The sequence below is a fragment of the Carettochelys insculpta genome, chromosome 1, assembly GCF_033958435.1.
Source record: "Carettochelys insculpta isolate YL-2023 chromosome 1, ASM3395843v1, whole genome shotgun sequence".
Classification (NCBI taxonomy): domain Eukaryota; kingdom Metazoa; phylum Chordata; order Testudines; family Carettochelyidae; genus Carettochelys; species Carettochelys insculpta.
Window position 1 is genome coordinate 217,582,679 of NC_134137.1, and position 112,320 is coordinate 217,694,998.

General features: G+C 45.5%; 1 protein-coding gene across 3 annotated transcripts; it reads right to left on the bottom strand.

Moving 5' to 3' along the window:
- Positions 1–32,588: 32,588 nt before the first annotated feature.
- On the bottom strand, positions 32,589–104,369 carry NXPE3 (neurexophilin and PC-esterase domain family member 3). 3 transcript variants are annotated; one of them, XM_074999057.1, is made up of 16 exons: positions 104,306–104,369; positions 100,346–100,567; positions 90,401–91,161; positions 89,201–89,274; positions 83,137–83,343; positions 40,155–40,294; positions 39,126–39,162; positions 38,918–39,021; positions 38,060–38,823; positions 37,607–37,712; positions 37,168–37,314; positions 36,735–36,798; positions 35,958–36,127; positions 35,239–35,349; positions 34,947–35,114; positions 32,589–33,975 (listed from the first exon to the last, which is right to left on the bottom strand). In XM_074999057.1, the coding sequence occupies exons 2-16, from the start codon at positions 100,436–100,438 to the stop codon at positions 33,922–33,924; spliced, it is 3,000 nt and encodes a 999-aa protein (XP_074855158.1). In that variant the 5' UTR covers positions 100,439–100,567; positions 104,306–104,369; the 3' UTR covers positions 32,589–33,921. The 3 variants fall into 3 exon arrangements, with proteins under 3 accessions (XP_074855158.1, XP_074855156.1, XP_074855157.1); XM_074999055.1 differs by lacking the exons at positions 83,137–83,343; positions 89,201–89,274; positions 90,401–91,161; positions 100,346–100,567; positions 104,306–104,369 and adding an exon at positions 42,557–42,979; XM_074999056.1 differs by lacking the exons at positions 32,589–33,975; positions 34,947–35,114; positions 35,239–35,349; ... (6 more) ...; positions 39,126–39,162; positions 40,155–40,294 and adding an exon at positions 79,725–82,150.
- Positions 104,370–112,320: the final 7,951 nt, after the last annotated feature.

Genomic DNA, 112,320 nt, shown 5'->3' on the forward strand with positions numbered 1-112,320 from the left:
GGCAGTGCTGGGGAGGAGCCGGTGGTCGTGGTACATGTTGGTACCAATGACATAGGGAAGGGTAGAAGAGATGTTCTGGAGGCCAAATTTAGGTTATTAGGAAAGAGACTGAAATCCAGAACATCTATGGTGGCATTCTCTGAAATGCTTCCAGTTCCACGCGCAGGGCCAGATAGACAGGCAGAACTTCAGAGTCTCAATGCGTGGATGAGACGATGGTGTAGGGAAGAGGGGTTTAGATTTATTAGGAACTGGGGACACTTTTGGGGTAGGGGGAGCCTATACAGGAATGATGGGCTCCACCTAAATCAAGGTGGATCCAGACTGCTGGCATTAAACATTAAAAAGGTCATAGAGCAGTTTTTAAACTAAGAGGTGGGGGAAAGTCGATTGGTGCGGGGGAGCACCTGGATCGGACGGAGACTTCTCTTACATGAGGCTCCATAGATAGGGATTCCCTAGAAGTTAGTCAGATAGGGAACGTGGGAAATAATATATGGGCAAGATCAGATGTGAAACAATCTCATATAAAAAAATCCAACACGTCTGTGAAAGGCAGACATATAAATAGTGGTAGTTTTTTAACGTGCTTTTACACAAATGCTAGGAGTCTGTCTAATAAGATGGGTGAACTGGAGTACCTCATATCAAAAGGAGGAAGTTGACATAATAGGCATCTCAGAAACATGGTGGAATGAGGACAATCAGTGGGACACTATCATACCGGGATGTAAATTATATCGGAAAGACAGAACAGGTCGTGCGGGTGACGGAATGGTACTATATGTGAAGGATAATATAGAATCAAATGAAGCAAAAATCCTAAAGGAATCAAAATGTTCCATAGAATCATTATGGATAACAATTCATTCCTCTAATATGAATATGGCATTAGGAATATATTACCGACCACCTAACCAGGACAGTGATAGTGATGCTGAAATGTTAAGGGAGATTAGAGAGGCTACCAAAATAAAAAACACAGTAATAATAGGAGATTTCAATTATCCCCATATTGACTGGGTGCATGTCACCTCAGGACGGGAGTCAGAGATTAAATTTCTTGATGCCTTAAATGAGTGCTTCTTGGAGCAGCTAGTACAGGAACCCACAAGGGGAGAGTCAATTCTCGATCTAGTCTTGACTGGAACGCAGGATCTGGTCCAAGAGGTAACTGTTACTGGACCGCTTGGAAATAGTGACCACAATATAATAACTTTTAATATTCCTGTGTTGGGAAGAACACCGCAGCGGTCAAACACTCTGGCATTTAATTTCAAAAAGGGGAATTACACTAAAATGAGGAAGCTAGTTAAACAGAAACTAAAAGGTAGAGTAATTAAACTAAAATCCCTGGAAGCTGCATGGAAACTGTTTAAAGACACCATACTAGAGGCCCAACTTAAATGTATACCCCAAATAAAAAAACACAGTAAGAGACCTAACAAAGAACCACCATGGCTAAACAGCCATGTTAAAAAGGCAGTGAGAGAGAAAAGGGCAGCTTTTAAAAAGTGGAAGTCAAATCCTAGTGAGGAAAATAGGAAGGAACATAAACACTCCCAAATTAAGTGTCATAATGTAATAAGAAAAGCCAAGAAAGATTTTGAGGAACAGCTAGCCAAAAATTCAAAAAACGATAGTAAAATGTTTTTTAAATACATTAGAAGCAGGAAGCCTGCTAAAAAAGCAGTGGGGCCCTTGGACGATAAAGATATAAAAGGAGCGATCAAGGAAGACAGTGCCATTGCGGAGCGATTAAATGATTTCTTTGCTTCAGTCTTCACGGCTGAGGATGTTACAGAGGTTCCTAAATCTGAGCCAGCCTTTTTAGGTGACAAATCTGAGGGACTCACTCAGATTGAAGTGACATTAGAGGAGGTTTTGGAGTTAATTGATAAGCTGAATAGTAACAAGTCTCCAGGACCAGACGGTATTCACCCAAGGGTTCTGAAAGAACTCAAATGTGAAATTGCAGAGTTATTAACAGTGGTTTGTAACCTACCCTTTAAATCCACTTTGGTACCAAATGACTGGAAGACGGCCAATATAACGCCAATATTTAAAAAAGGCTCTAGAGGAGACCCTGGCAATTATAGACCGATAAGTTTAACATCAGTACCAGGCAAATTAGTAGAAACACTAGTAAAGAATAAAATTGCAAGGCACGTAGAAGAGCACGAATTGTTGAGCAAAAGTCAGCATGGTTTCTGCAGAGGGAAGTCGTGTCTAACTAATCCATTAGAATTCTTTGAAGGGGTTAATAAACATGCGGACAAGGGGCACCCAGTGGACATAATATACCTAGATTTCCAGAAAGCCTTTGACACGGTCCCACACCAAAGGCTTTTATGTAAATTAGGTGGTCATGGGATAGGAGGAAAGATCCTTTCATGGATCGGGAATTGGTTAAAAGACAGAAAACAAAGGGTGGGAATAAATGGTAAATTTTCACAATGGAGGAGGGTAACTAGTGGTGTTCCCCAGGGGTCAATCCTGGGACCGATCCTGTTCAACTTGTTCATCAATGATCTAGAAAATGAGGTAAGCAGTGAGGTGGCCAAGTTTGCAGATGACACCAAGTTGTTCAGGACAGTCAAAACCAAAAAACAGATTGTGAAGAACTACAAAAAGATCTCAGCAAACTGAGTGATTGGGCAGCAAAATGGCAAATGAAATTTAATGTGGGTAAGTGTAAGGTAATGCATGTTGGAAAAAATAACCCAAATTACACATACTACATGATGGGGTCAAATTTAGCTACGACAAATCAGGAAAGGGATCTTGGAGTTATAGTGGATAGTTCTCTGAAGACATCCACGCAGTGTGCAGCGGCAGTTAGTAAGGCAAATAGGATGTTAGGAATTATTAAAAAAGGGATCGATAATAAGACAAAAGATATCATACTTCCCCTATATAAAACTATGGTACGCCCACATCTTGAGTACTGCGTGCAGATGTGGTCTCCTCACCTCAAAAAAGATATATTGGCATTAGAAAAGGTTCAGAAAAGTGCGACTAAGATGATTAGGGGCTTGGAACGGGTCCCATATGGGGAGAGGCTAGAGAGACTGGGACTTTTCAGTTTGGAAAAGAGGCGATTGAGGGGTGATATGATAGAGGTATATAAAATCATGAATGGTGTGGAGAAAGTGAATATAGAAAAATTATTTACCTTTTCCCATAATACAAGAACTAGGGGACACCAAATGAAATTGATGGGTAGTAGGTTCAAAACTAATAAAAGGAAATTTTTCTTCACACAGCGCACAGTCAACCTGTGGAACTCCTTGCCTGAGGAGGCTGTGAAGGCCAGGACTCTATTAGGGTTTAAAAAAGAGCTTGATAAATTTCTGCAGGTTAGGTCCATAAATGGCTATTAGCCAGGGATAAAGTATGGTGCCCTAGCCTTCAGAACAAGGGCAGGAGATGGATGGCAGGAGATAAATCACTTGATCATTGTCTTCTGTTCTCCTTCTCTGGGGCACCTGGCATTGGCCACCGTCGGCAGATGGGATGCTGGGCTGGATGGACCTTTGGTCTGACCCAGTATGGCCATTCTTATGTTCTTATGTACAGTGTGTCCTTACTTGCTAGGCCGAGGACAGCCATCAGTGTCAAAAAGCACAACTGCAACACCCTCAAAATGCTTCCAATCTCTCCCAACTAGGGAACTGGATTTAAGGAAAAGCACCCATGCTGTTACGAAAAGAAAAAAGAAAAGGAAAAAGGAAAGGTAAATCTCTCGTACCTTCAAACATTATGGTTTCATGAAAGTCAACATTATCTCATGAAAAATGCTTATTTAAACGTTTTTTAAAAAATTGCCCATTGAAAAATCTGAAGACAGTGTGAAATTAAATGAAAGTTTTTGTATCAGCTTAATACAGTGATGGGTAACTGAGGCTAGCAAGATCTCAGTTGGCTGCAAAATTGCTGTCACCAAGACAGTCTCCAGAGACAGTGCTGGTAGCTATATTTGATGCCTTTTTTGAGGTAATATCACACACACACACACACACACACACACACACACACTATATGCTTGGCCATTGGCCTCTCTTACATGAGAAATAAGTTAAAATGTGCAGTGTCGCTGCTCACAGTTAGCAGAACTTGTATACAACTTCTAGTTTGGCATTACCCATTACAGCTTCTGGAAGATCATAGTTTGACTACTCTTCAGGCTAATAATTAATCCAAGTTTGTCGCAAACAAACAAAAAGTGAGTAGTTCCTCTCCGTTATAATTGCAAAGTTCTCATATCAGTAAGTGTGCAACTTTGCTCTTAGAAAAGGGATGTTGAATGTTCCATCTGATTCATGGTGCTAGATGAGAAAGCATAACAAAACATTGAGTAGACCATATTAAAAAAAAAGTGCTGATGCCAAAACACAACCCTGTTGTATGCGACAGCACATTTCAAAGGTCTCAAACTGATCACCAATGGACTGCAGCTTTTATGCCCCCATGAAAGGGTTGAATCAGACTAGGGGACAATCAATTCTCAAATCATATCAAGAGGTTTCCCTTCTTGACACTTTTCTTGCAACACCCTTAATGTGAAGACCATGTCAATAATTGATCCACCATCATGGAAGTTGTACTGACCAGCTGCATATGCATGTTCAACAAGACCAGGAAGTCTTAAGAACAATTGTATAAAAGCTTAAGGAGAGAGATTCCTGTGCAGTTGAAGTCATTCCAATATCCTTTGTCTTTACACACAGTGTTGTGAGGTCAGCATCCTTCATGTCTTGTAGTATCCCCTCCTTTTCTCCAGCAGGCACTGGGCAGATGTTTTTGCACAAGCTGGCCTCCTTTGTTCAGTACGTTAGCTAGACTGTCTTTTCCTATACCACTTCCGGGTACTAGGGAGGTGGTTGTCTTCTAAAGCTCATTTAGAAAGTTTCTTATACCAAGCTCTTTGATTGTCTAGAGCATGGGTATCACATTAAGCACTGCTTCAGAAACAAGGATTTCACATGGAAGAAATTTGTAATGCGTTCCACCCACCATGGCATCTCTTTGGTTCAGTCAGTGAAGATGACTCCAGTAAGAGGTTTAGGCAGGGCAATCTTCACAATAGAAGGACTTATTTCTTTCTCAGTCCATCACACAGGCTTCTTAGATCTCCGTTCTTAAGCGTAGCAGCATTTAAGTGGAAAGTGAGCTTTGGGGCAATGCTAACAGGGCTGCAGGGGCTCCCTGCACAGCCAAGGGCCTCAAGACACCCAGGCACCAGTACAGAGGAAGGCTACAGCCCTGACCCAGTAGAAAAGAGACTACCCCACTCAGAGGAGGATGAGCTCCAGTCCTGCAGGGCAAGCCATCCATAGCTTAACAGCTCCTGCCTCAGGATGGGCCTTACTCTCCCGGCCATGAAAGCGTGATGCCAGGTGAGCAAGGCTGCAGAGGACTTCCTACAGGGCCACAAGGCCAGCGAGCATGGTTTGTTGCATGCAGTAGGTACAGGAGAAAACGTACTTGCCTACAGTAATCACAAGACCTTCCAATGACCATCCTGGAAGTAAGTGTTGGTAATACCTAATACTTTTTGGGTGCACACAAGCCCAGACTAATTGGGGAGGATCAAAGAGGGCAGTTCACTGGGGCCTGGGGCTCCTAACTGCTGCCGCCACTACTGCAGCAGCAGCGGCAGGATCCCTGGGCCACTTAAATTGCTCCCAGCATGTTATGCAGTTAGCTCCAGGTGGCACCGAGGGCTCCTGGAGGGAGGGGCAATGGCACCTTCTGGGCAGTGCTGAAGGCTGGCTGCCCCAGCCCTGCCCCTTCTGTCCAAGGCCCCATCCCTTCTGGGAGCACACAGAGAGGACCCGCTCCCATCATGCCCCGGGGCCCAGCAAGTGCATCAGCCCCCCTGGATGCTGAGCAACAGTAGCCTTTGCCCACTGTCTTTCCCTTGACGTGACCTGTCCACAGTGCCCACCTACCTGAGCCAAAGCTAGCACAGGAAAATTAAAGCAGAAAGAGTCACTCGCCTGACGTTAGTTTACTGGCTATGCTGTCAAACTGCTGATGGAACAAGCCCTTCTTCTTTCAAAGATGAAAGCAGAGAAAAAAAAAAAAAAAAGCATCAAGACATATTACACTGATGATGTGGGTGACACCAGCTGCCACAGACGCTCTTAGTGATGTACAGCTGGATGTTGTGACAGCAGTGGGCACAACTGCAAATCAGCCATTACTTCTCATCCTAACATGTTCTAGCACAGAACGTGAACGATAAAAGATGAAAGACAATACTGCCAGTTATATTTAATATCAGTAATAGCCTATCTGAACAGCTGGGAGACAAACATTCGGTTATTAAAAGTGATAGAACAGAATTGCCTAAGTAAACACAACAGCTTATTATGTATACGTGGGCTAGAGCCAGCAATGAGATGGCTGTTATTGCCCCATGCATAGGCACCTGGGGAAATTAGTTTTCAGATAACTTACTAGAAATGATTAACACAAAAATTTAAAGCACTTGAAATCAGGATATCATTTGGGTGTTTGTGAAGATGAAGTCATGTGTCTAGTGCTTGTCCATGGTGAAGGGCAAGTCACTCTCCTTGCTAAAAAGCTTAACATCAAGGCCAGACTGTCAATGGCAGCATCCATTTGTCTAGATGCAATTTTGTGTTCACAAACACTGCAGCTCACCATGAATTCCAGATGCAAGTAACATTTAAACATGTCACTGGTAAGTGTAACATACCTACATAAAGGTGGACCCCCCCCCAAAAAAAGAAATGGACTGTTACAGGATGGGCTGGAAGCCTGGTTCCCTGTTGCCCGAGTGCCAGAAAAAGCTCTACAACAAATACTTCCTTGAACAATGAAATACTACAGTGGGCTCTTCATCACAAATGTGAAAAGTGTGTGGTCTTGTATGGAAGCGAGACCCGGTATACTAAAAAGTCTTCAAATCACAAGCTACAGACATTCATAAACAGGTGCCAGAGGTACATCCTTCACATCAAATGGCAAGACTATGTCACAAATGAGGAGCTTTAGAACAGAGCAGGACAAGAACCACTTGATGTTCAAATCAAGAGAAGAAAGTTGGGAAGTCTGGGACACACTCACAGAAAGCCATCGTCCAGCATAGTCCGTCAAACTCTCATCACATGGAGCCCTCAAGGAACATGCAAAAGAGGAAGACCTCGGACAATGTGAAGAAGGCCTACTGAGACTGAAGGACAACAACTGGGGTATGCCTGCAGCCAGCTAGAAGTTTTGTCTCGAGACAGAGTGAACTGGAGGAGACTTGTAGATGACCTATGCGCCATGCAGAGTACAAGGTTTTAAGTCCTTAAGTCAGGGTAGTGGTGTAAGGTACTACCTCATAGAATAGGTTTGTTCTTCAGGTTTGAAGGCATGTGGCAAAAATAATTTCGGAAGCGTAGCACACAAGATAGAGAAAAGATAAAATTAAGAATGAGTGAAGAGAAAAGTTTAGGTAGAGCAGAGAAAATATGGAGAGAGAAGAAGGTTCTACCATTCACTGGTAACAAGCACAACAGTTAAGGTTTGATTACAGCTTGTGTTCCCTCCATGAAGAAAATATTATTCCATCATTTTAGGAAGCCAGTTTTTTCCCTACGTAACATCCTGGGAAACATGAGACCTGGCTGCTCTCCCAGCTCAGTCACTGACTCATAGGGAGCCCTTGTCCAAATCATTTAACTGTTCTGTGAGTCCTTTACCTGCCTCAAAACTGTGCTGTATGGCTCCCTAACACCATTAACGATGAGTGCAGTATAATCGTTGATAAAGCACAGCACTTTAATAGCTCTTAGAAATAGTGCGGAAATTAAAAGATGCTATAGCAATGCAGAACTCTCTCATACACATGCCCATTCCAGGTAATGAAGAGTCTTTTGAAAAATAGAATTGTTTCCCAACTCCCCACAAAGAGCGTAATCCAAAGTCCAACTGTTGATATTTTATTACTTGTTTAACAGTATTGGAACAACAGCAACAAGTTACTGGAACGATTACTTTGTAAGAGTAATAAAATCTTAAGCCAAGTGACCTTTGGATTCTATGCTCTGCCGCGTTACTGAACTTGACCCTTTTGTTTCTTCATTTATTTGCCCTGGCTTCCATACCATTTTTGTATGTGTACTCGTACAACTATAGATGTTATTAATGCTCCTAGAGGTGTCTAATCCTGCTATTCAAATTGGCCAGGTCTGCAGAGGAAGCTGTCACCTAGGTTCCCATGGCAAGCAATCACAGAAAAAAAAAATCAGAACTCATAGGCAGCCTTACAGCTTATTGATGGGTAAAATATTATGTTGTGGTTGTACCTGAATTCTACACCACGGTTGGGCCTCGCTGTCCTAGATGTTCTACAAATATGAGCGACAGCACTTTGGGGCAGGCACTGGTTCTGGTTTCCCCTGAAAAGGAACTTGGGTGCTTATGGCTACTTGGGTTTATGTTTCACTTTTTCAGAAGAAAGAAAAAAGAGACTGGGGACAAGAATGAGGAACATGTATGTCTTGTGTAGGCAGACTAAGAATTGCTCTTGGAAAAAGAACCTGAGCAAGCATCCCAAAGACAATATAAGACCATTCTATGGAACATTACTAGAAGGGAGTTAAGTGGGTGGAGAATGCCCCACCTCTGTGTTGTGCTTTTAAAAATCTTCCACTGTTTTTGAGGGGAGGTTTGTTTGCAGAAAAGTTCATAGACACTCACGTACTTTGGGCACCAAAGCACGAGGAAAAGCCCCTTTTGCTGGATAATTCAGACTTGGCTAGAGTCAAGGAAGTTGACAGCAATGCAGGGTGAGCAGATAGCAAGTGTAAAAAATCAGGACGGAGGTTGTGGGATGGTAGGGCCCTCTGTAAGATGATGCCCCAAATACTGGGACTACCCCTAAAAAAAAAAAAAAAAATTAGGATCTCATTGTCACCAAATTGGAAACATTGCCTTAGGGTGACCAGATGCTCTGCCCCCGCTCGGATACTATTTTACACCCATCCATCCTTTAGTGTGAGTGGGAGAAAAGTTGGGTCTTGTATAGGTTTGCAGAAGTTAGCCTTGCGAACACATTGCTCCAACAGACTGGCTTCATTAACTCTGAATTTATGCAGCACTTGACAAATACTAGACAGGACCTCCCCTCTCCTTCCTCCCTCTGAAGCAGGTAAATAGTCTAATCCCCATCTATACTCAGGGGATACATGACTTGTCCCAGGTCAGTATCAAAACTGAGACTGCCTAAATAAACTACCTACATAATAATCCAATAGGCTGTACATGTCACTTAGTGGACAAAGTCATCCTGGCAGTGACTTCAGTGGAATTCTCATGGAGGACTTTAACCCACCCTCTCAGATTTCATCACCTCGAAAATGCAGGTGCTGATGTCAGGAGCCCATAGTGTATCTGTGCCTACGCTGGCTTTCTTTAACGCATTAAATGTAAGCAGGAGGGCTGAAAATTTACCGCAATGCTTTCCCATTCCCGACCTCTGAAGGGGGAAAAAAAATATTTGCTTAGTTACAGTCACCAGACAGGCATTTGAAGCCTGGAAAGTCCATGGGCACAAGGCCGCCTGGAGTAATGCCAACAGCAGTAGCTCAGCTAAAAGGTATGGCTGGTGCATAGCAGACTGCTCTCCAGGAGCTATTCTCTTAGCAACACCTCTGTCACAATAAGAGTTGGGTCATGGTACCACCAGCCTCTGATCCTATCTGTGGTAGTGCAACAAGCTGCCCGGGGATGCCAAGCCAGGCCTAATGATGCCTGACTCTGAAATGAAAGATTATGCTCAATACTATTCTCCCTTTAAAGCGAACTTCCTACGTTCTATTCAGCAGCCTTCACATCCTCTCCTGCCCTGCCCTGCCCTGGGATAGAAAGATTTCTGGTTCCTTCCAGCACAGCGAGCAAATGAGCATGTTTGGCATTGCCAAAAGGTTTCTTCACCACTTTCCCCAGTGAATTAACTCTCGTCTGATTGTTGTCAGTATGGTTTTTTGGGATGTTTGCTAGGTCTCAGGCCCAGACACTTCACCGACCCACCTAATCCTACCTTCAGGGAACACTTGTTCTATACATCTGTCTGAGCTGGCTCGGCATGCCTTTGCGTGTCTCGTTATTGTAATTGTAGGGATTCAAGTTCCTAGACATTTGCAGAGAAGATGCACTCAGGGCCCAATCCTTCATCAGTGTGGTTAATGGCAGAACTCAAGGACAAATCAGGCATGCAGGATTGGGCCCAGAGAGTGTGTTCCCTCCACACTAGTAACCCATGTGTTTCCAGTTTGGTCTGTCTGGTTGCCCATTACTTTCATCTGTTACACTACCAGCGCAAGAGGAACACCAAAAAGGTATTAGATCTTCCCCCATCCAGACATAAAAGGGTTTCCCCAAAGGGCAACGAGCTGGCAGAATGCTGTCCCTGAGCCTGATCCATCTTGCTTTCTGGCACAGAAGGCGTTCCAGAAAGAAGGCCAGGCTGCTGCTGCTGCTGCTGCTGCTGCTGCTGCAGCATTCTAATTATTCTCAGTTTCCCCTGTGGCTCCACAGGGAGGCCAGGGCATCGTGTGCATGAGTTAGAACATCCTCACACCTAACATGCATTGGCAAGTCTCTGTAAAGCCCGGAACACAGGTGGCAGAAAGCTCCCTTATGCGCCTCCATCTCCACATGCATAAGCATAGAATAATTGAGGCTAGTGCTTTTCGGACAATTCCCCACCCTCACCCCGCATCCTGCCCCGTTCTTCCCACTTGGGCCAATGTTTCGATCTCAGCTGTGCACCATTTTGCTTCCCAAAACACTGAATGTTGCGTAGGGAGCCAGTCACTGGAGGACCAAGGGAGGAAGGGAATGGAGACGCGCAATGCAAAAACCAGGGACCTGGTTAAAAACCAAAACACTTGACACGATAGAGAACTGTGGGGAAATTCGATAGCCAGTCACATGACTGCTGACATGGCATAGCCACAGGGTTCTGTATGGAAGCAGAACCTTGTGGGCAGCAGGGCCAACAGCCACCACAGGCCTGGGAGCAAGGCAGGAGGGGGCCTGGCTCTGTGCCCCACAAGAGGCAGGGCCAAGGGTGGAAGTGAGGGGCTAAGGCAGTCAGCCCTGAGCACCACCCAGACTGAGGCACTGCCCCCCACCTTCCCGCGCAGCTGCACGGAGCAGCACTGCCACAGAGATGAGGTGCTGAGAGGACTGAGGTGCTGCGTTCCCCTCCTCTCCCAGCTGCACAGAGTGGCAGAGCAGACCGCCAGAGTACTTCAAAGGGGCATGGACCTCCGACTGCCACCACTGCCAAAGCAGTGGCAGAGGTGGCCAGAACTCCCGCGGAGAAAGATTCCCTCAGCTCCTCTCACATTTGGCCCACCTGAGCTCAGAGCATGCCAAGGCAAACAGGCACTGGGCTCAAGACTTCCTACCTGGCTCTGCTAGCTCTTGACATGCCGCCAGCACTCCGCCTCAATGATTAATGCGGCTGGGTCTCTGAATCACGCCACGTCTTCGCTCATTCACCTCTGCTTGCCACAAAAGGGAGTAACGCAATTCTCAAGCCCCCTGGCTGCCAGGCTTTTAAATCAAATGGCGTGCCCTCCGTCAGGGCGTGACCGGATGTCCCCTCAAATGCTTCAGAGCCCTCAAGGTTCTGACCAGTGCGTAGAGGCACAAAAAGGGGTTAACGGGAATTGAATGGAGGATCCATTAAGTCTTCCATTCAAGAGGACTGAATTTAAGAAATCTCCATGACAGCCACCAACCGTGTTGTTAACACATTACTAGCAAGCAATCAGTGACCAGAGCCCATTGTTGGTGACAGGAACTAATTGTATGGATTGTAGTGACAAAAGGGCTTTAGGCTCCTAACTCTCATTGATTTCGTTGGGAGTGAGGCACCTGAGGGCCTCTGACCCACATTGTATTCTCTTTTCTGGGGTGAAAGGGCCAGAAAAAGGAATATCCTGACTGGATAGAATATCAGTCTCCAGGACTATTTATCAAGAGAAGACATTCAGCGCTGATTCCCCACAAGCAGGCCTGCTGACAGGTGCAGGATTGAGGGGGGTTGTCCTGGGAACTAGCATTTCAAAAGGGATCTGGAACTCAGGACACCGCTGCTGCTACTTTGGCAGCGGTGGTGGCTGGAGCCCGAGGCCCTTCTGAAGCACCGTGGCAGTGCTGCTCTGCACAGCTTTGGGTGAAGGGGAGGGCAGCACCTCAGTCTGCATGGTGCTAAGGCTGACTGCCCTAACTCCTCCCCCTTCCACCCTTGGCCCTACCCCTTGTAGGGCGCAGAGCTGGGCCCCCTCCCACCTTGCCCACAGGCCTATGGTGGCTGTTGGGCCTGCTGCCCACAAGATTCAGATAAAGGGCTGATCTTGAAGAAAAAACACACCCAGAAGAGAGTCTGAAGACTGAGCAAGCATAAAAACCTCCAAATGAGACTGCCCAAGAGAGTTCCAATTGCACTCGAGTCATCCATACTAGGAACTGAGGCAGGACCGCTAGTCATTTCAGAGTAAACCCTCTGATGTCTCTTTCAGCCTGGACAGAAGGATGCCCATTTACCAATGGAGAAACCTCTAATCAGTCCTGTGAGAGTGTCCCATCTATCTCCTACTGCCTTCATTTTCAGTTGCACTGCTTACAGAGGCAGCCACTTCCACACCAGTTCATTTAACACTCTCTAGGCACGAGCCATCTGAAAAGTGAAGACAACGTGCCATGCAAGAGATGTTGTGATGTGTCACAAGAGAAACAAGTTTTACAGCAGGTAGGCCCTGTAAAGGATCAGGAAGACTTGTTGTAGAGCACTCAAAAGGTATCACAGTCTCTATTTTTATTGTTCATGAAGTGCTATTAGCAGGTTTACAAGCAAATAAGGACGGGGGGGGGGGGGGGGGGGGAGAGATAATCATCTAAAGAGACAGATGGCTGTGCCTATATGGTGAGTTTTTTGAAACAGTTTATGCAAATTTGCACTGCACAAATTGCAGTAATTTCAAAAATTCCTTCGTCCAAACTTGATGCCATCCACACAGCACTGGAGTTTGGAATAAGCAGCTATTCCAAAAGCTCCATTAGACCTCATCTGATGAGGAATATTAGAACACTGCGCTCAAAATGGCAGCACTATTTTGAGTGTGAGGAAAAGGCATGGTGTTACTATTTTGGGGTCGCCATGTAGACATAGACAGAGAATGACAGGGTAGGGGGTAAACTCAGTACTTTCCCCAGGGATAGAATTTCCCCACTATTAACAGTACAGATTTATTGCAAGTGGCTGTGCTGTTTAAGTATTTTGTTATAAACCACTGAAGCATGTTTCAGCTGTGGAAACAGAGCTTATTGGATATCCCTTCTCTAACTCATGATGGCTACGTCTACACGTGCACCCAACTTCGAAATAGCTTATTTCGATGTTGCGACATCGAAATAGGCTATTTCGATGAATAACGTCTACACGTCCTCCAGGGCCGGCAACGTCGATGTTCAACTTCGACGTTGCTCAGCCCAACATCGAAATAGGCACAGCGAGGGAACGTCTACACGGCAAAGTAGCACACATCGAAATAAGGGAGCCAGGCACAGCTGCAGACAGGGTCACGGGGCGGACTCAACAGCAAGTTGCTCCCTTAAAGGGCCCCTCCCAGACACACTTTCATTAAACAGTGCAAGATACACAGAGCCAACAACTAGTTGCAGACCCTGTATATGCAGCACGGACCCCCAGCTGCAGCAGCAGCAGCCAGAAGCCCTGGGCTAAGGGCTGCTGCCCACGGTGACCACAGAGCCCCGCAAGGGCTGGAGAGAGAGTATCTCTCAACCCCCCAGCTGATGGCCGCCATGGAGGACCCCGCTATTTCGATGTTGCGGGACGCGGATCGTCTACACGTCCCTACTTCGATGTTGAACGTCGAAGTAGGGCGCTATTCCCATCCCCTCATGGGGTTAGCGACTTCGACGTCTCGCCGCCTAACGTCGATTTCAACTTCGAAATAGCGCCCAACACGTGTAGACGTGACGGGCGCTATTTCGAAGTTACTGCCGCTACTTCGAAGTAGCGTGCACGTGTAGACGCAGCCGATGGTTCACAAATTCAGCCTCAAGGCACATTTTCAAAAGGTAATGAAATGAGGGACTCTGTCAGCTAACCCAATGATAACTAATACAAACAGAAACTGCCTCAGCCCCTTTTTAAAAGGGTTGGGTAAACAGATAGGTGCCTACAAGTTCTCTTGAAGGACAACAGAACAATACTCTAGTTTGAACAAGAGGGAAAAGCAGATTCTAGAGGAACTTCCCTCCTCCCACCCCTCAGAATGTACCAATTTGTCCCAGAAGTACAAATTTAGGTGTTATCAAGTGAAGTGCCCCCACAAGTGTCCCTCAAGGGCTGACTGAAAACATTAAGTGGAGAAGTGACCTCTAATAATGGAGGAGCAAAACAACGAAGGTTTTTATAGCTCAAAGAGAGCATCCCTATTGGTATGTAGAAGGCAGCAAGGCCAGGTGATGACAGACCGCATGAAGAGTTTTTGAGCTGTAGATGAATAGGCACATGCCCCAGCTCAGAGAGGCGATACTAGACATAGAGACCAGCATGGAAGAGGGGGTGAAGGGAAGAGTGGGCAAGGCTGAAAATGAGCTAGACTTTGACAAACATTTTGGCAGCAGAGATAGCGAGGAAAGGGAACCTCTGAGAGAGGCTAAAAAAGGAAAACTATGTTAGTGTCGGGACTTGGACATAGCAGGGAGAAGTGGGGACTGAGTGAGGATGCTGCCAAAGTGGCAACACCACATGGGAGGGAAAGATTGAAAACTGCATGCTGCACTAGTGCATGACGCTGTAACTGGTTGTGAAGTACTCGAGGCAAAAATGCATAAATAGGAAGAAGACGTATGTTAGAGAGAGAGATATTTGCTCAGCACTGAGGTAGAAACTGGAAGCCATGTCAGTAAGGGAGTTACTCTAGTATCGGAGTACAGTTAGACCAGGAAATGGAGGACACATCCCTGAGGGATGCCAACAGACATTGGGAGGGAGTTGGTACTATCAACAGAAACACTGATGGAACAGCTGGAGATGGAAGAGTAGACTCGTGAGAGCATGGAGTCCTGGAAGTGCAGATGGAGACCAAAGTTTGAGAAGCAAAGAATTAGAGTCAAAGGCAGTACATTGATTACAACAGAGAAGAGGCTCTGGGATTTACCGGGAGCGACTCGTGACAGATGACCTTTAATAAAGAGCAACAAGCAGTTCTGTGGAGCCATAGAGACTAACAAATACATTAAGTCATAAGCTTACATGGGTAAACCCAACTTCCTCAGATGGGTTGGAGTGGGAAAGCAGTCACCCTTGAATGGAAGACTGGTCAGAAACCTAAACCTTGAGAACAGGCTGGAAAATTTTCCACACAGTTCTAACAGAAATCCTCATAAAAAGAGTGCAGGAGGGGACTGAAAAAGACAAGGAAACTGGTTAAGCAAGCAGAAAATACCACAACATGCATTAAAGGAGGACGACATGGACCAGAGGAGAAGAATTACATCCTCTTCCTGCCCCTCCCAATAAAAAGAGAGTCGTGGAGGCGTCCAATGTTCATAGGTTGGAAGCTGCCGTAAGACCAGATAAGGCAATTGCGGGGGGGCGGGGAAGATGAGCAGAAAGAAAGTAAGTTTAAAAAAAAAAAAGTTACTGACAGAGGATGTAGAAGGAGAGAAATCAAGAAATAGGAAGGGCAATCTAAACTGTCCATAAGCTGAAGTCATCCTGGACAGAGTTTGTGCCCATGAAGGAGAGGAAAAGCCCAAATTCAAAGTTACTTAGGATGAGGGGAAGTAATAAGCAATTAAAGCAAGAGGGGAAAGAAGCAACAGATGAAGTGGGAAAAAAAAGTAATGTAGCAACAGAAGGAAAATTAGGCTGAACTAGAATGGGCAGGAGGAGAGATGGAAAAGGACTAAGGCTGGCCTTCAGGGTTAGGAGTGTGAGAAAAGGAGAAGCAGTTCAGTATGGGAGAGGACAGAAAGAGAGAAGGAAAAAAGTCTCCATCAGAGGGGAGAGTAGAAGGTGAGTTTCTGGATGCCTGGACACTCAGTACAGAAGCAAGAGGGCATGGAAGAATGGCTCCGCTTTGGGCAACCTAATAGGAAAAATGTCAGGGTGAGGGGCAGGAGTGGGAAGCCAGACCTGGGAAAGGAGGAGTTACCACCAGTGGAACTAAAATGAAGGTGGCCTCAGAATAGACTAGTCAAAGAACCACTGGGGCCTGGAGATGGAGAAACAAGAGTGGAAACAGCCAAGAAGCAGCATCATTGTGAGAACATGTTTACAAGAGGGGAAGTGCTGGGGACAGGGCAGAGACAGAGAGAGCGGTCACACTGAATGACAAAGTGAGGTAAGCACCTTAGCACGTGAATTTTAAAAAGCCAGGAGGAGGCCACAGCACTGTGGGAGCTGCTAATTACAGGAGATGGTACTGAATGGCAGAAAGGAATTAAAAGGTTTATAAGAGGCTAATCAGGAGCTACAAAAGTGAAGGTGGCGTAAACATTATTAGAGGCAGATAGCAACCAGGCAAGAGCCCAGGAGCAATAAATGAAATCATACGACATCAATAAACACAGCAGGAGCCAGACCCATTGGGGTGATAAAAGGGAGAACAATGATGCAGTGTGCAAGGCTAACTGATAGCCTGTCAGCCAGGCCTCTTCCCGACGCCTTTAAGCCAAGTCCTTCCTAAAAGTTCTTCTCTCTCAAGGCCTTGGTGTGCAATAAACAAAACATTACCAGATGGAACAGGCAATTCAGCAGCAAGGGGGAGAGTTGGAACACTTTTAAACTGGCTCCTGGTTTGTCCCAATTTCCCCGTGCGTCCGTGATTCAAACTAAGATCTTCAGGGCAGGGACCATCTGGGCACATATCCTATGAAGTCCTGAGTGCACATTGCCAGTTGACAACTGCAGGCGACACCAGGAGGTGTAAGAGACATAGGGGTGGGACCCTGGGCAAAGAGCCAAAGCAGCTGGCAGCTTCCTGAAGAGCCAGGGACTTTTACAGCTCACCTCTGGAAACCATTGCCCCAGAAGGAGGTGCGCCTGTTGGGAGCAAGAGGAGGGCACGGCAGGCCCAGATGTACTCCCTCAGAACCATTGCTATCGTAGAGCACTGGAAGCGGAGGGGATCTCGAGAGGTCATCCACCCGAGTACCCTGCCCTCTCAGCAGCACCAAGCACCATCTAGACTCTAGACCATCCCTGACAGCCTTCACTCCTATTATGGAAGGTAGGAGTGAAAGCTAGCAGCTTTCTGAAGAGCTGGGGTACCAGTAAGCCTGCACAGGGCTGGAGAAATGAGAGGCAACAGGGGCAGACCCTCTTCCCCAAAGCTCTTACTAGCAAGGAGCTGGGGCTTTCCAGAGAGCTAGGGTTTTTTACATCGTCTCCTCGAGCAGCTGAGGCTCTGCTGGTTGGCCCAGTAACTTGTGTGATGCACTGGAAATGTTGAAGTTTCAAGCTGTCACTTCACACCGGTCCTGCTGGCAGGCAAGGGAGCTCAGAGGGAACAGTCTGATCTGTGTCCTCAGCAGGCTGTTTACCAAGAGCCAGCCTAGCTGAGTTGTACGTCTCTGCCATAGGGATCACCCTGCTTTGTTGGTCTCCACTTTTGGTTTTGGTAAGTTCAGGTTCTGGACTCTCAAAGAAAATAGCACGGCCTTGCACTCTTCCAGAAAATAACTTAACTAACTTCTGAGACATGCCATGAACGGAATAGCAGCACAGCCAAAAGGTGGTGGGTGTGGGGGCAAGGAGTTAACCTGGAGCCCAGGCGCAGAGCAGCAGATCTGCTGTTTGGAGTTAGTGAAAAGTTCACGTAGAAGTAGAAAGGAAACATTGGGCTTTTTGGTGGCTCAGGAGTTATCCAGGTTCAGGCTGGAGCCTGGTTGTGCAACCTTGCCCTGCTCACAGGGCCTCAGAAGCCAGGATCCAAACTGGGCCCAAATGTTTACACCACCATTTTATTTTACCACCCACTGCCCAAGCCCTTCCCTCCCCTGAGTCTAAGTCAACTGACATAAGCAAGCTGGGGTGGGCGAGGGGGTAGGATTACAGCACAGACCTACCCTTAGAAATGCTGCCCTTATAGGACTTCCCAAGACTGATTAGACAAGCAGAATGCTTCCACCCTGAAAAACAATGCTGTAAAATTGCATGACGGGTTTCCATATGGAAAAAGGAGCTCAGTTGAAAACATTGGCCAGGAGGGGAAGGGAGTTTGCCCCGAAATGACCAGCTCTGAAAGTCGTCCCAAGAAGCAAGGAGTCATAGGGAGATCTTATCTTCAATATCCCCATTGCTCACAATAGAGATTCTGCGGCCCAGAGCATGCCTTTTGGGATCTGGGCATCATTCACAGCTTGGAAGTAATGCGGAGATGAGAGGACTCCTTCAGATACCTCCTTTCCCTACATGGGATACTTAATAAAATTCAGATGCTGAATGAGATGCCTGGGCAGTGAAGAGAGGTCAATACTCGCACCCTAATACAGGTGTCAGCAACAAAATAGCAAGAAGAGGATTTTTCCCCCCACCCCTAAATTTGGTAAGAAAAACAATGATTCAACAGCCGCAAACATGTATGTGAATACCAGACAGTTCTTAATAAAATATCAAGCCATACTTTTTGTAACCCCTATTTTAAGAGCAGTATGTGCACAGTGATTTGTACTGTGGTACATGTTTACTCCAGACTTTCACAAACATTTTGCATATTCTATTTCCTCACACTTCACATGTGTTTGTACCACTATTTTAGTGACTTTCATTCCTGAACCTACTTTAAGGATGCCAATTTTATTTCATGTTTCATTTCAGTTTTCTTACTTAAAATGTGTGTTGCCCTTCAGAGCAGGAATACCACAAGCTTCCTTTTCAAAAATCAAGACTTTATTAGCAACATGATCAAAACACAGATAAAGTATCATATCCCACAATACACTGCACATATTAAAAGGGAAGTTATCCAACATTTCAAGATCACATAACATTTGCTATTTAAATGTGAGTTGTTCATTGTTGGGCTTTTAGATGTTCACTAGTTATTAAAAAAAAAAAAAAATCAGGAGTTTTTCGGGGGTCTTTAAACTTTGCAATTTCACCTATCCCTCACTTTATGAGCAAAACTCATTCCATGAAAATCGTAAGGTGAAAATTCATAAATCAAAAATTAAATTCCCATTAATTTCCAATGCAAAAACTTCTGACTGGTTCCCAAAAAAAAAACACCCAATGTTTTCCCCCTACACGTTACAATACTATACAATCAAAAAATAAGAACAGTGCTACTTTATTGCTTTATGACATTTATTATCACTAGTCAGTTCTCAGTGGTGAAGAAGGTGATCTTGACACAAGTTCCGTAGAATCATCTGCATCATCATCGGAAACAGCTCCATAGTGACTTCAACCTCCTTAACTGGGGTTTTTATCTTCAGCTTTTGAGGTTGAGGATTACTTGACAGTGATGAGGGTTTTGGAGGTGGTGATGAGGTTGAAGGTTAAAAAAAAAAAAAAAGTGAGAATTGAAGTTTGCACTGCAGCCCTCATTTTCCTGTCATACGACTCCTGATAGCATGCAAGCGACAAATTTATGAAGTTGTTTGATGCTAACCTCCATTCTAAGTTTGCGTCACCAAGAATTTGTGTATCTGCCTCTAAAGTACTGAAGAATTTTGAGAGCATTTTAGCGTCCAGCATTTTTTTGTAGTTCATCCAGTTCTTCCTCCTCCTTTTCAGCTAACCTTTCTGCATCCAGCTGAATTAATTCTCCACGAGTCAATTCTTCACTGTGTGACAACAGGTCTTGAACATAATCTGTGTCTACCTCATTGAATCCTATCTGAATTGCCAGTTGCAGGATAGAATTTGAATGTCTTTCACTTCACCCTCAAAACCATGGAAATCATGAACATATTTTGGCAATGGCTTTTTCCAAACACCATTCAGGATACTTTGAGTAATTTTATTCCATGCAGTTGTGATATTTTCTATAGTCATCTTGACATTGTAGTTCTTCCACAACTACTTAATTATAGATTTGTCTTCTCTGTCTGATGCAGATAAAAAATACCTCACCCCCACTTGCAGAGAGTAAGCTTTAAATATAGCAATGATACCTGGATCCATTGGCTGAAGGATAGAAATGGTATTTGGGGGCAAAACAAAGCACTTGAATGTTATCATTATTGATAGGGTGACTGGAAGCATTAGCAAGGATCAGCAGACATTTATTATACATATTGTTTTCAGCACAATATTTAGAGATAATGAAGAAAGGTAGCTTGTTATGTAAATCAGCAAAAAACCTGCTTTGTTTACACATGCCTTTCTATTAGAATGCTAGACCACAAGTACTGATGCCTCATTTAAGGCTTTAAGCGCCCAAAGATTTTTCCAAATGGTAAACAAGGAGAGGCTTCAATTGCATGTCTCCTTCCAAATTTCCACCAAGTAGTAATATCAGTCAATCCATCAAGGCCTTGAAACCTGCTGTTTTTGTTTTATCCCTTGAGACAAAGGTTTGAGAAGGCATTCTTTTCCAGAAAAGCCCTACTTCGCCAACATTAAAGATTTGTTTTGGAGAATATCCACCTTTATCAATTATTCATTGCAATGCATCTGGGAAAATGTTAGCTGCCTGAATAGCTGCAAATGCTGCTTCATCTGCAACATGCAGACTATGACAATGCGAATGCACTTTAAAATGCTCAAACCAACCATGACTTGCTTTGGACATTACTTCAGTGGCCACTGCTTGCCTTTTTTCTTTGGCTTTCTCCCTTATGATTACAAAGCTCAAAGGCATGTTGTGTTGATTACACCTGTCGAGCCACTGTATTAAACATCTTCCAAAATGTACCTATTATTGCATTCCTGGACCTTGTTATTCGATGGAAATTTTAGCTCCACCAACATATGTTTCTGCCATTTCTTTTATCTTTTCTTTCGGCACGAAGCTCGTACACTGTGCTGTGAAGTTCATTGCCAAACATATCTCAATTATTTAAAAAAAAAAAAAAAAAAAAAAACTTCAAGTGTGGTAGCCACAGATATTGCTTTCCTTGGTTTCTTGGCCTTAGAGCTCGTAAAGAAACTTTTTCCAGGTCTAGGACCCTTCATAAATCACAAGGAATAAAAGATATATTTGAAGATTAAGAACACTCTCAGTCAAGATGAGACAAACACAACGATGCATGCAGACCAACGGGAAAGAGCTGGGCAGCTGAGGAAAAATGAGTCAGCCTCGCACTATGTTCTGTATTCCTCCATGTTCGTTACCCACGAAGCGGATGCTCAGACAAAGGTTGGTTCATCTTTGTAGCAAAAATATGTTTGTCAATTGCATAGGTATAAATTTACATTGTTGGAGCGAAAATTCATAAATCGAGGGATAAGTGCATAGGGTCAGGAGCCACAAAGCAGTCCTTAAAGAGCCACATGGGGCTCTAGAGTTGCAGGTGGCAGACCCATGCCCTAAAACACATTGGAGGATTTCAGAACAGCACTGGGACGTGCCTTCTGCCCACCACCCAGGCCATTTGAAAATAAAGGGACATTAGGGGAAGCATGACCTGGCCAGAAGCAGCATGGATCCTGATGGCAAGAGGAAGATTCCCAGTAAAGCAGTTTCAGAGAAAAAGGACTTGAGGAGCCAATGACAAACGATAGGGACAGGTTTACAATGGTGCTGGGGGTGGTGGGAGGGGAAACGTATACATTGCTCTTTTCCGGATTCCATTCCAAAGTCCAGGTACAGGTTGCATCTCTCAAATCCAGTACTGTCTCATAAAGCCGACAATGCATGTCCCAAGATGAGACAATCTGGGACTGGGGCCAGGGCAGGAGCCCCTCACCTGCCCTGCAGCAGAGCAGGGCCAAAAGCCAGATACCCAGCCTGCTCCACAGCAGTGCAGGGTGGGAGCTAGACCCCTCTCACCTGCCCCAAAGCAGCTGGGGAGGTGCAGGAGCCCCACACACCCAGGCCTGCCTCACAGGTGCAGGAGACAGAGCCCCCCAGCTGCCCTGCAGCAGCCAGGGGCTGGGCTGGAATCGCAGCAGCCTCGGGAGCAAAAGGCTGTCTGTGGGCAGAAGCCCTGGATCTCCCCTGGTCTGGCAGATTCTTTTGTTCAGGACCAGTCAAGTCTCAGCCATGCCAAGCAGTGCAACCTATACTTGATTTTCATAGCCACACGAGCGGGAGTGTAACTTAGCTATACAATACTCCAAATGATCATTAATACTATACCTCGGGCTACTGAGCCAAGGCAATGGCAGAGAATGAAAAGATTTCAAAACAGCCTGGCAGCGACTAAGAGAAATAATGTACTCCATGGATCACATAGTGGAGGAAGCCTAACGTCCCTCCACTCTTGGATGTAGCCTCGGGCCGGATTTTCAGAACAGCTTAATTAGGCACCTAATTAAGTCAAAAAGAACACAGCAGCTACCCCAGCAGTCCACAGGGCCAGCATTCTCAGCGTCAGCCAATGGGGAATGAGCATTTCTGAAGCTGTCTCAGAGTGACCGGACTGAATTTACAAGCACAGATGGCAGCTGCCAAAAGCACTGGATTGCATAAAGCCAACAGTGGCCTGTGGGTTGTCTTCAGACACTCAAGTCACAGGAAGAATTGAGAAAGAAGAACAGTCTTCCCCTGCTATAAATAGAAAAAAAAAAAACACTTCCGTAATCCAACTTCATTCCGAGGTTTAAAGAAGAACCAAAAAAATTCCATTTCCAATAACGTTTCTATAAAAAGAGCTTTTTCGTACAAAGTGGTCTCTGAATCCTCTGACTTCTTTATGGGCTGCATAAAGCACATGCTTAACCTGAACATGTTGAACCTGGGCATTTACTGAGTTTCTCCCTCTCTTATTCATCCAAAATTCATAAGTTTACACAGTTTACAATAAAATTAATTTAATGGCATTAAAGCAGTCAAAGACGCAGGCAAATGTAGTGTCCCAGGCCACGAACAGGTGATACATTTATTTAAAAAAATAAGATGCTTGCAATAGCCTCACACAATAAATCTCCAAAACTATAGAAAGTCATAACGCTGGTAATGGTCCTCAGTGGCCTATGCTCCAAGTGGTAAGAATGGAACAGGTTTACTACTACATACAATGTTATTTTCTCTGCATCAGAGCCTTGAAAGTGTTTGTTTTTCCTGCTTCAGACCGTTTGCTTACCCCACCCAGCACTCCTCAGAGCTGGAAAGAGTGAATCCAACGGGTGAAATCCTAACTCTGTTGAAGCCCATGGCAAAAAACCCAGCAACTTGAGGGGTGGAGAATGTGAAATTTCACTGAAAGGGGCCCTGTCTGCAGTGGCCAGAACTTTGTGAGGGGAGGACAACAGATTCTCAGCTGCTGCATGTTGCCATCGCTCTGTTGAGGTCAATGGAGCTATGACAACTTACTCTCATGGGCAGATCCTCAACTGGTGCAACACTGGAACCATATTATTTCTGTTGAGGATTCTCTCATATTTCCATCCCAACACTTACAAGTTAGATTTTTTTTCTTTTTTTTTTTAAAAAACAAAACTATTGTTTTCTACTAGTCTCTGAAATACCAGTTTACACCTTTAGTCTATTGCTGAAGATTGGTTTGTGTCCAGGATCATCCCTGTTTTACTTTTAACATGAGAGAACCAAAAATTGTGATGGAATAGAGTGTGCTAGCTGTATTTTCTCCTAAACCATTTGGAAAGTACTGATTTCCTGTACACTATTTCTGTGGAAAAAGGAAAGGGTTGTTACCCCATTTACCCCCCATGTAACACCTTGTAAATATATGCCCAATCTCCCAATTGCAAAAAAGAAAATTAACCTCCATATAAATTTATTAGAGACTTCTATGCTTGTCTATATGGCAGCAAATGAAAGGTACACAGAAAGCCCGAGAAAGAAATGCACTGACTTTTGACTCTGAGAAACTGGAGCACAAAATTAGATCAAAGCTATAGTCCGGACACAGATGCTAACTAATTTCTCTTATCTGCTACCATTTAGAGCAACAATTTTCAAGGAAGGTAACTCAGCTGCATCTTGCTCCCATAGAATCCACTGTGCAGTAGGAATCACTACTCTATTATAATACTGTCATGCTGCTGCTGCTGGGTTAGGATCCTTTAATAGTCCAAGTGGTTCCAACTGATGCTTATTCTGGTTCTTTGATTATAAAATATATTCTTGTATCCGTACCCTTGTCTTGAGAACTCTCTTAGAAATACGGCATTTTATCTCCTGCCCTTTGCAATGTCTCATTCTGTACTTCAACATATCTCCCTCACTGCTTACCGTGACTGGGCTTCTGTTGCCTGCTGTAAGAGTTCATGAAATGCTCCAGTTAGAGATGGGCAAAGCCTCAGAGTCTTCCCATGCAGTAGGCCACCACGTAGGTTACGTTCTTGCGCCAGCTCCCTGCCATTCAGGGTTGTGTTAACCTGAGATACGCACAACTTGAGTGTGCATATCTTGGGGTTCTACTGTAAATAATCACTGGAATAACAGGGTTAACTTTGTATACGTTTAGGTCCATTCTATGTTTGCTTTTCAGCTACGGTAGCAATCCAGCCTCAGAAAAATCTGTCCTGGAAGGTGAGCTCATGTGTGAGTTTTTGCACTACAAACCTGATCTAACCATGAGCCCATCCAGCTATGGGATAGTCAAAACAAACTCTCATCCTGAATATGTAATTTCAAAGACCTCCCCATGGACAATCTAAAGACCAGGAATTGACCACAAATCATTTAAAACAGCTGATAACTGTGAGTCAATTGCAAGGCATTAATACCTTGGTGGACATTGGATCTAGCCCTGGAGGTCTCTTCCCTCAAGTGGCTCTCTGACCAGATGGAGGGGGAAGGCAGTGTAGTCTAGTGGACAGAGCACTGGACTGATGCTTAGCAGCCATAGTGGAGGAGCTGACAACCCAGCCTGACTTACAGGATGATCTTGGGCATACAGTAAACCCTCAATTTAATGGGCTAATGGGGCAGACGGGTATCCGTTAAACTCAGACATCTGTTAAATTGGAGTATTTACCAAGACCCATTCCCATCAGGGTCCCCCAGTCCCAGCCCACCTCCCAAAAAAGAACCACCGATACCACCAGAGCTGCCACACGCTGCTCCTGCCAGGGGTGAGGGAGTGCATGAGCACCATCTGCCCGCGTATGTGCCCCACCCCCGGGGGAAGGAGCCTGTGGCGCCTCTGGTGGTTCCTCCAGATGTGTGTGACGGAGGGCCTAGCAGCTCCAGCAGCTCAGGTAAGTCCCCCCCCTTTTTTGTGGGGGTTGGGGGGGGAAGGATTTGGATTTTACAGGCCCTGAATAAGTAGGTCTTGGGACCAATGGGAGGGCTAGCAGCCATCTGTTGTTCCCCAAGTCTGCTAAATTGGGGTCCATAAAATTGGAGGGTTTAATGTATTAATTCACTTTGCCTCAGCTTCTTCATCTGAAAAATGGAAATAAGGGTACTGACCTCTTTATAAAAAGCTTTGGGAACTACTGAAGAAAAGACAAGGTATTAGAAGGATGCTACCATCAGTACATGGAGTTTCCTCCCTGACCCCATCCATCTTCAAATTCGTGACTTTCAGCCTGTCTGCATTCCAATGACATCCCCCCAGGTCTTCACTTTTGCCATTGTGCCTACATTCAAATCAGTAGAGAGGGATAAAACACAGAAGCAATGACAAGAACGTCTCACCCTCTTTCGCTATTGTAACTTTTGTTCTCCATACACTCTCTCGGACGAATTGGCATCACTTGCCAGGTTGTCTTCAGTTTACATTGGAAACTCTTTGGGGCAAGGAGTTGTACATTTAAAGCATTATATTTCTCTCTCCCTGCGCTTACCATCCTATGCAAGCTGCCACAGCATGCAGCTCGCCATCACTTCTACTGTGCATCTAAGTTCAACTTCACAATGTACCACTAAAAATTTGTTTTCTAAAGTAGGGTGTTTGGTACCTTAGGAAATAGACCAGCAAAGGAGAAACCACCTGAAACATACAAAACACAAGAAGCCCCTTAAAGCGAGGCATGGCACAATGAGGAAATAGCCACATACAATTCCCATCAAAATGTGTTTTCCTGTTATGCTCCTTAAAAGCATCTCACTGCCAAACCCTGGTGAAAGTCCATTTCACACGGATGCTTGAGAAGAGATTAAAATCACTACCAAAGCAAAGCTAGAATATCAACAAGGCAACTTCTTTCAACCACGTAAGTGTTTCAACAGCACCTTCTTATTCATCCTTCCTCAGGCTACACAGTGAGAAGCTGAGAAAACCACCAGAAACTACAAGAGAAGACAACTGTGAAGTATGGAGTAATGCAATACCTACCTTACTGAAAGGCAAACTTCAAGAAGCTGTCATACATAACAGTCATGAGTGTTTACTGGCCCAAACACACACAAAACCAAAGCTATGCTGCTATGTTTTATCAATTCACTAGGGCAAAAAAAAAAAGAATGAGTGACACTTTACTCACCCTGTCCAAAATGACTTTATTTTCCTGTTGTAAGGCTGAGATAAGCAGATGACAAACAGGGGAGCAAACAATACAGAAGCCAGGATCCATGTTTATGAAATAGGACACACAAAAGCAACTCCATGTTCACTCAAGGTGTCTACAGGTCCTCCTATCATAGAACTTTAACTTGATCAGCTTCTCACAGCTGCTACAAAACACAGGTTTAATATTAATAAAAATCCACATCTGTAATATGAAAACCAGAGGTGCTATAAGTTGGCAGCATTTTGGTGGAATCTGTCAGGAAAGGAAGTATTGCAGCCTTCCATCTCTGTAAGAATAAAAAATTCCGCAAACACCAGAGGTAACTCTCAAAAGGATATCCTGCAGAGTATGAAAAAGGGTATGTTACCCTTGAAGTACAGGACCTGACAGGTCTCAAACAAGAGACTTTACTGGATGAGGGGAGGTCCAGGGCTTCTGCGACCACGCAGCTCTGTGCTCCTGAGCTACTCCAGCACCGGCCTCCCTCCCCTCAGGCGGGCCCCAGCCCAGAAGCTGCCACCAGGCTCCAACCAGCCCCCGCCCTGCCATGGGGCAGGCAGGTACTCGGTCTCACAACCCCACTGGGCCTTCTGCACCAGCCATTACTGGGACTCTGGCTCAGCCCAGGAGCTGCCACCAGGCTCCAGCCAGCCCCCACTTCACCTCAGGGCAGGCAGGGACTTTGGCTCGTAGCCCCATTGGGCCTCCTGCACCAGCCACTACTCTTTCCTAGCAACATCTGTGGTCCTGCTGGACCATGGATGCTGCCAGACAAGTGTACCGGATTTTAGAGGTGCAATTAGTGGTGCTAATTCGTCTTGAAGTAACAATACTAGCTGCTCATTTTTTGGAAACCTGAAAAGTGAAACACTGAAAACTACTTTAAAATTAACACACCTTTATCAAATCTCAAGGAAGTTATAACAAAGCAGATTGACCAACATCAAGCAACACAACCCCCTCCAAAACACTAGCTCAACACTATGCACCCGGTGCTTTGTGGGCAAAATGGCCTGAGTAAGTCACTGAATGAATCTCCGAGTTAGTCAGCAAACAATGGCTGCATTCAGCTAGAGAAAAGGGATTACTTCCAGAGAGGAAAACCCTCTAGTGAGACCTGGCAGCAGAACATGGGACAAGAGTCCTAATCTAATTATAAAAAGAGAGACCTCTGATGAGCTGTCAGAGGAGGTGTGTTATTTTGGAAAGTAGCAATGGTTGAGACTAAACTAAATATGCATTACGCTCACCATCTTAAATTGTTCCGAGAAAGGAAATGGGAGCCTGTGCAGAGAGCAGAAACATATTAGAGCTAACACTGCTCAGTAAGTGGACAGTCATCTTTTGAACCAGCCAAAGCTACTGAAAATGACTAACCACATCAAGGTCATGAAAGCCTGGGTAACTCTGAGTAGTAGTACTGGAAGTAGGGGTGCTGCCACACCCCTTGGCTTGACACAATTTCCATTGTACAAGGTTTGGTTCAATAGCTCTCAACACCTGTACTATACAAGTTGTTCCAGCACCCTTATATAATGGTGGTGAATTCTGTGTCTAGGGTGACAAACCATCACCCCTTGATAAAATGCAGATATAAAAATACTGCTTCTAGCCATTTGTACCTCTTGATAATCCAGGATCAAGCAAGATTCACATGATATACCCATTGGTTAACCTCCTGGATCAACTACCCACTCAAAGCTAGCCTCAGATACAGGCCTTTTCGCACTCTCCAAGGAAGAGAAACAGAATACGCCGCAGAGAATCCACCATAAGGATATATTCTTCTGTCAGGTTACTTACCCAGTCATAAAATAAAGATGGGCTTTTGGTGACTTCATGAACAAACTGTCTCCAGTACCCCAGTTTGGCCAACCAAGAAGGGTTTTAATATTACACGAGAGCAAGGTCACCTGAAGTCACTTTGCTAGATATTTAAATTCAGGAGTTGCACCGGGTCAGACAAGTCATCTTAAGAGCTGTTCCATCCATTGTCTACTCTTCCCTTTTCCAGGATGGTATTGGTTACCATAAATACAGGCAACCAGATTAGTATGGCAGTGGCAGAGGAACAAGCCCTCCATTTTGCATTCTATATTCAAGTTACAACTGCTATACAAAGGCAGTATAACCAGTGTATGTGAGGAAATTATTCTCTTTCCTTGCTTAGAAGCACAAGGTTCTTTCTAAACCACTATGTGCAACTAACTTTTCCCATTTGTACTTACCACATAGCCTACAAGTCCAAGTTCACCCCTTTCCTGGGATTTGGCTTCATTAGTCAAGTAAATCAATCACATTGAGGGAAATTTACTCCACTCCACGTTTGCTAACATTCCTTTCTCAAAACTGCTTAAGCCCCATCACAGAGCTTCTCACCTTCATTGTAGCCATGTGAGATAATAAGGCACCTGTGCCAGCGAATCAGATCTACTTCTGCTGGGAAAGGGTTGAATCATCACCTACTAGCGGAGTGCAGGGTTGCAGGCAAATATTGCCCACCTGTTATCCTATTCAATTCCTAAAGTTCCTTTCTTCAATAAAAAGCAGAACCTCTAACATTCACCTATTCCACAGTATGTCAGACACAGTAATCACCTTTTATGCAAGAAAATAACTGTTAGTTCTGTTTGGGCTTTTTGTTCAATTGTACACTAAGTCTTAGAGATAGTGCAATTATTTGGGGATACAACATAGTTATATCACATACTGAACTCTTCCCTGGGGTTTTTGTGGCCAAAACCTTAATTCCAAAAAGTTATCCCTCCAATAAGCATGTCATTGCCTGGGAACCGAACAAGGATTTCAACGGGCCTTCTGTGGCACTGACCATGTACTCCCTATACTTACAATCTATCACCTTCAGAGTGCTAGTAATGGTCTCAGAAAAGGGCCACCAATTCTGATACGCTGTGGTTTAAGATGATGTCTACACTATAAGCATGAAGTTGAATTTAAGGCACTTGGCTTGATATTACAATGCGACTCTCTCCACTGTAAATACCATTTGGTCAAACTTAATGAGTACTGAGGTCAACATGCTTGCTCTGATTATCCAATGCAGTGTAACACTGAGTTCAAACTTAAAAGGTTAGATTAATGCCCATGTTTAATGCCAGTATTAGTGTTGCTTTAAATTGATTTTATTGGCCTCCAGAGGTGTGCCACAGGTATCCCACAATGCTCCACAGATGTACGTTCTGTCCATTTTCACCTCCTCTGCTCTCCAAGTGTGCAGGAAGTCGGAAACAGGAAGCCCACTATTTTAAACTCATTTCTGTATAATCAGCATCATGATTGAATCTAACCACGAAAGACAGCCACAGCACGAGACATCAAGAGAGATAATGTCTCAGTTCACCTGGCAAGCTAGCCCCCACCTCACCACGTGCTGGCTTGGCTGTTGGGACCAGACAGTGGCACATTGGACAGCAGGGTGACATGTCCTGCCCTGCGTGGGATGTAGCAGGAGAGGCAATCTTCTTTTCTGTGCTTCACGTGTGTACTCCCCCACCCCAGCCACCACACAGTCAGGGGGTCTAGTCCCCCACAGGTGCCACACAGCTGGCAGACTAGACTGCACCCCACCACATGACTGCAGCACAGTGCAGACCATGCTTCCAGATGGTAGTATGTCCTGGCCTGTGTGGGTCTGTTGCAGAAGAATGGGTCCTCACACAACAAAGATTTTCAGGGGATAGCTGGCCCCTCTCAGGCAACAAACACCAGGGCAATGGCTCACCTAAGGGGAAATATTTTCAGGGACTGTTGTGAGAGGGGATTGCTCCACCTACAGCACAGATTTTTAGGGGCTGTCTGGGCCCTGTCAGGCAACATGCATGTGGGGGATGGCTCATAAAAAACCACTTGAATGCACAATGTCAACAAGAGCCTCAGCTGGCCACTGAGCTATGTTAAGGGGGTGGCCCCAGCTGCAGCTATTTTCCAGACTGTTTCCCCTGACTAATAAGAAACCAGTTGATACGTGCTGCAGTCAAGAGCCTCAGGTGGCCCTCAAGCTCTATTTGGGGTGGGGTGGGGAAGGAGCAACCCTGGCCACACTTATTTTCTGGGCTGGCCACCTTGCCTAGGCATACAAGTGAAGGAGCAATGTCAACAGGTCTGAGGGGTGGGGAGGAAAATGAGGACAATGTAGTGTGGGTAGTTGACATTGCACACACACAACCACTTGCAGGGATTTTTTTTTTTTTAAATAAAACTTTACTAGCAAAACCAACAGAATGCTACAGCCTGAGAGAACTGAGGGATCAGTTCCCACAATGCCCTGCTGCAAGTCAAATTTTGGTAATTTAGTATGGACACACTAAGTTGACTTTATGGGGGATGCAAACAACTTCAACTTTATAAAGCCCAGTGTCTCAAAGTCCACTTTATTTTGTAGCATAGACACAGGTGTATTTAAATTAATAGACATGGCACTGAAGTGGAAGAGAGTATGAGCAGTATCACCCCTGACAAGAGCCACTTTCTTTTCCAAATCAAGACATCAGCTGAGAAACCTAGACACTCCACTGGCAGAGGGGACTACACCTCATGTCAGTGGGTAAATAGGTCAGAGCCTCTCTGGCCCCATTCTTCCCTTACAAAAACATTTGTGACTAAGACTTTTGGCTAAATGCATCAGCTTATCCATGTGCAACTTCATTGAGTTCAGCAGATTGAGATCCACTTACCCCAGATGTGAAATTTCCATTACCCATTGAAATTTAATTTCCCTTTGCTGATAGCCTCCTCCTACCCTGACCTCCCATAAAGTGAAGCAACATTTTCCTTTCAGGAGTAATCTTTAAGTCGTCACAGTTCCTGAAGGCGGCAAAGCATCTTGCCCCAAACAGCAACCTGACCCACATGGGACAATGTACTAGAACATCTCACTATGGACAGCCCAAGCAAATCACTGTTGATCTAAACCATGGTTTTCCAAACCAGGAGGCATGAAGCAACCCAGCCCCACCATCACTCCCACCCCCCAAGAAACAGCCAGCCTTTGCTTCCAGCTCTCAGCCCCTGCCTTTTCATATGGGTGACCCAGCACAGCCACTATAAAAAACAGGCAGCCAGCAAAGACCCATGTGGGGCTAGCTGCCTTCTGCAAAGGCGAGCGAACATGGGTTGGTGGGAGGCGGAGTAGGAGTAGGATGGGGTTCGATAGGGGGCTGGGTGTGCCTGGATCAGGGGAGGGGGATGGGGTAAGAGTGAGTCTAGTGGTGCCTAGCTTTAGGGGAGGGGAGGGGCTCAGGCAGCTGGCCTCAGCAGCACAAGGCAGGCAGGCAGCTGGCTGGGCCCAGCAGCATGGGGCTCAGGCAGGCAGGCTGGCCCACATGCAGCTGTCCCCAACAGCAGGGGTTTGAGCAGCTGGCCTGCAGCTTACAGGGCTCATTTGGGCAGCTCTGGCAGCACAGGGCTCAGGAGGGTAGGTGACTGGCATGGGGCTCAGGCAGCTAGGGCTGCGCCAGGCCCCCTCAAGGGACAAGAAAAACTAGTTAGTGCTTATTTTTAATTTTAAACAACATTTTTATAGCAAGTTTATTTTAAATTACAACTTATGTTTGTTAAAAGGGGGGTTAAATGATGGTAAAGAAAAGGTAGGGGGCCATGAAGGTTTCTCAAAAAACAAGTCAAAAGAGGGGCATGATGCCAGGAAGTTTGGGAATCATTGATCTAAACTGACTACACAACTCGTAGAGAAGAAAAAGAGGATGGAGCATCAGAAGGAAAGGCCCAGGGGAGGAGACAGGAGATTGGCTAAGGTGCCATAGTTTAAAGGAGCCTAAATTTAGAAGAAAAGGCTACTTGCATGACAGGAAGGACTGGTCATGTGAGTAACAGTTGCAGTAGTGTGTTCATACAACCTGTTAAAACAGTGGCCCTCCCAGGTCCCAGAAGCAACCCTCAAGAGTAACAGAAGTCAAACTATTTCATCAAGACAATGTTATTTGTAACAAATGCAGCACACCCAATATTTTTGAATTAAACAGATTTATTTGACACTGTACATGAGAACTTGGCAGGTAAGCATCAGAGTTACATTTGAGGATACCAGATTTCACCAATTTGTCTACAAGACATGCTTTGTTCCAAATTACAGCACTAAGGAAGGGAATTATGATGCAAGAACCATTACCGAGTATAAGAACAAGATGGATTATTGTACACACTGATCACTTGGAAATGTGGAATTACTCCAACAGAGCATGTCTCTACAGCATCAACTTCTTGCACTAGTAGTCTAATTGTTCTTAAATAAAACATCAAATTCAAATACGTTTATCCACTATGCTTGTAAGTTAACAGGACTAGCTCTTGAAAGTACGAAAAACATGCTTCTTTAGATATAAATACAGTGGGCTTGATTCAGCCAAATACTTACATTAAAATCAATGATATTTAAGTACTATACTGACTAGGAAGAGAGTTAAGGCTAGGCACTTAAGTACTTGGCTGAATCAGAGCCATATTCATGAAACCATGTTGAGGAAATATACATAGCATAGACAGACATTTCTCCCACATAATCCACTGTGAAGATGAAAGCAAGCCCTTGCGCTAGTGCATGCAAACATGGCTGACAGTGCCCCAACTGATTTAATTGGGAGTAGGATCAAGCTTATAAATAATTATAGCATTTCATTTCCTGCCAATAACTGCAATGCATATATACACAAGCAAGCATCAATAACCATTCAGATTCATTGTCTCCATGTTCATACACAATGAAATTCATCCGATTTGTACAAATATTAAAATTATATGTGCAATCCACAATACAAAGTTCAACATCTGAAACATCTCTTTAGTTAACCAAATTACAAAAAGCAACAGAATAGCAGGATAATGCTACTGATTTATATACAGCACTGAATAAGACATGGGGGGAAGCTACTGAGGAATATAAATACTCTTTCTGGCTTCTAAAATTATTAGTTTTAATCCTTACGTTAATTTGTGATTTTTAAAAGAACTTAATATTGCTGCCCTTTATCTTACACATACCTAAATATAAAAAGAAACCTTCAATACAACCACCCTTGTCTACGAACTAGTTAAACTGTTCAAATAAGTCAGCTTACAATAGCTATTAAACTCAGGTATCCAGACACCTGGCATTGAACATTCCCATCTGGTCAGAGGAATTTGAATTGTGTTAACATAACCCACTATATAATAGTGAACTAAATACTTTTGTTTCATAGAAACAACTCACATTTGCCTCTACAGGGCAAATGGTCTATTTACAGATACATTAGGACTGCCTAACTGACAGTGAGTGTACAGAACTCCAAGACACATGGAGTTTAATATGGCGAAGCTCTCTGCTGAACTGCCTTGCCCTTCAGGATACGTCTTATCTGGGGGGTGGAAAAAAAAAGAAAGATTAATATGCATCCTCCCATACTGAATCACTAAGGTCAGATAAAATATCTATCAAACCCAAATCTGTATTGCTTCTCCTTGTTGACAATCTAGAGTCTAGGGCCACTCACCTGAAGTGAATGGACTCAAAGTTAAATGATTTATACCACTTTTAGTGAAGCCAGAATTACTTATTTGCTCAGATTGTGTACTCATTTGTTAGAAGCCCCAATAACGACTAGGACCTGTGTGCTACCACAATACAAAATAAAAATCAAGACAGTCCATATTCACTTAAATGTGTGGGGGGGTGTCAGGCAAAGGTAAATAATATTTCTAAAACAAAAAGCTATTGAGCTAAAATAAATGCTACAAGTAACTTCTACAATTCTGTGCATCTGACATGTTAAAAATTACACATGGGCCTAAACCTGAAACTTTAGAATTTTTCCCCTTAAGTAAATCAGATTGATTCAGTAGGACTAGGATTTGGCCCACTGTCCCATTGTACAACTCCTGCACTCTTAAATGCAAACTGCATATAACAAATTTGCTGTGCTATTCAGAGATGAGCTGACCTGCAAGGCATAAAAAAAATTCAAACTCACCTTTCCGAAAAGTCAACAATTCCTGAAACCAAGCTCAGGTCTTTTACTATCTAGAATACTATCTTTGTGACTCCCTGAATTTAAAGCAATTAAAAGTTATGTTTAAACGCATGGAAATTAGAAGTGTGCTGCAATGAGCTAGGGGAGAGCTATTTGGAACAGCTATTCAGAATGAGAAAGCTATTCTGCTTTGGAAAAGAGACATGGAGCTTTTCATCTGAATGTCACCTCAGAAATGTGCTGATAGCTAGGTTTCCCATCCTAGATCTTTATAGAGTGCAGACATCTAAGGAACAGTCATTGATTTGCATCAGTTGCCACCAACCCCCAGAAAAAGTTTTAAAGACTTTGGAGTTTACCTGTTCTCCTACTGGGCCATCAGGAACCAAGTGAACCGGCTGCTCATTCTCCAAGTTTCTAGCACTTGGATCAGCGCCCTTCCGCATCAGCAGACGAACTGCATCCAGCTGAGTCACCCGATACTGCAAGCTAGCAGCAACATGTAGCGCTGTGTTGCCATTGTAAGCCTACCGAAGACAGAGCACACAGTGTTACTATGAACAGGAAGGAATTATGAATCACAGCGCATACACAATGCCATTACCAGACAACATACGCTCCCTCCCACTGAATTCAGGAAAGATCCCGTACCTTTGCATTAACGAAAGACAGGCAGTTGGGTAGATCCAAAAAGAAACGAATTAACTCCAGATTAGCTTCTTCTGCTGCCAAATGCAGAGCTGACCGACCACTTTTACGATCCTATTCAAAAACAGAAAAACACTTTCAGTATTGCACAAGCATACATGGACACTCACAAAGGGAAATACAACCCTTTCATACCTGTCCCCACCCCACTGACATTGTAAAACCACGAACACAATGAAAATTAATCCCATTTAAAACAGGAGTTAATTATTTTTAAAGTAAATATTCTAATTTCACACACACAAAAGGCATGACTCAACGGGTGTTAACACTACACAGTTCTATCAAATGCAGGATGAGCTATGACAACTTTTCAAGCTGGCTACAGGAATAGCATCTAACTCAAATCCAAACTACCACCTAGTTGTTACAGATCTATCACATTGCTTCTAATGAATTTCCCTTTTCAGGAAAAGTTACCAGCACAGCAAAAATTAACTCTTCTAAAGATTAGGCTACCACTCCCCTGTTCTAACATGTCTCTCTTGCACTGTCTGGCCTGAATACATGTAATATTCCTATTCCAATCACAAACTAGCTCTTACTGTGCTTCAATTCCTTTTGTTTATTACTATTAGCACTAGCTGATGCGTAGTAAGCGATTCTTTTCGCTTAGAGAGTTCTCCCAGCCACCAGTCAGTTCCTACTTAAGGAGTTCTTACTTTTGCTTCAACAGAGGCTCCCATCTGGATCAGTGCCTTGATGGTGTCCATCAGGCTCTTGTTTTTCAACAGAAGCTCCTGGACTTCCGGTGAGTGAGGTGGCTGACTGCTTCGGAGTTCATGCACCACGGCATTATGGGCCAGCACTGCGCAATGCAAAGCTGTCAACCCTGAACATTAAAAAATGAAATGAGGTACAACTGGACCAGCTGCTTATTTACAAAGGGAATCCCTTCCACTTTGATGTTTCCCTGCTGTTCTGAGTTGCCATGTTAGCCCCCAGAAAGGGTTAAACACTAGCCTTGTCTCAGCACATGAGAGTAATGAAGAATCAATATTCAAATGACTAGTCTAAAGGATGTTTTATAACAAAACAAACAGAGCACATTTACATCTACAGAGCTTTCAACTGAGTTCATGGTAATTCCTTTGCTCTCTATTCTTTCCTCAGCACTCAGACACATCAATGATTAAAAGAGAATTAGACAAATTTATAATCTTAAGCATGAACTGATGTCATTAAAGCAGAGTTCATGCTTTTCCTATAAAAGTGTGGAAGTCCTGCATAACCCAAGAAAACAAGTTCTTCATGGAAACCAACTTAGGTTCTACTTGATCAAGGAGAACCCAGCTGATCTGCCAAGAGCAATTACCCTCAGCTGACAAAAAAATTGACATGTCTGGCTCTCTTGCTTTTTTGCCTCATGATGCATTTCTATCCGCTACTACAAACAATCATATGCAGCAATTCTGAATATAAAACTCATAGCTGCTCACCATCATAGTTTGTTGCCTCAAGGTCCACATACTGACTACTTCCAATGGCTCCCTTCTGGATTGCCTGCAAATATGGGGTTGAAGTACTCATTAGCTCCCTCCAAGAGGCATACTGACAACTAAAGCATTTATAAACATATTGCTGTAACAGTGTGTTGGGAATAAAAAGAGTTTTAGATTAAAGGAGAACATACCCCTTATTTTTAAAATTACCAGGATTCTACAATAATGGTCTAATACTGCTGATAATTTTAGAGCAAACTGCTGATTTTATGCAATTAGCGTAAGGGACATATAAGAGTGTATTGATATACTGTGGCAGCATAGTTGAGTATTTTCAGAATCTAGTATGAGCCTTCCCAGAAGAATGTAAAGCCATTAGGAACTGCACAAAAGACAAAGGGAAAAGCTTCACTGCCTTTCTGACCCTTACCTGAAGGACCTGGGAATGCCCCTTCTCAGCACAAACATGCAATGGTGTTCTACCCCAGCAGTCTGTGGTGTTCACTTGGGCCCCCAGATTAACCAGATCCTGGACAATAAGATGCTGATTGGCAGCCACAGCCACCTGAAAAGCACTCTGCAAATTTTGAAAAGCAAAGTTAACAGTCAGCCGTTACCTGCCAGGAAACAGGGGCTAAATAACCCCATTACAAACTATAAACAAACAATGCTTACTGGCATTGGGAAGCTGGGACAAACAATTTGAAGAAAATTACTGCTCAGTTATGCACTGAACTAAAGACAGCCCACCATGGTCTGCAAGCTTAATCTCAAGATTAACATTAACAAGTAGTCCACCTGACTTGGCTCAGGGTTTGGACACACAGCATCTGCATGCATATAAGAGAGGCCGGACTGGAGAAGCTCACCTGGCCATTGTGTTCTTTAATATCTAACATGTGGAGAGCAGCCATTTTTCTGGCAAGAACATAGGAAAGAGCCCGTCGGCCTTGGGCAACAGCAATGTGAAGGATTCTGCATAGAGGGATACAAATACAGGGTGTAAGAATGTAACTGTGCAAATGGGAGACATACTATTAGATAAATACAAATGCAGGATATACATGGTGCAAGCATTCCACATTCAATGACTGCATGCAATTTGTTTTAATTCACAAAAGTGACTATCTACAGCAGTACCATTAAAAAAACCACACTGAGTACTGGGTACCAGCAATATTACTGTATCACTGATATTTGATAGAAACCATCACATTCACAGTATGCACCTACTGCTAACACATGAAAATAATCCGCTCCCAGCCAAACAATCTAGGGTCAGTTAAATATAAACCCCCCACAGATATCAAAACAACACTCACGTATCCCCATCTGAATCTTTTGCAAGTATCTGCTCTTGAGTGATGTTGGCCAATTTGTTTTCTTCTTGTTCCACTTGCCACTGAAAGAATGACTTGCCCAGCTGTGCTGTGTTTCTGACAATACCTTGGTGTTGCAGAGAGACATTTAGAGTAGCCAGAGATGAACTGTTTACTTCAAGTGTACTAGAGCTGTTATTTGGTACTAGGCTGAAGTTCTGAGTGTGGGTGTTGACCTCAGATGGCTGATGGGCAGTAACTAGAGGCTGGAGACAGTTGGATATATTCTCTGAGCCTTCAGAACTGTTCAAGAGCGATGCAAAACTTTGAGTTTGGCAATACTGCAGTTCATGGCTTTCAAAGACATTCTGTTGATAGGTAGGAGACTGGTCATTTCCAGAAAATGGCCTGTATTCCAGTAACGGATCCTGATTACAGTTCTGTGGCAAACCCTGGGTCTGTGAGGGAGAAAATTGGAAATTCTGGGGGGGATCCAACATTTGTTGGGGACTATTGGCTCGGAAGACTTGGTACTTCTCAGGTGGAGAGAAAGCCTGTGACCTCTGGATGTCCTGGTATCGTTCCCCTGGAGAGTTGTGGTTAGGTATGGTGTGCAGCCAGCTGACCTGCACAGTGTTCAGAGAAACTGGATTTGACTCATTCTTAATGTTTATAATGTTTTGAAGCATGTCAGAACAGTTATGTTTTGGTTCATTTTTATTAGCATCCTCCATGCTATCCAGAGAGGTTGGTGTTTGCGGGGGTGTCTAGAGAAAAATTAAAAACAAAAAATTTAGCTGACCATTTTGTGTTACACAAAAAATAGTGGAAAAATATTTTAGATATTATAGTACTATTTACCAAGAAGTGAGAGTGAAAACTAACAGGTCTTTTGTAACTCGGTCCATCAGAAAGAGGTTCATGAGCCCTTCTTTTACCACTTCGACCAAGTATGTTCTTCAACTCTGTTAAATAAAAAATGCATTTACAACCAGCTTTTAAGGTTTCGCTTGAAATGTAGCTGATATTTGTAGACACTTCACAGAAGAATATAAGAAAAAATGGGTACCTGTGAACTGCTCATAGTTCACCGCTCCGACTTGTGCCTATGTAGGGGAAAAAAAACCAAAAAACAAAAAAAAAAAACCACACATTACAAAAGCCAAAACCAAATTTCAAAACAAAGAAAAACAATAAAACAATAAAGCACTACCTAGCTCTCAGATCCTTTACAATAGCCCTAATAGGTGATGTCCGAACCATCTTTTCATTTTCTAATCTCCAACTAAATCTGGTGGAGATGAGAAGAAGGGGAAAAATCCTTTATTTTTAAGGCTACTCTTACGAAAGTTCTACTGAATTTCCAAACCATCTTATGGAAAGCAATAGAAAATTATATCCAGGCTATAGAATCTGATCAAATGGTTCAAAAAACCCTACAGATTCTATTCAATTCAGTAGGTTTCCATGGAATTATCGAGTAACTTACCAGCTTCATCCCTGTTAAATTCTATGGCGGCATTTCCAATCACTCCTCAAGAATCACTTCTTAATGGATGCCACAGCAAACCAAATCAAGACACCCTTCCTAAGATATTTCTCTCTCTGGGATTCCCCACATCTCCCTTCCTCTGTTTCAGTTTGTTAGAAGGCAGGCTCCCCAGGGAGCACATCACCTACCTCAATGAGTCCCATACTGCTCTGAGCAGACTGATAGCCCTTATAAGCAATTAAATAATAGGTCCTTTCTCAGAATGCTACAGTGCCTCAACCCTTTCTGAATTTGATCAGATTGCACAACAGTTCAAATGTGTGTGTATATGCAGGCTCCATTTGGAAAATAAAGTTTAGTAAGCAAATGAGTTGCAAAATGTGTCTCTTAACAAGACACTGAAGTCACCTTCAGGCTCATTCCCAATTCCCTTCCAACCACAATCTCTTCCCTCCCCCAGTTCTGGGAGAGAAACATCTTCAGTTATACGGACATTAACAAGACAACAAATATGATTTTGGTGTTAAAGTACATCTCCTCATTCAAAGCTGAATACAACTACAGCAGAGCTGAATTTCACCCACGCCATCAAAAAAACTGAATTACCGTGAATTCATCAGCAACTTGGCTTGTGGACATCTGTTTGTTGCTTCTAATGTGCAATAGGAGCTCCTTCACTGAATTTTTCACACGAACCCCTTGGAAAGGTCCTCTGTGCTGCTTTCCTCCCCCCATGTGGTGTTCAGCTGTTGAAACACAAAGAGGAAACTAAATTAATCCACCTGCACAATCCAAGCCACAGAGGCAAATGGAAAATAAGGTGAATCTCTTCTTTCAGCCAATAAAGCAGACAGTCTCGTGACATAAAAAATATTGCACAGAACCTTGCCAGCCAGTAAGGTGTTTCAGAAGCACATAACCTGTTTATATTTCATTCTTCTAGAGCCTTCCATACATCCCACTTTTACTGATTAACAATCTGGAAACAAGAGAACATGTCATCATAGCTGCTAGAAGCCCAATTACAGAGCAGGAACCCACTCTTAGGCACTATCCAAACACAGGAACAAAGAAAGACTGTCTCTTGCCCCAGTCGATTACATCTGAAAACAAGTAGATGTCTAAATACTATAAAACTTTTGTTTAACAATTTTCAGAATTACTTGTGTTTGTTATCTCCATAGTGGCTGGAACTAGTGCTTTACAGCAGGGGAAAAATCAAATTTCTTCATTACAAGTACAATACAGCTGTGACACTCCCTGCCAGACCTCTTCTGTCTCATAGCTTTAAAATTAAAATCAGTTTTGAAGCTACAAAAAGAGAAGTGGGAGAGAGAAAACGATGACCTAAGGCATTCAGGCTTGTAAAAGCAAGTTTGTTACCTGATAAGGAAAGTACAAAGTTGACAATGTGCAGACCTACTCCAGGTCCCATGGGTGCGCATGGGGTTTGATACAGCAGGGGGAGTCGGGTGGCCCGGGACCAACCACCCCACCTTTATAGCAGCACTATGTGATTCAGTGTATCTACTTTAAAACCTAGGTTTCCACAGTATTATGAGTACCAGGAACAATAACACTCCAATTGTGAACACCACAATGCCCTGCGGCTGTTCTAAGTCCCAATAATTCTCTATACAGCCCCAGCTAGTGGTATTCACCAATAGTGATTGATTCATTTATTCATAACTACAATTACTTAACACTTGTCATATATTTATTTATTTATTTGGCATAGGCTAAACCCTAGGTTACATACAGCTGTATATAATTACATGCGACTTACCAACAATATCCAATGCTCCCACATTTCACCAATAACTACATTACAACGGCCCTTCAAGTTAGAGATACGGCTGGTTGGGACCTTTCGTGGTGGTGATGTCTGGCTGATCAGGCCGGGGTCTGCTGTCTGGACTGGAAGTTGCTAGCCTCCGCCTCATGTGCAGGAGCCCACACCCTTATTCCTGCTAAACGACCTTTTATACTGTTTCTTACTTGGGGGTTCAATACCTGGCCAATTAAAGCATTTGTTACCTAATTTGGGCCTTCTATCCTCCCGGCCTGTCAGAATATGTTACAAGATTTCCTCTGTCCTTGGTCATTTTCCGAACCTCCCTCCAGGACCCTCTGATGTTGCACAACCAAGACGTTCTCTTTGCGGGGGGGGGGGGGGGGGGGAAGCAGCCATAAATTCCCAGCCCACTTTTCACAGCATCCCTGCAGTAACCAGCTTGCTTTACAGAGCAGTTGGGCCAACAGCCTCCCCTCCTCACTTCCAAAGTATTGGACACAAGGGAAAATGCAACCCTCGCAGAGGGTTGGCCAGCTAAACCCAGTCTTGTGAGTTCAATCCTTGAGGGAACCATTTAGGGATGGGGCAAAACAGATTTAGTTTAAAAAAAAAAAAAAGAGTGGCGCTTGGTCCTCCCAAAAGGGCAGGGGGCTGGACTTGAGGTCCCTGCCAGTTCTGAGAGATGTGTACCTGCACATCTAAGGCCACCCTTGCCACTGGTCGCTCACGGCCTTACGTCCATCACAGCATTGCACAACTCTGAGCTCTAGGAGCTGTAGCACAGTAAGCGACTACAGCCGCAGAACGGGCCTGGGAGCTGGCAGGGCGTTTTACTTTTGAGCAGCTGCCCGTGCGGGCCGCCAGGAGGCGGGGCCGCAGCAAGCTCTGGCTTGACGCGGCCTCTCTTCGCTACAGGATTTAGTTTGGCTCAATGGCGCTCTGCATTCCCCCCGCCCCCACCCCATACAAGCTGTGCCAGCCCCCCGCCGGCTCCCTCTGGAAAGGCCCACAGCCCCCGGGCCACTGCAGCCACCTCTGGGGCGGGGGGCGGCGAGCGCCCAGGCCAGCGCAGCGCCCGGTGCCCGCAGCCGGCGGGGCTCGTCGCGGCCGTACCCGCGCAGTGCCAGGGCGCTGCCTGCCAAGGGCCGGCGCTGGCTACCCAGTGCCTCCCACCCTCCCGCAGCCCAGCGCCCAGGCGGCGGCTCGGGCGTACCTCGCGGGGCTCGGCGCGGGCCGTTCAAGGAGTCCCTCCTGCGGTAGTCGCCGCTGCAGCTGCTGCTGACGGACAGGTCCGAGTCGGAGCCGGGCGAGCCCGGGACGGAGGGGGGCGGCGAGCAGCTGCCGTCGCTGCTGGCGTAGGGGGAGGCGCCATAGAAATAGGCCAGGTCGAGGGGGCTGCCTATGGAGCCGGAGCCGGAGCCGTCCTCGGCCGGCGCCTCCCGCGTGCTGTCCACGATCATGCTGCTGGCAGTAACCGAGCCGGCGGACGGGCAGATGGGTGTATAGGGCGGTAGCGGCCCGGCAGCGGCTCTTATATGCGCTCCGCCCCGGCGGGGTGTGGCCGGCGCCCGCCCATTGGCCCCGGCCGCTGACACCGCCTGTCGGGAGCCGAGGGCGGGCGTGCCGGTAAATGGCCGGGATTGGGCAACAGCCGCTGGCGCCGGGAGCGCGGCAGGCGCTGGTTTCCCAGCTGCGCGCGAATCGTGTCGTGCGCCCCCTTCCGCACCAGGCTGGCCGCGGCCGGGGCTGCTACGGGGCGGCGAGAGGGAGAGGCGCTGGGCTGCTGGGGAGCCCGCCGTGCTCCACCCACCGCCACCCGGCCGTCCCCTGCGTGCCAACGGGCAGGCCAGTTTGGTGCTCTACCCAGAGAGACGTAAACAAGGGGTGAAATCCTGGCCCTGCTGAAGCCCAGGGGAGTTTGGCCAGTGACTTCATTAAGAGGGAAACATCACCCCCCGGGGGCTTACACCCCAAGCAGTTTGCCAAAGGAGCAACAAGCCTCAGGCCTGGTTCTGCACGGGGGATTAGCCTCAATCCCGGATATCCAGTTCTGGCCCCACCCGTGGCATAGCTAGACTCGAAGTATCAGGATCGACTTCCCTGGTGTAGATGAGGGATCATCAGGCTCCTGAGGATATCCCTTACCCCTCCTGTTTGTCACCGGCCGACCCCAGGGACATTGATTTTTGCTGTGTCATCAGACATGCAGCAAAATCAATCCCTGGAAAATCGATTGTGGCGTGCTGACCCCTAGCACCGGAAGTATAGGCGTACCCTAAATCCCATCCTTTTTTCCAGGCACAACAGTGGAGGGAGCACTGAAAAGGATGGAATTTAGGAATGTCGATTCTCTAGCAAGCTGCTTAGGGCAGAACCCTGGGTGAAGAGTGGGCCCCATTTAAGTCAATGGCCAAACTTTCTTGGGCTTCAACAGGATCAGGATTTCACCCTTTGCATATTTCTGTCTGTTGTAGTGCATCAAGCTCATCTGCCTCTTAGCACACAGAGGGCTAATGGGGGGAGTGGGTGGATGGAGCATTCTGATAACCCCAGCTTCCAGCAGCCCGGGGCAATTTGAGATGTACCCTGTCCCATGTCATTCTGTCACACTGTGCACACTGCTCTCCATGAGTGAGAGAACACTAAACCATTCTACCTTTTACTTGGGCCTTGCAAATTGTTAAAGGTCAGCTCCTTTCTTAAGTCACCCCTGATTTAGGCTTTTCTCTGTTAGGCCCTTAGCATGAGGGTGGATCACCACATACATTTTAGTCATCTTTTTCAAGTCATGGGAATGAAACTCTTAACAGAGGCACTTCTGAAAGTTATTTAACATGAGGCAGCTCGGAGTGGTTTTTGTTGCTTATCGAAACTGTCCAGGGAGGATAATCCTCAAACCATCCTTCCCTTTTGTAAAGCTCTTCTTCCCTCCCTGGGCAGTCCCCGCCCACCATCCACCCCTTAAAAACACAAGCTCTGAGAAGACATTTTTTCATCTCAAGAATGTTTTCAGTGTCACTTCTGCTCCATGGATGAGCCTGTTGTAAAATTGTATCCATTACAAATTAATTTAAGCAGGTTGTCTCTGAAGGTGCCAGATCACAAGTGTGAAGATTATGGGTCTTGCTTTATCTCAGCTTGAAAGGTCACTGCCAGTTTACTCAGCTGCTAAATGGGTACTGTACTGCATTAAAGCTGTCGGAGTGTGATGATAGCCACATCCCTCCCTTATGGACATTTGGCATTACCTGCATCAACCCAATGAATCATTAGCTCGGGAGCGTCTGACTTTTGAGTAGAGGAAATGGCATTGGGTACCACATAAATATGCATAAACTGGGGGAGCTGAGGAAATGGGTCTGTCCCACAAAAGCTCATCACCAAAAAAATTATTTTGTTAGTCTTTAAAGTGCTACATGTCTGAAGTTTTGTGTTGTTGGAATACAGACTAACATGGCTACCTCTCTGTTACTATTCAGACTGGGGGAGGAGAGAGTATTAATTTTTATTATGCACATTTTCTTTTTGACAGCAGTTGAAAGAGGGAGGTTGTTTGGAATGAACTATATATATATTAATATGTATATATATATTAATCTATATATTCAAATCTGACCAACTGCAGTGAAATTTGCACTGTAACCTATGACACAAAAAAACAACTACCATACAAACTTTTCATGCCACTATCAGAAACAGCAGTCAAATACATGTTAAACAATCACATACTTCCATGAGCAGTCTTATCACGTGTGAGCATTCTTGCTGTGTGTGATAGGCTTTGCTGTGAGTCAGGATCTGCAGAAATCAGGCCATAAGATTTTATAAATGCAGTAAAATGAAATTCCTTCTTTCCCAGAGCAAATACAGTTTAACAGCACACTCAACAAAATGCTGTCCTTACAGCAAGTAGCTATTGTCACTATTTCTTAGGCCCGGTCTACACTTAAAATAGGTCAGCTTAGCTGTTGTGCTCCCAGGTATGAAAAATTAACACACTTGCTTGCCACAGCTATGTGAACCTAACCCCCGCCCCCAGTGCAAACACAGCTTGTTTCGTAGAAGAATGCTTTGCTTGACCTAGTTTCCATTTCTCAGGGAGGTAGTGTTCCTAGCATAATGGACAAGCCCTCTTTCCACAGGTTGCATCTACATGCTAGGCCAGGTATGACAGCATAGCTACATTACTGCAGGTAGGCCACTGGATCCCCATAGCATAGACATGGCTTTACTACTATCACAGGTGTATGTTGTTCAGATCCTTTTGCCCCAAAACACTCTGCACACTTGATAACCGAGAAACAACTCCCTGAATAAACTTTCTGAAAACTGCTCAGACTCATCAAACTTTATATATCCCCAGCTGCCGTACCACCAACAGTATTGTACTTAATACTGCAGTGTTACTTAGCTCTTCAGTGATGGGTCCTGGCAGTGTGTTTTGTTTTAACTGTTGTTACAAATGTGTTTCCCTTCTCTTAAAGAGAAACTTATTAGTTTGTATCTGAACAGTATCTACTTGAATTTCTGGGTCATGTGACAACTATAAACAAACATTACCATTCAATGTGAGAATTAACTTAAAAAAAAACTTTCAGACAAGTCAATTTGTTATGTAATTTCAATGGTGGTAGCTCCCCATGGTCTCAGTCAAGATCATGACCCCATTTTGCTAAGCACTATAAAAACATATAGGAAGTAAGAAGAGCTGTGCCCTGAACATTACCTCGGAGCAGAGGTTCTCAAACCAGTGCCCTATCAGCAACGAGATGCACACCACATAACATTCTCAAGTACAGGTACAGGTTGTAATGCAGAACTCTCTCATTTGGCAATACCCATAATCCAGCATGATTTTAGCAAGCTGGATGACCACTAACCAAGTGACTAAGTTTCCTGGGGTCCCATAGAGTTTGTTTACAGCCACCAGCCCTGGCTCTAAGTGTTCTGTGCTGTTATTTAGCTGTAATTTGCCCCTAGGTATCGTCTAAGAGCCCAGTAAGCAGTGGAAGTGTTAATAATATGCTAGACAATATTGACCTTCCAGGGTCTGGCAAATTCTCTTGTTTCGCACTGGTCAGGTCCCAAATTAGAGAGGTTCAAACTGTAGTATTTCTGTGGTGTGGGTGCAGTCCACGTACCACATAGAGAGCTGCATATGCAGTCCACAGTAGTGAATAGGTTAAGAACCACTGCTGTGGAGCGATGATCTTTGCGTGAAGCATGAGGTGTATATCTCATGAAGAATGTCGTATAAAATATAGCTTCAATTTCTTTTTTATTTATTTATTTAAATAAGAGGATTTTTTATTTTTCTTTTCTATTTCTAAGTTTTTCTTCTCTTCCCTTAAGGCATTTAAGGTCTAAATCCCAGTTGCAGGCTAGCATTCAAAATCCATTCCAGGTATCCCACCTTTCTTAGTGGCTATATCTAGAGAAACGTCTTATTTATTAGGCCCTCTGATAAAACCTATTCTCGTTAAGATAAACGTCTTTGTAACTCCCCTGAGCTCTATAACTAAAACCCTTTCTACAAGACATACAACCACTTATAGCACAGGATCAGCTGGCTCACACCACAACCTTATACAAGTATAGCCATTTTGCAGTAATGTCTACAAACCAAACGTAAGACGAATGTTACAGTGCTACATTTAGGTATTAAAAACATAAACCTAAGGTCTTGAACATAAGCATTTTGGCCCAAATTCAACCCAGGTGACTACATTGGCAAAGACTCTTACAAATATGTCCCGTATTGGAAAGTGCCCTTGGATGGGAGCCATGAAATTGGCACAAAGAGGCTGGAAAATCCACTCCCTAAGAGACCAACAAAGAGCAAGCACAGCCAAAAAAGAGAGGCACTGGCAGGAGCATGCCAGGGGCATCCAGTAGATGCAATAATTCAGCACATGCCACTGCCAGCCTCCCCTACTGGGGCTCTAACAGCACGTTAATGCAACAATACCCACAGCTCTACAGGCCAGCTATAAATTAGGGTCAGAATATTAGACCCAGCTCACATACAGTTAAATAGACTTGTACCTTCATTTGCTGTTACCATGTGTAACAAACTCTCAGCCAGTGGGTAGCTTCTCATTTTAGAACCTTGCATGGGTTCACCTACTCAACAGCTATAGGCTGTCAATGTGATGTGGTGATCAACACCCTCCATGGTTTCTTTTTCAAACAACGTGAAACCCATCTCTATACACTGACCTAGGACAGCATGAGCCAAAATTGTTTTTCTGAACTGAGTCAAGCAGTTATGCCGTGTACTGTTCATGCCAACTAGTGGCCAAAATTGGAAACATTGTACTGGATACATTTCTTTAATAAACAAAATCACAAGCAAACATCTATACTTACATCTGTATCATCTGGGTCGGCACTCAGCAAAATTAAGAAGTGCATTATTACTCCCTTTAAAATATATAACCTTTCTTGCCTCTCACACTTTTAACTGCTGTCTTATATTGATCAAATATTGGTGACTGAAACTATCAAACTGGATTAGATGTTCCTGATCACTGAAACTATTTAGACATGTAACAACTGACTGGTTAGCTTAATTCATCGTAACATGTCTAAGCACACGCTACACTTTCATGGTGACAAGATGTTCTCAGTTTATGAGATACCATTTTTCCGGGCAACTTTGAACGAGCATTATATTGTTCTTCATAATACAGATTCAAAACATTTTGAAACACAATATGGTAACAGGGTAAAGCCAGAATCTGCACCTACTCCCAGAAAAGGAATGGAAAGAGGCCACAACCACCATTAGCAGAATATCCTCAGCAAGGGGAATGCCATAGCACTGACGTATATGGATCTATGCTTCGGTAAGTTATGGTAAGGGTCATGTTATAGATTTGTGCGGGGGGTGGCTGGATGGCATTTTCTTTGCTTTGGCAAATCTGGAATAAAGAGAAGAACAGAAGTAGCCATGCAAGACTCCAGTAAGTTAGAACAATGTGTGGGGCTGCTCTGTCCCAGGGGTTCTCAGCCAGAGGTTCAAGGCCCCCTGCTGGGGCTGGGAGCAGGTTTCAGGAGGGCCACCAAATAAAGTCACCATTAGATTTGCTGGGCAGAAAGTCAAAGCCCCATCACGTGGAGTTGACACCCAAGGCCACAAACTCTGCCTCCCAGCACTGGAGCTGAAGCCTGAGCAACTTAGCTTCACTGGACCCTCTGTGGCATGGAGCTCTAGGCAACTGCCCTGCTTGCTCCATGCTGACCCTGGCCCCGGCTTTTAGATGCAGAAAAGCAGTTGTTGTGGCACAGGTAGGCTATAGAAATTTTATAGCATCCCTGGGGTAACAGGACTCAAAGAAAGAAAAAGCTTGAGAATCTCTACTCTAACTCACACTGGGAACTGCTCCTGACCCCAGAATTGAAAAGGCACAAAAACAAAATCAAGCAACCTTTTGCCCTGGCCATCGGACTCTGTGCTTTAACTCACAAGACCTGATAAACTTAAGATTCATATACACTAGTAGACACTGACCTATTAGTGATAAGATTCCTTTATCAACATATTTCTGGGATGGAATCACCAGAACATTGCCTAATTTGACTAAAGTGGAAATAAAAATGTTACAAATTTATTCCATTATCTATTCTAAGCAAATATTTGTTTTGCAGTACTAAGGCTCCTGATGTCAATGCTTTTTATACTAGAGTACATATATTGAGCCTGGTGCAGGAAGCTCTTGCGTCAATTAATACAAACACAGCTGCCTCGCCCTTGTATACTGGAAGGATTTCTAAAGAGCACTCCAAAATATGATTAAGCATAACACTTAACTCTTCTCTTTGAAAGAGAATCACAACAGTTGGAGGCTAAATCACAAGGAGTAGTTTCTTTTCAGAGACTACCCAGAAGAAGTAGATAAGCTTGCTTTAAGTTTGAATTAGGATGCGCAACAGCTCTGTGGATAGGAAACAGGGTTTGATACCTTTTGCCTCTAAAATCCAGCATGAGGGGCCTTGTTGCTTCTGACTGCATTATAGTTGTTCTGGCCCGTTTTTGTGGACAGTGGTTTCCAAGGGTATCCACCTAGTGCTACACTGACTTCAAAAGAGAGCATGTGTGTGCACAAGCTCGTACGTGATTCTTCCTCTTAAAAGGAAAGCCAGGAGTGTTCCCACAGAGTAAATTTTGTAGGCCTGCGAGGTACAAAATGCCATAAACTCCCCCGTTCACTTCAACAGGAGTTGAGGATGCTTGGCACCCTGTGGAATCAGACCCCCACCATATCTATGTAAAAATGAAATAAGGTGGGCCTCTCTTTCAGACTGTGGGCAAAAGAGAGCAAAGATCAATAGGGAGAATGAGAATCATCAGGGGCTCCCATGCATTATAAAACTGCCATGTAACCAATCTGAATTATTTAAAAGTAATGTTTTCCAATATGCAATTTCTCTTTACCTCCTATTCACTGTTAGCATGCCTCCTCCACATATACAGTGCTGCATGGGTGCTCATCATTTTTCATTAGATTCCCGCTCTCATTTCTATTGTAAATGCCTCTGGGCAGGGACTGGTCTCCAAAGCATCATGTACAGTAGTCACACCATAATATATAGATAATTAATAAGCATAACGCAGATTTCCCCATGACAAAGAGCACTGTCACATCATCAGTAATGGATATCTTGTTCACAAGTGTGTAATGGAAAAAATGGTATATTAAGGAGACACTATTTCTTCTCTAGGCATGATCCAAAGCTGACTAAATTCAGAGAAGTCCTGAGATTCAGTTGGCTACCATTCATCTATTAGTCAGCATGAAAGTGATCATGAAAAAGCATCTACACCATTCTTCATGAGCAAAGTTCTTCCATAGCAAGGAAAGTGTCAAAGAGCGTGTTTAAGCATTACATAGCACTGATATAATCTGTTGTCTTTGGGACTGGTTTTGCCCTCAACATTTAGTGCAATCCTCATCCACTGGATAGCACCAGTCTACTTGAGGGCACAATTTGACCCACATACACAGTTTGATCGCCAACTTCATAGGTGGGGGGGTGTCTCAAAAAAGACATGAACAATAGCTCTGCCCTCTTCCACTTCTATTGGTTTATGACCGTAAAAGAATGTGGGCTATGTATTTAAAAGGATTCGTGGATACCAACAACAAATTACAGCAACATATCAACCCTCTGTAATTCAACTTACAATTTTAGGACTCAGTGGTTGGTACAACTGAGTACCTGACAAGTAGAAAACATTGTCTATATAGATTTATTTAACCAATTACATAAATAAGCTGCATGACCCAGCAAACAAAATTCTGTTCTCAAATCATTGGTGGGGAGGAGTTTGAGGGGGGAAAAGAGCTTTCAGTTCCAGCATTCTGTTTGTCGTACAAGCAAGAAAATTCAGCTGGGACCACAAAATAACTAATCCAAGTCCATCATGCATATAAGATTGCAGACTTTTGCTTTGCCAGGAGCCCGGTCACTGGCAATGTCAGATGCACATCTGCTCACTAGGTAGACTGCCCTTTTCATTACAGTCCTTCAAAGAAGGCTGAGGACACACACAGTTCTAACCTTCACCACCTACATTTGCTTGCACAGCTGTGATGAGTGGAAGTTAGTCTCAGGAGTTCAGGAAGGCACTGACAGGAACACAGAATCAAGAATAACACACACCTCCTTTTATGCACTTCCTGTAAGACTGAGGCAAAATGCAATGCCTTCTGCAAAGAAAACCGGTAAACCAATAACCAAAACAGGAAAAGGGTGTCTGTCTGGCTCTATGAGTTTCAGTTTGAGCAGAAATATGCCCTAATTCTAAGTGTTCCTATGTGACTTTTGTCCTTTGTTACATTACTTTATGAAATGGTAACCTTGGTTTGCTCCTCCAGGCAACCACAAACAAGGTCTGACACACAGGAAGACTATGCCATCTTTATGCCAATCTCTGAGGTACCCAACCCAAGAACAACAACTCTAGATAACAGAGCTCTGTTCAAAGAGACATCAACGGACTCCGGCATCCAGACCATGTTTTGTCCTTTGCAAGAATCACTTTGCCCCATTTTGTAATACATTCCTCACCTTCTGATAAGAGGCCTGCCTGATTACAGTCGTCCAAAAGATCAGTACCTTCCCATTCATGGTACACATTTACTTCCCTTCTTTACATGTATTTTTTTCTACATTCTGTATTATGATTTGCTGCTCACTTCAGATTACAGCCCTGGGGCTTCTATTCTATCCTCCTGCAGTTCACTGATAAATCACAAATGAAAATAAATTATAGTGCAGCCAAAGTTACTTGAAACACTTGCTGCCTACAGCAAATGCCACATCTAATACCCTAACTCTCTCTGCTTGTCCATCACCCATTTTTACACAAGCCAGGAGAACTACCAAAAGGGATTTCAGGCAAGGTTTTCAAAAGCGCCTGAGTATTTTAGGAACACCAGTCCCAACGAAAAGCCAATTGGATCCGTGCTCCTAAATTATTTAGGTGCTCTTGAAAACCCCACTCTTCATTTATGGTCCTTCACTTCTGAATGTCATCTATTACCATTACTCCCAAATCAAACCTTTTAATGCACCCGGTGGTATTCCACTACACGCACAACTTGGACTTTGATATCACGAGCAATTTCCAAGGCTGTCAAAAGGGAGACAAATACAATTACATGCCTTCTATTGAGATTTTTAAACGATACAAGTAAATAAGAAAAATAATATGGTACCTTCATGGCTGTAGTGCGATTTAGTTATGCTGTATACAAAACTAAGCAACTACTTTGTGCCCCACTGGTAAACGATCCTCAACCAACTACCAAGCCTGTGAGCCAGAAAGAGAGAAAAGGAGAGAGCAGTTTCCTCCGAGATGTAACGATGAGGAACTGAAGAAGCGGCAGAGCAGCAAGGAAACTTCTCTCAGCCCCTATCCCACCCCCAGCCCTACTCACGCTGACTCTGTAGACAAAAAGAGGAGAGACCTGACTCTACTACACTCAGCTCTGGTGTAACCTAGGAGGTTCTTTTTTTGCTGCAGTGATTCAGCACCCCCCGTTATCTTTTTGCAATGCTTGACACGGGGCAGGAGATGGGGGAAGGGTGTGACACGCCAGAGGAAGCTGGGGTGGAGAAGGCCCAGAGTGGCTACTTGGACTTTTTCTGCAGGGTGGAAATTCCCAGGCAGGCTGAGCAGCATCTCAGGGACGTTCCCCTGTCGGCAGCGCATGCTACAAAACCCGGACTGGCACCTCGCTGCTGAAGAGGATCGAGAGCCGCGGCAGCAGGGTCGATAGGGTTATTTATTCTGGCTGCAGATTCAGGTTACACTTCATTGGAAAAGGCTACGAAACAGGTCAGTCCGAAACGTTGTGCCTCAGAGAGCAGGATTTCTTGCCTGGTGCAAATTAAAATAATCTCTGTAGGCCACCTTTATTTTTAACGTTGCTTCTTCAGCACTTAAATTGTTTTGGTTTTCTTTTGTTTTTAAGTACTGGCTGCCATCCCACAAGTAATCAAGAAAGGCTTTAAGGGTTTTTTGTTTTTTTTTCCTTTTCCTACAAGGCACTTTTGTGACAGCATCTGTTTACAGAAATTACTGTTGGAAGAGAGGTTTCAACAAAACTTCTGTGGACAGATCAGGTCTCTACACAAAAGCTGATCCATCTTTTGATCTCCTCTGTCTACAAAAGGAACTCTACCCCCCCTCCAAGTATCTCCATAGCTTTTTTGTCTACAGTTTCTGTTGACAAAATGCAGTTTGTGTGTAGCTGCTCAAGGAGTTTTGTCTGCAAAACTCCCTAATGTAACCGTAGTCTTGCTGTCTCTGTTGCCAGCGTGTTACTGTGGCATAGTTATCTGCCTTTTGGCTAGAATACTACCAAGCTGAGAAGCGCCCATTACATATCACTCTGCAGACATTAACTAAGTAAGCTGTATAGCAGTGAGATGCATAGAGATGAATTTGGCCAGTGGTAGTTCTTTTGACTGCAGAGAGTTGTACCAGGGATGAATCTGACCGAGGGGGTCACAGCCTACGTTCTGTTCTACCTCCCATCTTGCTTGCTTCCGGAGGGTGGTTTGGGTTTAATGGACACTCAGCAAATTAAGGCTTTTGCATAGTGACAATCTAATAAAGGTTCTAGAGAATGAAAAGGTAGGTCCCCTTCATTAACCATAATGATTTTTAATCAAATGTAAAATATCACCCACCAAAACAGATGACCGTGATCTTCAGTACACCGATGATTTCCAGAGTGTCCTAAGAAAAGATTGGCTCAATCTATACAGTCACACAGACATAAGCAGTGACTCTGTTCTTCCACTGGTGGCATATGACAGAACTCCCGACACCTATCAAATACAACAAGAAGGCCAGTGGCCCCTGAATCTTAAACATGGGAATGGTAGTGTCCACTGCCTCACACACCCATAATTAACCCGACCCGAGCATGCTTATGAGGACTATCAATGCTAGTTGCCAGCACCAAAAAGGTAATAAACTGGAAAACCTTTCCTTAGCTCCTCCCTGGGCATTTGGCATCATTGCCTCCGGTTGCACTGGAATGTAAATACGATGAACGTCACAGTTATTTCCACCCCTGCCTGTCTGAACAAGCTGAAAGATGTATGAGATTGCCTTCCCTTCCCAAAGGTGATCATTTTGAAACCTCCTCCCCGCTGCAGCCAGGAAGTGCTGCGTGGGTTCTGCTTTACTTAGAGATAGTCTATCACTGAAAAATGGTCAACAAATAACCTTGATGTATGCAAACATTTTTCGTTGAAACAGGAGAGATTTGTTGGAAGAAGGTTCCAGTATTTTATTATTTATTGGCTGAATGTGAGTGGTATGAGGCTTAGGCGTGAATAGATCACAGAAAAATGCATCCTTGCCCAAACTGTAATCTTTTTCATGCCTACAATACCTTTCAAGTAGGATCTCGAAGCACTGTACACTCACACCAAAATGCAAGTCTACAGAGCCTGCATCCTCAGCACCCTCCTTTATGGCAGCGAGACTTGGACCCTGTATGCCCGCCAGGAAAAGAGGCTGAACGTCTTCCACTTGCGCTGCCTCAGGCGCATCCTTGGAATATCATGGAAGGACAGAGGGACCAACACCGCTGTCCTCGAGCAAGCTGGAATCCCAACCATGCACACCTTCCTCAGGCAGCGTCGACTCCGCTGGCTTGGCCACGTCCACAGGATGAATGATGGAAGGATTCCAAAAGACATCCTGTATGTTGAGCTAGCCTCTGGCAAAAGACCTCCTGGACGCCCCCAGCTGCGCTACAAAGATGTCTGCAAGAGAGACCTCAGAGAGGTAGACATCGAGCTGGACAACTGGGAAGAACTAGCAGACGACCGCAGCAGATGGAGGCAGGGGTTACACAAGGGCCTTCAGAAGGGCGAGATGAGGATCAGACAGCTAGCAGAGGAGAAGCGAGTGCACAGAAAGCACACTAAGGACTTGCCAGACACCCACCACATCTGCAAGAGATGCAGCAAGGACTGTCACTCTCGTGTGGGTCTTCATAGTCACAGTAGATGCTGTAAATGAAGTCCTAAATTGAAACTATAAAGGGCACGATCCATAATCTACGTAGACTGAAGGATGCCTACTACTGTTCCAAACATTAATTGCAATAGGCCTCTCCACACACCTTTGCTGTATCTAAGTTCTCTCATTACAAACAGGAACATTTGCAGCAAAGAGCAGAGCACAGTTGCAGAGGTTCCCAGGTAAGGAGTCTGTAGCAGAAGATGGAACAACACTCACATCTACTGGCCCCCAGACATCTGTTCTTACCAGTGTCCCTGGCTCCTGTCTACATATTTTAGTATCTGTTTTGCACCTTCATGTGAAAGGGCTTGCATGCCTGTGCCTTCTCTGAGCATGCGGCTAGATGCTAGAATGACTACTTACCCTGGTGATGTGTCTGGGTGATGGGGCTCCATTGCACATCATGTTTCCTAGCAGTGCATTGATACCAGAAGCTCTGCCTTGATACTAGAGACAACATATTAGTTGAGACAGCGCAGCCAACAACCACATTCCTGCCTCCAATTTATTGCCAGGTTAGGCAGAGAGGCGAGACCAGGATAAATCTTGATACCACGTGAAGTACTCTTGTAAATATTGTATCAGACAGCCTTATACCTTCCTACACCCGTGAAAACAAGTCATCATAAATCTTACCTCTGCTGTGAAAGGTTTCTAGGAACTGAACAGTAGGAACACTCAAGACACCTAGGGAATTAATGATCATGTGAAACATACAACTGATGTCGTACATCAGCCAGAATAGGGTGCCTAACATGTAGTAAAAGACAGTTTCTTCCCTAAGAGTACACAGTGCAAGCAGGTATGATGGACAAAAGAGTAGGAGGGGAAACACGCATAGAGAAGTGATCTAACTTGATCAAGAACATGTGGTAAACCCTCGATGTAATGGACTAATGGGGGGAAGGGGTGTCCATTAATGCCAAAAGTCCATTATATCTGAGTGGTTATAGTGTATGACCCTCCCAGCCCTCACTCACTCCTGTCCTCTGCCCCTCCCTTGCCTTCCCCCCTCCTGCTCCATTCTTCCCATCACACTTCCCTCTCCCTCTCCCCCTCCCCATTACCAGGAGAGGAGCTGAATGCCAGCCTGGCTCCTCCCACCTCCTGCAGCTCTCAGCGCTGTGGTTCCACCAGCCTCTGGCTCTGAGCCGCCTGCATGAAGGTAAAGCGTGAGCGCCCCCAACCTGCCAGCGGGCAGCAGCCTCCGACACAGCGGGTGCCCACACGCTCCACACACAAAGGGTTGGGGGAGGAGAGCTCCTGTGCCCCGCTGCAGCCCCAACCCCCGACTCCTCTGGCCCTGGTGGCCCCTAATGCTCTGGCAGCTCCTCCAGCAGCTCTGGTGAGTCTCCAGCATTTATTTAAGTGAGGCGGGGGGAGGGAGGCCTGGCAGACATGGTCCATTATTTCCAAAGTCCATGATATCTGGGTCCATTAAACTGAGGGTTTAAAGTACAGTAGGCCAGTGTCAGACCGAGATTAGTAGACCACACTACCTAGCAGTCCAACACAATTAGAGTAACCACAGCTGTCTAGTGGGAATATGGTGGAAACTCAGTAGGATAGGAGGCACATAAACAGAAACATATTACTACATTTCAAATAGAAGTTACAAACTTATGAAGAGCATCAGAGAGGTAGCCATGTTAGTCTGTATCTTTGAGAACAAGATAAAGGGCCTTTTCCAGCCTGACTGAATAGACCTTGTCAGCTCTGTCCCTCCCTTTTACTGGGACCTCACTCTTTAAATACCCTTCTGAAACCACCCCCCCACTCATGCATCTGATGAAGTGGGTCTTTTCCCATGAAAGCTTATGCTCCAAAATATCTGTTAGTCTACAAGGTGCCACAAAACTTATGAAGAGTGAGAGCTTGCATAGTTAATCTCCATGCTTATTTTAAATGCATTTTCCTATGAGAAAGTAACCATGACCTAAAATTTACTTGTTTGTCACTACTGATATTTTAAAAAGACATATCTAGTTTTGAGTAAGTCTCCTCTTTTTGTAAAGTAACTGCCACTTTGTCCAGTTCTTTACTAAGCCAAAGGCAAAATATGAGACATGATGGGAACAGAAGCCAGAGAAAAGCCAAGAAACAAAAAGGAGAAAAGTAAAATCAAACAAAATGGGGAGTGGGGGCATGAGACTGAAATGGAAGAAAAGATGGATGGTCACAGACAGCAAAGACAAAAATGCCTTCTCGCTACTAGCAAGAGACACCTCCCTGGGGAAAACTGACTTGGGGAGACTAATGGGGGTGAGGGGGAACATTGGAGGTTTGACTCATCCAGTTGGAGGCAGGAAAACTGGAAGTGGAGCAGACAGGGGAAAAATAAAGACAGCCGGGCAGGAGGAGAAAGTAGCCGTGAGCTCTTCCTAGTTCTGACACTCCACACTTCCGGGAAACGCAGCTACTTTCCTCCATATCATTGCTTCAGCTCCCCATTAAATTCTGTATCACCGGCTCAGTGTTTGGCCCAATGAGCCACTCCTCAGTTTTCTGCTGTGCTCCCTGATTTGTGGGCTAGTTAACTTGGAGCAGACAATCATATTGTGGTATTGGAACACTGTGCACTTCCTACAGCCAGAGTATGCCACTAATAACAGGCTTGCCCTGGGCTGTAGCAGGTACAGTTGTATAGAAGTGATGGATAGATAAGCTGCCATGTAAATCAAACAAAGCAGAGAAGCATTTCACTGAGCAGATCAGACAGTACTGTGAGCAGACTGATCCACAGACAATCCAGTCATGAGGGTGCTGGATGAACCAGGATTATACATATTTAGGACTGAGGACTTGTCTTCACCATGGGTTGAACTGATGGACAATAATTGATCCAGTGGATGGTCCATTTATCATGTCTAGTATAGACATGATGAATCAACCACTGAGCGCTCTCCCATTGACTCAGGTGCTCCAGCAGATTCAATGGTTGACCATCAGCAGTGAATTTACCACAGTAAGCAGACCTAAGTACCTCAATTTCAGCTACATTATTCACACAGTAGAAATTGTGTAACTTAGGTTGATAGCCTGCAGTAGTGTAGGCAAGGCGTAAGAGAGAGGAAAAAGAACTGAAGGTGGAAAGAAGGGACAAGAAAGAATGCACATAGGGACTATGTCTACACTAGCAAATTCTTTTGAAAGATTTTTCGAAAGGAGGCTCTTTGGAAGGATCCCATGGAGTGTGTACATACAAAAAGTGTTTCTTCAAAAGTAAATCAAAAGAATGTGGTGCTTCTTTCAAAATTGCTCTTACTTTCCTGTTTCAGAAAGAGTGCCCCTTTTTGAAAGCTTGTTTTGAAAGAAAATGTGTGTAGACCCTCTGCAGGCCCTTTTTTGAATGAACAGGCCTCATGAGGACTGATTTTTCAGTCCCTGGCCTGTTCTTTCAAAAGAAAGAGTGAGGGCTGTGTGGATGCACTCTTTCGAAAGATGTTCTTTCAGAAGAGATCTTCTAGAAGTTCTTCTTTCAAAAGATCTCTGTAGTGTAGATGTAGCCAGGGTGTTTGAATCACAGAGCAGTGAGGTGCTAATGAGGGATCTTGTCCTGGACATACCACACTGTTGAGCAGCCTCCAACACCTGTTTTACTGGCATATCCAAAAACTCAATTAGACTGTGGTCTCATTAGTCAGGTTCCACTACATGGCATACAGCAAAGCTCCACTGAGTTGGTAAGATTCAGGCCTAGGGGATGGGTACAGCATATACCATACATGCAAAGTTACACAGATACCCCTGCTTCCTTTACATATGTTTATGTTCACCATACACTGCATCACGTTTCAGGATTGGATTGGTCAATTTGCAGGAACCAGTCCCTGTACCCATCCCCTAGGTGCTATGTTTGACTTTATGCTTTACCTCAGCTTTATGATCCCAACTTCTCTTATGCATGGTTATTTTGTTCAGAGTAAATGGTCCCCTGATCATTCCTTCTTTTATTGCAGTTAGCTTATAAATTCGGTGTGTCTCAGTTTACTGACCTATTTAATTATCTAAGCTCAGACAGTCTGTTTTCGGTCTGCTCATCTAGTTACCTCTCTACTCCTGTCTTCCAAGAAATGAGGCCACCCCCATATTTAATTATTCATGTGAAGTCAGGCCCACACATACCATCTATTAAGCTGCTTTCCCACATGGTGGAGAAATTTTGAGTTGCTTTCTTTGCCCCGGTGAAGTAACCTTCACTCTTACTCACCTCAGACTGTGGTGACTCTGGGATGGGAGAAAGAATGTGCCAGTGGTTAGGGTGCTTGCCTAAGACTCGAATGACCTGGGGTCATCTACCATGTACTTCTTGTAGGACAACAGGCAAGTCACGTTGCTTCTCTGTGCCTGTCTTTCCCTCTGTGATATGGGGCTGCTACACATCCTGTGGCACGATATATGTGTGTGTGTGTGATTTTTGCCCTCAGAATGGGCCAGATTCAAGAAAATATTTAAAAAAAAATCCTAAAGGAGGATAATCTCCAATAACCTCTGCAAGGATTTGACTCCAAACCCATGTCAAATTATACAGTGGGAACACAGTACTATGCCCTCTAAATCTATTGATATTTCTTCAAAGCTGCCTTCACTAAGGTGTTGGGGCCCAGCACTTTTTTTAAACTAAGTCTAAATGAAGGGAGTTTTAAAAGGAGCTTCCCAGCAGAGGGTGCCTACCTCGAACTCTGGGTGTTCTTGACACATTTGAAAACCCAACCACCTAGCATTACAAAACATAAGTCAGTCGCTGCACAGCTTTTTTCCCCCACTCCCACTCAGCTATGCATCATAGGATACGTCTTCAAGGCAGAGTTAGGCTGGGCCCTATCTCAAGTGTTGTCCTTAACATCAATCCTGCCCCCCACATGGAACCATCTTACATGAATTTGTTGGTGCTCTTCAGGGCCACTTAAATCAAGGTATCACTGGTATGAGGGTGGGGTGGGGGAAGGTGGGAGACCCAGGGCCACCTGGGGCTCCCTAGCACTTTTAAATAGGATTACCATATTTGAACTTTCAAAAAAGAGGACACCACTGAGAGAAAGTGTATCTGTGTCAGTACCATCTCACATCGTATTAGTGTGTGAGGTGGGAGATGCTGACACAGATGCACTCCCTCTCAAGTGTGCCCTCTCTTTTGAAAGTTCAAATATGGTAACCTATTTTAAAATTACCGTGGCAGTGGAAGTTTGTGCCAGCTGCATACATGCAGCATCCAACCAGAACCTGTGGGCCAGCTCTGCACCCATGTGGCAATGCCATGTCAGGCCAGCACAGCAGCGTGGGGGCACCCAGGGCCACTGACAGGGGTCAAAAGCGGCAGTTGCCTCAGGCCCTTTAAATTGGCACCAGAGTTTTGGGCAGCACAGGCTGGGTAGCGCAAATGAGCTGTCTAGGGGAGGCTAGCCCCTCAGACCCTGCCCCTTCAGCCCAGAGCCACTCTCCCTCACCTTGCCCTCATGCCCTCAAGCTGAGTTCACTGGCCAGGCTGGAGATACAGGGTTAGAATTTGGGTACTACTTTCTCTTGGGCTTGTAAACTCACCCACTTTGCACTGAGGACACAGACTGACTCACTCAAGCATGGATTGTCCTCTAATGCCTTCCCACAATCCCCCCATGTGTCTAGAGAAGGGCAGAGACATTCTCCCACAGTTCACTGGAAAGAATCACACAGCAGCCCAGACTACTGCATGATGGTATGTAGAACCGGGAGATGTGCTTCTAGCAGCTGCGGTGAGCAGAGACGCACACAGGTGAAGGCAGTAACCCAGGAGGGCTAACCCAGTACCAATCACCTGGGTTAACTTTGCAGTGAAGACATGTGCATGGAGATCTTCACAATTCAAGAAGGTACTTAAACACATGCCTAATTTAAAATATGTATGGTCTCCAGCAAAGTCAATGGCTCTCCTCACATGCTCAAAAATAAGACTGGGGACCTTACTCACCAATTCATTGGACCAGAACAACTTAAGTCCCATCACACTTTCCCACCAGACAGAAACCTCACCTCTGTCAAGTCCTGCTTAAACACTTATCCATCTGACCAGTAAGTTGGTACATACAGGCTATCTTGGTCCTGGCATGGGAGAAGCCAGGCAGAGGCAGGAATGATGTGTCAGTGGTTAGAGTGCTAGCCTAGGACTTAAATGAGCTGGGTTCCTCTGCCACATATTTCTTGTGTGACCATGGGCAAGTCACTTTGCTTCTCTATGCCTCACTTCCTCTCTGTGAAATGATGCTAATAGCTCTTCCCTACCCCACAGCATGTACTGAGGAGAAATACACAAGGCACTCCCACTGCTGCAGTGATAGGTCCACATAAGCACTAGACATAAAAGAGCATTCCAAAGGAAAAGGATTTTGACAGCAGGTGTCACTATTTGAAAAGGTTTAGCAAGTTACTGTGACACTATGTCCCGATATTTTTATGGAAATTGTTTTGGAATATAACTTGAACATGCTTTGTGCAAACCAGGGCAAATAAACTATTCTTCAGGAGCTTGCAATTCCCTGAATATGTATATTCTATTTGTGTTCATGGATCTTTATTGTATAAGAAGTTATAAATATAAAGAATAAATTTGCTTATTAATCTAGGTCCTCTGGTGAAAGCCATTAGTGGAACCTAATGGCTCAGTACTCAGGGCAATGATTTTGGAATTTTTTTTTTCCTGTAAGCTTAAACAGTGGCTGGTTCTACAAAGACAGGTGACCATGCTGGAATCTATTTTGAAAGTTTATTACTCTTCAGGGGATAGGGGAGAATGGAACAAAGATTTCTGGGCTTGGGAAAAAATGCTGTTTAAGAGATGGGAAGTGATCAATGATAGTCTTCAGCTGGTTTAACATGGGGTGTTCCACACCTCAAGAGGAGTTACAAAAGGACCTGGAAAGAAGAGTGCTCTAACAAGGGGGGAAGCTATTAGATCCAGGTCAGAGGGAAGATCAGCTCCGGCTTGAAGAATTTTACCTGAAGTAAGTACTGGGGTGAAAAATTCGTAACAATTTATTTTAGTGCAGTATATTATGCTTAGTTGGCATGTTTTACTTTTTCAGCTTAGTAACTTACTTTTGATGTCATCACTTGTAGCCACTTAAATCCTACTTTGTATATTTAATAGACTCACTTTTGTTTCATATAAATAAATGTGTAAAATAATTGTCCCCTAGGGTGGGAGGAGCAATGACTGTGAATCTCTTTCATTGACAAAGAGAATGAACTCATGAGCTTTCTCTGTGTAAAACTTGTGTATATGGAGCAAGACACATTGATCTGGGGTTTTGGTCCTATTTGGGACTTTAGCCCTGGGTGCTGTCAAGTCCCTGTAACTGAGCCCTCCCAGTCTGTTATTCTGCATGGGGGCTGTTACCTCAACTCTCTGCCTTTCCTGGAGGGAGATGAGAGAGTCTGGTCCATTAGGACAGGACAGGTGGAGACCCCCAGAAGGCAGTCAGTCAGGTTTAGTGATCTGATCAGCACGTTGTTTGACAGTCTCAAGGGGATCTCTGTGACCCAACCTGTCACAGCTATGGCACCTCCCATGTTACAAGAAAGTGTTTGAGGGAGATGTTTAATAAATGGTCTCACTCCTCTCTTACCCCACACCTCTACAGACATGAAAGAGCCAGGTTCACAGATTAAATGTGAATGTTTCTACAAGTGACCCTTGTAAAATATTGCTGTATCAAGCGTACCAGGGATGGAGGCATATTTGAGGTAGGAGAGTTGGACAGAGCCTCTGCTTTTTATTTTAAGGCATTTGACAGTTCTGAAAATGTTCTGGGGGTGCCCTTTCCCAAAAGGACACCCTGTCTCATCTTATTGCTGATAGTGTTGCCCAGATCGATCCTCTCAGACATTGGCAGTCTCTCCCACTTCCATCCCCTTGCCCCTCCCACTCCAAAACACTTGAAGGGGCACTTGCTGTGCAGCCCTTTTAGGTTAAGTCAGGAACTGCTGGTGCTGAGAGCTGGCAATGCCCCCTTGAAGAAGCTGGTATCCACTCCCATCTGCGTCCTGGGTAAGAGCCAGGCATGAGACTGGCTGTGGCCTGTCACCTAGTGGCTGCAGGGATGCACTGCAAACAGTAGCAGTTCTCAGAGGGGTAGCTGAGTGAGTCTGTCTTCAAAAACAACAAGTCCTGTGGCACCTTCTAGACTAACAGATGTTTTGGAGCATAAGCTTTCGTGGGCAAAGACCCACTTCATCAGATGCATGAGTGGGATGGCGGGAGGGTTCAGAGGAGGATTTAAAGAGGGAGTCTCCGAAAACGGGAGGGCCAGAGCTGACAAGGTCTATTCAGTCAGGGTGGATATGGTCCACTATCAGCAGTTAACGTGGAGTTGTGAACGTCAAGAGAGGAGAAATCAAAATCAGGTCAGTTCAGTCAAGAGGGATGTGGCCCATTGTCAGTTGCTAATGTGGAGGTGTGAACCTCAAGAGAGGAGAAACTGCTTTTGTAATGGGCCAGCCACTCCTAGTCTCTGTTCAATCCTTGGTTGATGGAGTCAACTTTGCAAATGAATTGCAGCTCTGAAATTTCTCTTTGAATTTTATTTTTGATTTTTTTTTTGTTGTTGTTGTAGGACTGCTACTTTTCAATCTGTTACTGAGTGTCCAGGGAGATTAATGTGTTCTCCTACAGGTTTTTGTATGTTACTGTTCCTGATGTCTGATTTACGTCTATTTATTCTTTTATGTAGAGACTGTCCAGTTTGGCCAATGTAAATTGCAGTGGGGGCATTGCTGGCACACAATGGCATATATTATACACTCATCTCTCGTTAAATAAGTACTTTATTTACGAGTACTCACTTAAACGAAGGACACATTTACCTACCTTAGTTCGCTCTACGAGTGAACTCCCCCCGCTAATATAACCCCCCTCCCTGTGGCTCCAGCCCCCTAGTCTGACATCCCTTGCCAGCCCCTCAGCTCCAACCCGCTGCAGCCAGACCCCCTGCTTGCCCCGCAGCCTGACCACACACCCCCCCGCAGCCCCAAACCGCGGCAGCCTCATACCCCTGCCAGCCTGACATGGCCCCCCCAGCAGCCCCAAACCACGTCAGGCTGAACCACCCCCAACCCACCACCAGATTTTAACCCTCCCTCCCACTCACAGCCCCAAACTACACCCAGCCTTTAACGCTCCCCAACCCAAGGTTCACTTACCTTTCAAAAGCAGCGCCACCTGCTGCCGCTCCTTCCCCGACTTAGGAGCCCTAGGAACCAATCGGAGGCTTTTACATGTAATTTAATGAAAATTTAGTGTCCCTCTTATGGGTTTCTGCCTAGGAGCAGAAAGTTGGGAACCAATTGTACTTGTATAGCGAGGGATGAGTGTATTAGTAGACCGGCAGGTGAAAGAGCCTGTGATGGTGTGATTGATGTTAGGCTGTTCACACCTCCACATTAGCAACTGACAATGGGCCACACACCACCCTCCGCTGACCAAACTGACTTAGTTTCTCTTCTCTTGATGTTCACAACTCCACATTAACTGCCGATAATGGGCCACATCCACCCTGACTGAATAGACCTTGTCAGCTCTGGCCCTACCCTTTGCTGAGACTCCCTCTTTAAATCCTCCAGTAGCAGTTCTGTGGGAGTGCCAAGCACATCCCCAGCCTGGAAGAATTCACCAAAATACCTGCTTACTGGGCAGAGCAGCTGGATCTGTTGTGCTTTTCCTATTTCCTTCACAGTGGCTGCCCAGAACATGGCAAGCAGCAGGCATTAAGCTGGATGTGCAGGTTTTAAAAGGCTTCGATACAAGAGTCCAATGTTCTGTCTGAAGCCCCCTGAGGATACATGCGACCTGGTATTCACATTTGTACACTGAGCACCCTACAAGAGTGCTGGCACTTGTATGTGAGTGTTAATTTTATACCCTTCAGACATAAAGCTCCCCACTTACCAAACATAAACTATTTTTCCCAGTCTTTTTTAATTTATAGGCACCTTCTGCAAGATATCTGCCCAACACAACATTTTAAATAAATTACTTTCCAGAGCCAGGAAATAGGACATATTTACAGGCAGGCAATCAGGACATCAGAGAAAAATACATGGGGTTATAGCAACCAAGATAATTGAGGCAAGTAGGAGTTTATTTAATGTGTCAGATGATTATGCTTCTATTATTTAAAAGTATATATTTCTGTGGTCATTGGGTGGTCTGAGGTATGATTTTTTGTTCATACCTCACACACAGGAAGTAGCTAGGCTCCCCTTGTTCGTATTCTTTGTAAGGTTCTGTAAGTGTAAGGTTTCAAGCAACACTGCTGCAGTGTCCCCTGCTGGTCTATCCAGGAATTAACTATTGTTGGCTTGCGTCTTACCTTCAGCTACCTGTCTTCTGCCCTATTTCAGGCCCTGCCCCTCCCGGCTCACAGTGCCCCTTCCCTTATGGTACTGCCCTGTAGCAGTGACACCCACTGTGGGGTACTCTCCTCCCATGGAACCCCACCCCCCCCATACTCACTGCAGTAACCCACTGCCAGTCATCATCTAGCTCCTGTCTCAGAGGCAAATTGCAGTCTGAAATAACCACTCATCGTTGGCAAGATCTGCTGCCTTCACCTGCCCCGGCTGCCTCCCTGCAGCCCTACTATCCTTCTGGTCCCTGCCTCAGGCCTTCAGCCTGGAAGTTGGGTCAGGCCAGCACTCCCCAGCTGCACCTACCCTTCCCCAGCACTGCTCTGTGTCAGGTAACCTCTCTAGCCTAACCAAGCAGCCAGCTCCTTCCTGCTGCACTGCACAAGTGTGAACCCTCGTCTCCAGGAGTCCTCCTTATAGGGCCTAGCCAGGCCCTGATTGGCCTATGGTCCCAGCCCTCTCCCAGCATGGGGTTTAACCTTGATTTCACTGGGGTGGGGTGATCACCCCACTACAATATGCATTTTAAATTCATTTAAAACAAGTAACTTTTTCCACCAATACGGAGCCATGGAATATCGCCCTGCTATAAACAGATAAGCAACAAGTTTAGAAGAGTCCTAATACAGAGGCTAGAAATATACCGAAATGACACTTAAAAAAGCAACAAAGTCGAATCCCAGGGGCTCAGCCCCAGGAGGGGAGCCTATCATTTGAGCTCCACCACTCTGGGGCTGAAGCTGTTGGGTCTCAGCTTTGTCCCCTCACGATGGGGCTCAGGCTTTGGCACCGAGTCCCAGCAAGTCTAGCACCAGGCCTGGTGACCCCATTATAATGGGGTCAAAACCCACTTTGTGGTCCTGATCCACAGCTTGAGAACAGCTGCTCTGAACTCTTTGAAGTTACTACATCAGAAAACAAACAAGACAAATACCTTCCCAGGGAAAACAGAAGCAAAATATTAAACTTTAGTTTCAAATAATATATAGGGGAATTTTGTTTGAAGGTAATGAGTGGCACATCACCCCCCAGTGCTCGAAGATGCAGTTGTTGAACGCCCCTGCAATGTTATTTTAATTTAAACAGGGAAGGAGACCAAGTGCAGTATAATGTTTTGAACTAAAGTGGGTTGAAAATGTGGGATGAGAAGAGTTATTTACCCTGTGCAATAGCTGGAGTTCCTTGAGGTGCGTCTCGCTTATGAGCAGAGGTTTTTGGTAGAATTGCCTGTTTGACCCGTGCGTGCACCCCATACAGCCTCAAGACCTGCAGTGAGAATATACAGGGCTTTGCAGGCAAACTGCTCCCTTCACTACTGCTGAGCCTTGCACCAAAGCAGAGGGGAAGGGGGATGGGTAATGGAGCAACCGTAGAGGGGAACACGCCCTGAGGAACTCCACAAGATGGCTACTGCGTAAGATGAGTAACCTCTCTTTCATCCAATAGCAGTATATTTCAACAGAAGGTGGGAGCTTTGGACCAGAGTTCAAGACTGCATTCTGAATGGCAGCATCTGATCAAAAAGACCAAACCGTTGCACGGGAAGACACAGTACTACGTGCGCTGCGCAACTGCGTAATGCGCTGCAAATGTGTGAAAGGAGGACCAACTGGACACCCTGCAGATGTCCTGGATAAGGACCTTGGCCAAGAACACTGCAGAGGACGCCTGTGCCCTAGTGGAGTGAGCCCTAATTGGGAGAGGGGGGAACCCTGCCAGCTTGTAGCTCTCTCTGATACAGGCCACTGTCCAGGAAGAGATCCGCTGAGAGGAGACTGGGTGCCCCTTCATCCCATCTGCCACTGCAACAAACAACTGCTGCGACTTCCGGAAGGGTTTGGTCCTGTCCATATAGAAGGCCAGTGCCCTCCAGATATCCAAGGCGTGTAAGCTCTGCTCCCTAGGGGAGGCCTGGGGCTTTGGGTGGAACACCGGCAAGTGATGTCTTGGTTAATGTGGAAGAGGGACACCACCCTAGGCAGAAACGCCGGGTGGGGTCTCAGCCTGACCTTGTCTTTGTGGAACACTGTATAAAGTGGGTCCACCGTCAGGGCCGTGAGCTCCGCCGCCCTTCTGGCTGAGGTAATGGCCACCAGGAATGCCACCTTGTAGGTAAGGAACAACACAGAACAGGAGGGGAGAGATTCAAAGGGGGGAGCCATAAGCTTAGACAAAACCAAATTAAGGTTCCATGGTGGCAGGGGGCCCCAAACCTGTGGTTTGACTCTTTCCATTCCCTTCATGAACCTTTTACCCACCGGGTGGGTGAAACTCCAACATAGCTGCCAAGTGTACTTTTAAGGAGGACAGTGACAGCCCTGTCTGGCTTAGGGCCAGCAAGTAGTCTAGGATACATGGTACTGGGGCCGTCCTCTTCTGGGTGGCCCATATGGTAAACCTTTTCCATTGGGCTACATACATTACCCTCATAGAGGGTTTCCTGCTGTTCAGCAATACTTCCCTGACAGGTTTGGACTAGGCCAGCTCGACTGGTCTCAGCCATGGAGCCTCCATGCTGTGAGATGCAGCACTTGGAGATTGGGATGCTGCAGTCTCCCCTCCTCCTGTGTCAGCAGGTCCATGTGCAGCGGAAGCACCTCCAGGATGTGAGTGGACATCTCCAAGAGGGTCAAGTACCAGCGTTGTCGAGCCCAGGCTGGGGCCACCAGGATAACTGATGCTTGGTGCGACCAAATTTTCAACAGTGTTCAGTGGATGAGTGGTATCGGTGGGAAGGCATACAGCAATGGGCCCAACCAACGGATGCTGAAGGCATCTGCCCAAGAACCCGGACTTTGGCTCTGGTAAGAGCAGAACGTCCTGCATTTCACATTGAGATGAGTAGTGAAGAGGTCTACCTGGGGACGTCCCCACCTCTGGAAAATTGAACTCAGTACTTCGGTGTGTAATGACCACTCGTGGTCCATGAGGGACCTGCTGAGACGGTCCGCTAGGGAGTTGTGAGCCCCAGACAGGTAGAACACCCTCAGGAGAATCTGGTGCTGGATGCAGAAGTCCCAGAGCACAAGGGCCTCTAGACACAGGGGTGACGAGTGTACGCCCCCTTGTTTGTTTATATAGTACATTGCTGCAGTATTGTCTGCGGACTGCGACACACTTGCCCCCACAGTTCGTTCTGGAAACACTTCACACACCAGCCGAACCGCTCTGAGCTCCCGCACATTTACGTGGAGCCGAGTGTCGGTCTTGCTCCACAGAGCTTGAGTCTGTCAGTCCCCCAAGTGTTCCCCCAGCCCAGGTGTGAGGTGTCTGTGACCAGGGAGAGGGGGGGTTGTGGGGGATTGAAGGGCACTCCCATGCAGACCGACCTGACTTCTAGCCCTCAGTGTAATGCTGTTAACACTCATGGGGAGGGGGCTGTAACTAACTTGTCTATGTTGTCCCTGACAGGTCTGTATACGGAGGTGAGCCACAGCTGGAAGGGGCGCATTCATAACCTGGCATGCTGGGCTACAAACATGCATGCCTCCATGTGTCCCAACAGCCTGAGGCATCCCAAGGCCATTATGGTTGGGAACCTGATCAGGCCTTGGATGCGAGATGCCATGGCTTGGACCCTGCTCTGGGGCAGAAATGCCCTGGCTTGCTCTGCATCTAGTCGGGTGCTCACAAACTCCATGACCTGAGTTGGGGCTAGCACAGACGTTGCCTTGTTCGCTAGGAGGCCTAACATGTCGAACATTTCTCATATCAGCTGTACAGGTCTCATCACCTGTCTCTGTGACTGACCCCTGATCAGCCAGTCTAGGTAGGGGAACAGGTGCACTCCCTGCCTGCGTAGGAAGGCTGCCACTACTGACATACATTTGGTAAAGACTCTCAGGGCTGAGGAGAGGCCGAACGGAAGGACTGTGAACTGGTAATGGTCATTCCCTAGCACAAACCAGAACCTCCTGTGAGGTGGATAAATTGGTATATGGAAATACGTGTCGTGTAAGTCGAGAGTGCCAAACGAGTCCCCTCGTTCCAGCATTGGGATATTTATGCCCAGGGACATCCTATGAAACTTTGTATCTTTTTCGCAAATTTGTTCAGGTTTCGCAGGTCCAAGATTGGCCGTAGCCCCCCTTTTGCTTTCGGGATTAGGAAATAACGGGAATAAAATCCGTACCCATGGAATTCCTGGGGAACATCCTCTATAGCCCCCTTTTGTAGGAGGGCCCCCTCCCCCCATCTGAGAACTGTCTTGTGAGAGGGGTCCCTGAAGAGGGACAGGAAAGCGGGGTGGGAAGGTGGGGGTAGTAAGCAAATGGGAGAGCATACCCCTTTTTCTACCATGCAGAGGATCCACTGCTCCAACATTATGCTGGAGCAGGCACGGTAGAATGGGGATAGGTGGGATGAAAATATACTGAGTGGGAACTGTGGAGGGGGCCAGTGTGTTGCTCCCAACTGCCCAATCAAAACTGGTGTTTAGACCCCGGTGAGGGTTTCTGGCGGATCTGGTCCTGTCTGGTGACCCTGATGTCTCCTACTAGGGCAGCCCCTTCTCCTCCCATCCTGTTGTTGTGGGAACTGTCTGAATTGGGGCCTCGGGCTAAAATGTCTTCTCTGTGTCACTGGTGTATATAGATCCAGTGAGCATAGGGTGGTCCATGAGTCCTTCATGCTATGAAGCCTCTTGTCAGTTTTTTTTTCAAAATTAGGGAGGGGCCCTCAAAAGGGAGGTCCCTGAATGGACGGCTGCACTGCCTGTGAGAGTCCCGAGACCTGAAGCCGTGCCCCCTTCTCATGGCTATACCCGAGGCCAAGAGCCTGGTGGCTGCATCAGCTGCATCTAGGGCAGCCTGTAATGCTGCTCTGGATATGAGTCTGCTCCTCCACCAGGGCCCTAAATTCCAACTTGGTGTCTGTCGGGAGCAGCTCAGTGAAACGGTCCATGGAGCTGGCCGTATTGGACGCATACCTGCTAACCCTGGCCTGCTGGATAGCGATTCTCAGCTGGAGGCCACCGGTAGAATAAATTTTCCCACCGTACAGGTTCTAATCTTTTGGCCTCTTTGTTTTTAGGGGAGGGCCCCTGGACCCCCTGTCTCTCCCTGTTGTTCACAGCATCCACGATAGGGAGTCGGGGGAGGGTGGGTGAACAGATGTTCATTTCCCTGGGCTGGGACAAAATATCGGCGCTCACTTTTCCTAGCCATGGGCAAGGCTGAGGCCAGGGTCTGCCACAGTGTCTTCACTGTGTTGGCAATTGTCTTTATAATGGGCAGTGCCACCCTGGACAGGCTGGATGTTGAGAGGATATTTGTAACAGGGTCTATTTTGTCCCTGTCCTCTTCCACCTGCACCCCTGGACTCTGGGCCACCCTCCTCAAAAGCTGCTGGTACACTCCTCCATCCTTCCCCTCCTTCTTTCTTGGGATTGACCCCAGTCCCATCTTCTCTTTTGTGAGGCACCGGGGACTGGCCCTTATGGCAGTGGGAGGCACTAGGCGCCAAGTCCTGCTCTTGGTGCCAGGAACTTTCCGATAGTGCCAGAGCACTCTGCACCGACGATGCGGCCCTCTGAGCTCCTGCCAGGGAAATGTGCGGGCGCAAGGCTGATTCCATTAGTAGAACCTTCAGCCGTTGAGCTCTATCTTTTAAAGTCCTAGGCTTGAAGGCCTTGCAAATAGAGCAGCACTCCTGGAGGTGAGCCTCACCGAGGCAACTCAAACACACCTTATGCAGGTTGCTTTTGGGCATTCGTTTGCCACATTTTGAACAGTTTTTAAACCCTGGGGAGCCAGGCATCCCCTGATGCCAAGGCGGGTTGAAGACCCACCTTGGCTCACTAGGTGCTAAGAAGAGCTATTTGCCTATGAAAGATAACTAATTAAAACAATAAAGGCTACCAGCGAATGTTCAACAATGATGGAGCTCCAGCAACTGACAGCGGGGCGAGAAAGAACTGAGTGGAGGGGTGGGGTGGGCAGTGCATATATAGGTGGCACCGCACCAACCCTAGGGCTACTGGCTGGGGCAAAGTTTCCGGCAAATGGGCATGCATCCAGCACACACCCAAACTGGAATGCACATGAGCAATCACTTGAAGAACCTGAAATTGCTCAATAAAAATTGCGTCAGCTGACGTGCGAGGAGACCAGTGTTCCAGAAACACCTGCCACTCACTGACTAACTGTATGACCTTGAGCTGCAGCAAATCACTTCAGTTCACTGTGTCTCAGCCTCTGTGTAAATTGGTGGAAATTATTCTCACCCCCTTTTCGTAAAGCAATTTGAAATCTTCAGATGAAGACAACCATAAAAGTGCTAAGAGTTGTTAATTACAAAACTTAGCTATTTTTAAGATTTTTATGTCTGGTTTGGGGCCTAGTGTTTTGGACACAGTACAAAAAACCATTTCATGCCCCGAAAGGTTTACAATTCAATCATGTAGCTGAAGGCTTGGGGATGGCAAAAATACACACAAGCGAACAAGAAGGGGAAAAAAAAGGCTCATCTACATACAGGTTGAATGTCTCTAATCAGGCACCTTCAGGACCTGACTGGTGCTGGATGAGAGAATTTGCCAGACCATGGGAGGTCACCTTGTCTAGCAGCACTACCAACACTACCACTGCTGACTGGGATCTTAGAAGACATTTAAGGGTAAATTAGAGCTCAATAACAGCACAGAACACTGAGAGCCAGGACTGGTGGCTGGAAACAAATTTTATGGGACCACAGGAAACTCGGCCACACCCATAAGTGGTCATCCAGCTAACTAAAATCATACCAGATAATGGAGCTTGTCGGACAAAAGTTGTGGATTAAAAAGGTTCAACCTGTATTGTATTTTTTTCTTCCACTACTTGGGGATGGAGATGGGACTAGACAAGAAGCGGACAGAGAAACAGTAACAGCTTGTCACTTGGCTAGCCATGACGGTTTTGTTGGCAAGGCAGCAGTAAGTTTTAAGGGACTGGGAGGAAGATAAAAGTGTGGCCATTTAAATATTATCAGGAAGTTTCTATTATCGCTTCCTACGGTTTACAACTTACAGGGTGCCTCTACACTACAAAGAAATTTCGAAAGGGGGAACATCGAAAAACAAAACTGAAATAAGGGACTTTGAAATAGCGCAGCTACACACACAAAGCAGATCCCTGTACTCATCCGCTATTTCGAAGGAACACCCTCCATTTTTCGAAAGAGAGCGTCCACACAGGAACGCGGGCTCTTTCAAAATAAGCAGCCGGGAAACGTCACGCACGGGGTCACATGGCTGACAAGCCCTTCCAGGTCACACAGCCAGCAGGGCCCTTAAAGGGCCCCTCCCAAACACATCCACCCTGCACACACAGAGCACCGCAGAGCAGTACACAGCACTGCTTGGACCGTGCACCAAGAACGACAAGAGGAGAACGGAGCAGCTGCCAGAGGCCGATGCTGCCACCCTCACCGGGACCCAGGTGGTGATCGCCATCCTGGGCGTGGTGGAAGGCCTGGAGCCCATCTTCCCCCCACAGGGGTCCTGCAGGCCCTGGCAACAGGGCAACCACCGCTCCCCATCCCCCGTCCCCCACGGCACCTCTGGAGCCACCCCAGCAGTGGGGACTGGTGGGAGAGGCTGGTACTGGGCCAGTGGGATGACGAAAGGTGGCTCGCCAACTTCAGGATGACGAAGCAGACGTTCGTGGAGCTGTGTCAGTGGCTCACACCTGCCCTGCAGCACATGGACACCCGGATGGGGCCCATGCTCCCAGTCAAGAAGCATGTGGGGATCGTCCTCTGGAAGCTGGCCACTCTGGACAGCCATCGTTCAGTGGGGCACCAATTCGGGGCAGGCAAGGCCACCGTGGGAGCCGTCCTCCTGGAAGTAAGAGCCCCACACCCTCACCAGAAAGGGGCGGGGGGCCCCCCAATGCGCAGGCCCACATGTCGGTGCCCCCACTACAGGTGGTCCAGGCTATCAACCGCCTCCTCCTGCAGAGGGTCGTCCGCCTCGGCAACTTGGACGACGCCATGGCGGGATTCGCAGCCCTCGGATTTCCAAACTGCTTCAGCGCACTCAATCGCACGCACCTAGGTATCCGCGCCCCAGACCATAGCACAGGATGCTATATAAACCGCAAGGAGTACCACCCCGTGGTGCTCCAAGCACTCGTTGATGCCCAGGGCCGGTTTAGTGACATATGCGTGGGCTGGTCCGGTCGAGCCCATGACACCTGGGTACTCTGCAACTCCTGGCTGGCGCACGGAGGAGGGCACCTACATCCCTGCATGGGAGCTCCCCATGGGGGACACAACGATGCCACCCTGTATAGTGGCCAATGGGGCGTACCCCTTACAGCCGTGGCTGATGTGCCTCTACACTAGGCACATCACTGCCAGCCAGGACATTTTTAACAACCGCCTGAACCACGCCCGCAACACCGCTGAGTGGCCTTTGGACGCCTCAAGGGGCGTTTCTGATGCCTCAACGCGCGGCTGGACGTCAGCCTACCCAACATCCCCGGGGTGGTTGCGGCCTGTTGCGCTCTGCCCAAGTTGGTGGAGGGAAAGCAGGAGCGCTACATGCCTGGGTGGGCTGCAGACCGCAGCCCTGGCTATGAGCAGCCGCCCATGGTCCCGTGCTGCCAGGCACAGCGTGAAGGGGTTAGGGTCCGGGAAGTCCTCCGGGAGGCCATGCTGACATCCACCTACCACATGGCTCACATCCACCCTGTAACACAGCCCCCCCACACACAGGGCACCCTGGGGTGCATGAGAGGGTTTATTAACTGGGGACCAACTATATACATGTAAATAAACGGCTGTTGAACAATTGGCATGGGGTCTTCCTATTGAAGCTAAATATGGGGGGAATGGGGGGAGAACTATATACAATGGGGCAGGGGAATGCCCCCATGGCTGGGGCCACAGGCACGGGCAGGCCTAGTCCCCCACAGGGTGGAGGGGTGAGATCCCCGGCAGGCACGGATGCCTCTGCTGCCTCGGGTGTGGGGGCTGTGTTGGGGCCGGGAGGGGGCTGGAAGGACGGGGAGGTAGGGTTGGCCAGGGGCTGAAGAACGGGGTGGGCTGGGTGAGGCAGGGAGGGGACTGGGAGGGGATCCCCCTCCTGGCTGGCACTGGCGATCAGCCAGCAGCCCAGGGCGAGACAGGTGGACGGGATGAGGGCGGTGTGTTCGGGGGCAGGAGCGGGATCAGGGGCAGCTGGGGGGGTGTCGGGGGGGCAGCTGGGAGGGCCGGCTGGGGAGCCAGCCATCGGAGGGCTGCGGCCGCCTTGGCCCAGACCTCCCTCCACCAGGCCCTGTCCTCGCACTCCTTGTGCAGCCACTCCCGGAGCACGGCGGTCTGCTCCCGGATGGCTGCAGTGTGGGCCTCCGCCGCCTCCTGGGGATCGTAGCACCACCAACGTCGGGCCCTCCAGGTCTGGCCAGGTGGCAGCCGGGGAGATGGGGAGTATGGCTCTCCGGCTCTGTCCAATGGCAGCGTGGGTGTGGTCTGGCCCTCAGAGGACGATGCTGTGGAGACACAAGAGGAAGAGCGGCCACCTGTCAGTGCTGTTGCCTGAGCCCGGAGGCTCAACCCGTGCCACCCCCGCCATCCCTGGGCCATCCCCCAAGATGGTGCCTTCCCTGCTGATACCCCCTTGGGGCTCCCATGTGCCCGCCGGGACCTCGTCTGGGGGGCGATTGCTGGCTGCGGCCTGGTCCCCGCATCCCTCCCCCGTTGGGAGGGCTAGGGTGCTGTCCACGGGTGCGGGTGCTGGATGGCGCCGTGCCTGGGTCTGGGATGGGGCAGGGGACTGTGGAATAGGCCCCACTACCCAGGCTGCCCAATCAAACTGTCACCCACCTGGGGCTCTGGAGAACAGGTCCAGGGACACCGGCCTCGAGGGCACCTGGCTGGAGGTACCAGAGCTGACCGCGATGACTAGTGGGCCCCCCTCCTCCGAGTCGCTCCCCGGCCCCGCAGGTATGGTCTGGCTGGAGGGTCCTGGCTGCTCCAGCAGGTCCGCCTCCTGGTCGGTGTTCGGCCCGCACGTGCCCACCGCCACTGATGGCTCTGGGACGTCCTTTGGGCCGAGGAGCTGTTGCAGTGCCCAGTAGCGTGGATGCCTCGGGCTGGCCCTGGCCCCTGATCAGCTGCGGGCATCCTTGGCCCGGCTGTAAGCCTGCCACAGCTCCTTTACTTTGGAGCGGACCTGAGCAGCCATGCGCTGGGGGCGTCCCCACTTCCACAGCCCCAGGGACAGCCGCTCGAAGGCAGCTGCATTGCAGGGCCTCCCTGTGCTGTGGAGCAGCACCTCCTCCTCCGCCCAGAGAGCGAGGAGGTCTTTTACCTCAGCCTCTGTCCAGGATGGGCCCCTCCTCTTCTGGCCCTGACTCTCCTCCAGCGACCCCCCTCGGGCAGGGAAGAGGGGGCCTCCTGGGGTGCCCCAGAGTGTCGGGGGCTCGCCATCCTGCTGATGGGCTCAGTGGCACGTCTGTCCAGCTGCTAGAGCGTGTATAGGGCTGACCTCATGCTTCTCTAGCCCTGTGCACGCTCTTAGCTTCCTGCACGGGGTTTCCGGAGCCATACGGCTTTAAGGGGCTGGCCCAGGGATCACAGAGCCCCACCGGGGCTTGCTAGTGTGTCTCCTGCGCTCCCTGGAGCCGCCGCCATGGCGGACCCGCAATTTTGAAATTGTGGGCCCAGAGTGTCTACACATGCACTATTTCAAAATTTGATTTTGAAAAGGGCCACTCTTCCCAGTCCTGGATGGGAAGAGCGATTTTGAAATTTGGGCCCATTTTTGCCAAAAACAATTTCGAAAGAGGCTGTTGGGCATGTAGATGCTCCGCAGCCTCTTTCAAAATTGGGCCCACTTTTGAAATTAATTTTGAAATAGAGTACTAGTGTAGACGCACCCAGAAAGGCAGAAACCATAAAGTAACTGATCTAAAAATATTTTTATTCTATAGATACTGTCAATATACGAGTGAGATCACTGACAAAGAAAAAAATCAAGGTTGCAATTGAATTTCATCAGTTTCAAAGTATAGTGCCTCCAGTTTTTAGCATTTTTAACAACAGTAACTCCAGGTTTTTTTGTTACTTTCTTGTCAGTCCCCATTCCCAACATAATACAATATTGGTCCATAACTCAAGTAAACTGGCAGTTTTCGTATTTTCAAACTCATGCCCTAAGAGTAGTTGGTCATAACAGTGATTTAAACCAATTTCAGTCCGATTAGAGAAAAGCAGAGGCACCAGTTGGAGCAGCTTTTCATCTCCCTTTGAAACTACTAAGGTGAGTTCAGGGTTGCTCTCAACAGTTTGCAGAATGGGACACAAAGGAATTTAGCTTTTTAAATAGTCACTTTATCTCCCACTCCAAAATGATCGGTCACCACAACATCTTAAAAAGGGGCAGATGCTCCAGTTAGCTAGTTTGCACGTGCTTATACCCGACAGGAGAGAATAACCACACCAACAAAGGTCTACTTTTAACTACCCTGACCTAAGCCAGTTGCTTAAAGATACCATGTTTATGGTACAAAGGTATACACTGTGCTACCATAAATAAAGGTAACAAACTCCTATAGACCACAGACAACCTACAATCTCTGCCAGAGAGGCTTCCACACCACTGCCACCATCACATTATCATGCTGCCATAAGTCTGGTGCTTAAATCTGATTTATGAGGCTCAGAAGCCAGTGAGGGACAAACTAGTTTCACATCTCATAAGCTCAAAAGCTCGCTGCTGTTTATGAAGAGCAGCAAGCAGAACACAGCCACGTATGTCAGATTCATTCCAGTCTACTGACGGGCACGGTCTCGTTTCAGAGATCTTGCACATGTATGGACAGGGACATGTCACTTGGGACTCTGCCGACACCTGATGCACAGTGACAGGGGAGCAAAACTGTCGCAGGGGAGCAGAAGGGGTACAAAAAGGGAAGGGGGGCAATGTAGGATGTTTTCCTGTCAAAGCATGTGCCTCTGCATAAGATCCCCATAGCCTATCAACCCCACTGGGAAAAAAAGGGACATGGGGCAGGGGGGTGAGATGAAGTAAGCACTTCTCTAAAGAGGTACAGACAATCCACAGTCCAGTAAGATGAAATGTTAATGAGGCTTCAAGCAACACCAATTTCCATCTATTCTGTGGCTCCTCAGATTGGGGGAGATCATAGTGCACATACTAGCCGAGTGTTACAAATCCTGAGCCTAACTAGGCTGCTTTGGCTGGCATGGAAATATAGCTAGAGAGACCCTCAGTGCAACTGGTAAGGGATGCCGGAGCCTGTGGCCCAGCATACCATCTTAGCCTTCTCTGCTTTTGCTGCATCAGCGCCCCGGAGGACACCCCCACTCTTCCCCTAAGGCCCCAGACCAAGCGGGTCTTTGCCCATGAAAGCTTATGCTCTAAAGTATCTGTTAATCTATAAGGTGCCACAGGACTTCTCGTTATATTTCCTGGAGGATAGGAAGCAGGAAGTGCCCAAACCAAAGGTACTGCTCACCTTCCTCTCTAGCTGTTCTGAAATGCTGCTGAAGATGACAAATTAGTTGCTGTAACAGTAAGAGAAACAAGAATCAGAGGCTCCTGCTGTCCAGTAACACAACATCGATTTATGAGGAAAGTAGCTTTGGTCCACAGCTTAAGGTTGTTCTTTTAGCCACCTATTCCTAACTTCTGCAAACCCATTTAATACTTAAAGACCCTTTATTCTCATTCCAACAGAGGCAGAGTAATGAGCTCAAACACCCATACTCTGTCTAATATAAAAATATCTGGACAAGCCGCAAGTTTTTATTTTTCCATAGGCTTTTTACTGTCAAAGACCCAAACTGGTGCAGTCTCTATTTCTAATTTAGCACATGGTAATTCCACTAACTTAAAACAGGGGAAGAAGCAGCATTTCTTGTGCTGCGTTAAATGCAAGTAACGTAGTTGGTAAACAACATGGGAAATCTGAACTCTGAATTTTTTCTTAATCTGGGAAGATAAGAGCCAAACTCAGCTGGAAGATGTTTGCATGCAATGGGAATGAAGTCACCTGTGTCATATAACCTTCTCCCAGCTGAACTGTTAAATGAGGGTTACCATATCTGAACTTTCAAAAGAGGAGACACCTCTGAGAGGGAGTGTATCTGTACTAGTATCTACCCATTCACATTGTACTAATGTGTTATAGTACACAGTACATTAATACAATGTGAGTGGGTAGATACTAATACAAATAGTCCCTCTCAGGGCATCCTCTCTTTTGGAGGTTTAAATACGGTAACCCTAAAGTGTGTAAGTCCACTATGGAGGTGTACATGTCTCATAGAGCTGGACGGGACCTTTGGAGTTCATTGAGTCTGTTCCCCTGCCCTCTTGGCAGGACCAAGCACCATCCCTTTTATTTTACTTTTTTTTTTTGGCTCCAGATCCCTAAATGGCCCCCTCAAGGACTGAGCTCACAACCCTGGGTTTAGCAGGCCAATACACAAGCTACTGAGCTATCCCTCCCCTCTATTACTAGCCTACTGGTTTTAAACCTTCAACATTTTATTCTTTAGAAACTCTTTTCAAGTAACCTTTTCCAAAAAAAAGTACAATTAGCAGCGGCATAATTCTTTTCAGACTCCAGGGCTGTGGCACACTCGCCCCTCCTTTTGGAGGGAATATGGTAATGTTGCACTTTGTGATATGCTAATGAGGTGCTGCTATGACTATGCAGCGCCTCATTAGCATAATATCAGCCACGTGCGCTTCAAAACTGCCGGCTTCAAAACGTATGACGCCCATGTAGCTGGGGGCCTTTCAAAATGACCCTGATTCCAAAAGCCCCTTATTCCCATTTGGTTTTAGGAATAAAGGGTTATATAAAGGTTCATTTTGAAAGGTCCCAGCTACACGGGCAGCGTGCATTTCGAAACTGGCAGTTTTGAAGCACATGTGGCTGCTATTATGCTAATGAGGCTCTGCATATTCATGGTAGTGCCTCCTTAGTATATCCCAAAGTGCCACATTACCATAGGCCCTCTAAAAGGAGGGGCTAGTGCGGCCACAGCCCAGGAGAATGTATATCACGAACAATGTTCCCAAATGTTGCATACAACTTGACAGAAAAATAATTTAAAAAAAAACAACAAAAACAGCTTTAAAACTATGGGCTGGATGAAGGGGAACTATGGCAACACGATCCTGAGTTCTCAATATTCCCTGGGCACAGAGCTGGTACTCCACAATGAATGCAAAGGTTTCTCATAAGCCACTGCTTGGAACAGTGGTGTTGATACCATGATGCTCACCCACCCATAGACATGGACAATTCCCATATATTCTGGCATATATTTTGGCACCTGTAGCCAAAGGGTGCTGGACCCCACTTCCACCCCAGGTCCCACCCCACTCCATTCCTTTCCCCAAGGCCCTGTTGCTCTACCCTGCCCTTATTCCACTTTTCCCCAACCCTCCCGCCCCTGCACCACCTCCTTCCCTGAGAGCCCCACCCCCAAAACCTCTCAGAGCTTCCTGAATGCCTCAGATCAGCTCTTTGCAATGCTCTGGAAGCCTGAAGGGTGGGGGAGGAGCTGGTCAGGCCACCCATGGGAAAGAGGTGTGGGGGAGGATGGGGGAGGCAGAGGGGGAACTTAGCTGATGGTGGGTGCTCAGCCCTCACTAATTTTTCCCTATGGCACCCATGCACCCACCCATATCTTCTGCCAGCACAAGAGCTCAAGTTACAACACACATCAGTGGGAAAAGCAGGCAGGTGTCCATGCACTCCAGCAATGTCAGCAGCTGTAAGACAGCAAAAGTTCTGACAGCAAAACTTGTTACTGTAGACACGTCCTCCATTTCCACAGAAGTCAATGGCAGAATTTCCATTGGCTTCAAAGGGGGTAGAGTCCTGAAAGTCTCACCATGGGCATTTAATCTGGGAATTGAACTTGAGTGAGCTGATACAGTGAATGGTGTGTTAGACACTGTAATCAGGTCCAGTCAAGACAGGCAGCACAATGTGAAGATCTGTTAACTCCTTGTGTAACAGGGCCAACCAGCAACAAATTGTCAGCTGGAACTCTGAACATTCAGGAGGGATTTACCAAGTATCTGTACACAAGGAAACTCTGGAGGTATTTTTACCTCATATTGCTGGCAAACTGGCAGCTATAGCTGTGCAAAGAATGTTCAACATATGTGGAAGAACAAAGATGAGTCAGAGCAAGACTTTACAGTGACAATGAAGAGCTGTAGGCTCAAAAATAGACTCTCTTCCTCCGGCACTTTGTCTGTCTGTGAAGCCCATGTGTGTGTTCCTCCTCCTCTAAACCAAATGCGTTCCAAAAACAATCCCAGGTCTCACAAGCAGCGGAAAGCTCATAAAGCAGTGAGCACATCACGGGAGGGGAAAACATTTTTGTAAGGAAAGATTTTAACATCAAACTTCCAATGAGTTGTAGCAATTTTGTCATTGCTGTTCAAGATACTACTTGTAACCAGCGTTCCCTGTAAGCTGAGTGCTTGGGCAGCTAACCAGGAGAGAGTCAGATGCTGCCGAATAGCAGAGCGTCCACAGCGGGCAGCACACATTTCTATTGGTGGTGAACATCCACACATGCCTTTGTGCACACAACATTTATTCTGCCCAGGGATGAAACACTGCTTACAAACCAGGGCTGATTATTTGCATCAGACAGACACCATTCTGTAAACATTGTGGATGGCTGATTAAATGTGCTTGTATCAATGTTCACACATCCAACAATACTTTGATAATCTACAGGTTGTGCTTCCTGGACTTATCCCCTGTATCGGACATCCCCTTTGGATGCCTGCTTAGGACTCTGGAACAACCAACGGTGGTTCATATTGTGCTTCTCTGATGAAATGAGTGTAGGAACACTTCTTTCAGACAGCCAGAACAAACTTTGGTACAACCAAAGAAAGGCTGCTGACAAACAATCCTTCCCAGGCTTTACACTGTGGATGGTGAGAAAGGATTTTGGAAAGTGAATTAATCCTATATGAACATTCCCTTCATGCAGTGCAGACAATCATTAAAAATAATAATTTAAGTACTTCCGGACTGAGTCATGTAGTTTTGATTTAAGAAGCATACTTAACATGTAAATTACACGTCTGACATGTAAATTACAAGGTCAAGAAGAATCAACTCTTCAGGAAGATATAAATGTGATCTGAATTAGTCCATTCTTCCTTACTGCCACATACAGCCATCTGTCTCCATGGTCAGGCATTTGAGATCACATGTGGTAACGTGCAGTTTGCTGGTAGCTTCATTGTATAGCTCTAACAGAGAATGACTTGGTTACACTACAGCAAAACACGGTATGTGCAACATGGGGATCCTCTCCACCGATTTTAAGTTTCTGTAGGACAAACAAAAGATAGAAATGCATCTATCTGATTCTTAATAATGATGTCCTGTGGATGCAACTTGTGTGGCAAGTAATGTGCCAGAGACATCTCCCAGGCATCCACAAAAAACACAGCAATTCCTGAGAACATCTTCCTCATGATTGTGTCAAGCTGAAAAGAATACCAGTCACTGTTGAAGAGACTTACTTCTGGCCCAAGTTCCTGAACATTGGCAGTTCTGATGACCACTAGAGTTTTGGGGCTGCGATCCAGCAGCTGAATGATGGACCTGCGAATGTTCCTCAGTCTACGGACGTACACCTCCACTGGGAAGGTGCTGAAGTGGGACCAGATGGTTATGGCTACCACGGTGTTTCGTCCACCTACAATGCCATTCAGCTCATTGGCAATGTAGCGCAGCTCACTACTGAAGACAGTGGTAAAACGAATAGGTGGCCCATGACAACGGAACTTCAGCAGGACATTGTGCTTCAGGTCCACGGACATAAAAGGACCCACATTTTTAGGACTCCCAAGGTTAAATTCCACTAGATCTGAAACAAGAAGAATAAAAAAATTGTTGTTTTCTCACCTGCTGTATTTTATTACCCATAAATCAGATGGGCACCCTGGAAATGCTGGTGCTAGAAAAAGAGATTGTTTAAATAGAATACTAGATGTAGGAAAAAAGCCATACGAACCACAAATGAGTAAGCACATGGTATAGTCTGATATTTACTCTGAGCATCAATACGTATACCCACAAAGATAGCAATTCAGCTTTACAGAGATGCCAGTCAATGGAAGGCAAGGCCTTAATTAACTTCAGAAAATCCCTACGTTTATAAGGGGATATGGGGGGGAAAAAAACAAACCAAAACAATCTGAACAGATCCTTTCCATCATAAATACCCATCTGCTTCCAGTGACTGTAGAAAGCCTTCTCTACCAACTTTTTACCTCCATTTACTTCAGTTAGGACATCAGGACTAAGTCAACTGTATTAAAATGATTTCCATTCTATCTAAATAATTTGTTTTTCTTTATGTGGTTATGATGCGTAATTCATTGACTGGCTACTAAATAATGCCATCTACTAAAGAAGTCAAAATTCTGAGTGAAATGAAAGAAGGATGTCCAACACTGACCCACAACGTTGAAAACAAAGTTACACTACTAGGACATTGAAATTGCTACCACATCCTGTACGAGCTACATCATGCCCCACACCAGGGATTACATATTATTTGACATGATTACTTATCCTGAGTATCAGAAATGGTCTTGATAGACATAAGCAGAATACACCCCACAGTGCCAGTTTCAAGGGTGTATTGTGCATATATCTGTAAAACGGAATTTGGCCCCATACATTTCCAGTCATAAGGACTCTGGATGACTGTGTTCCAGTCAATAGCTCTCTATTGAAAATCCATGTGACTTCCACCTTCACTATTTTGCTATTAGGATATAACAGCACTAGGGAGTGAGAGAAGTAAAGACTTTCTGAAAGTATTCTGCATAAAAGAAAATAAATAACCTGGAACAAATGCAGTCAAATATTCAAACCACTGTCTTATTGTAGAATCCCCAAACAGGTGGATTACTTTTCCTTGTAAGCATTCGCTAATCTCAGTTGACTTGTTAAAATAGTGGATCCAGTGTGTTCTTGACCGCCATCGGTCTTGGTAATAGTAACCAAAAGGGAAAACATCTGGGCCTTGAGATCTGTCCAGATTGGCTGATTCTGAAAGACAAAAATGATCCCAGATTAATGCACAATTACAAAAATACTCTCCATAATGTTCATGGGAGCACATCCAAATGAGGAAAAGCATCAACCCTTATCCTAAAGCAAAGCAATATGAGTAAGCAAACAGACTAAAACAACACAATCTCACACTTTTTTTCCTATTGCAACAAATGACAGTTACAGGCATCTCTGCCAATTTCACCTGAAGCTTCCTCCACAGATCTAGGAAACCACGCGTAAATAATGTTTAAAAAAAAACATTAACACTGCAAAAAGCCAAGCATTCAAAAGTTTGGGGACACCCAAGATAGGGTTGCCCATGCAACATTAAAGTTGCAAGAGCAACTTCATTTCAGCCTACACGTGTGCATGCATTATATTGCAAACTCTGATTACATGATCACACAGTAATCCTTCCACAGGAGCCCTGCCCCAGTCAGCACACACGATGAACTTTGTTGCTAGAATGAATCAAAGTTATATATTAGAGGAGGAGGTTGTTCATAGAATCCCTGTATGATTCTGTCCCCTAGAGGCCTCACTGAACACTGACAGACTTGTAGCTGGAAATCAATCTATCTTACCTGTGTATTAGTGTTATTGAAATAGATACTAGAGCTGTAAGAACATGTTTAGACTTTATGAAATGCAAGTAGAATACTGCATGTATTAAAATTGTGATACGTTATGATGTGGATGAAGGTAACATTTAAATGTTGGCTCTGTCACTATAAAAAGGCTTGCTAGGATGACTAAATTATCCACAGTGAGCGGAGAAGCATTGCCAAGTTTGAAATGCTACTTAACCAGAAAAGGCGTACTCCTCTCCCTGACCAAAGAAAGCCTACAGACATCAGGCAGGCCATTCTGGACAAAAGATTTTGCAGACTACTTCCCCCATATCCCTGAAGAGGGCACATGCACAAGCTCACATCCCATTACAAGTCTAATGGTGAAGGAATGGAATAAAATGCCAGTTAAGAAAAAACTTATTCCTATGCTGCTTGAACTCAGAGGGGTGAGGATTCTAATTCTAAGCAAGGAATCCATAACTATTTAGCATGGGTTAGACAAAAGGACACATAGAGGCTGCTTATGATAGAAATTTCTGTTATCTTTGGAAATAATCTGTATGCGTGTTTATCTGCTTTAACTTTATAAATAAATCTTCCCCCCCAAATAATAAATTGTAGTTAATTTATTATAGAGTTGGCTACAAGTGTTGTCCTTGCCTTATAAGCTGAATAAAACAGATGGGGTAAACAACGGCTCCTTTGGGACTGGGAGTAACCTGAATATGATGTGATTTTTGGTTTAAGCAGCCATCTGTCATAAAACTCCAACTTCCTTGTATTCCGAGATAGACTTGCATACTTGTTAATAGGTTGGTGAGGTCTCATTACTGAACATACAACCAGATTGGAGGTTTTGCCCTGCTTCTTGAGTGGCAGCCCTCACGCCGGCACTCACACAGCTACTCTGGAAGCATGAGATTTCCTTCATTCACTGCAGAAGTTGAAAGAGTCATTGTGAATGAAGCAAGGAATGGCAGAGGAGCATGAGCCTCATAGTTGAGTTAGTTTTACACTGCCCTGTCCTTTGCTACCAAGGTTTGATTTGATGCTCATATCACCTCAATCAAATTTTTCGCAAGTGGTCACTATGCGTTCCTCATTTTCTAGTGCCCAACTTGAGACCCTGGGTTTGTGTATTTGCAAATGTGCTGGGCACTCACAGCTGCAAATGAAGTCAACGGGAGCTGTGCAATGAATACATGTTTCCCTATAATGCAAAGTACAGGTTGTACCTCCTTGGTCTGGAGTCCTGAATGGCCTCAAATGAAGACATTTGTTGGACCGTGGGAGGTCAGGCCTCCAGGCTCACCTGGAGGGGCGGGGAGCTGCCCCTCCTGGCTGCCACCAGCTCCCTGCCTCCAGGCTGGCTGGTGTGGGCAGGGGGCTCCTCTCCTGGCAGGGATCCCTGATGCCAAGCTGCTGGAAGGCTTCGCATGCCAGCCTGGCTCTATGCTGCCACAGGGCTGCCAGCAGGCATTCCTGATCCAGTTGGGCTCTTTGCTGTGGGGTTGCTGCAGGAATGGCTCCCTACAGTGGGGCTCCCCAACCCAGGCTTGGATCTCCTCCCTGCCGACCCCCAACAAAGGACTCCCCACAACCACAGGGCTGGTGGGGCTCCCTGCAGCAGAGCTGCCAGTGGGCTCCCTGCCAACAGCAGGAGCACCCTGCTAGCCAGACTGGCTAGGAGCAGTGGGGGCTCTCTGGTACAGGTCCTCTCTGGTCCAGCAACATCCGTGGTAGTGTCAGATCATGGATGCTGCCAGACAAGAGTGTTTCAAGATGCAGTCTGACAAAAAAAAAAAACCTCAGGCCCTTGGCATCTCAATTTGAGTGTCCAAAATTAAATGAGTTTTTTTTAATCTTCCTCTCTCTGTGGCTCACATAATCCGTATAATTGGAATAATACTGTCTGCTTCAACTCACAGCAACACTGAAAATTAACTGTTTGTGAAGTACTCTGATATTAGTATGAAGGGCATCATAAAAAGCACAAGGAAATTCATAACTTGGTATTCAGAGTAGGGTTTGAATGGTCAGTCAGAAGCAGACAGGGCATATAATGAATGTAGATAAAACAAAACATTGAAGACCTGCTCATTAAAGCTTGGTCTACATGGAGCCGCTCTCATAGCAGCTCTATGCTAATAAGCAGCCTCACAATTGCAATTGGCTGCTCATTAGCATAGTCCTACAGCTCATTAGCATAGCCACGCAAGATCTTGCTCTCGGCAGAGGGGTGTGCCAGCAGTAAAGAGGCCGTGTGGACGTGCTCCTGCTGACAAAAAGACCCTCTGTCGCCGGCCCCTTATGTGTGAATACTGTTTATTAACTCTAATGTATATATAAATGCTTACAAGTATTTTGGGCACCCTGCATTAAAAAGGCCAATGTTGTGTACCTAATTTTGTTTTCAGTTTTAATCTCGAATAAAACCTACTTTCAGAATTATAAATAGTGTGAAAGTGGAATACCACCCTAGAAGACTAAAATCTAAGAATAATATTTAAAGCAAGTATTTTAAAAATACAATTTACAAATCAGGATTTTGAAATAAAGGATTACATTTTTTTTAAAAATAAGCTATTCTTGCATTTATCCCTGTCAAACGAAAAGACAGTCCATACCTGTAGAGATTACCCCTGTTATGACCCACGCAAAAAATTAAAATAGGCACAGAAAAAGCATCTGCTGAAAAGTTGTTGCAGTTCTGCCTTTTGCCCACCAGGGAGCAGTGTGGCAACAGAACACAGCCACACAGGGCAGGAATGAGCAAAGTTTTTCCATCCGGCACCACCTTTCATCCCTGCAATTAGCAAGGCCTCCACAACCTGTCTGATGCAATCCGTATATACAGGTGAATACACGTACATAAAAACTGTAACATATTTCAACATTTTTAATGAGATGGAAGAGCCTGAGACCAGCAGCTGAACATGGTGCACCCCTCCTTATGAAATTTCATGGGCCCCCAAGGGGACCCGCCTCCCACTTTGCATACCTCTGAGCCAGGGAAAAGTCTGCCTTCTTCCAGCGCCTGAGGGTCAGGTCAGGTCAGGTCAGGAGACACGGAGCTGCTGGGGCTCAGAGAGCAGCTCATCAGGGCTACTGGGAGAGGATAGACTGGGGAAAGAGCTCAGTGGGAATGGAGGTGCAGGACCAAAGGGGGCAGGTGATGCAGGGCCCCATCGGTGGAAGGGATACAGAACTGCAGGGGAAAATGGTGATGACTGCATGGGGGCAGAGAGACACACAGGGACAGGGGAGGGAGGCAGGACCATGGGGACTGGGAGGAGTGCGCGCCTGGAGATGGAAGGATACATGTGGACAGGCACATCTGCTCCATCCCCATGTCCTTCCACCCCCACCTCAGACACATACTCCCCAGGACCAATCCCCATGTATCCCTGAACCCCTCAGCCACACCCCTCCCCCCACCTCTATGTATCTGTGTAACCCCTCCCCATGTGTCTGTGCCTTCACTCCTATTAAACACCTGCCCTAATCTAGCCTTCTGCACCAGCCCTTATGAGCCTCTCTCTAGCCGTGTCTACACATGCACACTACTTCGAAGTAGCGGCACTAACTTCGAAATAGTGCCCGTCACGGCTACACGTGTTGGGCGCTATTTCGATGTTAACATCGACGTTAGGCGGCGAGACATCGAAGCCGCTAACCCCATGAGGGGATGGGAATAGCGCCCTACTTCGAAGTTAAACGTCAAAGTAGGGCACGTGTAGACGATCCACGTCCCGTAACATCGAAATAGCGGGGTCCGCCATGGTGGCCATCAGCTGAGGGGTTGATAGACTCTCTCTCTCCAGCCCCTGCGGGGCTCTATGGTCACCGTATGCAGCAGCCCTTAGCCCAGGGCTTCTGGCTGCTGCTGCTGCAGCTGGGGATCCATGCTGCATGCACAGGGTCTGCAACCAGTTGTCGGCTCTGTGGATCTTGTGTTGTTTAGTGCAACTGTATCTGGGAGGGGCCCTTTAAGGGAGCGGCTTGCTGTTGAGTCTGCCCTGTGACCCTGTCTGCAGCTGTGCCTGGCACCCTTATTTCGATGTGTGCTACTTTGGCGTGTAGACGTTCCCTCTCAGCGCCTATTTCAATGTGGTGCTGTGCAACGTCGATGTTGAATGTCGACGTTGCCAGCCCTGGAGGATGTGTAGACGTCATTCATCGAAATAGCCTATTTCGATGTCGCTACATCGAAATAAGCTACTTCGATGTAGGCTTCACGTGTAGACGTAGCTTCTGTGAACCACCAGCAGCCCCATGCAGTCTGTTTCCCCATATGCCCGGTCTCCTGACCTGTCCAACAGTTGCTGTGAAGATGACACTGCAGGCACTCTGTCTTCCCTAGCTGGGCAGGAATGGCTCTATTATAGCATCACAGCACTAGCTGGCAGGCAAAAGGAAGAACGCTGCAGCTTTCTGGCAGAGGCTATTTTCTGCAAACAAATAAATAAATGACAATACGTGTGGCACATTAATTATGGGCATGCAGTGGCACAGAATTCTCCCAGAAATAATAAACCCTAGTAAGAGGCAATTTATGACAGAAGAGTACATGATGAACTGATAACTCCATCTTTAGACAAAGCGTCTTTAAACAAAAACTCGATGTTTAATTTCTTCATGTACATGGCAAGAATTTAGTCTCAGAGGGGCAGGATTGTTAGTCTGTAGCTTCACCAAAAAATCCAAGCAGTCCTGTAGCACCTTAAAGACTAACAATTTTATTTATTAGGTAATGAGTTTTTGTGGGCCCACTTCATCAGATGTGGAACAAAAATAATACAAGGTATAGAGTTGGAGGGGAAGGAAGCAGGAGGGAAAAAGGTGGGGGAGAGTCACCTGTCATGAATGGGACTCGTGGAAGTAGTACATTAAGTGGGATGTGTGCCATTCCTGCGAGTTTCATAGGTGGGGAAGTTGCCCTTGCAATGCGTAAGGTAACCGAGATCTCTGTTAAGCCCCAGGTTAAATGTGTCAGTCTTGGAAATGAATTCCAATTCAGATGCCTCCCTTTGTAATCTAGTGGTAAAATCCAAGGATCTGTAAACTTGTTAATTTGCCCTAGATAGTTTTGGGTTTTTTTTTTAAAAAGTTTTACCATCTAATTGTTTTCAATGTGTTGATTAAAGTATTTTTTTTCTAAATAGCTGGGAAAACAAAGCCTTCAATATTATGTAATCATGCTCATTTCCCTTTTATTGCTTTCACTATGAATTATAAAATAATTACTTTAAAAAAAAACAAAGCAAAACATACTTTACCTGTAAATCCTAAGGGCTCTACAGTCACTGTATCAGGGCCACTGGGGAGTACTGGCACTTTGATATTCACATCGCTTAAGAATAAGAAAACATAAATGTAAAAGCAATGTTGGATATTTCAAGTTCACTGTTAGCATCAGTTTCTTCTAAGTTGTGCACGTGCAATGCATATGTGATTTTTTTTTTTATTTTATTTCTAAGGCTCACTCTACTTCCTAGAACTCTAAGAAGTGTTCATCTCCTTGAGACACCTTTCTTAATCCTACTTAATCAAAGCTTTAACATTTTGGTAGCCGTAGGGTATTAGATTTTACTTATAAATGTATTTTACATGCACAGACCTAGTGGGGTACACAGCTTCTAGCAATCACAAGTCTATACAGGACTCTAGAGGATCTACATCATAAATCTTACTGAGTCCTTAAGCCAGGATGGGCTTTTCCTGACTGAGACCAATGCCGTTCTTGTACTAGGAAGGCAGATCTAGAGATGCTACACAGTGACCTGCAATTCTGTTATAGACATAATCCATAACTGAAGGCTACCACACCCCCATTCTCTGGCATTGCAGGCCATGATGATTCAGGAATGAAGGGCACAAGTGGCAAGCAATTTAGCAATAGCACGCTGACTTTCTAAGGAAAAATTACTGTGACCAAAAGCATCCCTGTATTCACACAAGACTGTAATAATCTTTGTAGAAAATGTGCCCATGTGAAAACTAGTAACTCTGATTATCAATACTCTTGTGCAACGTGTGTATGAAATGCATATTAAGAGCTATGAACCTGAACTGAAATAATGAGAGAAATAAATGAAATAACTTCAGTTGGTAGTAACTCTCCACGTCAGCAAAAATGCTCAATACAGTGAAATCTGTATTTCACAGAGCACAGGGCACAGAGACTCCACTGCTTCTCTTCCTAGTTTCCTCACTCTAAGACTGAAAAATGCTGGTTGTGCAGTGTGGCAAAAACTTCCGCTGCTATTGCTTAAGCAACATCTTTTTCTGCAGATAAAGAGAAGATTTTGATCTCCTGGACTGCCCAGATAGCACTTTTCTTCAACATTAGAGCTAACTTGGTGCTTGATCTCTCATCAACATAAAGACACAAATAAGCCTTAAGTACAAGCCATTTAAAACAACCCCCCACCCGCCATAAATAGTTCATGTGCTTATATCAATACTTAAGAACATACGTTTGGAAGAAGAGGCTCTCATCAGGTGTCAGAAGGCCCTTTTGATAGCCTCCCTTAGCATGACTGATTCTGCTAGCACAAGGCAGTCTTCTTGGCTTGTAACAGAACCATGGCTCTCCAGTGTGGAGGTCTGTGAAGTTGCAAACAGGAAGCTCTCCAGGCAAACACACATTGCACACAGTGGTTTCTGAAATACTGCCAGACCTAAATAAGCTTTTAAAGTAGACTCTGTCTGGCCTTTCTTCCCGTAAGCGCTGCAGGACTTGGATCGCTTCACTGGGGTGGACCAGAGACACGGATACTCTGACCTCCCCTGGCCAAAGTAGAATGAAAAAGACTTTGTAAAACCCATTCTGGTCATCTAAAACCCTTCCAGTTGCTCCAGCTTTCAGCAGAGGAGAGTGAATTCTTGCCTGTATGTAGTCTCCACCATACTGTTTTGGTTTGCCTTGAAAATCCTTCATGTGGACAAGAACCTCTAACCGATCTCCAACCTTGAAATGCATATGGGAATTCAAGATCACAAAATTGCTGTGGGCAGCATCAGTGCTTCTTATAAATGGGATTTTTCCTACAGGGGGCTTTGGCCACTGTATAGCAGCAAATAAAGATTCCTCTTCAGCTTGTTCTCTTTTGGACAAAGTTTGATGTTCATAATTACAGTAGTGCTTTCTGGTGATTTTAGTTGTTGATGCTGAAGATTTCTGGTCACCCGTTTCTAATATCCGACTTAACCCTGAGACTGTGTTGTGATCCAAGTGCTGTGAAGGAAAAGTACTATGAAAAATTAGGCTGTTAACATTACAAGTGATCAATGGTTTGTCAAGGTATAAAACCACAAAAATTGTGTCTTGTTTTGGAAATGTAGATGGATTAAATATCTTAGTTTCATTGGGACACTGAAGTAGGTTATATTCACTCTAGGATTTCTAGGAAGTTAGTTTCTGATTCTCATTAAAAGGCACCTAGGTGCTGAGAATTAGGTCCAAAGACTTAATGGTTACATTTTGGACATCCACGTAGCAATTAAGTATCAGTAAGATCATCAACATAAGGCTTCCTTTGCCTAGAAATGAAGTTTACCCTATGCTTTATTTTAAAAATAAAGCACAACTGACCACATTTATCACTAACCTGGAGCAAGGGAAGTCTGTGACATTATTCCAGAGACAAAACTTATTCCATACATTTACAGGTCTTTAAGACTATAATCATGCTGTATTTGTATTTGTATTTGTATCTGTATTTGTCCAGTCACCCCATATTGTTTACTTATGAATGATGAACAGCACTCATTTCCTTGTTTAAAGTCAAGAATTAGAAGAAACTACAGAAATTCAAAAACAAACAAAAAAAGATTGAAAGACAGGAACAAACAAATGAACTTTTTGGTGATCACAGAAGTAGACTATTGAGTGACACGACCCAAAAAGCATTTGTCAGGACAGACTATGGTTTCACATGCTGCTAAAGTTCTAAATCAGTAAACATGACACTGTAGGGGAAAAAGTACCGCAGATCATGTGTTTCACAAAACTGAAGGAGATTTAAGAAAGTTAGGAAGATTTAATTGCTAACAAAGAGGCAAACAAAGAGGGAAACTCTAAGGCCTTGTCTCTACTACAAACGGCCACTGACTTCAGTTACAAAGATTCAGCTAGGTGACTAACATAGCTGAAGGTCACACGCTTAGGTCTGCTGTGGCATCTTCACCACAGTAAGTTTTCAGCTAACACTCTCCTGCTGACTCCACTTACTCTTCTTGTTTTGGTGGAGCACTGGCATTGATAGGAGAGTGCTTGACAGTTGAATTACTGTGTTTCTACTAACCATGATAAATCATCTCTGCTGGATTGATTGATGCCCATCAATCCAGAAGGAAAGGAAGACATGCCCTACGAAATTCGCTTGACATTTCAGCAAACTGAAAATGTTTCCAAAACTAAGTTTAAAAAAAAACAAACACTAAGACACTAGTTACTTCATGGTGGCTTCTATTTGCCAAGTTCGCTGTTCAGCTTCAAACCTCAGTTCAAACCTTCATCAAGCCCAGGGTTATAGAGTCATTTTCCTGTATGTGACAGAATCTCACTAATTGATACACAAAATATGGAAACTCTCTTGTCAGTGAAAACTCCATAAGAAATCTCACAATACTAACACATCATCAGCTTTACAAAATATATCACACGATGTTATAAAATTTCAAACAATTATATCTGTGATATCCAAAAAGAGATGCAACGTATTTTTATTAAAACAAAGCAAAACTTTGTGTTTGCTTATTCTGTAATACACAAGATGCACGAGAACTTGTGAGGTTCCAATACAATTCGATCCTCCACGTGACACAGCAGCACAAAACATTTTTAATCTTTATTCATCCATTCTCCATACATCTCCCTATACTGTCATGACATCTTGAATTATTCCAGGCAGAAACTGTGTCTTTATGCTCCTAAGGGGTGCTTAGTGTGCTTATGGGTGCTAGATACAGTAGGGTCTCAACATTCACGACGGTTCCATGTTCAAAACCCTTGTGAATGTTGATTTTTCGCAAATATGGGGGGTGCCTAGGGCCCTGGGGGAAGTGACGGCTACCAGTGCTCCTGCCCAGGGCCCCGGGGGAAGTGGTGGCTGCTGACGCTTATGCCCAGGGCCCCAGGGGAAGCAGCTGCTCACGAATAATTGAATTCGCAAACATTAAGTTTGCGAATCGTAAGACCCTACTGTATATTGTGTTCGAAACAAAGTCTGGACACCGGTATGAAGCAAGCAGGAGGGTTTATTATGCACAGCGCTGGTGAAGTGCCACTTCGCTAATTAGGCTCAGTGGGCACCAGTCAAGCAACTAGTTACAATTGATTATATGGGTGGAAAAAAGCGATGGGGTGGGAGAGCCCCAAGTCCCTGACAGGCTAGCAACAAAACAAAATGAGCACAATAAGCCAATAATCTAACAGGCTGCACAAATGAATTCCCCATAGCTCAAATAACGTTTACCTAATACATAGATACTATTTTCTAACGTTATAATTAAACAATGCACACATGAAATTTCAACCATGAAGTTAAGGGAGTAATGGTGATTCTTTCAAGATAGGTATGATCCAATTGCACATATCTAGGGATTTAGAGCAAAAACAGCAAAGGTAAATGGCAAGCATACCAAGTTTGCTATACTTGGTTTATATCTTTAAGAGTTTGGGCTGACAGCAGTGGGAGATGTTTGGGTAGAGAGAAAGTGTTCTTCTAGTCTAGCTCTGAGTCTTGAATGTAGCTGCTGCTGGGGTAGTTATCTCTGTTACAGACTTTAAGGCACCATTTGTTTGCTATGATCAAACAATGAAATTTAGGAAAGATAAAAAGGGGGGTCTTAACATAAACCATCATACACATTGGAAATTTTACCCTACATTTGGCTTATAAAAGGATGCACAGAATACACTTAAGTTATTAACAAGGGCTGTTTAATCTTAATGTAGTGCTGGAGGTATGTAGCCCTACAAAGTCCTATACACAACAGGCTTTGCAAACATCCTCACACTATCCCACCAGTTTGCCACAGTCCTGTCTTGGAGGGCACGATTTTCAAAGTCAGAAGATACCATACCCTTTTAGAGTATGATCTCTGCTGCATCTTGCCTAAACAAGCATACCAATTAGTGCCTAGTGAGTTAGTGTCAGCTGGAATGTCTTTTGTGCTCTAGGGTCAAGATATGAACTTGTAACTTCAGAAAAAACCATATGGGGTTTGAAACACTGATCGTCTGCTACAGCCCTAGGTGAAGCTGGTAAGCATGACATGCATGTAGGTTCTTTCTTTGCTTTTATATATTTTGCCTGTAATGTTTTAACCTTAAGAATAAATTTGCTTGCTTAGAGAGAGCTGTGTGATAACATAACTGTGGGCAATTACTGACTGTGTGGGAAAGGCATAGCAGGCCTGTTGAAGCAGTCTGACTCAACTGGGGGAATTCGCAGTGTAGGCAGGGAACAGAAAATGCAGAAATAGCTTCCATGAACTGTCATAGACTTTACAAAAGAGGAGCAGCAAAATATTTAGCAGCATTGTTTAAGACTGCATTGCACTATAGTGGACTCCAACAACAGCAACTTCGCACTTCGTTTTCATTCTTTCAGTAATGGTTATATTTAATTATTACTTTGGTGTCACTTTGCACATCCCAGGCAGGGATTTGCACATATCTAAAGCAGCTACCACAATCAAGCGTTATACAAGAGAATACTACTTTATTTATGAGTCCTACTGAGTGATATTTCCCTAGAAACAAAGAAAACAGAAACTACTGTCAAAGGAAATAGACACTTATTCTTAAAAAGTAACACACTTTGGGACATCATATTAATTCCTTGGTGCGATATTTAACCCAAATCGTACAATAACCTGAACTGCATGGTAAAGACTCTGGCTTAGATTCTCCAGATCAGTGGAGTCAAGTATCGGAGGGGTAGCCGTGTTAGTCTGGATCTGTAACAGCAATGAAGGGTCCTGTGGCACCTTACAGACTAACAGAAAAGTCTTGAGCATGAGCTTTCCTGAGCACAGTCACTTCATCAGACATTAAGGTGGCTGTGTAACTACTCTGATGGCATTTCTATAGTAATAAAGAAGAGTTGCAGCATGCAAGCAACATTTGTTCAGCCAACTGACCCTCCTGTAGGCCAACAATATATTATACATTTGTGTGAGTGTTTGTTCAAGAACCCCTCCTAAATGGTGAGAGCTAGGACCACCAAATTTGGTATGCTGCTTCCTCTTATCATAACTTAAAGCTAGTTGAGGGTTTGGCTGTGCCAGGATAATGGGATGTGCCTTGAATAGGATTGCTTCTCATAAAATGTAGAGGGAGGGCTGTGCTATATAATGACTGAATGGGGACAGCAGTGCATATGGGATGGAAAGCAGGGATAGTTTTCCTGTACAATGACCACGAAGGGTCAGCAAGGGGATAGAGATGGGAACTGGGACTGCTATACCCCCACTGGGGCAGCAGAGGAAGGGGTAGAGAAAGCAACAGTTACCTTCTATATGTTTAAGCTTCTCATAAAACCATACAGAAAAGAGAACAAATCAGCAGACAGGTGAAAGGGGATGGCTCAGGGTGCACCCTCTTCCTCCCCACCTCCATTCATGACTGGTTTATTAGACACTTCTTTCAGAGAAACTCCAGTCTGATCAAGAGTGTATCAGTCTCTTCCAGAAAACTTTCCTCCTCTGCTGCACGAGCTCTTCAAAGACAAATAACCTGAACTGACTCTCTTACTTATACTAACAGTGGTGACTCTCTTACTAATATTTTTCTCTCCTCATCATGCCACAAAGCAGCAGCATTAGACATCTCCAAAACATCAATCACCTGAGCAGGAACAGCCAAAATCCCATTGCATTTTCACAAACTATAAAAAAGGAATGTCAATGTAATTCTCATTACATTTTCTGCTCTGTCTCACTCCACACACCAGTGAATCAGGTTTTACTGGAAGGTAACAGTCTTCTCTCTTCCCTGCTGCTCCACCTCCACCATGGACACTCCACCGTCCAAAAAACATTTGTAAGCACACTTAGGAAGGCTTGTTATTAATTTATATAGTGCCTGGGTGGACTTGACTTAATAGAGAACATAATGCAGAATCCCTGTGTCAAAATTTTCACAACCTTATTCATACAGATACATTTAGTCCAACAGAGTAAGTGATGGAGAGAGGGCACAGGTGGTCACTGAGGAAAGCAGTATATAATAGGAAGGCATTATAACAAGTGTCCTAGATCGGGGGGGGGGGGGGCATGTAAAGGTGGGGGCACAGCACGATTGGGCTGCCACACGCCTCCCCCGCAGCCTTTGCTGCCTTCCCTGCAGCCACTCTGCTCCTGTTATAGTGATCTCTGTGGTTGTCTTTTCTTTTTCCCCCGGAGGCAGCTGCTCATGCCAGATGTCTCTCCTGGGAGGAGAGTGTGGCCTTGTTGCAGAAGAGCAGCTTGATTAATGACCCTCCTGCAGGAAAGTGAGCAGCGGCTGAGTGTTCAGGGGAACTCAGCTGAGCTGCCCACTGCACACAGCCAGACCCATGCCTTGCAAAAGGCTCTGCTTGCAGCTACTACCAAGAAAGCCCGGGAGACCATGTGGCTGGAGAAGCAGGAAGGCTTCACACACTGTGCAGACTAGACAGCTGGGCTCCCAGGGCAGACCAGATCAGCACATGCAAGCTTTTCACTCCTTGCTGCCACCGGGCAGGGCCAGTAGGAAAAGTTATGTCCCCCTTCCGCAGTGTGCTGAGATATCCTGAGCACTGACTCTGGGATCAAGCTCCACCAGGGGGTTTGATTTACAAATGCTAATTCTATCTTATAAGTCATGCTCAGACTTAATTCCTTGAGGCACCCTCGGCTGGGTTTGCTTCGAAGCTTCTGAGAGTTTGATAGAAAGCTAGAGGAACATATTTTGTTTAACGTTTCATTGCTGCTGAGAATCCCTTACTGTAAGAAGCAGTGTAAGTTACAAAACTAGCACACTTACAATTGATCACCTCTTTTTCTTTAGTGTCAGGCTCAGAGAAATGATCCTGTAGGTCCAATCAATAAAAAAGGAAATTTTTAATTTTTTTTTTGCTGGTCTCTCTTCCTTGAATGAACTAAAAATAAAAACCAAGCTTTTCAAAAGAGAAAGTGACCTTCAAAAAGCTGATTTATCCTCTGTCCCCTCCCGCCCAGGGCCTCTGGCACCACCGCTGCTGAGGAAGCACAATGTGTCACTTCTAGGACACCACCGCTCGCTTCTGGGGCTGGCTGGGGAGTTGGTTTGAGGGTCCCTGCTAGTTGCTGGGAGAAAAAGTGGAGCCCAATGTAAAAAGTTTGCTCACCCTTGTTCTACATACACAGGAAATTGGGATATGTCCGCACTTAGTGAGGCATCAAAGCAAGTTCCTAAGCAACCCTGAAGTGACTCTGTTGGTCCAAGTACAATTTGCTACATAAATATTTGTTTGCACTCTATAAGCATGTCACCTCTTCGAGGCAACAGCTTAACACTCCACAGAGGACCATTAAGAATACCCTTTTATTCTGTTAGATCTCCAAGAATCGCACAGCACCCATCGCTATAATGCAGCAGTGACTTTCTGAGTCACTATAGGGGCTCGTCTGCATACTTGACTCAATCTAATTCTTGATCTTCCCTCCCACCCCTCCACTCTCTGATTTGCTCACCTTGATTATCTTTCTCTGATTTGTCCTCCTCGCTTACTGTTTTTGGTTCTCTGTGTCTTAAATATTGAGTCTGTTCTGGTCTGGCTATGGTCTGAAGAAGTGGGTCTGTCCCACAAAAGCTCACCTAATAAACTATTTTGCTAGTCTTTAAAGTGCTACTTGACTGCTTTTTGTTTTTATAATGCAGCAGTCAACCATGGACAATCAATGTGGGAGCAGTTTTGTCTTACAAAACAAAAACACACAGCAGTAACCAGTCTATCAAACTCTTGATGGGCAGCTCAAACACTTAACTGAAGCTAAAAAGCCAGCTGAAAAAGTTAAAAAAGAAGTGATATATCTTAGCACTAGATCAGCGTTCCTTAAACGTGGGCACAGCCTTGTGGGTGGTGTTTGAGGTAGTGGGGGAAAGGCAGTGGCCCCTCCCCCAGGACTGCCAGCTGTGGTTAGATCATGCCCTCCTCCCCCAGGAGAGCTAGAAAAGCAGACAGCCAGTGTGTGTTTTTCACCCCTTCTCTAGGGAGGGATGGGGTCTCACTTCAGCCCTGCGGTAGTGAGCGTCAGACTTCAGCCACAGGGCTTTGGGCTCCAATGCCTGGCCATACAGCAGTAGGCTCTGGCCCTGAGCTCACCCCTGACCTCCCCCGTGTCTGTACCCACCTCCCTATCCAGGGCTTAATTTATTGGCAGGCTTGCCAGGACTGAGTAAGTCTGTTGGGAGAAACGATATCCATATACCTATTGCTTTTCACAGCAGACTTTGTAACTAGCAAGTTTAAAAAAAAAACCCAAAACAAAAAGCAAAAGAAATTACAAGAAGAAAAAGACAAGAACGTGCAAAGCACCTTATTTGTGTTACTGTTCTGCTTAGGTCAAGCGAAGAATAAAGCCAGCAGTACATTATTTTTTATTAAGTCTCCAAAAAAGCCCTTAGACAAATTATAATGCTTTGGACATGTATATGTGCATACTTATTTGTTTTTCTTAAATGATTTTAAGAAAACTCACAAGAGTGGCCACCAGCAAGTGTTAGTGGCCACACTGAGGCCGCCAACATTTGTTTGGTAAGAACCCCTACGTTAGACAAGATTAAGTTGTTTGCGTCTACATCCACATTAAACAGTAATCAATGGAAAAGAGAACTTCCAGAATCCAACTGCATTTGGACCATACCAATTCTTAAGTCGCTTCCTCACAACAGATCTTTTCTAAACAAAAAGCAGTCAAGTAGCACTTTAAAGACTAGCAAAATAGTTTATTAGGTGAGCTTTCGTGGGACAGACCCACTTCTTCAGACAGTGGGTCTGTCCCATGAAAGCTCACCTAATAAACTATTTTGCTAGTCTTTAAAGTGCTACTTGACTGTTTTTTGTTTTGATAGTGTATACACTAGCATGGCTTCCTCTCTGTTACAGATCTTTTCTGAGATTAATATACATTTGAAGAAAATCAACATTAAACCTGGGCTAAACCGACCAGGAAGCTATGTCTAAGAAACAATGCTGCAGCAGATGCATTTAGAGAAGTGACGGCCAATAAAAGGATCAGAACCATCTGAATGTATGTGACACTGGAATGATTTAATAACAACATATAGCTTGGTTGGGGAATGTGGAATTTATGCAATGTAGTCTATATCAGTGGTTCCCAACCTTTTCAGTAACACAGCACAGTTCAACAAGACAAAAAATTCCACGGCACACCCACTTTTTCAGCTGAATTGATTGCTTGGAAACATCACATTTACTTATACTTACTATGGGTATGGTCTGCAAGGAGCCCCTGCTGGGAGAGACTGACCATGTCCATCAGCTGGTGTAGGGCTTGTCCCCTCCCCCAACCCACAGTGGCTTTGCATAGAGCAGCAGCTAGGGGAAGTTGATAATAATTCACAGCACACTTGGACAGTTCTCACAGCACACTGTTTGAAAACCACTGGTTTTCATATAGAATGTATGATCTTGACTCCCCAGCAAATAAGAATCCGTACATACAAAACAAATTGGGAATAAGGGAATTTCAAAGTCTGGGGTTTATTTCAAAGCACCTGCATCTACACAGCCAGTTTGCGTTTAAAAAGCAGCACTTTCGAAATGCAACTGGTTACCATTATGCTAATGAGGCAGTGAATAGTCATATGAGCGCCTCATGAACCAGCTTGGATCCATGTCATTTACATGCCCCTTCTGAAAGGGAGGAGCATGTGTACACATGGCCTTTTATATTTAAAAATGGTGGTCCAAATACACAATAAAAAGCACCCCACCCAGACATTCCATCAGACGGGCTTACAAGACCTAAACATAATGAACAACGAATGTGCAGTGCAACAGCAAGGGGATATTGTCTTTTAGTGGGGATTAATTATACAGAAGGTCAAATGAGAAGTGCAGAAACTACCAAAAAGAAGTTCGTGGAAAAGTGGTAAAAAGTAATGGAACAGAAAAGCACCACAACACGAAACTGTGATACGTAACAGTAATTTAGTCAGAATTGTAAACAAAATTAAATAATATTTATTAAAACAGTTATTGAAAATGCTATGGATAAATGTGGTTTGAAAGTCTAGTTTGCCTTTTATTTAGTCCAAACATAGATTGGAAGGGGAGAAGGAAAAAGAAATTGTACATTGACTACTGTTAAGCCATAGTCGTAAGCTAAAACAGTTAGACTGTTACTCAATCTCTTCCACTGTTAAAGAAAACTGCTTGACTCACCTCTAACTGATGAAAGTTGTGGACCAATACCAGAATAGCCAACACTACCAGGATCATACAGAAAATCTGTAATCTGCAGAAACTGGGCCACATTGTCCACTCATGTCTTTCTCAACCATGTTAGGTGGCGTCATGGTTTCCATATCCCCGCAGGCACTAATGTCATTGTGTTTCAGGATTACCCCAGAGATTTCAGTTGACTTCTGCTTCATCAGTCTCTTCCTGTGAATGCATTTGCAAAGGATTTTAGTAAGTTCCTAGGGCTACGTCTAGACCAGCCCCTTCCTTTCCGAAGGGGCATGGTAATGAGTGAGTTGGGAAGATGCTAATGAAGTGCTCCATGAATATACAGCGCCTCATTAGAATAATGGCAGCTGTGTGCAATTCGGAAGCGCTTTCAAATTGCATGCTGCCTGTGTAGATGGGGGCCCTTTCGAAAGGTTTTTAGGAAGAACCTATTTGGTTTTAGGAAGAAGGGGCTTTTGTAGTTCGGGGGATCCTTTTGAAAGGCCCCCGTCTACACAGGCGGTGCGTGATTCGAAAGCAGCACTTTCGAATAGCATGTGGCCACCATTATGCTAATGAGGTGCTGCATATTCATGAAAGTGCCTAATTAGCATCTTCGTAACTCACTCATTACCATGCCCCTTCCAAAGGAAGGGGTTAGTGTAGATGCAGCCTAGATGTATTAAGAGAGAGTTGGGTTTAACATTGAATTAGGAATGCCTGAACTTTGGGCCTTGAGCAAGAGGTACACATACACAGGAAATCAAACATTAGGGGCTACTGCTAGATGCTCAGACACCCAGATTTAGCACCCAAGATAACTGCTTGAAACCTCTAAGACTGTACAGGAGGAAGCATCAGGCCCATGTTGGGAGGTCTCCCAGCTTGTGAAACTATTGTCAGGGTAAGAAATTGCATGTAACAAGTTTCCTAGAGTATTAAGCTTAGATGGTGTGTTTTGTTTGACGTTTTTTACTAACCTACCTTGAACTCTCTACTATTACTTGCAATCGCTGAAATGCTACTTTAATCCTGCTTTTATGTTTAATAAAAATCACCTTGCTTAAATATAAACCCAGTGTAAATAACTGTTACCTGGGAGGGTGGGGGACTACTGAGGTGCATCTCTCTCTTTCATTGATAAAAAGTGTGAACAAGTTATGAGATTGCACTGCATAAACTTCATACAGCGTAAAACAGAGTCCTCTCTGGTTCTGGTCTCACTGGGGCTGGGCACATGGGTGCTTTATCAAGTCACTTTGACCTCCCAGAGCTGAACTGCTTCAGTGTCTGTGTTGCTCTGCTGTGGGTTGTAATCCCAACTCTGTGCCAGATCAGGGGTCTGGCTCAGCATGATAGGGTGGCAGGGCACCTCTGGATGATGCTGTGGTACTTCAGCATATCACGTGACAGTCCCAAAGCATCTCTGTCCCAAACCCATCACACATTAGACGAATGTCATCTCTATTCATCAGAACTTTGTGTCTTAGCATTGACTGAAAATTAATGAAATCTCATAGTCTGACACTAGTTTTCACATTAAGCTGCATCATCTTTAAGTTTCTGTATGAGAGTACAGCCTCTACTCTGAGACACAAAAGGATACCAAGATACTTAGGAGGGTGCACTGAAAGTGAGAAAAGATTATTTTTATAATCAATTTTCAATTTTATAATAGCTTTTAAGGGTAAACAGCATAAATACTTACTTTTCATGACATGTAGAGCTTCCTTAACATTTAAAAAAAACTCTAACAAAGATACAATAGGGCAAGGATTTATCAACAGGTGTTGAAAAACTGCTTGCAACCTGAAGCATCTTCAGTTTCGTAACATTCTTGTTCCTCTGGGATCAATTTTGGGAGTCATCTTCGTTTACAAATACAACTTGATACCCATGCTCCTCAACCCCCTATCCCAGCCCAGACGCCTCTTTTACATTCCAAAACCTTCAGCATCAACCTGGAGCCTCCTCCTGCACCACAAGACCCTTGTCCCTGGCTTTATCAGAGAGTCTGCATCCCAATGGCAACCCACATCTACTCCCTAACTCCAGTATCTTAAGGCTACGCCTACACTACCAGATAAATTCAAATTTAAGGCAGTTAGCTCAATTGTACCAAGCAACTGTCTTCACTGTAAATACCAATAGCTTGATTTAGGGAGCACTAATATCGATAGCATAATATGGTTGGAACTAGCTGGGTGTAGCATCAAATTCAAAAGTATGAATGAAGGCTAAAGTGGAAGCACCAGATCTTTGAATCAAGCCTCCAGAGGCTGAGTGGTGCTACTGCACCTGGCTCCCCGCAAGCGTTGAGGAGCCAGGAAACTGACTGGCACTGCTGTACCTGGTTTCGGCAAGCCAGGTGCAGCAGTGCCAGTCAGTCTCCCGGCCCCCCCAAGCTGCAGGGACCCAGGAATCAGGCAGCAGCGGTCAGTGGCACAGTGCAACAGGGCCCACAGGGAGGATGCAGAATGTGGAGCTGAGGGAACTGTGGGATAGGTTCCCACGATGCACTGCTGCACCAGTCGAAGTCTGGCCATTCAGTGTGGCAGCACTAACACTAGTTTGTGGGGAATGAGGATTCTCAAAATCAAATTTATAAACCCCAGAGTTATAAAAATCAAATTTATCCGATAGCATTGATGTAGCCTGTGTCCTGTGAAAATGAGGATGGGAAGATTGAGCGACATAGGGAGGAGAGACAGAATAATTGGGGACAGAGGCTTGCAGAAAGGGTGGGGAAAGTATGATTGGTTTGGTGTGAGTACAGAGTTAGCAACCTTGTACAACACACGTATGTGTATAATTGAAATATTATATATAGCAGGCACAAAGAGATGAGAGTCATACAATGAACTGTTAAGTCATACAGTAAATTCACAGAAGATTTTATAATTAATGCATTTCTCATGCACCTTGGTTGCTGTGTCTGCTCTCCCTCCATAAACTTTGGATGCATCCTTCCACCCCCAACTATCTGAGAAAATTCAAAGGACTGCTGCTTTAAAAATAGCCTCCTAGAGAAATGTTTCCCCAATAAATTCCTGCTCGATTTCCCTCCAAAATTGCAGCCATTTGAGGCCCAGTACAGGTAACATTCAGAGCTGGGCCAATTATTGCTTTCCCACACCTCTCGCCACTAGTGGGCTAGAAGCAAGTGTATTATAAGACCCAATAAAGAGAATATATCATAGTCATTGCTGTGCTTAAATTTTGGTTTAAATTTGGTTTTGCAATGAGCTTTTACTCAGAGAGGCATGATGGCTTTCAAAAGTATGATTCAGCAAGTGTCTCAATCTCATTTTGTAAGAGCAAGGTCCATATGTGCAGTGGGTGAGAATTAGAGGAGGGAGTCATTGCTGCTACCAATTTAATTTAGCTTGTTCGATCACACTCATCATCCCTGCACAAGCATATACAGTCATCACTATAAGGATATACAGGCAGAGTTATAGAACTCCTGAGTGCTGGCAGGTTTTCTCATTTGCACATTGAATAACACCTTGCAAGGAGCTGCAAGGAAAGCTCAACATCTGCAGCAGCTGGAAGCACCTTGCAGCAGAGACTGGGATGAATCTGCCAGGCATGCTAATAGGTAGGGCAGATTTGCAAAGGATAAGCCTGCAGCGCCGGAAGCGGATTACATGCCCAGAAGAACCCGGGTCACACAACCACAAATCCCACTCACGCCAGCACGCTGCTTCCCTCCTTGCAGCTCATCATGCACCTGCCAGCCCACCCACAGGCCTGGTCTCCTCGCCCCTCCACACACCCACACCCCACCCCCGGCCCTGCCAGGACACCTCCAATCTCCCCGCTACCAGCCGGTGTCCCCCACTCTAGGGCCCGCCCGCCCCAGCACCCGACCCCGGCTAACCCCATTCTACGCCGCGAGGGAGCCGCGTCCTGCTGACGGGCGGCTGCGCTGGGCCCCTGCCTCGCACTCACCTGCCCTCTTCCCGCACCCCAGTACCCGCCAGCAGCGGAGCAGCCACTGAGCGCAGCCGTCCGGAGGCAGCGGCGGGGCGGGGCTGACCCTGAGAAGGCGGGAGCTACGGAAAGCGCGTCAGCAGCAATCCCGGGCCCCACCTATTCCCATCCCCCAGGCGCCCCAGAACCCGCCGTGCTCGCCTAGTTAGCGGCTTCTTCTCCTCCTCGCCGGCGCCCGCCGCCCTGCGCTTCTTGCACCGCCACCGGGGCTCTGCCCGCTACTCCTCCCCCCACTTGCATCTAAATTGCTTTCTTCCTTCCTCCGGCTCCTGCTCCCTGCGGCCTCCCGCCACCACCAGAGCGCGCGGCGCGGGCCGTGCAGAGTAGCTGGTCAGAGATCGGAGCGCCAGGGGGGACGCTGCCGCCGCGTGAAGCCCTGCGGGCTTTTGGGGGTCACTTCAGCCCCCCCCCCAGGAGAAAGCACACGCCCGTTTCTGGCCCCTGCGTCTCTTCATGTGTTTCTTGGCCCTGTGCTCCTGGGCGGCCAGTTCAACGGCGAGGACGTACGCGAGAGAAACTGGAAAGTCCTCAGGCACTTAATTCACACAGCCACGCTTGGTCTTCTCTATGGGCACAGCGCACTAAGGCGGCGCTCTTCCCACTGGGGAGCAGCGCCAGGAGTATCCTCCACCGCTCTGCGCGTGCACCCAGCGCTCGGTGGGAGCAGCGCATGGGTGCGCTGGCTCTGGTGATAACGCCGGCGTGAAGTTGGGAGAAGGAGTTGAGTTACAGTGGGGAGCTGGGGGTGCCTGGCTCTGGGGGAGGGGATTGAGTTATAGCGGGGAGCTGGGGTGCCTGGCTCTGGGGGAGGGGATTGAGTTATAGCGGGGAGCTGGGGTGCCTGGCTCTGGGGGAGGGGATTGAGTTATAGCGGGGAGCTGGGGTGCCTGGCTCTGGGGGAGAGGAAGAGAATGGAGTTACAGCAGGCAACTAGGGTGTCTGGCTCTGATGGCGGGGGAGGGCATTGGCTTATGTATAAGGTGTGCTGTGAAATTATAAGACGTGCTGAAGTGTGGCACAAGGTGAGAATGCTGAGCACTGAACTAGAGGGAAGCTAGAGGAGGGGGCTGTAACTAAGGCAGGGAGACTTGGTAAATGGGGTTTCTGGAGTGCTACAATGGAAAATAAAGAATATAGCTGTATAACAGGAGAGGAATGTAAGCAAACAGATAAAACCATCCTCTGAAGAGGAGTTGAACTTCTGTCTTTCAAATGGGGCAATCAATTATTTTGCATTTAATAAGTAAAAAGGAAGCTTCCGGCAGATAGACGGGACTTCATCAGTACCAAGTGCAAGCTGGTTGCCATCTTGGAAGAAAAGATTAGAGGACTTGAGGCGCAAATATCAACCTTCTAGTCCATCAGAGACGGTGAACTCTTCCTCTGCAGAAGGCAGCATTTACTACTGCAGACAAAGCAGGGTGAGCAACCAGTGAGGGCTGTACAAACCAAGGAAGAAAACTGGAAGTATGTAACCACCAGGGGAAGAAAGCCAATTCAGGTATCTCCAATCCTAGTGGAGATAAGCAACTGCTTTCAGGCTCTGTGCCTGCGTGATACAGTGGAGAATGCTGTGGCAGAGACTTATCAGATAAGGGATCAGAAGAAGACCCCACTGACTAGAAGGTGTGGGATGTAGAGCCCTAGGGATGGGAGGTCTACAACCCCCCCACCCCAAGGGAAGAAGATGGGTGGTGGAGGCCGGAGACTCTCTCCTAAAAGGGATGGAGTCATTCATCTGCCACCCACACCTAGAGCTAGAATCCAGGATGTAACAGAGACTTCCAAAAAATCATCACACCTGCAGGTTATTATCCCTTCCTATTTATCCATGTAAGAATTAATGACATGGCAAAGAACAACCTTGAGCAGATTACTGCAGATAAAGTAACTCTGGGAAGGAAGATCAAGGAGTAGGGCGCGCCAGTGGTGTTCTTGTCTATCCTCCCTGTTGAAGGGAGGGGTAGAGCTAGTCGATCCATGGAAGTAAATGCATGGTGTCAGAGAGGGATTTGGTTTCTTCGACTGTGGGATTTTTTGGGGGAACAAGGATTGCTAGGAAGTAACGGGAGCCACCCAATGAAGAGAGGAAAGAGCATCTTTGCAGGCAGGCTTGCAAACCTAGTGAGGAGGGCTTTAAACTAGGTTCATCAAGGGATGGTGACACAATCCCTGCGGTAAGTGAGGAAGGAGAAAGGAACAACAAAGGAGGGCCCCTGGTTCAAAAGCAGAAAGTAGGCCAATCAGCTTAATTATCTAAGATGTTTGTGCACAAATGTAAGAAGCTTGGGAAAGAAAGAGGAAGAATTAGAGGCCTTGGCACAGTCAAAGGAGTATGAGGTGATCGGAGTAATGGAGACTTGGTGGGATGACTCGCTTAACTGGAGCACAGTCATGGAAAGGTATAACCTGTTCAGGAAGGACAGGCAGGGGAGAAAAGGAGGAGTTGCTGCAATGTATGTGAGAGAGCAGCATGATTGCTCAGAGCTCCAATGTATGGAGGGAGAAAAGCCAGTTGAGAGGTAAGCTTAGAAGCGGAAGCAGCAGAGGTGGTGATGTAGTGGGTGTCTGCTATAGACGAACATATCAGGGAGATGAGGTAGACAAGGATTCTTTCAGTCAACTAAGAGAAGTTTCCAAATCACAGGTGCTGGTTCTCATTGGAGACTTTTATCACCCAGACATTTGTTGGGAGACTAATGCAGAACACAGACAATCCAGGAAGTTTTTGGAGAATGTTGAGGATATCTTCTTGGTACAAGTGCTGAAGGAACTGATGAGGGGCTGTGCGCAGCTTGACCTGCTGCTCACAAACAGGGAAGAAATAGTATGAGAAATGGAAGTGGGTTGCAACCTGGCCTGCAGGGATTATGAGATGGTAGACTTCAGGATTCTAACAAAAGGAAGAAAGGTGAGCAGTAAAATACAGATGTCCAAAGAGCGGACTTCAACTCACTGAGAGAACTGATGGGCAGGATCTCCTGGGAGGCTAATATGAAGAGAAAAGTCGTTCAGGAGAACTGTTAATATTTTTAAAAAGTCTTATTGCAGGTACAGAAACAAACCATCCCAATGCACAGTAAGAAAAGCAAATATGGTTTGCCAGGGAAATCCTTGGTAAGCTTAAACTCAAGATGGAGGCACATAAGTCGAAACTTGGACAGATGAATAAAGAAGAGTATAAATATATGGCTGGAGAGTGCTGGGGAGTATTCAAGAAATTGAAAGAACAATTGGAATTGCAGCTAGCAAGGGATGTGAAGGGCAACAAGAAGGGTTTCTACAGGCAGGTTAATAATAATAGCATTATCAGGGAGGGTGTGGGGCCATTACTAGATGGGGGAGGTAACCTGGTGACAGGTAATGTGGGAAAGGCTGAAGCACTCAATGCTTTCTTTGCCTCAGTCTTCACAGACAAGGTCAGCTACCAGGCCACAGCACTAGCCAATGCAGTATGAGAAGAAGGTGGGCAGCCCTTGTTGGGGAAAGAACAGGTTAAGAGCTATTTAGAGCTATTTGGGTTTGCATTTAATGCATCCAAGGGTACTGAGGGAATTGCAGATGTCATTGCAGAGCCTTTGGCTATTATCTTTGAAAACTCATGGAGATTGGGAGAGATCCGAGATGATTGGAAAAAGGCAAATGTCGTGCCCATCTTTAGAAAAGGAAAGGACAATCCAGGGAGCTATAGACCAGTCAGCCTTACCTCCATTCCCACAAAAATTGTGGAGGGGATCCTTAAGGAGTCCATTTTGAAGCACGTGAAAGAGGGGAAAGTGATCAAGAGTAGTCAACATGGATTCACCAAAGGGTAAGTGCTGCCTGACCAATCTGATTAGCTTCTATGAAGAGATAACTGGCTCTGTGGATCTGGGGAAGTCAATGGATGATATACCTTGATTTTAGCAAAGCTTTTGATACAGGCTCGCACAGCATTCTTGCCCAGAAGTTAAAGTAAGGACTGGATACATGGACTGTAAGATGGGTAGAAAGCTGGCTAGATGGTCAGGCCCAATGGGTAGTGATTAATGGCTCAATGTCTGGATGGCGGTCATTTTAAAGTGGGGTGTCTCAAAGATCAGTTCTAGGGCCAGTATTGTTCAACATCTTTATTAATGACCTGGATGAGGGGATGGATTGCAACTTCGGCAAATTTACAGATGGCACTAAGCTAAGGGGAGAGGCAGATATGTTTGAGAGTAGGGATAGGGTCCAGAGTGGCCTGGATAAATTGGAGGATTGAGCAAAAAGAAATCTGATGAGATTTAATAAGGACAAGGGCATTGTCCTGCACTTGGGACAGAAGACTCCCAAGCACTGTTACAGGCTGGATGTCGACTGCTTAAGTAGCAGTGCAACAGAAAAGGACCTGGGGATTACAATGGATGAGAGGCTGGATGAGTCAACAGTGTGCCCTTGTAGCCAAGAAAGCTAACAGCATACTGGGTGCATTAGGAGAAGCATTTCCAGCAGATCTAGAGAAGTTGTTCTCCTCTATTCAGCACCGTTGAGGCCTTATTTAGAGTATTGTGTCCAGTTCTGAGCCACCCAACGTAGAAAGGGTGTGGATGCATTGGAGCAGGTTCAGCAGAGGGCAACAAAAATGGTTAGAGGGCTGGAGCACATGACCTATGAAGAGAGGCTGAGGAACTTGAGCTTATTTGGTTTGCGGAAGAAAAGACTAAGATTTGATAGCAGCCTTCCACTTCCTGAAAGGGGTGTCTAAAGAGGATGGAGAGAGGCTGCTCTCGGTGGTGATACATGGCAGAACAAGGAGCAATGGTCTGAGGGTACAGAGGGAGAGGTGTAGGTTTGATATTAGTAAAATCTATGTCAACAGAAGGGTGGTGAAGCACTGGAATGCTTTTTCTAGAGAGGTGGTGGAATCTCCATCCCTAGAGGTTTTTAAGTCCCAGCTTGACAAAGTCCTGGCTGGGATGATTTAGTTGGGGTTGATCCTGCTTTAGGCAGGGGGCTGGACAAGATGACCTCCTAATACCCCTTCCCGCCGTAGCATTCTATGATTCAAACGAGAGGGTGAAGGCTTGGGCTCTGAATTTCAAAAGAGCTCATAACCATATTTTCAGGTACTCAGCATTCACAATTCAGGCCCACCAATGTAATTTTTAGTTTCTAATCCATTTAATCTCTTGGTTTTCATGGGCTAAGAGGAGTATGATGTTAGGACTGAATTAGTTTTCCTATGGCATTGCAAACAAAACAAAAAAAAAAACCCTGCACATTTTCACAAATGTATTTAATCACAATTTTTTTTATTTGTCTGAGGTTTTGTAACAAACTGCAAGTCTATCTGGCTCTGCAGAGTCCTGAGCTGCTTGAATATTTTGAAGGAGTAGGATTGGCTGATTAGTTGAAATCCAAATGACTAACTTTTTTTTTTTTTTTTTTTAATTGCATGACAGTCACCTTGCTTTACATTAGAAGGGGGATTATTTTACCAGGTAATTCCATATCTCTTGATGGATTTCCTGGCAGGATTCTGATTCTTGTACCTTTTGCTCCCTAGCACAAGGAGGACTGAAATCACAGAATAAGAGAACCGGAAGGAACCTCAAGTCATCAAGTTCAGTCCCCTCTCCTCGTGGCAGGACCAAGCATCAGCTGTATCATCCCTGTTAGACATTTATCTAACCTGTTCTTAAATATCTCCAATGATAGAGATTCTACAGCCATCCTAGGCAATTTATTCCAGTGCTTAACCAACCTTACAGGAAATTTTTCCTAACGTCCAACCTAAACCTCCCTTGCTGCAATTTAAGCCTATTGCATCTTGTCCTATCATCACAGACTAAGGAGAATAAACTTTTCTTCCTCCCCTTTGTAACACTCTTTAATATACTTGAAAGCTGTGATTGTGCACCCTCTCAACCTTCCCTTTTCCAAACTAAACAAACCCAATTGTTTTATTCTTTTCTTATAGGTCATATTTGCTAGGCCTTTAATCATTTAGTTGCTCTTTTCTGGACACTCTCCAATTTCTCCACATCTTTCCTGCATCATTGTGCTGGAACTGGACACAAAGCTCCAACTGAGGCCTAATAAGTACAGAGTAGAGCAGAATTACTCCTCATGTCTTGCTGACAACAGTCTTCTTAATGCATCCCAGAATCACGTTTGCTTTTTTTGCAACAGTGTCACACTAACTCATGCTGAGCTTGTGTTCCACTATGACCCCTAGATCCCTTTCTGCAATACTCTTTCCTAGGAAGTCACTTCCCATTTCGTTTGTGTGAAACTGATCATTCCTCACTAAGTTGAGTAAACTCTGTCATATTTAGCAGCCCCTGGGACCAGGAGGTTGCTGGATATTCAAATATTCTGAATAGAGAGGTATACCGAGCAATGCATAATGCTAAAGAAAAATAAAATATTAATAAACAAATGTATGCAGTGCAAATATATGTACTTTGTTTACCAATAGCAGTAGTATTGTAGACTGTAAATTTTTAGGCAATGTCGATACTAGCCCACCCCTTTTGAAAGGGAGATGCTAATGAGACACTTCTGAATACGGTAATGAGGCACTGCAATGAATATGCAATGAGTACTGCAATGAATATGCAAAGTGCCGCTTTTGATGGTGCCTGACTCATCTACATGGGTTCCTTTTCAAAAGGACCCTGCACACTTTGAAATCCCCTTATTATTATTTGGTTATACAGGACCCATGTAGACAACCTGTGTGTGATTGAAAGCAGCACTTTCGAAGTACCACGACCAACATTATGCTAATGAGGTGCTGCATATTCATTGCAGTGCCTCACTAGCATATCCCAAAGTGTCACATTAGCATCCCCCTTTCAAAAGGGCGGGAGGGGGGCTAGTGTAGACATAGCCATACTGTATTTACTTTCACTATACTGTACTTATGGAAAATGTAACTAAAATTTACTTATGGTTAAAATGCTGGTTATTTGAGAGTTCTGGCTAATAGAATGCCAGATATGGAAGAGTTTACTGTACTTTGCATTTGTCCTTATTGAAATTCATCCTGTTTTCCTTAAGCCATTTCTTGACTTTGTCCCACTCATTCTGAATTCTGACCCAGCTTTGATAACCATACTCTGCCATTATCTAAACTATTGATTAAAGTATTGAACAGAACTAGTCCCAAAACTGACCCCCTGTGGAAACCACCTCAGTATTCTCTTCCAGCGGGACTGTGAACCATTAATGATTACTCTCTGTGAATGATTATTCAACCAGCTATGTGCCCACCTGATAATAGCCCCATCTAGGTTGCATTTCCCTAGTTTACCGATAAGGTCATGCGATAGCATATAAAAATATGCAACTCTGAAGGTGATGGTCATTAAAGGCAACAGCAGCGAATCAAGAGACACTTCTCTGCTAATGTTTGTGTCACCCAGAAGTAAAGCACTCTTGAAAGATGGTTCCTTCAATGGCACCCAGTGAAAACTCCACACTAGAACTATAGATGTTGAACTGTCAGTCTAACTCTTGAACTCAGTAAAAATATTCTATTCTGTTCCTTTTCATTAGATTTATTTTTAGACTCCCACGTTTTTTGCTTTAGAACAGTGGTAGGATGAACTTCAAAGAAATTTTAGCTCTTTGCCCTAGGATTTCGGTTGGGCACTAACCATGATGTTGCCCTTTGCCCCTCTGCAATAGCTCTTCCATACGCTGTATTCACTTTGGTTTCTTCAAAGCCTCATGATACTTTCATTCTTTGGCTCTCTTCACTTCTAAATTAATTCAGGACAGCAGATACTTGCTTCAACTGTTTAAACTCTGCTCTTCCCACCCCTCCCCACAGGATGTCATCAATTGCCTTAGTCCTTTGGGAGGAAAGAGGACTATGCGGGGCCATCAAACAATGTGTGATGTAAAAGAAGGTCTAAAAATGGAAGAGAAAAATCATGTTTTTGTACAGAACACCTCTAAGACCACCTAAGCTGACAATCTGAAAAATAAAAAATTTGCAGCAG

Coding starts and splice junctions, on each gene's coding strand:
- NXPE3 (XM_074999057.1), bottom strand. CDS start 100,438: ATGTGGCCCAGTTTCTGCAGATTACAGATTTTCTGTATGATCCTGGTA. Junction 39,163..40,154: donor AAGTTGCTGATGAATTCACG/GTAATTCAGTTT, acceptor TCCCCTACATAG/GCACAAGTCGGAGCGGTGAA. Junction 35,115..35,238: donor TGTCTTTCGTTAATGCAAAG/GTACGGGATCTT, acceptor TGTCTTCGGTAG/GCTTACAATGGCAACACAGC.